Source organism: Sminthopsis crassicaudata, chromosome 4, assembly GCF_048593235.1.
Source record: "Sminthopsis crassicaudata isolate SCR6 chromosome 4, ASM4859323v1, whole genome shotgun sequence".
Lineage (NCBI taxonomy): Eukaryota > Metazoa > Chordata > Mammalia > Dasyuromorphia > Dasyuridae > Sminthopsis > Sminthopsis crassicaudata.
In genome coordinates, this window is record NC_133620.1 from 292,767,936 (window position 1) to 292,912,114 (window position 144,179).

General features: G+C 38.1%; 2 protein-coding genes across 6 annotated transcripts; one reads left to right on the forward strand and one right to left on the reverse strand.

Moving 5' to 3' along the window:
• Positions 1-19,393: 19,393 nt before the first annotated feature.
• Positions 19,394-36,718, reverse strand: TRIM15 (tripartite motif containing 15). 2 transcript variants are annotated; one of them, XM_074264879.1, is made up of 7 exons: positions 35,945-36,718; positions 35,102-35,197; positions 31,815-32,045; positions 30,771-30,793; positions 23,099-23,214; positions 22,627-22,659; positions 19,394-20,975 (listed from the first exon to the last, which is right to left on the reverse strand). In XM_074264879.1, the coding sequence occupies exons 1-7, from the start codon at positions 36,335-36,337 to the stop codon at positions 20,458-20,460; spliced, it is 1,410 nt and encodes a 469-aa protein (XP_074120980.1). In that variant the 5' UTR covers positions 36,338-36,718; the 3' UTR covers positions 19,394-20,457. The 2 variants fall into 2 exon arrangements, with proteins under 2 accessions (XP_074120980.1, XP_074120981.1); XM_074264880.1 differs by lacking the exon at positions 22,627-22,659.
• A 14,830-nt stretch (positions 36,719-51,548) lies between these two features.
• On the forward strand, positions 51,549-70,718 carry TRIM10 (tripartite motif containing 10). 4 transcript variants are annotated; one of them, XM_074264876.1, is made up of 8 exons: positions 51,549-51,841; positions 54,821-55,337; positions 58,541-58,636; positions 59,014-59,244; positions 61,084-61,106; positions 63,374-63,489; positions 64,633-64,665; positions 66,725-70,718. In XM_074264876.1, the coding sequence occupies exons 2-8, from the start codon at positions 54,912-54,914 to the stop codon at positions 67,240-67,242; spliced, it is 1,443 nt and encodes a 480-aa protein (XP_074120977.1). In that variant the 5' UTR covers positions 51,549-51,841; positions 54,821-54,911; the 3' UTR covers positions 67,243-70,718. The 4 variants fall into 4 exon arrangements, with proteins under 4 accessions (XP_074120977.1, XP_074120978.1, XP_074120979.1 ...); XM_074264877.1 differs by lacking the exon at positions 51,549-51,841 and adding an exon at positions 53,644-54,334; XM_074264878.1 differs by lacking the exon at positions 51,549-51,841 and adding an exon at positions 53,644-54,329.
• Positions 70,719-144,179: the final 73,461 nt, after the last annotated feature.

Sequence of the window (144,179 nt, forward strand, 5' to 3'; positions counted from 1 at the left end):
TTCCAATTCACACAAATCATTTCTCTTTTGTGAGCTAGAAAAGAGTTAAGTGTTGGTTTTTATTGACAGGACCCCCCAGAAATCTGTCTCTAGATAATGCTCGAAAAGCAGGCTGTTTGTTGCCAGTTTTTAAAGTAATAGTGAATTGCTTTTGTGTTTTCCTAAGTTCTCAAACTTTTAAATCTTTTGTTAACATTGTCAGTGAAAATAGATTGCAACTTACATATCCCATTAAGTAGGTTTTGATTAAAGTCTATTTAAAACTGCTTTTACTATCATTTCTCAAATAACAAATTTCATTGAACTGAATTTATTTTCTTTCCCTCTCAGGGAAGGAGGAAGAAAGATTTTTCTTTGTATTATACACTATCCTTGTAATGCTAGGGAGCCCAGGCATGGTAACTTAATTTAGTTGACTTTGCTTCCATATTTACACACACACACACACACATTTTCTTTATCCCAACATTGGTATTGTATGTTGGTCACATCTAAGCCCATATAAACTTATCAAATATTAATCAATTATGTCCACTAAAAGTTAACATTCATATAGCACTTGCTATATTAGCACTTTTGTAATTATGTGATTCACAACCATTATTAATTTTCTTTACAAATCAGGAAACTGTGCAGAGAAAATAATTTGCCAAAAATTACATAGTTAATAGATTTCTGCAATTAAAACAGAAAATGGTGGGCTTACCAAATGCTGAGGCTGGCTGCTTTCCCACTTCATACTTCATACTGCCTTAGTGCTGCCAGAGGTACCCAGATTCTTCCCAGGCAGTTAGTTGCTAGACAGAACTTGTTGAAGGCTAGAGTGGCTGGTGTCAGATCTCCCTTTTATGGTAGTTTCAAGTACAGAGAATGCTGACTTTGGGGCCTGACCCCCACTCCATCCTCACTTTCCAAGGCTGGGTTGGGGGGTGCTTGGGGAAAGTGTGTGGGTTCCCCACTGTGAGAGAAAAACTAGGATTAAGTTTCCACAGAATAGTTAAAATTCAATTCTTCAGAAACTGTAAGCAAACAATAAGAAATACTGAAAAGCTAAGTTTCGGGGCAACTAGGTGATACAGTGAGCACCAGCCCTGAAGTCAGGAGGACCTGAGTTCAAATCTGCCCTCAGACACTTAACACTTCCTAGCTATGTGACCCTGGGCAAGTCACTTAACCCCAATTCCCTCAGCAAAAAAAAAAAAAAAAAAGCTAAGTTTCCACAGAATATTTTAAGCCTCAAGGTAATGCAAGGTAATAACTATTTCTGACCAATGAGCTTTCAGGAGAAGAGACTCACTTGGCTTCAAACTTTTGATGAAGATGTCTAGGCTGGAAACTGGTTTAAACTGACTAGATTCAAGGACCGGGAAAAGGCTTTTCTTTATTGCACTTGCTTAATAATCTCCATGCATATAAGCTGACACATCCCATATAGAATTAGAACCTCATTAACAACATGGGATATATGACAAGGGAGGGGGAAAATATTTAGGAATAGCATGTAAGAAATCATGTCATCCTAAGGGGAACTGACCATTATATTCTTCTCCCTATTCCCTTTGAGGGAGGGAGCTGCAATGAACTAACAGCATAAAGCTTGTCTGCTTCTGTACCTGGAGCTCCCTCTTCCCATCAGAGGTAGAGCCTGCTTCTGGCCAGAAACGTCCAATTCCTCTGGACTTTCCCAATAAAATTTCTATGTTACCTGACTTTTGGAGTCCGCTTGTTTCTAGTAGTGGTGAGGATTGCTAACAAAGATCGATATAGGTCGTGTCCCGTCTGTTAGCCCGGCTCATCTCAGATCAGATTAAGAGAATTCTGAAGGTCAGCAGTGCATAGAGCACCAGCCTTGAATTCAGGAGGACCCGAGTTCAAATCTGTTCTCAGATACTTAACACTTCCTGGCTGTGTGACCGTGGGTAAGTCACTTAACCCCAGCCTGGGGTGGGGGGAAGAGAGAGAATTCTGAAGAATTATAGGGAAACTCCAGTTCTGCTCCACTTGTAGAAATGATGGAAGCAGCAACAGCAGTGGTGTTAGAGTGGAGTGGAGCATGCTAAGTATTAGTATCTTCTAGGGTACTTTCCCTTTATAGGTGTGTTAATGGGGTGCTTAGTCTTTATATTTTCCTTTCCCAATGGAACAGAAGGGGACTCCAAACAAAATAGGAGTCAAGGAACTGACAAGGGAGGCCCCGAAACTCTCTAAAACTCCTTGAATCCTGCCTCTGTGAGACCTACCTCAAGGAACCAAGATAAAGTGGTTTATCTTGGTGGGACTAGTTGAAGTATTCAATTCCAAGGCTGAATTGTTGTGGACTCAAAACCACTCCCAGTAAGTGGTCTCATCTAGCCCTGGGGGCAGTGACAGCATTGAAGGAAACTTCTTTCTCAGATTTCCTTGTAAAAATGGCTATTTAAAACTCACTCCTTGCATAGACCTAACATGCCACGCTATGCCTCTGCCTGCTGGGATGATATTCTCTTCCAGCGCTACCCTCTCTTTATCTCCTCACCTATTTCCCTAACGAGACTTTATACCTCTCTCTTTGGATTTCTCTACTAGAAACTTTACTTCTCTGTCAGGACTTTGCCACTAAGTAAGTCAGTCTTTCTATTCATGCATAGCAAAGGCTGACTTCCTAATGCCAATAATAAACCTCTTTTTATCAGTGTAGCTTTTCCGGTTCAAAAAGCCCTTTACAAAGGACCTTTGCACCGCCAGAAAGGGGGTTCCCACAACTCCCTATCTTGCTCAAATCCTAAAGGGGATTTAGGGAGTCAAACCTCTTCATTTGGTTCCCTGACCTGCCACTAACCTCATCTTCTAACTCCCTGACCACCAGGAACCCTAATCTCACTATTTTGGTTCCCTGAATCTAATCTCATCAGAAGGATTAGCAAAAAGTTGCAATTCACCTAACTTCCCCCCCCCTTCTTCAGTCTTCCAGAAGGGGGTAAATTCCCCAGCATCAAACAACTTTTTTCTTGTAATCTTAACCTATTTGCCAGATTCCTTAATCATTGCTCTCAAAAACTTAAGACTCTGCTAAGATATTATATTGGTAGCTTCATATTAATTAGCTAACTTTATTTTTGTAGCCCCCAGTTTGGCCAGAGTCAGGGTCCACAGGAAAAAAGTCAGGCTTTTCTCTTTTTAAAGTGGGAATCAAGGGTGTTAAGAAATCTTTCCCAATGTTCTAATGACAGCATAGAAGTTTTTTCTTACTGGCTGTACTTTTCAAGGTAACAAAATCTAGCTCACAGAAAAAACATGACATACATTTTGTGCAGAGATGCAGACATAAACAAAAATGACATGGAAGAGAACTGTCCAATCTTTTCCAAAAGCCATATTAATTTCCAATTTTCCTAGCAATTTTTGTGAAACATTGAGTTCTTATCCCAAAAGATGGGGTCCTTGGGTTTGTCAAACACTAGATTATTAGAGTTGTTAATTATTTTGTCCTTTAAACCAACTTATTCCACTGATTAACTAGTCTATTTCTTAGCCAATACCAAATGGTTTTGGTAACCGCTGCTTTATAATATCATTTTAGATCTGGTACAGCTAAGCCAAAAAGCCATATAATTTATATTTCTGTATTAATTTCCTCACCTTTTCTGGCATCCCAAGGTGGTTGAAAAGGTGGCAAAAGTATTCTAGTTAGAAGGGAACTTTGCTGAAAATTGCAGATGTCCAAGACCAGGCATTCTCAGCAAAAAAAGCATCTCATTATTGTCTTAGAAACTTTGTCAGACAGCCAGCAATATTTGAGGAACTACAGCACTCCTAAGGGCAGGGCAACTCAGGATTTTATTGCTACATCTTTCCTAAAATCTAGGAGAAGAAATATATAACTACATTACTCCCAAGGCCAAGGGATCTTAGGGTTATTGCTACATTTCCCCTAAAAGCTGCATCCCATCACATGGAAAGAGGTAGAACTTTATCTGTTCCTTAAAATGGAGAATAGAAAATAAATTCTAGAAAGTTGTAATGGAATAGTAACTGAAGAAATAGCAGATTGTGGGAGGGCAGTTCAACATGAGAAAAATTCACAACAGGCATTATTGTAGTCACATGGTGTAATGTTCCTCTCTAAAATGTAATGTTCTCTGTTGAGGTTTTCTTGGGGTCTCTGGGAGCTTCGTTTCAGTTCAGTGTAATCACCACAAGAACAGCCAGGTGTTAATGTCAAAATCCTTTATTGTCTCCTTCAAAGTCTTGTCACCTTTCCTGGAGCTCTGTTAAGCTTTCTTATAGTCCGGATCCTTTATTATCTCCTTCCTGGGGCTGGGCAGCTTTCTGGAGGCCTTTCAGTCTGGCCTTGGTCTTAGTGGGGAAAGTGCAGGAGGCCAGGCCAGACAGCAGGAAGATCGGAGATCGAATTGAATTTCTCCCATTGGTTCTGAGAGCTTCTCTCCTGGCGCCAGTCCTTTGCCTTCTCTCCTAATGTCTCTGACTCTCTCTGGCTGAGGCTTCTCGCTTATATGCCCTACACTGAGTACACACCAATCATTTTACCTCTAGGAAACCATTATTTTGTTGCAGGATTAAATCAATGCTAGACTAGATTTAACCACTGTCTCCTCAATTCCACTTAGTACCTTGTTGCAAGTTCTGGCACATAACATCTCCTTGTAGGATTAAATCAATCATACTGAACCATGCTAACCAAATAACCATTGTTTCTATCAATTCCACTGACTTAGCTCCTTGTAAGAATCCTTTGTTTCAAGTTCAGAATTCTGGCTCATAACAACAAGGGACCTTTATTGATGTGAAAAGTCTCATGGGCAAAATAAAAAATGATTTTACCAATGGGCTGTGAGTAAAGGGTCTTTTTCTTTTTGGCTGAGGCAATTGGGGATAAGTGACTTGTCAGGGTAATGCAGCGAGGAAGTGTTAAGTGCCTGAGTCAAGATTTGGACTCGGGTCCTCCTGAATTCAAGGCTGGGGCTCTATCCACTGTGCTACCTAATACCCAAAGACATTTTTTAAAAAGTCACAGTGGTGTGGTTCAAAAAGGAGACCCCAAAAGGTTGGGAGTTGCAGACTGGTACAATGTGGTATCTCAAAAAAATTTGCAGGTTTGAACCTGAAAGATTATACCTTCTAGGGGAGACAGCACTAGGGAAGTCTTCTCTCCCTCTCCCCTCACCACCTTAGGGTGGTTCTGTTCTAATAAATTAGTTATCCTAAGGCCCTCTGGTCTTAGCATACTATTGTTGTGACAGCTTTGTTGGTCAATGATTCTGAAGTCTTCTGGCCTTAGGATAGTCCTAGATCTGCTGGTCAGTGATAACCAAATTCCTTTTTTTTGTTTTTTTTTTTTAAATTAATTTTATGATTATAATTTTTTTGACAGTACATATGCATGAGTAATTTTTTTTTTATGTATAACATTATCCCTTGTATTCATTTTTCCAAGTTTGCCCCTCCCTCCCTCTACTCCCTCCCCTAATTGACAGGCAATCCCATACATATTAAATGTGTTACAGTATAACCTAGATAAAATATATGTGTGTAAATCCAATTTTCTTGTTGCACTTTAAGAATTGGATTCCGAAGGTGTAAGTAACCTGGGTAGATAGACAGTAGTGCTAACAGTTTACATTCAATTCCTAATGTTCCTTCTCTGGGTGTAGTTGTTTCTGTCCATCATTGATCAACTGGAAGTGAGTTGGATCTTCTTTATGTTGAAGATATCCACTTCCATCAGAATACATCCTCATACAACATTGAAGTGTACAGTGATCTTCTGGTTCTACTAATTTCACTCAGCATCAGTTCATGTAAGTCTCTCCAAACCTCTCTGTATTCGTCCTGCTGGTCATTTCTTACAGAGCAATAATATTCCATAACATTCATATACCATAATTTACCCAACCATTCTCCAATTGATGGACATCCATTCATTTTCCAGTTTCTAGCCACTACAAAAAAGAGCTGCCACAAACATTTTGGCATATACAGGTCCCTTTCCCTTCTTTAGTATTTCCTTGGGATATAAGCCCAGTAGTAGCACTGCTGGATCAAAGGGTATGCACAGTTTGATAACTTTTTGGGCATAGTTCCAAATTGCTCTTCAGAATGGCCGGGTTCTTTTACAACTCCACCAACAATGCATCAGTGTCCCAGTTTTCCCACATCCCCTCCAACATTCATCATTATTTGTTTCTATCATCTTATCCAATCTGATAGGTGTGTAATGGTATCTCAGAGTTGTCTTAATTTGCATTTCTCTGATCAGTAGTGATTTGGAACACTCTTTCATATGAGTGGATATAGTTTCAATTTCATCATCTGAGAATTGTCTGTTCATATCCTTTGACCATTTATCAATCGGAGAATGGTTTGATTTCTTATAAATTAGGGTCAGTTCTCTATATATTTTGGAAATGAGGCCTTTATCAGAACCTTTAACTGTAAAAATGTTTTCCCAATGTTACTTCCCTTCTAATCTTGTTTGCATTAGTTTTGTTTGTACAAAAGCTTTTTAGTTTGATGTAATCAAAATCTTCTATATTTTGTGATCAATAATGATCTCTAGTTCTCCTTTGGTTATAAATTCGTTCCTCCTCCACAGGTCTGAGAGGTAGACTATCCTTTGTTCCTCTAATCTATTTATGATCTCATTCTTTATGCCTAAATCATGGACCCATTTTGATCTCATCTTGGAATATGGTGTTAAGTGTGGGTCCATATCTAATTTCTGCCATATAATTTCCAGTTTTCCCAACAGTTTTTTTCAAATAATGAATTCTTATCCCAAATGATGGTATCTTTGGGTTTGTCAAACACTAGATTGCTATAGTTGTACCCTATTTTGTCCTGTGTACCTAATCTGTTCCACTGATGGACTATTCTATTTCTTAGCCAATACCAAATGGTTTTGATGACTGCTGCTATATAATATAGCTTTAGATCAGGTACAGCTAGACCACCTTCATTGGACTTTTTTTTCCATTAATTCCCTTGAAATTCTCGACCTTTTATTCTTCCATATGAATTTTGTTGTTATTTTTTCTAGGTCATTAAAATAGTTTCTTGGGAGTCTGATTGGTATAGCACTAAATAAATAGATTAGTTTGGGGAGTATTGTCATCTTTATTATATTCGCTCGGCCTATCCACGAGAACTGAATGTCTTTCCAATTATTTAAATCTGATTTTATTTTTGTGGCAAGTGTTTTGTAATTTTGCTCATATAATTCCTGACTTTTCTTTGGTAGATATGTTCCCAAATATTTTATACTATCGACATTTGTTTTGAATGGAATTTCTCTTTGTATCTCTCTTGTATCTCTTTGTTGCATTTTGTTGGTGATGTATAAAAATGCATCTGAGGATTTATGTGGATTTATTTTGTATCCAGCAACTTTGCTAAAGTTATGAATTATTTCTAATAACTTTTTATTAGAATCTCTGGGGTTCTCTAAGTATACCATCATCTCTTCTGCAAAGAGTGACAGTTTGATTTCCTCATTACCTACTCTTATTCCTTTAATCTCTTTCTCTACTCTTATTGCTGAGGCTAGCATTTCTAGTACTATATTGAATAGTAATGGTGATAGTGGGCAACCTTGTTTCACTCCTGATCTTACTGAAAAGGTTCCAGTTTATCTCCATTACATATTATGCTTACTGACGGTTGATAACCAAATTCCTAAGACCACTCCTCAGTTCTACTTCTAGGTCATAAAATTAGCATATTGATGATATGAAGAACTGAATAAATGTGTCTCCTTACTTCTGGTTTTTTGCTAAATTCTTTTGGAATTTAGTCCACTACAATTGGCATTACAATTACAATAAATTTTCCCTTGACTTGAATATGGGTTCAAGCTTGCAGATTCTTTTGAGATATCTCTCAACACTGGTCTGTGATCCCTAACTTTCTGGATTCCCTTCCCAACCTCAGTACTGGTTTAGTACTGGGAGAGTCTGGCCTCTCTTGACTTGATTCCCTCCTTGTCAAGATAAGCCTCCCTTTTTTTCCTCCTCAGTCCTATAGCTGGGACATCCAAGCAACTGGACAAAAGCTTGTCTGGGTTGTTGTGAGCTCCATGCTCAGCAAGTTTTCCTTGAATTCTTGCAATTTTCAGCAAAATTCTTTTGGGAACTTTTGCCATCTTTTCACTTTCTCTGGAATGCCAGAGGAGACGAAGTGCTATAGGATGGCTTTTGGCAAAATTTAATGGCACTTGGCAAATACAGCACAGTTCTTGTTCATGCCATTTTTGTCTGTGTTTGGGTCTGTATGCTAACATCTATATTGTGTTTGTTCTGTAAGCTAGATTTGGTTTCCTGGAAAGATGTAAAACATAACAAGCAAGAAAAATCTTCTATGCTGTAGTCAGAATGCTGGAAAAAAATTTCTTAGCATCTTTGAAGGAAAAAGCCCAACTTTTTCCTGTGGACTTCAGTTTTGGCAGAGCCTCAAGTTTTAGGGCTACAAAAATAAAGTTAGCTAATTAAAATACTTTTTGAATTAAACATATGGGAAACTTTTGGTATGCTCTAAAAAAGTTTTTCTGTCTTTCATTTTTTAATCTTGATCTATACTTCCACTATACTTTTTTTTTTAAAAAAACCTCTCCTGTGCCCATTCAATGTTGAGATCACTGAATGCCAATATACATGTTGATTTTACTTGGCAGATTTTATCAGGTCTTTCACAGAAATTCTGTTTTTTTATCCCTTGTGACAGATGTTGGCAAATAGATGACAATTATCTTCAGAAAGGACTTTTTTGCTTATAGTAGTAATTTAAAGAAATTATTTGTCTTTGTATATGTGTTCTTGTCTTTGTTATTCCAGTGTGAAGCCAATTCTGTCAACTTTTTATTTGGCTCTTTTGAAAGAACATGTAAGCCATCTTTCTCCTTAGGTACAACATTTTCATATCTTCTGGTTTTATTGACAGCAAATTTGTCAGTGTAAACATGTCTCAGTTTTTCAAGTACTTCATGACATCACCAAAAAAACTTAAAAAGAAAAACCATTCAGATAATTAGAGTTATTGGAAAGGAGTATTCAAGATGAATTCAACAACTATAGACTCACATGATTACTTTGCATTAAAAACTATCCTTATGAAAATAACCTAATCAAAAAAATGTATATTTTCTTTTAAAAAAATCTGAGAATAGGACCATATATATAAAGTTAGAAGTAATCAAAGCTCATCTATATATATAGCTAGATGGTAAAAGAGACAAAGCACTGGGTCTACATTTAGGAAGTTCATTCAGCCTTAGATATTTAGTACATGTGTGATTCTAAATGTTATTTAATTTTTGTCTGCCTCAGTTTTCTCACATGTAAAATGGAGGTAGAAGTACCACCTTACTGGGTTACTTAGAATAAGAATATCTGTGAAGTGCTTTTCAAACTTTCAAGTTCTACATAAATTCAACTAATAATATTATTATCATTAATAATAACAGTTATTATTTTGTGAAACCTCTTTATTTTACAAATTTAAAAAATGAGAAGCAGCAAGGCTAGGTAATTTTTACGGATCTCACAAGTAATTAATGGCAAAGTTAGAATTTAAATCCACCTCCTTTGACCCCCAAAATTCAGTCTACTTTCCTTTACTACCTTAAAGGAAAAAGAAGGCTGAATTGCATTGAATTAGACACATTGAACAGTGCTTTCAGTTGTCTCAAACTACTCTCTTACAAAATAACTTACTTAAAAACAAAAATTAATGGCTCTCTTTTGTTACCATGTAACTAGAAGTCATGGAAAATTGTGATACCCCCAGAATCATAATGAATATATCCCAAAAGACATAATGTACTACAGTACATTATGGAGAGAGAGGTAATGGTTATACTACCAATGATATATTACCACATATATTACCAAACATAACTTCGATATAAGAATTGAAATTAAGAAAATAATGCAGGAAATATGTGATCAGAAAAGGAGGTAACCCTATCACATAGCATAAAAGACAACCCAAATTCTAGATTGTACCCACTGTTGCTATTGTTGTTCAGTTGTTTCTGCCTTTTTGTGGCCCCATTTGGGTTTTTCATAGCAAAGATTCTGGAGTGTTTACCATTTCCTTCTCTAGCTCATTTTATAGATCAGGAAACTGAGGCAAAGGGTGTTAAATGACTTGTCTATGATAACACAGCTATTAATAAGTATATGACATAATATGACATAAAAAGTGACATAAGCAAATTAGGAGAACAAAGGATAGTTTACCTCTCAGATGGACAAAGAAAAACTAGAGTACATTATGAAATGAAAAATGGTTAATTTTGATTATATTAAATCTTAAAGGTTTTGTAAAAACAAAACATAATGCAAGTAAGATTAGAAGGGAAGCAGAAAACTGGAAAAAATTTCTATCTAAGATTCTGATAAAGGTCTCATTTCTAAAATATATAATTGACTCAAAATTTTTTTTTATTATAGCTTTTTATTTACAAGATATATGCATGGTTAATTTTACAGCATTGACCTTTGCCAAGCCTTTTGTTCCAATTTTTCCTCTCCTTCCCCCCAGATGGCAGGTTGGCCAATACATGTTACATATGTTAAAGTATAAATTAAATACAATATATGTATAGATGTCCAAACAGTTATTTTGCTGTATAAAAAGAATCGGACTTTGAAATAGTGTACAATTAGCCTGTAAAGGAAATAAAAAATGCAGGCAGACAAAAATAGGGGTATTGGGAATTCTATGTAGTGGTTCATAGTCATCTCCCAGAGTTCTTTTGCTGGGTGTAGCTGGTTTAATTCATTACTGCTCTATTGGAACTGATTTGGTTCATCTCATTGTTGAAGATTTCCACGTCCAACAGAATTGTTCATCATACAGTATTGTTGTTGAAGTATATAATGATCTTCTGGTTCTGCTCATTTCACTCAGCATCAGTTCATGTAAGTCTCTCCAGGCCTTTCTGAAATCATCCTGTTGGTCATTTCTTACAGAACAATAATATTCCATAATATTCATATACCACAATTTATTCAGCCATTCTCCAATTTGATGGGCATCCACTCAGTTTCCATAATTGACTCAAATTTATAAAAGAATACAAACTATTATCCATGGTAAAGGATATGAAAAATTTTCAGATGAAGAAATTAAAACCATTTCTAATCATATGTAAAAAATCACTACTGATCAGGAAAATGAATATTAAGACAACTCTGAAATACTACTACATACCTCTCAGATTGACTAAAATGACAGGACAAGATAATGATAAATGTTGGAGGAGATGTGGGAAAACTGGGAGACTACTACATTGTTGATAGAGTTATAAACTGATCCAAACATTCTGGAGAGCAATTTGGAACTATGCCCAAAGGGCTATCAAACTGTGCATACCCTTTGTCTCTATTGGGCCTGTATTCCAAAGAGATCAATAAAAAAAGGGAAAAGGACCCACATGAGCAAAATTAAAATAATAATTAAAATAACATCTTATCAGATCCTCAAAGTTTTGAGAGCAAACATCTTAGCAAATTCTCAAAGGTTTTTAGGAAGTTTGGCAATTAGTCATTTTAAGATGGCAAGAAAAATTCCTGTAACACTGGGGATAATTCCAGGAATTTACCCCAATCTGAAAGAAAAGAAAAAAAAATTAGGTAAATAGCAACTTTTTGCTAATCCTTCCTTGACTCCTATCTTGTTTGGAGTCCCCTTCTGCTCCTTTGGGAAAGCACCCCAAAAGGTATTAAAGGACCTTCTACACTTCATTCCCTGGAATCCTGAGTGTATCTTAGTTGTGGGAATTTCTAACAAGATCAATATATGCCAAATCCCTCTGTTTCCTAACTCCTCGCATTTCAGATCAGTTTAATAAGAAAAGAGAATGCTAAAGTACTATACGGAAACTCAAATTCTGCCTCACCTGTAAAAATAGGGGAAGCAGCCGAGGGGACCCCACATAACCTTACCCAAATACCTCCCCAACCCAGATTAGGGAAATGGGGATAGAGTGGGAGTCAGGTTCCATGGTCAGCATTCCCTGAGCCCTGGGCAACTGAAACTACTATCAAAATGATATCCTGGCACCAGTCACCCTAGCTTTCAACAGATTCTGTTCAAGAACTGCCTGAGAAGAATTTGGGTACCCCTGGTACCACCCAGCATGGCAATGTGAAGTGAGAAAGCCAAGTCAGCCTCTGCATTTGGTAAACCTACCATTCTTTGTTTCAATTGTGGATATATATTACTTATGTAATTTATGGTGAATTATTTTATCTTTGCTCAGTTTTCTGATTTGTAAAGAGAATAATTGTGAAGATAACATGAATTGCAAAAATGTTTAGCATAAAACATGCTATACAAATGATAACTGCTTTTCTGGATATTACTTCATATTTGATAACTTTATGGGGTTTTAAATGTGACCAACAGATAAATGATTTTTCTATATGTGTAAAGTAATTTGGAAATTTTTTATTTGAGATATCTTAGCAACTTTTAAAGGAGTTCTAATTAAAGCCCACTAAAATATGTAAATTGTAATCTATTTGCACTGATATTGTTAACAGAAGATTTAAGAGGATAGAAACTTTAGAAAAACAGAAAAGCAGTTTGCTAGTACTTTAAAAACTCTGGCAACAAACAGCCTGCTTTTGAGTTATCTGGAGTCAGACTTCTGAGGGTCCTGTCAGTAAAAACTGGTACCTTAACCCTTTTCCTGGATCATGAAAGAGAAATTATTTTTGAGAATTGGAAAATAACCAAATGGCAATTCAGTTTGTCTAGAACTGTGTAGGGAATCTCATTAATTGAAGTTTAGTCAATTTTAAAACCTGTTCTATCTCAATTTTAAGAATTGTCTTTTTGGGGCAGCTAGATGGTACAGTGGATAGAATACCAGCCCTGAAGTCAGGAGGACCTGAGTTTAAATCTGGTCTCAGATACTTAACATTTCCTAGCTGTGTGACCCTGGGCAAGTCACTTAACCCTAATTGCCTCAGGGGGGAAAAAGAATTGTCTTGTTTTCTACCTAAAACCAAAGGGAAACTTATTTAAGGTAATAGAAATTATTGCTAAGACTATTTGGCTATTACTTAGAAAAATTATAAAATTTCTAATTAAGTTATTTGGAGTTATCATCACGTTAAACTTAAAAGTGATAATTACTGTGTGTGGAACAAGAGGGATGAAGTGAAACCTTATCATTTCACCTCCAAATATGAGGTTTGCAACACTGGAGGTGGTATCAAACAGCACAGCCCATGAAAACACTAAGAATAGTTGTAGTGGGCAACAACAAACTCAGCCCCTTCCCAACTCCCCTTAATTAAAGGTCAACTCCCCTTAATTTGTAAGCTTGCCAGTTTTCTTGAAATCATCAGGGCAAGCAAGGTCATCAGCCCTGAAAAATGAGCCTGTTTAGGATTTGTAGTTCCTAAACAAGGAATGTGTTTACTAAGAATTTATAAGCTTAATCCAATTCCAATTGATCAATGATGGACAGAATCAGCTACATCCAGAAAAGGAACACTGGGAAATGAGTGTAAACTGTGAGCATTATTATTATTTTTTTGTTTTTGTTTTTCTTCCCAGATTATTTTTACCTTCCGAATACAATTCTTCCTTTGCAACAATAACAACAACAAAATTCGGTTCTGCACATATATATTGTACCTAAATATTTAATATGTATGGGAATGCCTGCCATCTAGAGGAGGGGGTGGAGGGAAGGAGGGGAAAAATTCAGAACAGAAGGGCGTACAAGGGATAAGGTTGTAAAAAAAAAAAATTGCCTATGCATATGTACTGTCAAAAAAAATGTTATAATTATAAAAATTAATAAAAAAAAGAATTTATAAGCTTGTTTAATGATTGATCCTTTACACCAGGATAAGTTTAAACATATAAAATGTGTTAAAATCTATGTGTGTAAGTTCTGGTAAACTTTTAAAATGATGTCTATAGCCTTAAGCTGCACTGAGTAGAATTTGCTATTGGAGGTAAAATCTTTTGTGACTGTAACATTCTTTTGAGTTTTGAATTTGATTGCCTGATCATTAAGTCAGAAAAATACCATAAGAGAATGCCTTTCTGAACTGTCATAGGTTGGATGTCTTATCTGGGCAAGAACTGGGAGGATAACCTTAGCCTCTGCTTAAGATGGAATCTTCTGACTCAAATTTCCCAGTTCTTTTTCTTTGTTTCCCACCTGATTATTCCTGAGTCTAGCTATGAGGTGGAATTATTACTGCATGATTGGTTGTCAAACAGAGCTAAGGATGCTTTCTCCTGTCATTAATATGCTGACAGGCTGAAGCTTGAAGGAATTGTTTTGAAGCTATTATAATTATGTTCTTGCTTTTTCCTCTTAAAACAAATTTTTGTAATCAGAGCAAATAGTCAGTAGAAGCCATGATCCTAATACAAATATCCCAGTGGACAAAATGTTTTTCTATCTTAGATCTTAAAGATATTTTCTTTTGCATGTCTTTACATAGAGACTCACAATTTCTTTTTACCTTTGAAGGGGCAAATCCAGGGGAATATAATTCCTACCAATTAACATGGAAGTAGCTCAGGACTTCCACCACAGCCCCCACATATTTGGATAGGCATTGGCTATCAGGTATGTAGATGATATCTTTCTCTGCAGCCCAACCCTAGGTCCAAGTCTCTGGCTGCAGCCATAAAACCCCTTAACTTTCACCCCCTTCTCCCCACCCAGGGCTTTGAAGTTTCTTTGTCTAAAGGCCCACATTGCCTATTAGTTTGTTAAACACTCTCTGAAACTTCCCCAAGGAAACAGCCGTATACTTTCCTGGGCATGGCTGGATTTTATTATTTTTATTATTTTAACTTTAACCAATTAAACAGATATGTCAGACCTATCCAGTTTGTGCCCAAGTAAATCCTAAAAGGGCTTTTAAACCTCCTCCTCTCCTGAAGGGTACACACCCAGAGGTAGGACTGGCAGATAGATTTTACATAAACCCCTCTCAAGAGGTTCAAACTGCTTTTTGTTTCTGTTGTCACCTTTACTAACTGGGTGAAAGCCTTCTTTGTAAGAATGAAAAGCCCCAGAGTTTTTGCTAAGGGAGATCAAACCCATTTAAGATTATTATCTTTACTCTACATGTCATCCTCTCTGCCCAATACATAATGCCTTTTAAACATTATGGTGCTTGCACCTTAGGCCACCTGAATACTCCTTTCACTGTGTACTCTGCTTTACTCATTGCTCCTGCTCCTTTGAGGAGATAAAAGTATAGATTTGGGGGAAATGTTCTTTGGTATTTACTTTAGGAAAAGCTTTCTGGATGTGAGAGGATAGCCTTATCTACCCTCCCCCTCCTCCCTCTTCTTCTGGGTGGGGTTCCTGGTTACTGACTCTAGTAACCTCCATATTAACCCCACTTTTAATTATCCTTTTTGCTCATATTTAGCCCCTGCATTTTTAACTTGTGAGATTTGTTTCCTCCAGACTCCAAGCTATGAACTTCCAACTATTTGTTCAACCTGAATACCATTGCCTGATTCTGACACTCAGCACCCCCTAGATGATGCTTCTGCTGTCTTCAAGTTGTGTGCCTCCCCACTTCAATCTAGATCCCACTGGGCAGGGACAGCTCTCTGCCCCTTCTCAGCATGAACAGCTCCAGAAGATGAGATCTCCATCCCTTTGTCCCAAATGAATTTGTGGTTCAAACTGCTTGGGAAGGGGAATAAAGGAGTATAGCTTCTAGGGGAGACAGCAGTAAGGAGGTCCTCCCCTTACCCCTGACCTTTGGGTGCTTCTGTTCTAACAGTCTGTCAGTGATTCTAAAGTCTTTGGAATCTGTGATCTTGAGGTCCCCTTCCCCAACCTTGGAGTGCTATTGTTCTGGTGATCTGGTTATTGTTAAGTGTCTGAGACCAGATTTGAACTTGGGTCCTCCTAACTTCAAGATTGGTGCCCTATCCACTGCACTGCCTAGTTGCCCCCAGACTTTTCTGAATTCAGCCTGCTCATCATTTCTTATAGAACAATCATATTCCATTACATTCAAATACCATAACTTATTCAGCCATTCCTCAACTGATGGGCATCCAGTTCTTTGACACTGCAAAAAGGTCTGCTACAAATATTTTTTGCCTCTCAAGTAATTTTCCCACAATACGATGAAATAAGTTGGACAGGAATTATTATCCTATGATCATGCAACCAATAAGCATTAATTAAGTTATGAGGTATAGACCTCATGCCAGACCTTATCCTAGGTTGTGGGGATAAAAAAACAAACAAAAAAATGTAACATTCCCTCTTCTTTAAGAAATCACTCTATCAGGATAATTAAGTACATATAGAAACATATGTGGAATAATTATAAAGAGAATAGATACAAAGAAATGCAAAGTTAAATACAAGATAATTAGTCAGTGAGGGCACTAGCATGAAGGGTGGCCAATGCAAAGGCTGAATGAAAGAGATGCAGTGCTGGGAGGAGAGAAAGCTGGATTGAATTTTGCAGAAGTGAGGAGTAACATGCTATAAGCCTGGAAAGATGAGTTGGGCCAGCTTGTGAAAGGCTTTTAAAATTACACAAAGAGAGTTATATTTTATCTTGATAAATATCCTGTTACAAGAATTCGCTTATAGCCTTGGGGTAATAGAATTGTTCCTAAGGTCTTCTGCAGCTCTAAGAAGTTTATTTTAGATAAAGTTATGAGTACAATCATAATTACTCTAAGATCTCAATAAGGAAAATTCTTAACATTTAGGATGTTTGGCTCTTTGCCTTAATTTACGTTTATATCTATCTCCATTTTACCCCTGGTCTTTTTATGTTTGAGGTGCCATTCAAGTCGCCAGAAATGTTTGGGTAACAAAGCAGCAGATTATATTAAAGTGTCTGGATTCCAGGCACCAGGAGGGGAAGCTTGAGAAATGAGTGGGCCTTTACCCGACCTTGTGAAGTATATGTGAGAGGATATTAATGAGAGTCATACCAGATGAGATGTGCAAGTGTAATTTGTACTATTGGAGGAAATACTTGAAGATCATTAATCAATCAAAAATAATTTATTAACTGCTAGCTACCTGCCAGGCGTTATGCACTCTGATAAGATTATCATTATGGTATTGAAGCATTAGCATTTTATTCAGGAGATTGAATACAGATCAAAGCATATTGTTTTTCACTTTTTTTTTTTTTTGGTGGAGTTCTAATATGGAAATATGCTTTGCATGCTTGCACATGTATAACCTATTTTTTTTTTCCCCTGAGGCTGGGGTTAAGTGACTTGCCCAGGGTCACACAGCGAGGAAGTGTTAAGTGTCTGAGATCAAATTTGAACTTGGGTCCTCCTGAATTCAAGGCTGATGCTCTATCTACTGCACCACCTCGCTGCTCCCATGTATAACCTATTTCAAATTACTTATGTTATTATCCAAAAAAACAAAGAAAAAGAAATATTAACATTTTTACCTAATAATGTAGGTTGCTGCTGCTACTATTACTTCCTATCCCTGCTCCATTCCCTTCAAGGCAGCATCCTGTAAACACTATCCTATGGTAGATAAGTGTTGAACCTGGGAGTCAGAAAGATTTGGGTTTAAATCTAAATATTTACTAATTGCATGATGGTGTACAAATCATGTAATAGCCCTTTGAGATTCCGTTTCCTCTACTGTAAAATTTTTAGTATTTTCATAGAATTGTTGTAAGGCTCAACTGGAATAATGTATGTGAAGCTCTTTGTAATCCTTAAAGTACTTTATAATGTCAGTTATCATTATTAAACTATAATTAGAGTGTTTTCCTGTATTCTGAGATTGCTAGGGCAGGGTCTAAGTTTTAGCCTCAGGGCTGAAGGGAGACAGTAGAGGAAGCTGGTTTTAGTTCCAGAGACATCCTGACTTGGGAAATTATTTTCAAATGCAAGATGTCACTATGTGAAAATAATAATGTAGGAATAAGGATGTGAGCATGGATAGTAGAATGAGAATTGGCTCTGAAGTCTGAGGACTTGGGTTCAAATCCTGCTTTTAATGAATGAACAACAATTATTCTTGCGTCAACAAGTAAAATTCTTAATGCCCCTGAATCTCAGTTTTTTCATTTGAATGAGGGGGTTGCCCTAGAAGGCGTCTCAGCTTTAGATTCACGATTCCATAAACATCTGATCTTTTGAATAGTTACACTTACCTGAATTATATTAGCAATCTACCAATAGTACAACTAGGTTAAACAATGGATAGAGGACTCAACCTGGAGTTCAAATTCAATACTAATCTGTATGACAATGAGCAAATCACTTAAATTTACTCAACCCCAGTTTTCTAATATATGTAATATAATATAATAAGAGTACCTACTTCCCAGGCAAGTTGTAAGGATAAAATGACATATTTGTAAAGTGCATTGAAAATCTTAAGAGTGTTGTTATAAATATTAGTTGTCATCATCGTCATCATCATGATAATCATTATATTTAATAGAATTAGAGTAGTTCTGTGTATCTCCAGTCTACAGAATGATGGAGTAAAAATTATAGGCAACTACATCTCTGCTCTGGAAATAAAATATACTGTTTTGGATGATAATGTGTTTCGTATTCCTGAAGGGTGTCAAGCAGAGTCAGAATGATCCTTTGTTGAAATGTTGTTCAACAAAATAGACATAGGGGCATTAAGCTTCTATATGTCAGACTCTATTCTAGGTAGTAGGGGAATAGAAAGACAAAATTGGCATATTTCTTCCCCCTCAAGGAAGTTATATTCTATTGTTTGAGCAAAGGTTGAATTAAATAATTTATAATGATCCTTCTAAGTCTAAAACCTACTTGTAGGACTCTATGGAAAGGATCATAGAGTCAAAAGATCTGGGATCTAATCATATTCTCTCTTTATCTGCTTGAATTTTGGACTCAGTTTCCTTCTCTAAAAAAAGAAGGGATCAGATTAGATGATCTCTAAACCTCTAATTCTAAATCTTATCATCCTAGTAATTAATTATGCTTATGTCATCAGGAATACAGTAGGCTAAATAATAAGCAGATTTTCTAGAATCCTATGAGCTTCATATATGTTAATGTATTAGTTCATAGAGATAGACTCTTTGGCATCTCATGGAACCTGGATTTTGTTGAGAGGGGATGAATTGGCTGTCCTGAACTTCTAGAGGGTGTGAGCTACTTCTTTGTGCTAGGTCTATTAAAAAAAAAAGTAACAATTGTAGTCATCCTTTTTAGCTTTTATTTTTTGGTCTATAGTAGCCTAAGAGAGCTGAGTTCATTGCACTTGAAATACTAATGGGAGGGTGAGTGAAAGGGGAGTTCCTGGGGAACATTGCCTTTTTAGAGAGAAAACAAGATTGTTCAATGTGTTTGCAGAGCTCAAAAACAATGAGATACTAAATACATGACATGGGGCAATAGAATGTCTAGACTTTGTTCTTTATTATAACTCTGAGTTGTTTGATCAGTGCAGGTCTGATGGGAGAGTCCCATTCCCGTCCAATAATCACAAGTTCTTTTTGTTTCAAAGTGAGATCATAAAACCAGATGCCTACATGTATCACTGTAATACAAGAATAATCAGAAGGTCAAGAGAGTTGTCCCTTTAGCAACTCCTATTTTGTTTTCCTTATGAAAGGAGCCCAAGACTTAAGGATTTTATAAAGATGGGTACCTCTCTGGATCTCCAGTGTTAGAACACGAATTCACTAGAGAAAACAGAAGAATTGTATTGATTATAGGCTATTGGGAAGGCTTTATGGTTTTCTGCCCTTTTTGTAAGGTGTAATAAAGGCCATTGAATTCAGATTCAATATAAGCATTGTTATTTGAGGGCTCAAAGAGGACTCTTGTTACCCATATGTGGATACCAAGATATGAGCCATATTTGAACCACATTAAGAAATTTTTCAGAGGATATCTTGAATGGGAGCAACATAAGCTGATTTTTGGAGGTGCTATCTAAAATATTATAAGTCCATGTAAGTCCATATCTTGGGGGACAGGGCCATGTTTTATCTAAGATAAAGTGTATAAGATGGATATAGAATGATATCTACTAGGGACAGAATGTTAGAACTCGCAAGTTCTAAGAGAGCAACTAGTCAAACACCCATATTTTATAGTTAATGAAACCAAAGCCTGGACTTGTCTATTTTCTTTCCCATTGGGTGACCCAGGAAGTATCCTTTTTTAACCCTCATCCTTTTTCTCACCCTCCATATCTCCCCTTCTCAGTACCATCAGGAATAACAATTTAGTTCAATAGACATTCGGTAAATTTTCATTCAATTCTACCACTACTGACATTATGTAAAAGTTAGGTTAATTTGCTTCAGCATTGGAAGTGAAACATTCTTGGAACAATTTCTATATATCTAGAGATTTGACTAGAAATGAGCTGAAAAGGAAGGAAATTGAAGCCTGCTATATACTAGAGCTCAGGTAATACAGGGGTCTAGGGAAATAGAAGTAGGGAGAGCATTGCCTTCAGGTTTTCAGAGTCAATTGGGAACCCTTTTTCCAAACAGCAAAGAATGGAAAGATTTTGCCTGTGAAGGAGGTGGGAAATGTAAAGATAGTGGTCTGGGTCTCAGCATTGGAGAGAGTCACATGTCCTCCACTGTAGTCTAGAGTCACCTGAACTCTGTGGGGAATTTCATTCAGTGGTAGATCAGTACCTGGGCAGGTGCTGGCCCAGCACTGGTGATAAGAGAAAATTACAGCCCAAACCCCCTCCTCAGTGCTCAGGCCCATATCCCCTTTCCTCTTCATGTCTTCTCGGGCCACACCCACGGTACAACCACCTCCATCACCTAGCACTACTTCGATTTCCCAGGAATGTTTGCCAGAAGAGAAACCTTGAGCACCCAATACAGCAGGTAGTCTATCAAAACGCTGGGGATTTTCTAGCAGATTTTGCTTCTGTCTTGTGTATCTCACTGATTTCCTGTCCGTGGAGAGAATGAGGCTCCAGCTAGCAGTCTGAGGATCCAGAGTGATACCTCCTATAGAAAGAATAAGTAGAATATTAAAGCCTGATTTTAATCTAGGCCAGCAATTTTCTTTCAGCTTCTGATAGATCCTTGGATAAGTGTTCTCTTTCCTCCTCTGATATGGCTACCAACCTGTTAAAGGGCCTTATCTTGCATCAAGTCTGGATTATTGCAATAAGCAATGGGTCTCTCTTCCCCTTGTCTCTTCCTATTCCAGTTCATCCTCTATTCAACTGTCAAATTGATTTTCCTAAAATGCAAGTCTGACCATTCAATCAATTCCAATAACTGGCTCTCTATTGTATTCAAGATCAAATATAAAATCCCATCTTTGGCTTTTAAAGTTCATCCTAACTGGGTTTGTTCCTGTCTTTTTAGTCTTCTTACACCCTAGCCTCCTAGCTTGCTCCTCACACAAACACTTGCATCTCCTGACGAGCCATTTTCATGGGCTGCCTTTCATACCTAGCATTTTTTTCCTTTTATCTCCATCTCTTTACTTCTCAGACTTCCTTTAGTTTTACCTAATGTCCCATTTTCTATAAGAAGATTTTCCCCAACTTCCTTTAGTCTTAGGGCCTCATCCTATATAACTCTTGTTTGCACATAATTGTTTGCATGCTGTGTCTCCAAGATCTGTGAGCTCCTTGAAAGCAGAGACCATTTTTGCCTTTTCTTGTATCTCCAATACTTAGCACAATGCCTGGCACACAGAAGGCTCTTAATAAATGCTTCATGATTTGACTTGACTTGACAACAGAGGTGGTGATGTTATCAACAAAAGGATTTAATAAACATTCAATTTTGGAGCTGAACACTCCTTAGAAAAGAGAATGGAAGTCAGAAATGAGGAGACTGGGTTCAAATCTCAGTTCTGACTCTGCATTGCCATGTTAAGTCCCTTAACATCGCTGAGTTTTAGTGTCTTCATCTGTAAGGTTGTTATCATCACAAGACTGTTGGGAGGAAAGCGCCTTGTAAACTTCAAGTTCCATGTAAATGTGAGTTGTTGATCTTTCTTATTTTACAGATGAGTTCACAGGGCCCAGAGAAGGCAAGTTCTTTGCCTAAGATTCCACAGCAAGTTAGTGGCCACAAAGAATTATAGGACTTATAGTTAAAGAGATGATTAAACTCACTTAATCTAGTGTCCCTTTCCCTCTCTTACTGTACAGTTTTCAAAGAAACTGGAGCCAAGAACTACATGGGAAATCAATCAGTCAATCAATCAATAAAAATGTATGTATTAAGTGTTTACCATGTGTTAAGAACTTGCTCTGAAGTCAGAGGACCTGTGTTCAAATCTTGCCTCTGACATCACTTATGTGACTTAGGGCAAAGGCCCTACTTAATATCCCAAGGTCTTATCAGTAAAATGAAGAGTTGGATCAGATGGCCTCTGAAGATTCCCTAATAGTTCTAGATCTATGATTCTCCATAATAAAGAGACTTGTCTAAGGTCACATAGCAGAACTAATCTTCAGATTCTGAGTCTAGTATTTTGTTTATTTTTTTATGCTGGTATCTTCAATCAGTAGATAAAGATGATTTTTTGGAATGGGAGAATTGGCTGTAATTCAAATAATTACAAATTGACAGTAAGTTTGAGGTAACCAGCTTCATCCAACTCTTCCCTTCCACCCCATCACCTCCATATGTCTACCTGCATTGTTGTCCAGATGAAGCAGCAAGTTTTCTGGAGGAGAGTAAAAATAGAGAGATGAGATTGGATCCAGTGTAGTGCATTAGTCAGATATCCCCTCTGTACTGAGGGCTTTTTTGGGACAGAGCTCTTCCTGTCCTGGCATTGTGGGGAAATCAAGAGGGATGAAAAGCTCTTGGTTTAATGGAAGAAAGATGGTCTTTCTCTTCAGAAAACTTGTAGTCTAATAAGAAGGCGGATGAATTGCACTTGTCTTCATGGGTAGGGTTGAGATATTAGAAAATGATTGAATAAATAGAATAATCAGCATATATAGGGTCAATTAGGGAAGACTTTCTGAAAGAAGGGAGGTTTAAACCAGGTTCTAAAGTCAGAGAGGGAAAGGGCTTGATAGAGAAGTGTCCTTAACTCTCCCTTCTCCCAAAGTTGGGAAGGTGGAATTTAGAAAAACTATAGTCCCCTTATTCTTTACCTGAGAATTTCCCCATCATCTCTGGGAGGACACGCATTTTTTGGTGAAGATCATGGATCCTTTTTGCCAGACCAGGAGAAATAGATTCTGGACTGATGTATGTCCCCTTCTCATACCTTCAGACACAAGTTAGTAATAAATTATTTTTAAGTCCACTGAAAGACAATCCCTGATTGTTTGTGCTGATTTTTTCCTTTCCTTTTTTTTTTTTTTCTTCTCTTGTGTTTAAAAAGAGCATTTGTAATATGGAATGGCTCTGTGGGAAGAGGAGAAGAAGGATTCTTGGGGAAATTATGATGATTTAAAAACAAAATACATCAATAAAAACTTAATAAAATAAAATAAAATAAAATAGAAAGTATAAATTAGGAGAGATCTGTTTTCAAAATAAAAAACTTGGCTTCAGGCTTCATTTTCAGCCAAAATAATTGTTGAACATCAAGAAAAGGAATTGCTCATCACAAAGAGTTGCATGACTTTGCCAAAATCAGATAAAACTAGATTTAAGATTATTTAATTTTTGACAGGAATATTAATCTACTAAGTAAGAGTGTTATAGATATGGTTTACTTAGATTGTAGCAAAGCATTTGATAATCACTGTTAGTCTTGTGGTAAAAATGAAGAAAATGTGGAGTAAATAATTAGATTGCTCTGGAATTGGTTCAATGACTGGATCTAAAAGTAATCTTTAGCAGTTTGATGTCAACATAGACCGCAAAGGGAAATAGAAATGTTGATAAAGAAAACAAAGCTGTGAAGAGAAGCTATTCTAAAGCAACTTTGTACAGAAGAAGTAGGTATTGGAGTCAACACAGTTTTAAGGATGTTGGGAAATCAGTTCTTAATATATCTGGGCAAGAAAAAGTTTTAAAAAATTTCAGACATTATTGGCAAAAAAAAAGATAAACTAAATTATATTAACAACTACTGACTTTCTTATTTTTACAAAATTTTTATGAGAATATCATACACAGTCATTTAGGGTCTCACTGATGAAGGTATGAGAAACAAACAAGCACATTTTTGCAAATGAAATATATAGGCTTATTGATTTAGAGCTAGAAGGAGTCTTAGAGGTCTCACTGAGATAAGAAACTGAATCCCAGAAAGGAATACTGGCAAAAGTGACCTAGTAGTAAGTGACAGAACTAGCTTTTAAATCCATTGACTCCAAATTGATTGCCTCTTCTAGTATATTACACTGTCACTCTACAGTAGATCACATCTTTGCAATTACATAATTGAAAGGCATAGCAAACACAAGATCCCATTTTGCTTATTGACAGCTATTAATTTTTTTTAACTTTTATTGAGAACAATGCTACCTTAAAAACTTTCTTCTCCAGTAAGCTTTTCCCATGCTTGTAATATTCACTCCTTGAAAAATGTAACAGATAACTTTATTCACAGTTCGCCTAATTATTGCTATCAAGTGATGCATGAAATGAATAGACATGCATACTAAAGGTTTTTTTTTTTTTTGTCACTTGTGATAGATGCACAATCTAAATCTGATAAGACTTCCATATGGATAGTGGGTTTTTCCAGATGCTTCTTTTTGCATATGATATATTGACTATATCTTCTAAGTGAAACATCTCCTACATAAATACTCAAAAGAGCTTTTTATAATTATTTACATTTTATAACTATCTACACTAAAAGAACTAAGTGGATGAACAATGCTTATTGTGTAGACTGTATAAAATTGGATGAACAACCCACCCACTAGTATGCCAGTCTTAGGGAGACACAAAACATGAACAATTTGGAGTTGGATAGGAAGAGGACAGCAACTTGAATTGCCTATGGAAAATTAAGCAATGATTTTTAGTGACCTCCAGCTTCTCTCTGTAATAAAGGCATGTCTTTTAAAAACATAATATTATTATTCCAGTGCTGCTTGGAATCATGGAATACTATAATCTTCGAAGAATTAAAGTTGAGAATTATCTCAATAGAAACACTTGGTGGGTGTGAATGGGTTGCATTGTATTATCAGTTCAGAATTGTTGGAGGAAAGTGGTATAAAGGCAGTCATCAAAGACATACATGACTAGAAAAGAAAGTGGATAATGATAAGAGCAAGTGTTAACCAGCATACCACTCAGGCTTCATTAATATCTATACAATGTCAAGAGAACTAGAGTGAGACTCTTAGATGAATCCTATGTGAAGATTTTATGGCAGAATCAACAAAACTTTTCATCATTAAGCCTATTTGATTCCCGGTACTGGAAGTGGGGATATATATCCAAAAATGAAGCAGTAGGTGATGATGAGCTGAAAGCTAGGTACAACAACTTTCCAGTGAGTTCTATAAGTTAATTTTGTATGGCTGGCAAATGATTCCTTAATATCCAAATAGCCTTGGACAGAAAAAATGTTCCCCACCCCTAGTTTAGGCAGTCTTTGAGATTGTGAATGTAGAAGCAAATTGTTAAACCATTTCCAAGAGTTGATCTGGATTAGAAGGTAGTCTACACCCTCAGCAAAAGTAGCCAAATAAATGAGATCACAGACCTATTACAATGTTAGTAAACCAATATAAATAGATCTTTAGCAGACTACCCAGGAGGATCTATGCTTGGCCTTTTCATCAGAACTTAGATAAAGGCACAGATAAGTATAATATCTGCAGTATAATAACATAATGCAGTATAATAATAAGTATAAAATAAAATAATAAAAATAAGTATAATATTTGCAGATAACTCAGAGCTAGAAGGGACTATAACAAGATGAAACTTAGTAAAGATAAAGGAAAGTCCTACACCTTGACTCAAAAAATCAACTTTGAATATTTTTGTAAAAGATAAGGGAGGCAAGGCTAGCCAGCAATTCATCTGAAAGATATCTGGGGGTTTTAGTGTATTTTAAGTTCAATAAGTTAATAGCATGAAATAGTAAGCAAGTAAGTTTGTTGAGGACCATGCATAGTATAAAAGCCAGAAAGCTTGTAAAGGGGTTAACAGGGAATTGCATAGGAAGGCGATCTCTCAGTCCCCGGCAGCTGTGTATCACAGCACACTTTGAGAAGTGAAGGGAGTGATTAGTTCTCACAGACTTGCAATTGTGGAGTTACAAATCAGTCTCGACTATTATCTTACTTTTAAGTTGATCTAGCAGACTCCTTGGAATCAACATGACCTTGGCAACCAGAGATAAATGTCTGGAGGTCATAAAACATAGTTACAGACACAAGTGTAGGAATGTATGTTTTTCTTTACCGGATAATAATATTGCTATCCTTAGAAAACATTTATATTCTGTATAGGGAATGGAATAAATTCGAGGTATTTATTGGCATACAGTTGCCTCTTGTCTCCTTGTGTCCTCTCACATGATACCCACTATTGGGCTGGTCAGAATTAGATCCCAGCTGCCACTAACAAGTGGCCCCTAACATAAGTTAATGCAATCTTAGGCTGAATTAAAAGATTCAAAAAATCAAGGAATCAGAAAAAGATCTTCTCTAGTGTAAGGTGAGGAGGGTAGGAGTTCAGGATTTAAACGACATTTTTTAAAAGAACAACAAAAAAAATTTTTTTTTTAAATGAATAAGGAAAGAATAGTCCATTTGTTCTCTGCCATAGTCAGAACATATTGGCAGTACAATGGCAATTCTGGATGTCACATTTTGGGAAGGATATTAATAAACTGAAGAGCCGTTGGGGAGGACAATTAGGATAGCAAAGAGTTTCAAGGTCATGTCATATGAGGACTTTTTGAAGGAACTGGAAATGCTTAGACTAAAGGAGAAAGGATTTATGAGAACATGATGATTCTAAGTATTGAAGGACTATCATAAAAGAAGAATTAGATTAATTTAGCTTTGTCCTCAAGGACAGAAGTAGATACAATGTGGGGAAGGTGCAAAAAAATCCCAACACACTTAGGTTTGATTTAAGGAAAAAATGTTCTAACAATTTCCCCAAAATGGAATGGGCTACCTTGGGAGGGAGTAGGTTCTTCCTCATTTAGGGTCCTTTAACCCCCCTTTGAATGACCACTTATTGAGTATGCTGTAGTGAGGATTTTTTTGCATGTATGGATTGGTCTAGATAAACAACTATTAAAATTGGATCAATTTAATTAGATAAAAGGAAGAACTTAGTATTGCTTACAAGTGATGGTAATAGCATGTTTAGCTTTGCCTTGTACTTTATACATTCTTGTGAACGTATAATTTCTTCCTTTTACAAATGTGGAGACTGAAAGGTCAGAGAGGAAAAGTGATTTGCCCATGGTCACACAGCATGCTCTTGAACTTAAGATTTGTGATTCTAAGAGCATGTTACTACCCAATATCAAGGGTGAAATAGGATGGTCTAAATGATGGTGTTAGGCCTGTCCTGCCTCTGTTGTCAGAATGAAGTTCTGCTCCATGACTTAAATAATACTGAAAAGCTATCCCATTCTGGTCTTTGGGTAAGAAAGAATGTGGATGGGGTAAGGATGGTGTGGGGAAGAAGAGAGAGGAAAGGAGATGTGAATATATAGAAATAAACATCCCAAATTACAAAAGGCCTCTTTTTAAGCCTCCTATATATATGAACAGTTGGCTTATTGTGCTGTTAGTCACCTTCCCCCAACCTCATCTCAATTAGTTCCATATATGGATAATGGTTTCTTTCTAAGCACAACAAGATCCAGAGGAAGGAAAGATTAGAATTTCTACTCTACTGTGGAAGTGGGGAACTGGGGAGAAATTAGAATGATTGATATGATTTCCAGTTAGATGGACTAAGTCAGGAAAGGATATCAGAAATATAGTCAGGTGTCCTTAAAGGAACTGAGGTGATTTCTCCATGCATATTCCCCTTTAGGATCCATATTGAAAGAGTTGAACTTGTATATAGCTTGTTTGTACGTGCTTATTTGTTATGGGCCAAAACTTGAAACAAGGTATTAAGTCACTGATAAAGATTATGCTTATGTACTTAGTTCCCACCTTTAAAGGAGTTCACCCCTTTAGAGAGCATATATAAGAAGGAGATTCACAAGTCAGGAAGAAATATAAGCAAGAAGCAATCAGAGCCAGAGTCACAAGCCCACAGAAACCCACAAGCCCACTCTCTGGGAGGAGGAGTCAAGATTCATTCCAACTCCTACCTTTGTGCTGGCTGGAGACATTGGGAGAGAGCTCTCAGAACCAAGGAGAGAGACAGGCCTCTAAGAGAGCTAACCAGGCCCAGGAAAAGAGACATGACTTTGAAGGAGAAAATAAAGGATCTGGATTTTAACTCCTGGCTGCATTTGGGATTATTGAAACTGAACTGAAACTAAGGCTGCTCCCAGATGCTCCCCAAAAAACCTGCTCCCAGAGAAGATTATAATTTAGAGAAGAACATTACAGTTATTTGTATATTTTCTTCCTCCATTAGTTTTTAAATACAACTAGCTAGTCAATTAAGAAGACTCTGTGTGTGTGTGTGTGTGTTTGCCACAGATGCATTTGGCATTATAAATGTGCTTATTTATTAAAGAATAGGTGACATATCAGGGAGCTTAAGACTTTATGGGATTGTGTCAGTGCAGGGTTGTATGTGTAGAAGATATATGTGTCTTTTACACACATATATATGTGTTCTTGAAGAAAAGGACTTTCTTTTGCTTTTTTTTTTTTTTTTTTGGCATCCCCAGTACCTAGCACAGTGCCTAACATGTAGTTGATGTTCAATAAATGTTTATTGAGTGAAAACAGCCATGCTGTATGAGAATGAGGAATGAATTTGTGGATACTGTCTGAAAGTAAAGCAGTAAAGTAAAACTTCTGGGTTATCTTGAGCAAGTCACATATACTTTCTGTGATTTGGTCTCCTCATTCCATATGTTGTTGTGTGCCTCCAATGGCAAAACTATATGTTAATCTGTGCTAGGAATGGTTCATGATGCCAAAGGGAAAGATGTATTTACTTAATTTACTTATGAAGTTAAGAAAAGGGGGTAGGAGAAGGGTTTTAGTGAAGCGGGTTGTGGTCCCTTTAAGAAACTGTATTTCCTATTGATTTGTGATTCCTTTCAGATTCCCAGCCCCTCCTGGCTGAGGCATTATCAATCTAGGATGCCAGGGTTTTTGATTCACAAATCTTGCTCAAAAGCACCTCCGAATTAAAATAGGAGATACTTGTCCAGCCCTTGTCTCAGGCTTGTCCCAGCCCCCACTGGATCTGAGCCAACTTGGGCTCTCCCAGTCCCCACCTGTTCTGATCTGTTCCTGTTGTCCCAGCCCCCATTCTGATGATCTGCTCAGGTTTCCCAATCCCCACTAAAACAAGCAATATAATGAGCTTCCATAGACTAAGGTCTTTGCAGATGGACCTTGGCAGTTCCCTTTACTGCCAGGACCTTCTGTCAACTGAGAATTGCATTCTCAGTGCAAAATTCCATTGTCCATAGATCTGTCCACTGGAATACTCTTTCCAATGCCATCCTCCCTTTACCCTCACCTATTTCCCTAAGTAGACTTTAACTTTACTTCCAATCCCCATAATAAACCTCTTTTATCAATCTAGGTTTTTGGGTCTGTAAATTCCTTTACAAGGACCCTCTGCCCCACCAGAAGGGAATCCCAGAACTCCCTACCCTTGTGCCGAATCCCAAGGGGTTGCAGGGGGGCTCTATTTGATTCCCTGAACCCCGAACCTGCCACTAGACCTCATTTAACTCCCTGATCACCAGAAACCCTAATTTCATTTGGGTTCCCCAAATCTAAACCTCATCACTGGTGCTCCAAAGTGCATTTCTCTCTGTTCATCACAGAAAGTTTTCCCTCATAGAAACAACATGGACTTCCCTGGGGAAGTCCACAAAAATCTGATTGTAGTAAAAAAAAATTTTTTTTGGAGCAGATTTATAATTTCAATGGCATGGAGAATTCCTAGTAGGGAAATATCCTCTACTAGTGCAGATCACAATCTGCTTGCAAATTAGAGAGTCAGTACCCTGGTATGCTGAAAGATTAAGTTAATTGGTTAGCCAATATGTTCCAGAAGCAAGTCTTTCTGAGTTATGACTAGTTCTCTATCCTCACTGCCATTCTTTCTTATAGCTTAGTTATTGTACTAGTAATAATATGGTATAGTACAGAGATATCAAACTTAGCCCACCCTGATTGAAATGCAATTGTTTAACAAAATAAATAAAAATACAATGCAATGTTACAATACAATGTACAATATAATACAAATATAAAAACACAATATAATGATGTTAATTTATGGTTTTCTTAATATGTGGCCTGCAGGGATTCATTTTCATTTGAGTTTGACACCACTGATATAATGGATATGGTACTGGACTCGGATATTTACCATGTGACTCCGGACAAGTCTTGCTAGATTTAAATTCAGAAGACCTTAGCTTGAATACTACATACTGGAATTTGAAGAATATTTGACAGAGTTCTCTGCAATTGCAAGGCAGTCACATGCCTGCTTTGAATTTAATTATAAATATTCTCCTCATTTATAAAACGGGAATGACAATACTTATATTACCTACTTCACAGGGTTGTCTGTGATAAAACCCCTTTTTAAACTTTAAAATACTATATAAATATGCGATATGACCATGAGAGTGTCAATTTGTCGGTATGTCTGTGTGAATGCTTAGGTTTGTATTTATGTTATATATGAAGAAAGTAGGACTGAGGAAGGAGGACTTACCTATTCTGAGTCATTTTGACATCCTAGAAAAAAATAAAATAACATGTACTCAGTGTCCTTCCTCCTTGGTAGTTCCCATCCACCTTAAACAGTCTGTTCTCTCTTTCTAAATCTACCTGCAAATCCTCTTCTTCAAGGAAACAAAATTCACAGAATCTGAGTATTTAAAGGGGCCTTAGATACAATGTAATCCAAGCTTCTCATTTTATAAAAGAGGATACGAAAGTCCAGATTACAGAAAATTCAGTTTGAGATCATTGAAAGTGATGCATAATTTGATTTGTTGTTTTGTTGATTGACTTCTGCATCCCTTTTATTAGACCGAATGCCAACTTTAGTCCTAGGTCTGCCATTCACTTTGGGGGCCCATTGTTGATTGTCCAGTCTTAAGAAAGTGATGGAGCAAATCTTAATACTACAGATTAAATTTTAAAGCAGGATTTTTTTTTCCCCTAGAGAGCAGGCTCTTTCCACTATGACATATTGCCTCTCCCTAATTTAATACCAGACTTCTTTAATTTATGTCAACTTATCCTTTTGCACTTGTTTTTGTGTTTTCTATGCTTTATATAATGTTTTTGGGGGTGTCAAGTTTTCATCATTTTGGGAGTCCTCTGAAGGGAGAAACAAGTTAACAGAACAACACATCATAATATTGAGAGCTGAAGGGATCAGAAAGGCTGTTGAGTCCAATTATTTTTTATAGACAAAGAAATTGAGGCACAGAGAGGTTAAATGACTTCCCCAGACTCGCACAACTAATAAATGTTCGAGGCAAATTTCAAATTCAGATTTACAAGTTCAGGATCTGCCACTAATTCACTGTGTGACCTTATTAATCTAAGCCTCAGTTTTCTTCTCTTGTAAAACAAGTTTCTAGACTAAATGATCTTGGTTCCTTCCATTTCTGATATTCTATGACCATTTTCTTCTTACCATTAATTCCTTCTTCACCTGGGACAAGGAACACGATTCCAAAGTGCTGATGGAGTGACTAATGCACATTCTTGTTCTTGTGGATAAGAGAGAGGAAGTGTCCCTTACCTTTAGGAGTTCATTCGCTGACAGTTGGCACTTCCCCTCTAACTCCTTTATATGCACACCCAACTGGACAATCTCTTCAGAGACTTTGTCAATGTAACGATCTCTCTCCTTCCAGATCTCTTTTTTTAGCTCCCCCAGTTTATCCAGGAGAAGGCTCTGTTGCCCCTCAAGTATTTGCTGCAACTTTTCAAACGCCTCTTTCACCTGCTGCTTCTTGGATTCAATCTGGGTCTGCAGTGAAAGGACAAGGATAGGAGAAGATGATATGTGGTTGGGGGCGGGGAAGAGGGGGGTGGGAACTGAGGGAAGTCATAAGTCCTTACACACTATGTCCCAGAAAGTTTTCTCCTTAGGGGCAAATGAGAATGATACAAGGAAACCATTTCCCAATCTGATTCCCCAAATCACTGATTCACCTGTGCTTCCAAGAAACACATCCTGCTAAACCCATCTCAGCAGACAAGCTAAATGAGTAATCAAAAGGTCTCAGACTTGTCATTGAGTTGGGGGGTATCTACTCCAAGTCTGTGAAGACTTCCCCTGGTGAAATAAGAAGATGAGAACAGTCTGCTACAATGGTCATGGAGATGGCTGGAGCAAGCGATGTGGAGCACTTAGTGTTTCATCAGACCTCGAGGATGGCGAAGTCACCTGCAGCATCCTAGGCCATCCCTAGTCACTTTTTGTCCTGCCACTGAACGTCAGGGACTCTGAAAAAGAGAGTGAGACTTTGTGCAGCTTTGCCTCACCTGAATCCAATTTACTAATAAATCAAGACATCAACTGTGATGTCATTGGCCCTCTTTGTGAAAGAGGGATGAATAGAGCCAAGTGTGTGTATTGCTAAAACAGGAGATACTTTAGCTAGATTCTAGAAAGGATTTACTAATCAATCTATGACATCATCTGTTCATCTACACTAGAAATTTTTAAAGGTTTTTAATAACACTCTTTTGTCATGTTAATGGTACTTTTGAATTTTTAATGATTTTATATGTACAATCTATTAATGTCATAACATCTTTGTGTGATATACTGTTATATCTTTCCATTTCGTTAGGAAACTGAAGTCAAGTAAATTACCCAAGATCACAGTATGTTAAACTCTAACAATGGGAAAGGAGCAAACATTTAAGTGCCTACTATGGGCCAGCCTCTGTACTGAAAGCTTTATAGATATTATTTCATTTGGTCCTCTCACCAACTCTGTGAGGTACAGGTGAGGGGAGGGGGCAGGCAGAAATTAAGCCACTTTCACAGGTCACACAACTAGTAAGTGTCTGAGGTCATAGCTGAACTCAAATCTTCATGACTACAGGCCCAATGCTTTATCTGCTGTTATGACTTAACTCATTCTACTATTACGTAACAAAGTAGGCCAATGAAGTATTTGGCTTCTTACATTCTGAAATATGAAAGTGTTTGGCAGGATCTCTTGTACCAAATAATTTTCTCAACCCCAAAAACTTTTATAACTGGTATTCTACTGTAAGTGGATAATTTGTTTTAGTTTCAAAGATGCTTTAAATCTTAAAAAAAAAAAAAAAAAAATCATTCAATCTTATACAGCCTATAGTATTTAGACAGGATTTAAGGAACGGAAGAAATTTTCTATGGAAAGTGAAAGTATGGCACATATTTCACTATGGCAGTGAAAATCAGCAGCTCATCTGCAACTTGCATGTCATCTTAATAATCATAACTCATATTTATTTAGCACTTTCTATATGCCAGGTACTATGCTAAGTATTTAACAATTATTTAATTTGATCTTCTCTATAACTTTGGAAGGTAGAGGCTATTAACCCCATTTTACAGTTGAGGAAACTAAGGCAGGTATTGGTTAAGTGACCTGCCCAGGTCACACAGCTTGTCTGAGTCTGGTTTGAATTCAGGTCTTTCTGACTCCAAGTCTAGTTGTCCTGATTGTGCCACTTAGCTTTATGGAGTATAGAAACATGCAGAGATGCCTGGAGTACTGAGAAATTACTTGTACATGGTCACATAGCCAGTATGTATCAGAAGGACTTGAATTCAGACCTTGCTGATGGCTTTCTATACCACATCACCAATCAAAAGTCTCTTGGAATACAAATACTTTAATATATAACTAAGCAGAGAACGGAAGTCCAAGTGATTAAAGACTTAAAGAATGAAGGGTAGATATCATTTGCATTTTACAATGAGGAAAAGAAAGCTCAGAGATTGAGTAACCTTTTATGATCTACAAGAAATAAGTATCAAAGCTGGGATTTGAACCAAGGTGGCTTTATTCCAAAGCCACAAGATTTAGACTTCCTAAATATCATCCCAGAGATTTTTCCCCTAGACTATCTTTTCCAGAATGAAATTTCCCCTGACCTCTTGCTCCTCATCTAAATCAATTGATTTAATTAGATTACTGAATTTAAAATCAGGAGACTTGGATTTGAATCTTAATCCTACTATTTATTTGATTTGTGGCTTTGGAAAAGTCACTCTCCCTCTTTAGGGAGATTTACTCATATAAATTTTCTCATCTATAAAATGAGGAGGCTGGACCAGGAGATCATTAGTTCCTTTCTTACCCTAAATCCTATGATCCTGTCACTTTAATTCTTTGTAAATATTATTTTATTTTCCCCCCCAATTACATATAGTTTTCAACATTTATTTTATTTTATTTTATTTTTTTAAACAAGGCAATGACTTGCTCAGGATCACACAGCTAGAAAATATGAATGTTAAGTGTCTGATGTTGGATTTGAATTCAGGTACTCTTAACTTCAGGGCCAGTGCTTTATCCACTGCACCATCTAACTGCTCCCTAGCACCTTGTTTCTGAGGACATCCTTCTCTGTAAAATGAGAATTAGACCAGGTGATCATAAATCCCCCTTCCAGTTCAAATCCTCAATTTTAAGGATAAAGGGAATTTGTGAGAAAGACAGGTGATGTTTTTTAGCTTGAAGACCAGGGTAATGGCAATTCAGACTCCCCATTAGTATTGTAATAATAATAACAATAGCTGGTATTTATATAATACTTTAAAATTTGTGAAGCACATAATATGCCTCATATCATTTGAGCTTTACAAACTTTATATGTATACTATATTTTACAAATGAGGAAAATGAAGTTTTGAAGAAGTTAAATGTTTTGCCCATAGTTATACAAACAAGAAGAGGGAGAGGTAGGATGTGAAGGTCATCCTGACTTCAGGACCAGCAGGACACCAAAAAACAGGTTTCGATTGAGTTTGTGAGGGCAGCTTCCAAGAAGAACAGCTGGTTGGCAATGCTTCCTTACCAATAACACCTGGAGTTTCTGTTCTTCTCGAGATTTCATGCGCTCCATTTCTTCTTTCTCTTCATGCAAGACCTCTAACCTACTTTTCAGTCGTTCCTGGTGGAAGCAAGTAAGAAGGGTTTTTGAATTAGTGATAATTCTTATGTGTTTGAAAGATAGGTGGTGCTGAGATAATCTCAAAACCAATGGAAAGTTGTTGTTGTTGTTGTTGTAACAAAACCTGGGATGTAGTATGACTTCTGTTGCCTATTACTCTGTGACTTTGAGTGAGGTACTTTCTCTGTACCTCATTTTTCTTATCTACAAAATGAGGGGACTGAACTAATCTCCAATCACAAATAGAAGTAGCCATTTCAAGCTACCTTCAGAATCATCCAAGGGTAGTATAAAATCATTAAGTCAAAGAACTTTGACCTTGAGATAACTTCTCAAACAAATTGGATGATTTATTAATTTATATACCTAGGCTTTCCCTCCAGTATTTCCTTCCTTCTCTCCATCTCCCACTTCCATCTCCACTTCTTTTCTAGGAACTTTTCATTCTGAAGAAGGATTTCAAAATTCTCCCAAGATACCAGAAGTTAGTAATTGTGGTTCTTCTATTTGGAAGCTTCCTATGAGAGGAGAGTATTTTCCCCTATTTCTTCCCTACATCTTGCTGCTCTCATCTGACCGGGAGCTTTTTCAGTCTGGGGAAAGTGTCCCTTTCCTCTGGATTCCTTCCATCACTTGTACTTAGGACAAGACTCTGTTCTTCCTCACTGACTGAGAAAATGGGGGCCTCCAAAGTAAACCTAAGATTATCAGACCACCCTTACCAAATCAGGAAAAATAGTTTCCTACCCTGTAGGGTTGAGTGGCTTCATCCAAGAGTACCACAGCATGAGCCTGGTGATTGGAACTCTCCCGGCAGAGCACACAAAGGAATTCCCCATCATTCTCACAGAAGAAGTAAATTTTCTCACCATGCTCATCACAGTGAGTCTCTCCTCCTTGGCCCAGGAGCTTAAGGTTCTTTGTGGCCCAGTTCTGGGGCTGAAGAGCCTCTGTCTGCTTCTTCTCCTTGCAGATTGGACACAGCCTAGAAGGATGGGCACCCTTTGGCAAGGGTGGTATGAGACATAATCTGCAGAAGATATGTCCACAGGGGTAAGTCACTGGATCCTCAGGGAAGGCAGTACAGATAGGACAGCATACCTCCTCATGGACTATCTGTAAGGAGCTTGAGGGCATCATACTTTATCCCAGCTTGAGTTCCTTCAGGCCTCTACCACCTTTTCCACTAATTCCTTCTCCCCTCAATTGATCTTTAAATAGTCAATGAAGAAAAGAAATAGGAAGGGGTCTGAGTCTCTGTTTCCTTACTTGTAAAATGAGGGGGTTGATCTAGAGATGATATTTAAGGTGCCTTCCAGCTTTAAGGCCTACAATCCTACAGAAATCTGAAAAGAAAACTGACTCTGTCCTTTATCCTTCCCTACACCCCAGCCTCCAACAGTCAGCTGAGAAAGTTCAAACTCCAGGGAATGAATCTTTCTTTACCCGGCATTCCCCAAGTTCCAGAAATGAAAGCTGTCTCCAAGTGAGTCAAACTCTTATTAAGATTTTATTGTAAGGTCTTTCTGAGAGATGGGGAGGGGAGGGTGATGCAAGGGAGACTTAGTTTTCTGGAATGCCTCACCCTGGTGTGTGTGTGTTGGAGGATGGGATGTGAGGTAGGGGAGGAGATCTAAAGGAGAACAGGAAAGGGGAGGGGAGGAGAGACTCTTTGTTTAATTTAATAAACAAGTGAGAGACCATAAACCTAAAACAGGAGGGAGTGCCCAGGACCGCAAAGTCCAAAAGATGGTGATTTGCTTCCAGCATTAGGGGAGGGCCTCACTGCAGCTTATTACAGATTTGGAAAGTATAGGGAGAGATTAGCAGCTCCTTTCTTTCTCCTCTCAATTTCTACTTACCTTCCTTTACCTCCTATTTTCCCCTTCCTCATTTTCTTCTCTACATTCCATGTCTCTTTCTCCTACCCCTAGTTTGTAACACTTTATAAAAGGTGGCAAAGTACAGTGAAAAGAGGAGGAGTAGTTATGGCATCTCTGCTTCTGTATTTAGTCTGTTGTGATATATTTTGAGAGAAATGATTTTCAATAACTAATGATTTGAGGGAATCTAGAATCCCTCTTGCACCCTTTTCTAAGGTCCTGATTTCAAAAGCAGTCTCTTGAAGGACATTACTGATAATGAGATTGGACTAATTTAATGATCTTGATCAGAAACCACCTTGGTGGGGAAGCAGTTTTGCTCTACTTCCCTAACTCTCATCACTTTGATCATTTGTCAATTGGAGAATGGCTTGATTTCTTATAAATTAGAGTCAATTCTCTATATATTTTGGAAATGAGGCCTTTATCAGAACCTTTGACTATAAAAATATTATTGCAACTATTTCTAGTCATATGAAAAGATGCTCCAAGTCATTATTAATCAGAGAAATGCAAATTAAGACAACTCTGAGATATCACTACACACCTGTCAGATTGGCTAGAGTAACAGGGAAAGATAATGCAGAATGTTGGAGGGGATGTGGGAAAATTGGGACACTGATACATTGTGTGTGGAGTTGTGAATACATCCAGCCATTCTGGAGAGCAATCTGGAACTAAGAGTTATCAAACTGTGCATACTGTTTAATTCAGCAGTGCTACTACTGGGCTTATATCCCAAAAAGATCTTAAAGAAGGGAAAGGGACATGTATGTGCAAGAATGTTTGTGGCAGCCCTCTTTGTAGTGACCAGAAACTGGAAAAAGAATCAATGCCAATCAATTGGAGAATGGCTGAATAAATTGTGGTATGGAATATTATGGAATATTATTATTCTGTAAGAAATGACAAACAGGATGATTTCAGAAAGACCTGGAGAGACTTACATGAACTGATGCTAAGTGAAATGAGCAGCATCAGGAGATCATTATATACTTAACAATAATATATGATGATCAATACTGATGGACGTGGCCCTCTTCAACAATGAGATGAACCAAATCAGTTCCAATAGAGCAGTAATGAACTGAACCAGCTACACCCAGCAAAAGAACTCTGGGAGTTGACTATGAACCACTACATAGGATTCCCAATCCCTCTATTTTTGTCCACCTGAATTTTTAATTTCCTTCACAGGCTAGTTGTGCACTATTTCAAAGTCCAATTCTTTTTGTACAGCAAAATAACTGTTTGGACATGTATACATATATTTAACTTATACTTTAACATATTTAACATGTATTGGTCAACCTGCCATCTGGGGGAAGGGGTGGGAGGAAGGAGGGAAAAAGTTGGAACAAAAGGTTTTGCAATTATCAATGCTGAAAAATTACCTATGCATAAAATTTTTGTAAAAATTAATTAAATAAATAAATTTTTAAAAATACTGGCATTGTTAATAAAACTATTAAAGTACTGAGAAATTATGTCTCTTGAACTTTTTAAACATCACAATTGTTTTGATTAAAGGAAGTATATACAGAAAATTCTGCTTTATACAGGTATATTGGGAAAGGTGTATGGTATGCAACTCACCAATAAATCTCAGAGGTCTCTCAAGGTATAAGAAGAAAGTTTATTCAATTCTCATGAGAAGCAGGCAGTCACTGTCACCATATGGAGAGGTGAAAGTGAGCACTCTGAGCACAAACAGAGGTGCACTATATAATTTCCCTGACACAATACTGACCCTCCCCACTGGCTTATTCTCATTGACTGAGACTGTAACCTTACATTCAAATGGAGAAGCAACCCCTAGATTCAAATTTAAACAAAGACAATCCTTTTACTGACCCTAAGACATGTGCTTTCAACTTATGAGAGAGAAGGGTTGAGTCAGTCCACTCCACACCTTCCCAGACTTGCTTCCCCTCCCCATATCCTGGAAACTGTTTGCTAATGAGGAAAGACAGGGGAAAATAGGAACCTGATCCCATAGATTTATATTGTTTTAATAGGAAAATAATGTCTTAATAGTATAATGAAAATAATTTTGACCTTAAAGATTCCCCTGTTCTGGGGTACCACCAGTGAGAACCATTGTAAAGTCTTGAGAGTGTCAGACTTGGTGTTAGGATGGTCTCCATTCAAATTCTCTCTGACATTTATTAACTGAGTTATCTCAAGCAATCACATAAGCTTTCTAGATCTTGATTTCTTCTCCTATAAAATAAGGGGTTTAGACAATATGGCCTCTGTAATTGCATTCAGCTGAACACTGGGTCTGCAAACCAGAAGATTTGAGTTCAAATCGTGCCTCAGACATTTGCTATGTGACCCTGGAAAAAGTTATTTAACCCCATCCAGCCCCAGTTTCCTCAACTAAGAAATGAGGACTAATTTCTCTAATGAATATTGATGCAAAAATCTTAAATAAAATGTTAGCAATGAGATTACAGAAAGTCATCCCCAGAATAATACTCTATGACTAAGTAGGACTTACACCAGGAATGCAGGGTTAGTTCAATATCAGGAAAATTATCAACATAATCAACTATATTAAAAATCAAACTAACAAAAATCACATGATTATCTCAATAGATGCAGAAAAAGCATATGATAAAATCCAACACCCATTCTTAGTAAAAACACTAGAGTATAGGAATAAATGGACTTTTCCTTAAAATGATTAGTAGCATCTATTTAAAATCATCAGCAAGCATCACATGTAATGGAGACAAACTAGAACCATTCCCAGTAAGATCAGGAGTGAAACAAGGCTGCTCACTATCACCATTACTATTCAATATTGTATTAAAAATGTTAGCTTTGGCAATAAAAGAAAAAGATTGAAAGGAATTAGAGTAGGTCATGAGGAAACCAAATTATCACTCTTTGCAGATGATATGAGGGTATACTTAGAGAACCCTAAATAATGAGAAGAACCCCTGAAACTTTCTTTCTCTCTGATTTTGGGGGGAATGCTAAGCTCTCTCCTGAGAGACCTGCCCCAGGGAATCAAAATAAAGTAGTTTCATTTTGTTATCTGGGAGGGACTAGTTGAGTCCAGGACTACTCCTACTTAATCCCACTGGAGATCTAGATTTCAATTCTATTGAGTTGAAAATTAACTCAGGGCCACTCCCAGTAAACTGGAATCTACCAGAAATCTAGGCCTGAGGCAGTAATCTCATTCAATTGAAAGTTCTATTGAAAGATTTCATTGATTCCAGCTCAAACTGCTCCCAGCCCCCATCAAGAGCTGCCCCCAGCTTTTAGCCAAGGTTTCAATTTTAAAAGGGGGCAGTTGGGCTCAATCCTTGGCAGCAGAAGACCTCAAAGAGGGAATCATGCCAGGCCAAGGGACCTCCCTTGGCATAACTATCTGTGAATAGGTTAGGATCACAGGACAAAATAGACAATAAACTATAGCAATCTAGTGTTTGACAAACCCAAAGACTCCAGCTTTGGGGATAAGAACTCAATATTTGACAAAAACTGCTGGGAAAATTGGAAACTAGTATGGAAGAAATTAGGGCTCAACCCACATCTAACACCATATACCAATATAAGATCTAAATGGATTCATGATTTAGACATAGTGATATTATAAGCAAATTAGAGGAACATAGGATAGTTTGCCTCTCAGATCTGTGGAGAAGGAGGGAATTTATAACCAAAGAAGAAGTAGAATTCATAAACAAACACCAGATAGATAATTTTGATTATATTAAGTTAAAAAGTTTTTGTACTGTAATGCTGAAGAAACTGAGGCAAGATTAGAGAGTTTTTAATATTTTATTTATTGGATCAGACTCGCTTCTCAAAGTATCCAGTATTGAATGTGAGATTCCAGAGGACTTTAATGATAAGGGAGAACAAAGGGAGAATAAAGGCAGAAGCGGGGGTGAGGTGGGGTGGGTGGGTAAGGGAGGTAGGGGGCAAAGTGAGCACTGGACATTCTGATAAGTTGGGAAGGTGAGGAGCCAGGATGTCTGAAATAAAAGATCTTTCCCCTTTATCTGAGATTAAATATTTACAGTTTATGACCTTAGAGTAGTCAGCCTTATGTTATATCAGTCCTAATGGTCGGGGGAGGGGAGAGGGGGGTAGAAGTTGTTTGCAACCAGGGGGGACTGAGGCAGACCAATTCAAGGAAACGGATATAGAACAATCAAAGGCAAAAACTGGCATAACAATACAAACAAAACTAATCCAAACAAGATCAAAAAGGAAGCAACAAATTGGGAAATCATTTTTACATTTAAGAGTTCTGATAAAGGCCTCATTTCTAAAATATATAAAGAATTGATTCAAATTTATAAGAATCTAAGCCATTCTCCAGTTGATAAATGGTCAAAGGATATAAATAGAAAATTTCCAGATGAAGAAATTAAAAATATTTTTAATCATTTGAGAAGGTGCTCTAAATCACTATTGATCAGAGAAATGCAAATTAAGACAACTCTGAGATACTACTACAAAGATTGGCTAAGATGACAGGAAAAGACAAGGACAAATATTGGAGGGGATGTGGGAAAACTGGGACATTAATACATTATTGGTGGAGTTATGAATGAATCTAGCCATTCTGGAGAGCAGTTTGGAACTATGTTCAAAAAGTTATCAAACTGTGCATATACATTGACTCAGCAGTGCTTCTATTGGTTCTATATCCCAAAGAGATTTTTTTTTAAAATATAGTCTTATTATTATTATTATTTTTTTATTAACCAAAGAGATCTTAAAGGAAGGAAAGGGACCCTCATGTACAAAAATGTTTGTGGCAGCTCTTTTCATAGTGGCAAGAAACTAGAAACTGAGTGGATGCCTATTAATTGAAGAATGGTTAAATAAGTTATGGTATATGAATGTTATGAAATATTGTTTTATAAGAAATTATCAGGAGTTTGATTTTAAAAAGAGCTGGAGAGACATGAACTGATGCTTAGTGAAATGAGCAGAACTAGAACATGACAACATCAATATTATCAATTCTGACTAATGTGACTCCAACAATATGATTGATGCCAGTTCCAATGATTTTATGATGAAGAGAGCCATCAACACCCAGAAAGAGGACTGTAGGAACTGAATGTGGATCACAATGTAGCATTCTCATTCTTTTTGTTGTTTGCTTGCATTTTATTTTTTTACTCATTTACTTTCTTTTTTTTTTTTTTTGATATGATTTCTCTTGAGCAGCAAGAGAATTGAATAAATATGTTTATATATATTGGATTTAACATATATTTTAATATGTTTAGCATATATTGAATTGCTTGCCATTAAAGGGAGGGGGTGAAGAGGAGGAGAAAATCTGAAACACAAGGCCATGCAAAGGTCAATGTTGTCAATGCATATGCTTTGAAAATTAAAAAAAAACAACAACAAATGAGGAAAATAATAACACATACTTCACAGGTTATTATGAAGAATAGATGAGGTATCACTATATCTGTCACACCATATGCACTTTTCTTCCAAACTCAGAATGTATAATTCTATAATAAAAAGAGCTTCTGTTTAAATGGAACTGTGCTAAGTGCCTTATGATTATTGTCATTTGATCCGCACAAAAACTATGGAAATATAGGTGCTATTATTAATCCCATTTTATAGATGAGAAAACTGAGACCAATTGAGGTTGTGACTTGCCTAAGGACAGATTTGAATTCAATTTTTCCTAACTTCATGCACATTGTTCCCCTATCTACTGCACATGTGAGTTACTATGATTCTATGTTAGGGATCCAGAGGGATTAATTGGGGAATGTTTTTGACCTAATTAAATTCCACTTTATTTCCTTTGTATTCTCTTTTAATTAAATGTCTCCTGCTCTGATTTAATGCAGTGTCTCACATATTTTGGCAGAGAGTTAGTGCTAAGGGTTTGAATAGATTTGAATAGATGCCTATCAAACAGAAAATTTGAGGGAACTATGAGAGGCCTTTCGTGCATTTAGGGGCTTATTGAGAACCTATTTTTAGAAAATTTGAATAAAGCTCATTTCACCAAACTAAGGCTACTATTTAATATTATAGAGATTTAGTTGAGATTTTTTTTTGTCTAGACTATAAGATATGACAATTTTCAACATAATCCTGAAAGGCTAGATAAATTATTATTATACTGTTTTGTGTACCAGTCTTTGAAATTTTATTACTCATTGCTGAAAAAAATTGTGAAATTGTCATAATACATAGTATATGTTAGGAATGGACTGAATAGTCACTATGACTGTTCAGTTATCAGAGAAATGGGACTATTGGTTTTATATATAACATAGGCTACTCTGGACCTAATGTCTGAATACAACATACTTTTAAGCCATCTTTAAAGCTCTGACTGTTCAGTGATTAAGATTAAGGGGTCTGACTGGATCCCCTAAAATTGGTATTTAGGGGGCTGAAGGGTTTCTCAGCTCTATGGTTTGTCTGGGCCTTCATAAGTTACTTTCTTCCAAATTTATCCATTTAATCATTTAATAATCAGATTTGCTTTTATAATTTTTATACTTTTTGGTTTATATGTTTATTATTTATTATACATTCATATTATATATCTCCTCTATATTATTTATATTATATATAGATTTTTATATATTTAAAAAATTTTAAATTTTTATATATTTTGAAAATATATCAATAACATACAAACATTCTCCCCTGGCAACACTTCCGAGTACTGGGACTATTTTTTGCCTTTTTTTTTTTTTTTCCCCTTTCTTTGTATCCCTTGTATTTATCATGGTGGCTGGCAAATGTTTAATAAATATTTATTGCATGATTGATTCACTCCAGGGACATAATCCCTTCTACATCACAGTGAGACTGAAGCCATTAAGGAGGGAATCTGGATTAGGTTTATAATTTAGCTTTGTTGCCAAATAGTATTAGTCCCACCAAGTTCCAAGTGCATAATCCTGAGATTGCTTCCCTGTACTCTGGCTTCTCAGGTCTTTCTTCCCTGCTAGTTTGATTGGAATATCTGTCCTGAAATCCTGGATTTATCTATAATCCCTATGGCTTAAACTCCTAGGTCTGTTATTCCATTTCCTCTGTCTCAAACTAAAAAGCTCCCTCTAGAGGCCAATGCAAGATGTCTCCTCCTAGAGGAAGATCTTGATATTTCTATCGTAGGTTGTCTGGATGTGTGTGAAATTTTACATTGTGGAATATTGCTTGTCTGTTCCCTTCTAATTCCATCATTAAGGATAACCTCAAGGCATATGTAAGTTATTCTTTTAAATTTAAAAAAAATTATAGCTTTTTATTTTCAAAATATATACATGAATAATTTTTGACATTCATCCATACAAAATGTGTTCTCATTATCCCCTCCCTTCTGCCCCATCCCCAGTCAGCAAGTGATCCAATATATGTTAAACATGTACAATTCCTCTATACATGTTTCCATAATTATCTTGCTGCACAAGAAAAATCAGGTCCAAAAGGGAAAAAAAATGAGAAAGAAAACAAAATGCAAAGCAAACAACATACAGAGTGAGAATGCTATGTTGTGGTCCACATTCATTTCCCACTGTCCTTTCTCTGGGTGCAGATGGCTTTCTTCATCACAAGACCATTGAAGGTCTGAATCATCTCATTGTTGATGAGAGCCATATCCATCAGAATTGATCATCATATAATCTTGCTGTTGCTGTGCATAATGATCTTCTGGTTCTGCTCATTTCACTTAGCATCAGTTCATATAAGTCTTTCCAGGCCTCTCTGAAATCACCCTTTCTTAGAGAACAATATTATTCCATAACATTCATGTACCATAACTTATTCAGCCATTCTCCAACTAATGGGCATCCACTCAGTTTCCAGGTTCTTGCTACTACAAAGAGGGCTGCCACAAACATTTTTGCACAAGTGGATCTCTTTCCCTTCTTTATGATCTCTTTAGAGTACAAGCCCAGTAGAAACACTGCTGGATCAGAGGGTATGTACAGTTTGGTAGTCCTTTAGGCATAAGTTCCAAACTGCTCTCCAGAATGTTTGAATCAGTTCACACCTCCACCAACAATGTATCAGTGTCCCAACTTTCCCACATCCCCTCCAATATTCATCATTATCTTTTCCTGTCATTTTAGTCAATCTCAGAGGGGTGTAGTGGTACCTCAAAGTTGTTTTAATTTGTATTTCTCTGATCAATAATGATTCAGAGCACCTTTTTATATGACTAGAAATGTTTTTAATTTCTTCATCTGAAAATTGCCTGTTCATATCCTTTGATGTAAATTATTCTTCTAAAAATTTTATATGAGCAAGAAAGTTGGCATATAAACTTTGGTTTTAATTCTAATGGGGGGGGTTTGACATGGGTGGAGAATGGTAGACAAGGGAAAGATTTTTTTGTCTCAGAAGTTACAGGAATGATAGATAAATTGAGCTAGAAAACAATCTGTTGTCATGTCCTTTCCAGGAATAATGCTAGTATTGATTTGATTCTGTTTCCAGAAGTCAAAGAGAAAACAGGATAAATATGGCAAGATAACTCAAGATATCTAGGATGGATGGATACGAAGCATATTTCATGGCCAGTTTTAATCTTTTCAAATGAAAACAACAACAATAAATTTTTTAAAAAACTATAGTGAGCTTTCTAGAGTCCCCAAATTAGGGTGCCAAAATATACTATGCTTTCTAGAGCCTCCACGCAGGGATGCCAAAATATACCATCCGGATTAGCTCTCTGGAGAATCTTGGGACCAGCGCAAGTTCTTGGTCTTAGTGGAGGAGTGAAAAAGACAGGAGAGCCATGAGGATGGTCTAAGATGAAGTGTCCTATTTCCAGTCCTCTCAGCCCCTAAATACCTCAGTATGATTACATCATTACAGCACACTAAGCATGTGCCAACTAGAGAACCATCATATCACCCACAGCACACTGTGCAAGTGCTAACTATAAGCACCCTGCTATTGATATGTAAATGTCTCTTACTGTAAGTATCCCTGGCTTCAAGTAGAACACAGGTGGTCACGCCCTCCTTGACTTCTCAGGAAGGGTGAGAGCCCTTAAGGGAGATAGGGAGCTGAACCAGACACTGTCAGCAGGTTCCCTCTGGCCTAAAGGGTCTTATATTTTGCTATGATTTAGATAATTTTTTTTTGTTGTTGCTATTTGATATGTGTGTTCAATATAAAACTGAGAAGCCAAGCCTTGGATATAGAGCTTGGGGTTCCCTTTCCCTCCAAAAGAACAAAATGATTGAAAGTTAGATGAAACCTGATCACATCTTCTAGATGAATAATATGTAAGGGAATAGATGAATATGCTTCTAGTCCAGAATCCCCTTTCTCTGAAGAGAGCAGAGTGGTGGCCTCCAACTCCAACATCCTGCTTCCCCGCTTGGCAGGAATGAAAGTCTCTCCCTTGGAGAAAAGTGGGGGGAAAGAGGTAGAGCTAAATGTTCTGCCTCCCTTGGAGCCACACAAGGCTATGTCTCTCTGTGGCAAGGCCCTCTCTCTATGTGGGGTTTATTCTTATTAAATAAATGGCAGAAACACCTGAACTCAGTGTATTTTGACTCAAAACAGCCCTCTTGTCTCTGTACCACACACTTCATCCTTACACTTGCCTTACTTGCCTTAGAGGGGATTGTTGTGAAGAAAATGTTAAGGACCATACCTAGGTGAAGGGGAAGGCCAATACCCCCAGAGCCTCCACAGTTGTGAATCATAACACTTAAAGGAGTTGCAAAGCAGCCTTCACAAATGCTACTTGTGGATTGGGAATGAAATAAATTGGAGGCAAGAGGGAAGAGGAAAGAGGTTAGAGAATGCAACTGCCTCTCAGTCTCCTTGTATCATCCTCTCACATGAAGAGATCCATTCTACAGGTCTGAGTTAGACCTCCAGCAACCACTGGCACGTGGCTCCCGTATCACACAGGAAAACACTTTAAAAAGTCAAGTACGAGTGTTGAAGTGTGAAAGGGGACTCCAAAAGTTTGGGGCCACAGACCGGTGTTGCAAGGTCTCAAAAGAATTTGCAGGCTTGAACCCATATCCAAATCAAGGGGCAAAATTTGTTGTAATTGTAACACCAATTGCAGCGGGCTAAGTTCCAAAAGAAATTAGCAAGAGACCTAAGAGCATGGGATAGATTTATAGGGCAAAATTGGCCAGAGCTTCATGTTACTTATTTTCTAATTTTATGGCTTTCAGGTAGGTTTGAGGAGTGGTCTTATTCACTATTGTCTCAGGTTTGGTTATTGCTGACCAACAGATTAGCTATCTGACGGTCAGTAATGTTTGTAGGACTATTCTAAAACCAGAAAACTTTGAAATCATTGACAGACAGACAGACAGATCGAAAAGCACTCTTAGGTCAAAGGGTTTCAGGATTACTAATACATCTTTCCTAAAATCCAAGGGAATACATATTATTACATTCCTAGTCCAGAGGACTTAACTCTTTGATGAGAGGGCTTTAAGATTACTAATACTCTACAATCATTGACAGACAGGATTGTTAGAACAGGAGCACTCCTAAGTCAAATTACATCATATTTCCCCTCTCAAGCAGTTGAATACAAATTCATTGGGACAAAGGAATGGAGGTCTCATCTTTTGGAGCTGCTTCATGCTGATAAATAGTGTAGAGCTGTCCCTGCTTAGTGGGGGAGGGGGTCCAGACTGAGGCAGGGAGACATGTGACTTGAAGATGGAGGCAGCAATATTCAGAGGGGTCCTGGGTGTCAGAATCAGTTAGCCGATGATATTCAGGGTGAACAAATAGAAGTTCATAGTTTGGAGCCTGGAGGAAACAAATCTCACAAGTGGGTTAAAAATGCAGAGGCCAAATATGAGCAAAAAAAAAAAAAAAAAAAAAAGAATAATTAAAAATGGAGTTAGTATAGGGGTTTATAAAAACAATAGCCAGGAACCCCACCCAGAGGAAGGCTGGGGGTGACTGGGGCAGGGGAGATGAGGCTATCATGAATGCCTCTCATCCAAACAGCTTTTCTTAGGATAAATGCCAAAGAGTATATATTTTTCCTAACTCCCCCTTTTGTCTCCTTGAAAGAGTGGGGGCAGTGTCTGAAACAATGGCATTATACACAGTGAAAGGAGACTCAGATGACCTGAGGTGCAAACATCATAACAGGTCCCTCAGAAACATCAAAGTAGAATGGAAAACCCATTTTACAAAGAACAGTACATCCTGTAAGTGCACAAGATGGTACCTGAAGTCAAGTTTTGTAGTAGCTTTCTAGTTAATTGTCCCCAAGGATGATTATAATTGCATGACATTATCCACTAGGGGGATAAGGTGGTACAAATAAGGTGGCATCCAGAGTGGGGATGGTGACATTCGAGAATGGGGCTTTGCAAATAATAATGCATCAGGTCACCTATGTGGCTCCCTTGAGGATGTTGAGAGCACACCCAACAATCCTGAATGCCCTCACTACCCGTGGAGTTCCCTAGCCTGATTAAAGACTAATGTGTTAATCTCCCCACTGAAGGGACACCAAGAGAGCTGGAGAGAAAATACTGAGAAAAACTCTCATGCTTGGAGTGTTATTAAAAAGTGGAAAATAAGAAAGAAAGCTAATCTTAAGTGCCTTAGCCTTCTTTTGAGTTATTTGAAAAGTGAAAGTTGGGCGATTGTGGCTCTACAAAGACCTGAGCAGGCCAAAAAGAAGTTCCCATTGACTTGCCTCTGGGATTAGAGGCTGACCTAAGGGTGTTAGAAACCACCCAGAAGGTGGTTCTTTCTTCAGCAACTAGCTATATATGAAGGAGTTAAAGAGTCACAGCTGAGGAAGTAGAGGTGCCATAGTTTGGGCAAATGGGCAGCGTCACAAGCAGCTGAATCTGCAAACCTGTTTCCCTTGACCTATTGTGAATCTTCCTTCTGGTCCATGCACAGCTTGCAATAATTGTAGAAGTTCCCTTGCATATTTAAAAGGAGAATTATTTATTTATTTCATTTATTTATTTATTTATTTGTTTGTTTATTTATTTGTTTGTTTGTTTGTTTGTTTGTTTTTTGTTTTTTTGCTGTCAAAAGTCCCCTTTCTATATAGCTCCATGGGTGTGCAAAATATGAAAAGCATATTTGGAGTTTGTATAGTTCTCTCTCATTCCTTTCCCTGGTTCCAAGAAAACTAAACTCATCTGTAAACCATTCACCATCTGGGTTGTAATGTCACCCCACTCAGGGCTGTCAGGAAGCAGAGTGGCAGGGTTGAGGGTGTGGCACATAGGACAGTCAAGTCAAAAGCATATAGCAGAAGAGTATGATATCTGGTAAGCCTCCCCCTAGCAAGCCACTGATGACCTTAGGCTTCAAAAATGCTCTGAACCGGATGGTGAACTTAGAGGTTTCCTCAATTAGAAGGGCTGTGGCAGCTAGTTCTAAGGCAGGAGGGTCACCCCAAAGACACCAAGTTTCTTTGAGAAGTAAGCAAAGAGTCTGGAGTAGGGTTCTAATGACTCCTAGGACCTGGCCCTGCCTTCCATCAATATACAGTGTAAAAGGCTTCTAAGGCCTGGGCAAGAGATTAGTTTAGCCTTCAAGGTCTTTATCAGACTGATAAGACTATTGGCCTTTAGACAAAGAAACTTCATAGCTCTGGGTTGGGGAAGGGAGCTGGAAGTTAAGGGTTTCTATGGCTGCAGCCAGAGAAGCCTTTCTGGTGAGGTTGCAGATCAAGATTATTATGTAATCCATACTGGCTATGTTCATTGGTGGAGGGGGTTACGTTCCCCTGGATTTGCCCTTTCAAGGGCAGAAAGAAATTGTGAATCTTTGCGCAATGACATGCAAAAGAAAGCATCTTTAAGATCTAGACTAGAAAACCATTGTGTCCCCTAGGATACTTATATTGAGCTCATGGCTTCTACTGACCATTTGCTCTGATTATAGAAATTTGGTATAAGAGAAAAAAGACATGATTATAATAGTATCAAAACAGGGGCCTTCAGAGCACACTTATGACAGGATAAAGCATCCTTAGTTAGATCTGTTTAACAACTGATCATACAGTAATAATTCTACCTCATATTCAGACTCAGGAATAATTAGGTGGGAAATAAAGAAACAGAACTGGGAAACTGAGTCAGAAGGATCCCATCTTAAGCAGAGGTTAAGAGTGTCCTCCCAACTCTTCTCCAGATAAGATATTCATCTAGACATTTCAGGAAGGCATTCTCTGAGTAATTTATGACATTTCTCTTGAATGTGGGCTACTTGACTCAATGATCAGGCAATGAAATTTAGAACTCAAAATATCAATTACAGTCCCAAGAGATTTTATCTCTAATATCAAATTCTACCAATTGTAGCTTAGAGCGATATACATTATTTTAAAAGTTTACCAGTATTTACAAACTTGGGAGATTTTGTTTAACATGTTTTATATGTTTAAACTTATCTTGACGCAAAGGATCAATCATTAAACAAGCTTGTAAATTTTCAGTAAATGCATTCCTGGTTTAGGAACTATAAATCCTAAACAGGCTTATTTCTCAGGACTGATGACTTTGCTTACCTTGATGGTTTCAAGAAAACTGACAAGGTTACAAATTAAGGGGAGTTGACACAGAACCCAGGGAAAGGACTGAGCTTGTTGTTGCCCATCCCAGCTATTCTTAGTGTTTTTGTGGGCTGTGCTGTTTGATACCTCCCCAGCTCTGTAAAGGGGGAAAAGTGTTGCATACCTCATATTTGGAGGTGAAGTGATAAGGCTTAAAACATGATAACAATAACACCAAGTAATTTAGTTAACAATTTTAGAATTTTCTTAATAGCCAAATGGTCTTAGCCGTAATTTCTTTTCTCTTAAATAAGTTTCCCCCTTTTGTTTTAGGGAGACTTTAAAATTGACTTAATTTTAGTTAATGAGATTCCATAGATTCTGATGAAAAGTCTTTAGACAAACTGAATTGCAATTTTGTGCAATTTTGTCATCTTCCAATTTATGAAAATCATTTCTCTTTTCTGAGGGGGAAAAAAAAAAAGGTTAAGGTGCCAGTTTTTACTGACAGGGCCCTCAGAAGTCTGACTCTAGATAATTCAAAAGCAGGTTGTTTGTAGCCAGAGTTAGCAAATTGCTTTTTTGTTTTTCTAAAATTCCAAAATTGTTTTGTTAATATTATCAGTGCAAATTGATTATAATTTACATATCTTTTAGTGGGCTTTAATTAGAGCTCCTTTAAAATTGTTTTTACTACCATATCTCAGACAAATTTTCGAATTACTTTACTCACACATAGAAATCATTTATCTCTTGGTCACATCAAAAAAACCCATAACGGTATCAAATATGAAGCAATTATATCCAATAAAGCAGTTAACATTCACATAGCACGTTTTAAGTTAAGCACTTTTGCACTCATGTGGTCTTTACAACTATTATTTCTTTTTACAAATCAGAAAATTGGGTAGAGAGAAAATAATTTACCACAAATTACATAGCTAATACATATCCACAATTGAAACAGAGAATGCTGATCTTACCAAATGCAGAGGCTGACTGGTTTTCTTATCTCACACTGCCATGCTGGGTGGTGCCAGGGGTACCCAAATTCCTCTCAGGCATATCCTGGACAGAACCTGCTGAAAGCTGGAATGACTGGTGCCAGGATATCCCTGTGATGGTAATTTCAGGTGCCAGGGCTCAGGGAATACTGACCATGGAGCCCGACTTCCACATCTTCTCCATTCTCCCAAGCTGGGTTGGGGAGGTTTTTAAGCAAGTTTGTGTGGGGTCCCCAGGCTGCTTCCCCTACTTCTACAGGTGAGGCAGAATTTGAATTTACCTACAGTTCTGAGATGAGAGGAGTTAGTAAATAGAGGAACTTGGGCTATATTGATCTTGTTTGCAATTCCCACAAGCAGGACCACTCCAGGGAATGGAGTGGAGAGGGTCCCTTAATACCTTCTAGGTTGCTTTCCCAAAGGAGCAGAAGGGGACTCTGGACAAGATAGGAGGCAAGGAGAGGTTAGCAAAAAGTTGCTACTTACCCAGTTTGTTTTTCCTTTCCTTTCCTTTTCTTTTCTTTCAGAATGGGTTAAGTTTCTGGAATTATACCCAATGTTTCAGGTATTTTTCTTGCCATCTTAAAATGACTAACTGTCAAACTATTTAATCATTGCTTTCAAAACTTTGAGAATCTGATAAGATGTTATTTTAATTTTAATTAGCTAACTTTATTTCTGTAATTGGCCAGAGCTGTAGTCCACAGAAAAACTGTTAGGCTTTTAAAGAACTTTTTCCAGCATTCTAACTACAGAGATTTTTTTTTTTAAATCTTTCCTGGGAACAAAATCTAGCTCACAGAACAAACGTGACACAGACTTTCTACACAAAGATACAGACACAAACAAAATGACATGAAAGAGAACTGTTCCATCTTTATCAATAAGCCATAAAATTTTGCCAAAACCTATCCTATAGCACTTCATCTTATCTGGTGTCCCAGAGAAGGTGAGAGGGTGGCAAAGTTAACTTTCCTGAAGATTGCAAGATTTCCCAGTCTGGGAAATTCCCAGTCGAGGAAAATTTGCTGAGAGTAGAGCTCATGACAACCCAGATAAACCTTCCAATGGCCTGGAGTGTACCAACTATAGGATTAAGAGAGAAAAAAAATTGGGAGGCTTAACTTGACAAGGAAAGAATCAAGCCAAGGGAAGTCGCATTTTCCCCATATCAGGCCACCAAATGTTTAGGTAGGGAAAGGGGACTCTAAAAGTTTGGGGTAACAAACCAGTGTCACAAGGTGTTTGAAAAGAATTTGCAGGCTTGAACCCATATCCAAGTCAAGGGGCAAAGTTTATTATAATCGTGATGGCAATTGTAGCAAGGTAAGTTCCAAAAGAAATTAGCAAGGGACCTAAGAGCATGGGATAGATTTATAAAGCAAAGTTGGCCAGAGCTTCATGTTACTTATTTGCTAATTTTAGGTAGGTTTGAGGGGTGGTCTATTCACTATTGTCTCAGGAATTTGGTTATTGCTGACCAATAGAGTATCTATCTGACAATCAGTAATGTTTGTAGCACTATTCTAAGGCCAGAAGACTTTGAAATCATTGATAGGCAGATTGTTAGAACAAAAGCACTTAGGTCAAAGTGTTTCAGGATTACTAATATATCTTTCCTACAATCCAAAGGAAGAAATATTATTACATTCCTAGGCCAGAGGACTTCCTCTTAGGTCAGAGGGCTTTAGAATTAGTAATCCTCTACAATTATTGACAGTCAGGATTGTTAGAATAGGAGCACTCCTAGGTCAGATTACATTACTAGAAAGACTGTCTGAAGAAAGGATAATAATGCCATATTGGTCTGAATACAGGTTGTAGTTTTCCTCATATCTGGTAAGTAGAAGATCTAAATGCAGCCTAAAATTGTATTTTTTTTCCTAGCTAATATTTCTCTTTTTTCTTATTTTTCTCTCTCCCTAATATTTTTTCCTAAATAAATCTGGTTTTAGGGATATAGCTTATATTCAGGTACATTGAATAGTAATAACAATATCCTGATAGTAACAATAATTATTTATATTAATATGGCACTTTATAACAGGGGTTCTTACCATAAGGACCAAGAATTTTTTTTCAATTTTGATACCTCTATTAGATTATTACCAGTTTCTTTTGTGATCTATGTATTAAATTTTATCCATTGAGAGCATTATTTCAAGAAAGAATTTTTTTGGCTTCAAAAAAAATTGACGTTTTCCCCCTCCGACACTAAAAAGGCCCATGAAACAAAAATATAGTAAGAGCACCTGACTTATAGGTATAAATCCAAAATCCATTATCTTCTTTTATCCTAACATTAGTGTTGCAATATAGGTAATTACAGTGATTTTCATTCCCATTTTATATATGAGAAATTTGAAGCTCAGCAAGGTTAAATAAATTGTCCATGCTCACTCAGTTCATAAGTGCCTAAATCTTTCAACTCCAAGACCAAGACCAAGGTTCCCATAAACATCTATCTCCTCAAGAACAAGTTCTCAAATCATCTCACTTTCCTTTTCCCTGTTCAAGCACTGTTTAAACTACTTGGTCCCATACCCCACCTCCTTTCCCAACCTAATTTGCTTCACTTCTGAACCTACTGGGAAGCCAAAACAAGTATAATCCCTTGAAAACACCAGGGATTAGTTTCCTTATCAGAACTCCTTCACACCCCTTCCATATAGTAGACAGATGTCAACAGCCTGACGCTGTTGATACTACCAATCTTCCTGCAGACATCTGGGCTGGGGTTGGGAGAGGTCAGGTTTGTCATTGCCCCTGTGTGAACCAGTTTTCTCCCCTTTCCTATTGCCCCATGCATTGAAAAGGAGATACTATTTTTGGAGTAGATAATCTTTGCTGGGTTAAATTTGGGTTTAACTTTTCTGGTCATGGTTGTCCAGACCGACAAAGGGGATGGGGAGCACTAGATCATGGAACCCAAAGCAGAGAGCAGTTAAGGTCACCTCTAAAGTCTCTGCAAGTCTCTGCACTACTACTTCCCAGTTGTTGACTAGTATGGTGTGTTGGCTTGGGTTGAAGAACAGGACAAAGAAAGGCGGAATCCTGAAGTTCCAGACAGAAAGTGGTCACTTCTGTGTATGTACTGTCTATATGCTGTGGGATAAATTAAGGTTATATGTGACTTGTTGAAATTTATATGTGATTATGTGTATAAATGTGTGCATTTGTGTTTGTGTATAAATGTATACTAGAGTTGTGTTTGAAGTCTTTTTGACTGTGTTCCTAGGAGACCCTAGTTCCTATCCCCAGCCAATCAGAGAGAAAAAGGTAAGACTAAGGACCAATCCTGAGGGCAGTAAGGGATTATTGAGATCATTATGGCCACAGCTACTTCCCTAACCACCCTAGAAGATGAAGTTAATTGCCCCATCTGCCAAGACATTCTGAGAGAACCTGTTACCATTGACTGTGGCCACAACTTCTGTCGGGGATGCCTTACCCGCTACTGTGAGATCCCTGGTCCGGGGCCTGGTGAGCAACCCATCTGCCCACTCTGCAAGGATCCCTTCTGTCGTGGAGGACTCCGGCCTAATTGGCAGCTGGCTAGTGTTGTGGAAAACATCGAGAAGCTAAAGTTGGCACCTCCTTCAGGCCTGGAAGAGGACCTCTGTGAGGAACATGAGGAAAAAATTTACTTCTTCTGTGAAGATGATGAAAAGCAGTTGTGTGTGAAGTGCCGGGAAGCCCTGGAGCACAGGACCCACACGGTGCGTTTCCTGAAAGATGCAGCTGATCCTTACAGGGTAAGAAAGATGGGAAAGGGGTGTTACCATGTCCAAGACTCCCAGGACCAGATTTCAGGGCTTCAAGTAAATAATCCTGGAACTAGAAATAGATGATGTCTAGTGCCCGAGGATCATCTCTGTTATCTGCTTTGTGGATTATTTATAATGATTTAGGACCACTTTTCCTACCTTCTCCTCCTTCTCTCACCTCCCTGGCCATTTGGATGCTATGCTCTTCTTCTGGGAGCACAGTGATAATATGTCAGTGCATTTACATAAGTATTTGACACTTTTGGAATCAGCTATATCAGATATATATATATATATATATCCCTGTACATTGGAAAGAGCATGGGCTCTAGATTCAGAAGACCTGGATTCATATCCTGGTTGTTAATTTATTGTGTGGCTTGGCAAGTATCTTAACCTCTTGATCTAGATTCTTTATCTGTAAAATGAGAGAGTTGGACTTGACAATCTATCTCTAAGGTCCCCTTTCCAATTGTCAGCCTTTGATTCTACAATTTTATTTGTTTTTTTTTTTTTTCTGATTGCTAAAGATTATTATCCTTATTTTAGGGATGAAGAAATTGAAGATCAGACAGATTTGTTGAATTCCACAAGTTCACACAGCTAGTATGGCTGAGCTAGGATTCAAAGCTAGATGTTTTGAGTCTGATTTTAGGGCTTTTCTCATTACATTATGCCCATAGAATCATGGATTCCTTCATTTTACAGATGAGGAAATTGAGGCCCAAGTGACTGTAAGTTAAAAGATCTGGTAGTTGAACCCAATTACTCCATCTCTAAGTCCATTGTTCTTTCCCCTCTACCACTCCAAATGATTTTTGTTTTTATGTGTATAGGTGTGTAGTTGTAACTTCTCTATTAATGAGGGTGACAGGGATGTCTTTTGTTGGGGTCTAAAGAATATCTGTTGGGAATGTTAAGGATTGGACTAAACAAGACCTATGATTTCATTGGTGTAAGGAACTCTCACTACTTTTTAAAAATTATTCTGCAATATTACTTATTTAAGTAGTCCAAGTAATTCACATTCTGGCTTCAATAAATTTTCTGAGCTTATTTCACATTATCCCCTAATAAAATGTGTGTGCTTTGAAGATAGGGACTGGTTTTTTTTTTTTTTCTTTTGTCTTTATTTTTGTGTCCTCAGTGTACCCAACTTGCACGTGGTAGTAATTGTGTTGACCATTCTCTACTGAGGATCAAACTAGAGGAAATAGGCCTAAACTTCATTGCGATGAATTGAGGTCATCCTTTAGGACAGGCTCCCCAGTAAGGCAGGATGCAAGGCAGATGCAAGGTGGAGTTGGAGGATGGAGTCATCTGAGGAGGAAGAACCAAGGGAAGATTGTGACAAGGGTCTGAGGAAAACTGGGCAAGTGATTTAGGGTCTGAAGGAGTCAGATTTGAGCAAAGGAACCCAAGCTTTGAAAGTTCTCTACAAAACTTTGGAAATTTCACACAGTATTTTGAATCTCATAGAATGTGGATCTTGGTTAATTTTTGTCTTTATTTCTACAAATGCTTAATGCTTTTTGAGTTGAATGGGAATATCTGATTAAGAATGTTGATGGAATTTTCTTGTTTGGGACTATTTAAATATGTGATTAATCAGTCAATAAGCTTTTGTTAAATACCTGCTATGTGCTGGGGTAGCTAGAATGCTTGACTTGAAGTCAGGAAGACCTGAGTTCAAATCCAATCTCAGACACTTATTAGTTGTATTAACAATTCAGTGAACTTTACTTTAATCCACTGAAGAAGGAAATTGCAAATCATTCAAATATCTTTGTCAAGAAAACCCCATGGACAGTATTGGTGTACTATGATGAGAGAGAAACAGAATGGGGGGGGGGGAGAGAGGGGAAGAGAAGGAGAGAGGGAAAGAGGCAGGAAGGAAAGAAAGAAAATGGAAAATCATTTTGAGGTAGGCACTGGGAACATCAGGAAAGACCTCATGTAAAAATGGTATTTAAGTGGAATTTTGAAGGAAACTAAGGATTCCATGAAATTGAGACAAAAAGAACATTCTAGACATGGAGAAGAGACAGTGCTAAAGATGGATGGGGGCTATGTAAGAGGAACAGCAAAAAGGCCAGTTTGACTAAATTGCACTTAGATGCTGAGACGAGTAATGTGCCATAAAACTGGAAAGGTAATTTAAGGCTATGCTGTCAAGGGTTTTAGATATCAGACAGAGGAATTTATATTTGATGTCCAGGATGCCACTAGAATCTATTAATATGGGAGTAACTTGGTGAGAGTTAGCGCTCAGGAATGTCACTTGGGCGCATAGAAGCTAAACTGGAGAGAGCAGAGGCTGAAGGGAGGACTGTTTAGGAATCTATTACAGTAGTCTAGGTGGGAAGTGATGAGAACATGAAGTAGGATGGTAACTGTTTATATGTGGAGAAAAGGTACAAACATGAAAGATGTGGTGGAGATAGAAATGACAAGATTTGGCAACTGATTGTATTCGTGGGGGGAGTGTTAATGAGAATCAGGCATGCCATTAAAATTGTGAACTTGGGTGCCTGGAAAGATGGTGATGCCCTTGACAAAAATAGGGAAGTTTAGAAGACAAGTGAGCTTGGGGGAAAGATTATATGAGTTATGTTTTAGATGTATTGAGTTTGAGGCACTTATGGGACATCCTGTTTGTAATGTCTTATAGGAAGTTAGTGAAGTGGGACCCCTTCTAGTGAAGAGAGGATCCAGAACACTTTCTTGGGGGACACCCACATTTTTGAGTCATGTTATATTTATCAAAGGAACTTGAGAGGAAATGGTAAAATAGAGCATTGCATTAACTAGCATTTACATAACATTTTAAGGTTTGCAAAGTACTTGACATATGTTATTTCATTTAATCCTCAAACAACCTTGGGAAGTTGGTGCTTTTATTATCTATATTTTACAGATGAGGGAACTGAGGCAGAAAGAGATTAAGTGACTTGTGCTCAGAATCACATAGCTAGTAAGTGTCTGAAGCAGGATTTGAATTGAGGTTCTCCTGACTCCAAGATTCGTAATATAGCCACCGAACCACCTAGCTGCCCTTCAGAAGAGAATCAAAAGAGAATAATTTAACTGGCAGGACCTGCCTAAAGGGAAGTGGCTGAAAAAGATAACTTCTCTCACTCTCAAAGAATTCTTCTGATTTTTCATTCTAAGGATTCCTTCCCTCTTCTCAGGAACAAATCCATAGTTGTCTAGAATCTTTGAAGAATGAGAGAGAAGACATTCAAAGAATCCAGTCCAGGGAGAATCAAAGAATCCAGATCTTATTGGTAAGTCATTAATGCACCATCCTCTCTTTCCCGCTAGTGAAATCCTATTAGCGATTCCTCCACACTTTGCATAGGACCTAGGAGGTCATTTTATGTCTTCTTGCTACCTCTATACTATAATGCATTAAGCAAGGGAGAAAGGAGATGGGTTCTCTGGGATTTTTAATTGTGTCTCCTGCAGGAAAGTATCAGTTTGAATATCAGTGTTAAGGAACATGAGAGGGTAGAGATGGAGGAGATGGGAATGAAGGAGGAAAAGGAAGAGCAAGAAAAGGAAGAGGAGGAGGAGGAAGAGGAAGAGAGAGGAGGAAGAAAAGGAGGATTAGGAAACGGGCCATTTCTTGAGGATCTTTCTGTTCCCTCTCCCTGCTCTCCAGACTCAGGTGGCCACCAAGAGAAAAAAGGTCATCTCAGAATTTGAGCATATGTGCCAGTTCCTGGAGAGGCAGCAGTACTTAATTTTGACCCAGCTGGAAGAATTGGATGGAGACATTTTGAAGCAGAAGAATGAGTTTGAATCCCTTGTCCAGAGTGAGATCTCCCGTTTTAATGCTTTGATATCAGAATTGGAGGAAAAACTGAAGCACCCAGCAAGAAAACTGCTGAAAGTGAGCAATGTGAAAACACTTTTTCCCATTTATGCTATTGGGGGCACACTGCAAAGAACATTGTGTTTAGTGTTTTAAAACAATAACACCTATCATATGACTAAGAGCAAGTCACTTAATTTTGAGCCTTCGTTTCTTCTTCTGTAAGATGTATACAATATTATTTGTTGAGATAAATGGAAACAAAGAACCAAGGGAGCCCTTTTCTGGGAATCTTTAAAGAATCAATGAAAAAGCATTTATTAAATACCTACTTCACAGTCAATAAACATTTATTAAGTGCCTATTTAATAAGGCTAAGTATTAAAACATTGTGCTTTGTGCTTTGTAAAAAACTATAAAAATGTGAGTTATCATTACCTCTTATTTCCTGTCCCTCCTCTACTTTATTTCTCCCTTCTCATTTTTAAGGCAGAGATAGGACCATTGAGTTCAGGAAAGCAAATTATCTTGGTAAAGATACTTGAGTGGTTGCCATTTCCTTTTCCAGACCATTTTACAGATGAAGAAACTGAGGCAAACAGAATAAAGTGACTTGCCCAGGATCACACAGGTAGGAAGTATCTGAAGCTAGATTTGAGCTCAAAAAGAGTCTTCCCGATATGAGGTTCAGCACTCTCTCCACTGTACCACCTAGCTACCTGGCAACAGAGGAAAATAATGACAAAATGTTCTACCTTATGTAATAGTCAGTCACTTTATAGATATTCAGGATTTCAGAGCTCAAAAAGACCTCACTACTTCTTTCTGCAGTGAAGATATTTTGGACTTGCAAATAGGCAGCAGGAGCATGGGTAATACCATACTTCTCCAAAGGCTAGGAAGACCTAGCAAAAATAATAGGTAGAAATTATGGAAAAAGGAAATGAAATAGTTTGAAAGCCAACTACTAAATTTTCAGTGTGAGTATTTTACTCTTCAAAAATTGACAAATGTTACAAATGAGGTCTTAAGTTTGGACAATCAGGTGGTGCAGTGAATATGATGCTGGCCCTGGAATAAGGAGGATGTGAATTCAAATTCAGTCTTAGACAATTGCGGGCTGTGTGACCCTGGTCAGGTCACTTAATCCTGTTTGCTTCAGTTCCTTGTCTGTAAAATGAACTGGAGAAGGAAATGATAAACCACTCCAGTATCTTTGTCAAGAAAATCCCCACCCTAAGTTCAAATCTGGTCTCAGATATTTAACACTTCCTGGCTGTGTGACCTTGGGCAAGTCACTTAACCCAATTGCCTCAGCAAAAAAAAAAAAAAAAAAAAAAAAATCCCAAATGGGGTCAAGAAGAATCAGATACAAAACAACAATAATAAAAGGGTCTAATTTATTATTTTGTTCATTATTATCACTTAATAAAGTGGTAGAGAAATATTTATAATGCAAATTAAACTTGAGTATGTTGTTTTGTTGTTGTTGTTGTTTTTCTTCTGGAAAATTAATTGTTAAAAATGTACCCAGAGAGAGATTAGGGATAGGATTGCTCTTCCCTTGACTTCCTATCCTGGTCCTTTTCCTGATCCCTGACATGATGAAAAAAGAACAAAAAAAAGATCAGAGAGAATCACAAATAAGTCAACTTTGAAAGTTACATATTTAATTTAATAAAAAGAAAAGCAAAAAAAAGCAACTACTAAACTCTAGTCAGAAATATTATAGGTGAGATTCATGCTTCAGATAATAAACCCTAAATTAGATGTGACTTTTGGAATCTCTTCTAATGATGGGATCCTATGATAGTGTCCAGCCAGTTGGCCCATGACTGTGGGGCTCAAGTTTTCTAGTAACCTTCAGGAAAATGGCAAACATGAGAACTGAATGCTTGGTATTTCTCTTTCTTTTAGGACATCAGGAGTACTCTGATCAGGCAAGTGATTCTTCCCTTCTTCCTCTCATGTACAAATACTACATACAAACACATGAATTGTGTACATATGTGTCATACATATGCATTATACTTATACACACACACACTTTTAATTTAAAAATTTATCATCATCATCTGGTTCAGACTTGGGAATTCCCAATGCGGAAAATATCTACCAATCTAACTATTTTTTGAGAGTTGCATGGAGGCACTGTGGGCTTGCCTAGCAGTCAGTACAACTAACAAAAAACAAACAAAAAATCAAACTGAGTAAAAGCCTACTATGTGCTAAGTACCAGAAAGGTTCCTGCCCTTAAGTTGTTCACAGTCTAACAGACTGGATAAAGTACCTACACAATAACTGAAATACCAAATAAAATGACAAGATCATGAAAGAGCTGGGGCAGCTAGATGGCACAGTGTATAGAATGTTGGATCTGGAGGCAGGAAGATTCAAATCTAGTCTCAGACACTTCTTAGCTATGTGACCCTGGGTAAGTTGCTTAACCCTGTCTCCGTTTCTTCATCCATTAAATGAGCTGGAGAAGAACATGGTGAACCACACCAGTATCTTTGCCAAGAAAATCTCAATAGGGACATAAAGAGTCATACACAACTGAAAATGGTTGGACAATAGCAACAATGAAAGGGTACAAGGAAAGGGCTATATAATGTCTAAGAAGGAATATACATGCACTAGACACAAGTAAGCTCATATCTATATACATTTAAATAGCTACATAGAAGTATTCACATATTCCACATAGAGAGAGAGTTGAGTGTAGTAAAAAGAATCCTAGAGGTTTGAGTTCCAGCCCTGATGTTCATTAGCTATGTCATCTTAGGTAAGTGACTTACACAGTGTTGTTATAAAGTAAAGTATGCTTTAATTCTTTTTTTTGAAGCTTTTTATTTTCAAAACATATGCAAGGATAATTTTTCATTATTGACCCTTGCAAAATCTTGTGATCCAATTTCCTCCCTTTCCCCCCATCCCCTCTCCTAGGTGGCAAGTAATCCAATATATGTTAAAAAATGGAAAATATATGTGAATCCAGTATAGGCATATGTATTTATACAATTATCTTGCTGTACAATAAGAATCAGATCAAAAAGGAAAAATGAGAAAGAAAATAAAATTCAAGCAAACAATAACAGAAAGCATGAAAATGCTATGGCGTGGTCCACACTCAGTTCCCACAGTCCTCTCTCTGGGTGTAGATGGTTCTCATCATCACAAGATCATTGGAATTGGCCTGAATTGTCTCACTGTTGAGATGAATATGCTCTAATTCTTAAAGTGCTATATAAATGTGAGTCATTAGTGTTATCATGAATCTATATAATAAGAAAATTAGTGAAGTGTCCAGGAGAGAGAAAATACAGGACAGCCAAAATAATGAAAATTTAAGAGTGTTTATTGTCACTAGACAGGACTGAGCCCTGTCAGGACCAGGGTCAGTATCAAATTATAGGAAAATTCTACAAAGGAGTTCTTTGAAGCATTCATTATAATAATAGGGTTCCTTTCCCAGACAGGAAGCTCAGGTTATCACATTAAGAATTACATTTCCAGAGAGGTATTAAGACATTATTTCTTTAAGTTTTATATTTGTCAAGTTGTCAAGATCTTAAGGTGGCATATCTGGGGGCTGTGTGTACCTGCAATTGGAAACAGAAAATACCACCTGCATTAGGGACTGAGGAACAAAGTTCTGACTGCAGACAGAGCTGAGATCGAAATAATGTTCTCATGGTCTCAGGAGTGCATAAGCAGGTTAGGGACAGCATCCATTTCAGTAGATAGAAACCTGAGTTTGAGCCAGGAAGACCTGGGTTCAAGTTCTGCCTAGATGTACCTCCTTGGCAAGTCACTTAACCTCTCTCTGTCTAGAAATCTTTCTAAGACAATAAGTTACAAAGATAGTATTGACCTGCCTTGATGGAGGGACTTTATTCACTTGGAGGTGAAATCATATACCTATGAAATCATAAATCCAATCCTTGTATTTATTGCATATATTTTGGATACTCACACACACACACATGCACACACATGCACACATATACATTCCCAACTTTTAAAAAACCTCAAAGAGAAAATGAGGTTAGTCCCAATTATGGAAGGCATTTTGGAGAGAGTGTCCCTGGACTTGAAATTCCAGAGTTAAAAGAAACTAGTGACCAGCTCAGAGTGTCCAAAGAATCTCCAAGCAGGATAATCTCTAGGATTTCATAGTTTTTCTTTTTTATGTGTGTATTTCTAGATGTGAAACTAGGAAGTGCAGGAAACCAGAAGCTGTGTCACCTGACTTGGGGGAGAGGATCCGGGACTTCCCCCAACAGGCCTTTCAACTGCAGAGGGAAATGAAGATGTTTTTGGGTGAGAGGATCTATTTATGCCCCCAAATCAGGGGAGTTTGAAAGATTGTCGCAAATCTCAGATAATTCAATCCTAAATAATGTAAAATTGTTTTTTGATAGATAACAGTTGGATTTGCTTCCTAGCTCCACTGCTGATATGCTGGGTGATTTTTGGCAAATTGCTTTACCAGTTTGTGTCTAAATTTGCTCATCTATAGATTTATTTGATAGGACAAGGAGGATAATCTCTGTTTCCTTTTACAAAGATGATGTGAAGAGAATATAAAATGAGAGTTAACGTTTCTGAGGGGGGAAAATGGATTAAGGTGGTTATCAATAGCAAAATAACAATGAAAAATTTTAACCTTCAACAGTAGGAAAAATCAAGAGCATTTATGATAAATATTGAGAATCAAAAATCGCTATATCTGGAAAAGATCTTAGATATCATCTAGTTCAAATGCCTCATTTTACAGATTGGGTAACTCAAGGCCAGATAAAGGCAATGGTTTTTCCAAAGTTGTGCAGCCAATAAGTAACAGAGCCAAAATTTGGATTTAAGTTTCTTAACTTCTAATGCAGGGCTCTCTTTATTATATTACACTGCCTCCAGTAATGTTGTCTTTTCTCTTCTAAATTTCCTCCTATCTTCCCTCAGTTCCTAACAATGACTCTATTTTGAGCTTCAAATGAGATTATGAATGTAAAACACTCTGCAAACCAAGTACTATATGCATGCCAGTGATTATTATTATCACCTGTAGTCTGTATGTGCAAGCAAATATTTAACAGCTAGGCAAAAGATTGAGAGTGGGAAGGAGAGGTAACGAAAATATATGCATTTGTAATTTTAAGTTTAATCTTAAAATTAGCATTTTCTCTATCACTTTCTTAAATCTATAAAATCAACAAAATAATAAATCAAGTCCTGATTTGTAGAAATTATTGATTTCTGAGCTATACATGTTCACACTGAAAATTTAACAATTGACTCTCACAAATGAATTAGAGACTGCTCCAGCACATCTCTGAATGATTCTCTATGAGCCTCTTTCACTAATTCTCTGCTTCTCAACATCTGTCAAGAGAAGGGTTGAACTTTTTCTAAATTTTTACTTAAATCAGACATAAATCCCAACTTCTTTTTTCCCCCTTCCTACAGAAAAACTGCTCTTTGAACTGGACTATGAACCAGGTGAGTGTCTTGGGGCCCAAAAAAATATGGACATGTATGTTAAGATAATCCTGGTTTCCCCAAATAAGGAGAGAGACTTGTGCAGTAGTGCTTATATATTAAGGAGACAACTAAAGAAGAAAAGACAGTTTTTGCCCTTGAGGACCTTCATGATGAGACTACATATGTGAAATAGTAGATATAGTCCTTCTAGAGTTCATATTTGGCCTCAGACACTTATTAGCTATGTGATACTGGGAAAGTTATTTAACTTCTGTTTGTTTCCTCTTCTATAAAATGTGGATAATAATAGCATCTCCCAGGGTTATTGTGATAGTAAAATGAGAAAAAAATTGTAAATTGGTTAGCACAGACCCTGATACAGAATAAACACTATTATTAGGTTTGCTTTTTTTTTTTTTTTTTTTTTTTTTTTATTTACTAAATCTACCAAGAAAAAAGTATCATTTGTTGAAAAGCAGCTAGATAATGTAGTGAATAGAGTAATACCCCTGAAGCCAGGACCTAGTTTAAATGTGACCTCAAACATTTCCTGCCCATGTAATCTAGGGCAAATCTGTTTGTGAAACAAATAGATTTTACTTATCTGTAAAAATCTGTAAAATGAGCTGGAGAAGGAAATGGCAAACCACTCCATTTCTTTTTGCTTTAAAAAAAAAAAAAAAAAAGAACAAAACTCCAAATAGAAACACTGAAATGACTGAGCAACAGCACTTTGTTGAATTGAATGGTGAATCCAAGTGGAATGAGTCTTTCTCAGGGAAGGCTTCCTGGAGGAGAGCTTTAAGCTGAATTTGGAAGACAGGACTGGTCTTAAATAGAAAGGCAGGGGGACAGTTATGAGAAAAGAAATATACTGGGGCTTAGAGCATATCTTCATCATTCTACTAGGAATAGTCCATTTAAGTGACTCTGGACTTGCAGATCAGGGCTTGAAACAGGGATATGCTAGAGTTTAGCAACTAGCTATTCAGAGGGGAAAAAATATTCATGACACATTTTATCACTTTCTTAAATGTACACAATCAAAAGGACAAGAAATTGAAAGTAAATTTAGTGTTTGTCAATTTTCAAAATGAAAATTTTTCTTGAATCATTTAAGTGGTGTCTGATTCATCACCTCATTTGAGGTTTTCTTCGCAAATATTGGAGTGGTTTGCCATTTCTTTCTCCAACTCATTTTACAGATGAGGAATGGAGGCAAATAAGGTCACATAGTTATTAAGTGTCTAAGACTAGATTTGAAGGTATTAATGTTCATGTTGAAAATTTTAACAATTGACACTCCAGTGGTGAATAAGCTGATTCTATCTCACCTCTGGTGACTTTGCTGATTGCTTAGTCTAATACCCTTTATTTACAGAAAGATCTAAAGACCCATTGTTAATAACTGATAAACATTTATTGAGTCCCTACTCTGTACCAAGCATTGTGTTAAGTGCTGGAAATACGACTATGAAAAAGGCAGACCTTGCCCTTAAAGAGTTTACAATCTAATGAGGGAAGACACATAAAAGAAAATTGAAAAGGGGAAAAGTACACAGTGGAGAATCCAAATAAGTCTAATATGAGTGCAGTCACTTTGGAAATGAGGAGATGGCACTCCTGTTTCCAGATGGAAGAGTGCTGAATTTAGAGACCTGGGTTTGAATCCCAGGTCTGCTACTTATCATTTGTGTATCTTGGGTAAATCACTTTGCTATTCTGGGATTAATTTTCTTTTGGAAAATAAGAGAGTTAGATTAAGTCATGATACCAATTCTCCTGGGTAAAGTAACTTATTCAACGTCACAGGGCAAGTCAGTGGGAAAGTTAAGATTATACTTCAAGTCCATTGGTTTCCAGATCAAGTTTTCTTTCCAAGAAAGGCAGACTGCTTGAATAAAGGGAAGGTCTCACAGGGTGTGTTGGAAAGTAATAGTATATTTAAAATGATAGAAGAGGAAAGAGTTTCTGCCTAGGTTATAGCAAGAAATTGTTGCCAAATGCAATTTTTGCACCTTCCCCCATACAGTTATGACATCAATGCAAATTGTATGCATTCTTTGTTTTCTCCCAGCTCATATCTTTTTAGACCCTCAGACATCACATCCCAAGCTCCTCCTATCAGAAGATCACCAGCGGGCTCAGTTTTCCTACAAATGGCAGACCTCACCAGACAGTCCACAACGTTTTGACAGGGCCATTTGTGTCCTAGCCCAAGTTGGATTTGTGGGAGGGAGGCACACATGGGTGGTAGCTGTGGACCTGGCCCATGGGGGTAGCTGTACCATGGGTGTGGTGAGCCAGGATGTCCGACGGAAAGGGGAACTCAAGCTTAGGCCAGAGGAAGGGATATGGGCACTGAGACTAGCTTGGGGTTTTGTTTCAGCCTTGGGCTCCTTCCCTACCCGGCTGTCCTTGGAAGAGAATCCCAAGCAAATCCGTGTCTCCCTTGATTATGAGGTGGGCTGGGTGACATTTAGCAATGCTATCACTCAAGAGCCCATCTATACCTTCACTGCCTCTTTCACTGGGAAGGTCTTTCCTTTCTTTGGGCTCTGGGGTAGGGGATCCAGTTTCTCCTTGAGCTCTTGAGAGGGAAAAGACCCTCTTGTGAATGAGGTTGGGGTGAAAGGGGTCAAGAGTGTGTCACATCCATTCTGAATGGAGACAGCCTGAGAAGAAGATAGGGCAAAGAACCTTGTCCAAGACTGATGAGCTGAGTATATGAAATGCTTTTGTCTGTCTTACCTATCCTTTTACCTCTGTGCCAGAATCATACATCCCTTGGGGACATTTATTCTCTCTCTTATTCTCTCTCACCCTTGAGCTACTTACCATCTAATGCTAATGAAGGGAAATAGTGAGAAGAGGAGAATGAATCAAAGATGATCAAGTGTTAGGATAAGGGAAACCATTTGTGGGATCCTGAGTATAGCAAGGGTTTGTGTTTCAAGATTTATGAACTCCAAACAATGAATGGCAAATGAATCCAACTTTTTTTTTCCCTAACCTGGACAGTAAGGGTTATCCAAGGGGAAGAGAGGAAGGGAGATGGAAACATTCAGAGTAGAAGAAGATCCAGTGGGAATAGGATTGAGTTGAAGTAGTGAGAGAGAACTTTGAGATATGGGCTTCCCTATGGGATTCTGGAAAGGGGGTTGTAACCACACGTGTAATGTGTGCAGAGTAATAATGACTCCCAAAAATCTGCTTCACTGTTATATATGGGCTAACATTTTACTGCATGAATTTATAAGAAATAGAATAATCGTTAGCTTTGTCATCTTGATTACAAGAGGGATTTGAATTCTGTAGCACAAGGAACTTCCCAGTTAGAAGAACTGAGGAAGTTAAGTGATATCTTTGCTTTCAGTGTATCCATCTATAGTGATTTTACTAGGCTCTTATCTAGAGATGAATATACATGAGATGACCCAGCAATAACAGAATCTACCTCTGTTGATAGTGAAGATAGATTCTGATTAATTTTGACTCTCTGTAGTCTACAAATAGCTAATCCTCTCAGTTCCTTCTTTCTATTTAAAGTCAGTTCACAATTATCCAGTTTTGATTGATTTGTAGCAAATCTTATTTATATTATTATTTATTTGTTTAACTGCCTTTATTAAAGCATTCACTCATATCGTAAACTCTATAAAGCACTGTTTTACAGTGGAAACTAAGCTGTCTTGCCCAGTAAGTGTCCCATGTCACATTCAAACTCAGGTCTTCCTGACTCCAGATCTGGTGCTCAATCCACTGAATCACTTTGGACTAGAGTGAGAGGGGTCTGATGGAGGTTAGAGATGGAGCAATCAATTACGAGACTACATGTTGTAATCTAGGAGGGAGGAAACAAGATTAAACAAGGTTGATGTTAGTGTAATAGAAAAGAGGGCAAGTGTTGAAAAGATAGGAGAAGCAGGAATTGACTTGAGTTGGAAACTGAGCATCAGAGGAGAGATGAGAGCAGGATGCGGTCACAGATGCCAAGCAGCTGTTTCCTCCAGACCAGACCTAAACAATAACAACAATAGCAACAAGGTAACTCAATCTCTCCTCTTCTAATAGGCAAGGAAGAAGTGAGCTGCCAATGTGCAAGTCATGTTCAGGCTGGGACTTTGACTCCATTTAAGGGAATGCTGTCCATTCCATGCATGATTAAAGAGAGGTGAAGTCAGAATGAGATAAGAAATTGGCAGCTTTCCAGCTCTTTGTGAGTCAATTCTCCCTTGGGGGTTTTCTTTGTGTAACAATAATATTAATAATAATAATGACTGTGATGATGCAAGATTATCCAAATGTGCCAGTGTATGTAGAACATTAATATAAAAGAAAACTAGAAGGCAATTTATCATTCTATATGAATGTCCACTGAAGAAGAGAATGAGAAAATAATTTAAAAATAGCTCACATTTATGTAGCAGCTTGAGGTTTGTAAAACACTTTCCTGACAGCACCCTTGTGATAATAGATGTATATAACAAGTATTCTTGTAACTATTTTACAGATAAGGAAACAGAAACCCAGAGAGAGTAAAGTAACTTGCTCAGGGTTATGTAGCTAGTAAGGGCTGAAGTCAGGTTTTCTGTCACCAAAAACAGTATTTATTCCATCTTGAAATGTTATTTTTGTTGGGATATACCCAGGGCATCAAATATACCCAAGTTCTTAAATAAAGTCAAAACCACATCTAGTAGTCAAAAAAAAATTAATTTGAATTTACATCATTTTGTATTATTTTCTGCCCGGTGGTTTTTATTGCTTTCAGTTACAGGGATTAAACACAGAATAAGTATTATTTATAGTTCTGTCATTAGCTGTACAGTTTCTTGTTTTAAGCAGCTCAATTTGGTATGGTCAAGTCCAGGTAAATTAATTCATTCTCATCACAAAGATGGTCTCTGTTAAGGAGAAAAAATATGTGGATCCAAAGTATAGGCCCAGAGAGTTTTAAATGACTTGCCTATGCTTATACAGTATTAGAAGTAGAACTAGAACTTAGGACTTTCTGACTCTGAATCCATCCCATCATTTTTGTCATGCTGCCTTAACAGAGAGTTTTGATTCAATGCATCCAGAGTCAGAGTCAATAAATATCCATTGTAGGTCTATTATGTGTCAGGAACTGTACCAAGCACTAGGGATACAAAGAAAGGCATAAGTCTTTAAGAAGCTTATAATCTAATGTTGGAAAACAACAACAAAAAAGAAGCTGAAAAGGGGCAAGGAAGGTAGTATGGGGGCACAATTAAGTCCTGCAGCTAGGTTAATGATCTGTGAAGAGTTAAGAGTTAATTTCCTCTTGAAGGATAATGGATTTCTACAGATCATTAAGTCCAGGAGAGTAGCCTAGTTTTTTTTTTTTTTTTTTCTGAACCCTTTAAAATTTTCTTCTTCCAAATTTAGGGTACACACCAGGTTGTTCCAGCTTTCCATCTTATCTTTTTTTTTTTTATTAAAACTTTTTATTTTCCAAAAATATGCACAGATAATTTTTCAACATTGATTCTTGCATAGCCTTGTGATTCAAATTTTCTCCTCTTTCTCCCCACCCCCTGCCCTAGATGGCAAGTAATCTGATATATTATACATGTTAAAATATATGTTAAATCCAATATATACATATAAACATATTTGTACAATTATCTTGCTGCATAAGAAAGGTCAGATCAAAAAGGAAAGAAAATGAATAAGAAAACAAAATGCAAATGAACAATAACAAAAAGAGTGAGAATGTTATGTTATGATCTGTAAGGAGTTGCCAACCTTCAGATATCTTTGGACAATCCAAACGGAACGCAATTCAGGCAAACTGAGGGCTTTGCTGTAAGGGTTGAGTAAGATGACACTGGGAGGAAAGAGCCTCAGCCCTGTGGATAACAAGATGGTATTGAGCATAAGGAGCTTTGCTCCTGTTGACTATGTGGCATGTCTGAGATGGGAGTGAGACAGGTGTGAAAGTCCCTGGTAGTTTAGTGTGATTGGCTTAGAGAGCTCTTGCTATGCTGATGGAACTAAGGCTTTAAGGCTGCTGGTAGAAGCTGGAATAAACAGAGTTTGCACCACCTCGGCTCCCTGTCTCATCATTATTCATGATCTCTGCATTATTAGGCCTTAAGTTTCTGCTGGTCAGAATAGGCCTCACCTATCTGTAAGCAAGGGACCCTAGGGGGCTCTAACAATTGGCACCAGAAGATGGCTGAAATGGACAAAAGACTGGCCCCCTCATCCCTGAGTCAAGGGGCCTCAGGCTTATAGGAAAATGTTGCTTAAACTAAATTAAGGGAAGTGTTATGTTCAGACTGGGCCGCGTCCCCCAGTTCATGAGACCCCATACTTTCCGAGAAGTATGTGTCTAACAAAGTCAGGACAACATTGAAAAACATGTCGACAGGTTCTGTTGTGTGCTCGCTCTCGTCCAGACACTTCCCCATTGTAAAGGAAAAACTGTCAGTAATTCCCAAAATTTGTAACTGCAAGGCTGTACCAGGATGTGGCAAATGGGCTTAAAAGTGTACCTTACTAAAGGTTCAGGGCTGATCTCTACTAGCCTATCTAGTGGGGTCAGTCGCTGGCTGGTTAATAAATGATGCTTTAAATTGAATAATCTGATCAGAGCTATCTATCTCATGTCAGTCCATTTCAATGGCCAAGGACAAATTGAAATACAATGGAGTGAAGGGCAGTGTAGGATCAAAGGCATAGAGATTATTAGTAAGAATAAAGGTGTACCTGTATACCTCAGAGGTAGGTCAGGAAGGGTCCTGTGTGGTAAGAATTGTTCATCAGCCTCCAAGAGACAGATAAGGAATACTTCAAAGTTGGGATAAAGAATACTTCAAAATCATGAGTGGTGTTAGCAGTAAGGCAAAAGTTTTGCCATGGAATACACACTCTTTAAGGGGGAGGTGGAAAAGGGGAATATGCCCAAATTATTCACAAGAAGGCTAAGGATTAATCCCTCTATTTTTGTCTGCCTGCATTTTGGATTTCCTTCACAGGCTAAATGTACACTATTTCAAAGTCCAAGTCTTTTTGTTCAGCAAAACAACGGTTTGGTCATGCATACATATATTGTATTTAATTTATACTCTAACATATTTAACATGTATTGGTCGACCTGCTATCTGGTGGTGGTGGGGAAGCAGGGGAAAAATTGGAACAAAAGGTTTGGCAATTGTCAACGTTGCAAAATTACCCATGCAAATATCTGGTAAATAAAAACTATTAAAAAAAAAAGAAGAAGAAGAAGAAGGCTAAGTGTTAGGTTCTTACTAAGTGCTAAATCGGTACTTAATAATTCTCTAGTTCACACCTTTGGTTTGGGCCTTTAAGGGGATTTTACATCTTTGAACTTCTGAGGAGGAGTTTACATATTTAAAGGAGATTTCACCTTTAAAAGGAGTTCTGAAAAAGAGTTTACACAACCTTTAAAAGGAGCAAGTTCATTGGTTGAAGTAATTTTCCCACAAGCCCCTGAGTTCTCACATGCCCATTCTCTGGGAGGATAAAAGAGGCAGCATTGAGCCTGGAGTTAGTCTAGGCTGGGACTGAGTTTAGACGGCACAGAGGAAAAGATTTTACAGAAAAGAGATCTCCTCCCAGAGAAGGATTACAACTGAGAGACCACAGAACTTTATAATTTGGTGCCCACAACGTGGCTTATCCTGGCAAGGACTTATTCTGAGCCCTTCAGAGGAGCTAGCCCGGACCTTCATAGCTAAGGATTTAGGAGCTACTATACATTTAAAAATCATTCCAGAATCATTCTGGAATTCCAGAATTCCAGAAAGGCATCACCTCATTTATCAAGTGATTAGAAGCACTTTAAGAGGTGCAAACTGCAATCCATTAAGAGTAGATAATGAAGTGCAAACTTCATAATGAAGAGTCATTAAACAAATGAGGGTCGTAAACCCAAACTCACTGGGACCAGCAGTGCCCTAAAATGGAGCCTGTGAAAGTTAGCTGTAGGAAAGAATCAGGAAGTAAACAAGAAGAGAAAAAAGGTGGATGTGACAAAAAGGGAAGAGGTAGTAAGAAGCAGGAAGTAACGAGGAAGAAGTAGGAAGTGGATATGATAGAACAGGAGGAGGCAGGGAAAGATGAGGAATGAGGAACATATGACCTTGAGAAAAAAGATAAGACAAAGGAGGAGAAAGTAAACAGAGGGAAGGTTGCCTCCATCTCCGAGGCATGGTCTTCACCCATCTCATCCCCCACCCTCCCTGAGGAGATATGTCTCCCACCCACTCCCTCTACATCTCCTTGTGAAGGCTTTGGGGATTCCCAGACAAGTTTAGGACAAATAATACAGAAAGCTGAAAAGTATGAAAGAAATGAGGATCAAATACAACATGATGCAGCAGTATGCGCAACTGTGTCCCAATATTTATGCCCAAAGAGCATTTAGCAAACTTCAGGCTTCTGGGAAGCAGAAGATAGAGGGGTTCAAAAACAAATTTAAGCCAGGAGGAAGTTATGGGATAGTGAGGGAAAGTGGAGTGGTTTACATACAATAGGGCAGAAAGACAGGGAGACATCTGGTGGTCTGCATAGAAAGGAGAAGAATAAATTTGTAGGAGGCAGAACAGTGCCACCTAGTAGAAAAACTCCTGTACATAAGATGATTCAGAAGCTAAGGAGAGCATGATCAGTGGAATTAGGCCTGATTATTTGAAATCGGAGATTACTCTGGTGATGCTCAACAATTAAATTTTGCTGTAGAAACTTATGAAAGGCTTGCCTGTTGTGTTGAGAGAGCTTATGATAAACTTCCAGCAAAAGGGCAAGCTCACCATCACTGCAAATTTTACTGGTGAGGCCGTTATAAAAACTCCACAAATCAGTGGATCTCTTCAGATACCATGTGGATTGATCAGTGGGCCCTTACAAAAGAAAAGTTGATGGCCTTGCATGACATAATTCATGAACAACTACATTGGGACATACTGAAGAATCATTTAGTGCTTGGAATTCTCTAGTGTGAGTTATAAAGAAAAAATCAGAAAATAGAGAACACTTACAGATTTGAGAGCAGTAAATGCATCTATGACCACGGGTGCTCTACAGCCAGGCCTTCTATCACTTAATGTGATACCAAAAGATTATAAATTGTGGGTTATTGACATCAAAGACTTTTTTTTTTTACAGTATTCCCATCAATGTAAAAGATAGACATAGATTTGCATTTTCTGTGTCTTCCATCAATTTGACCGAACCTTCACACAGATATCAGTGGAAAGTGTTATCTCAGGGGATGAAAAATAGTCCCACTTTGTGTCTGTGGTTTGTAGATAAAGTTATTCAATTGGTTAGGCAAAGATTTCCAGAAGCAATCATCATACATGGATGACATATTAGCTGTACATTTGAACCCTGATACATTGGAAAATACAATGGAAGAGACAGGGAGCTTAGGAAAAGTGGATTAGTTATTGCAGAGGAAAAAATACAAAGAAATACTCCCATAAATTATTCGGGTTATCAGATATATGACATATGTATAAATGTAAAAGCACTAAAATTTGATTTGACTTTAAATGATTTTCAAAAATTAATAGAGGAAATTCAGTGAATCAGATCTAGATTGGGTATTACCAGCAATCAGATGGCACATCTTTATTATAGTCTGAGAGATTCATCTGAGTTACATTCCCCTAAGGAATGGATTCCAGATGCAATGAAATGTATTCAATTAATTGAAAATTTATTACAAAGTGAAATGACAGAAAGGATTCAGGAACAGAGCAATGTTGAGGTCTCTATACTTTTTACTATAGGATTACCAATAGGTTTTATACATCAAAAAGAAATTGTTTAGAGTGGGTGCATTTACCATAAGTTAAGAATAGAGTTTGTCAAATTTATGCAGTATTGGTGGCCAAAACTATTCATAAAGCTATTGGGAGAGTTTGTGCTTTAACAGAAAGAGGTCCTGATACCATTCATACACAATATACCTCACAACAAATAGAATAATGTATACATAAGTTGGTTGAATTTATCATAAATCAAAATTTCAAACACGCCACTACGCTTTCATTTGCAAAGTTGTATAATACGTGTCCATGAACCTGAAAAAAAAAAAAGCCTCTGCTATTCCTTTATCAGGAATTAACATCTTTACTGATGCCACCAAAGATAGGAAAGCTGCTTTATACATTTCTGCATTGAAAGGATTGGATAAATTCCAAACAACATTTACATCTACTCAACAGAATGAGATTTTTGCGGTGATCAAAGCTTTATATTTTGATCAGCCTTGTAATATTATTACTGATAGTTCATACACAGCAGGATTGATTCCACACTTAGAAACATCATATGTCCCCAACAGAGGGGATGTCATAACTCAATTGACCCTTGAAGCACAATTAGTCATTAGAAATAGAAGGTCTCAATTTCACATGATGCATGTCAGATCTCATAGCAATGGTTCCCTTGATTAAGGCAATGATATTGTTGATAAATCTCTTACAACTTTGTTTTTGATACATTGCTCAAGATGCCCATAATAAATTCTATTTGTCCGCTAGGTTTTTAAGACACATTTATGTATTGGTAGACAAGAAGCTAGGAATATAGTGAAAAGGTGTTGTCAATGTGTACCTTTTATGCCTCCTCGGTCATACAAAGCAAAGAACCCAAAAGGAAACAGTCCCAATGATATCAAGCAAATAGATGTCACTCATTTTTCCTACTTTTGGGAGGCAGAAGTATATTTATGTATGTGTTGATTAGGATTTTGAAAACTGATAATGGCCCTTCATATACTTTGAAAGGGTTTCAGGAATTTTGTTTTGAATTTGGTGTCAATCATATTACAGGAATTCCACACAACGCTATGGGTCAAGCTATTGTGGAAAGAACTCATCGATCTTTGAAAACTTACTTGCTTTCTGCACACATATATTGTATCTAGGTTATACTATAAACATATTTAACATGTATAAGACTGCCTGCCATCTAGGGGAAGGGGTGGAGGGAGGGAAGGGAAAAGTCGGAATAGATGTGAGTGCAAGGGATAATGTTGTAAAAAATTATCCATGCATATGTACTGTCAATAAAAAGTTATAATAATAATAAAAAAGAAAAGTTACTTGCTAAAACAAAAAGGAGGAGTTTCATATATGGCTTCTCTTGATAATAAATTACAAAGAACGATTTATACTTTGAATTATTTGAAATTTGATGATAAAAAGAAATATAATGAAACTCATTTGGAATAGGAACTGATAAGAGCTCAGTTGCATGGGCTTATACCAGATAATGGTACTTTGGAATTATCTAGATCGGTGCAATTGGAGGCTGATATTGATTTGGAAGCTGATGCTCAAATGCGGCCTGATGTCATAGCCGACAAGATCTTGAATTTTTTTTCACAAAGCAGACCCCTGGGATACTGTGAAAAGTTTACTCACTCCAATGGGAACTAGTCTTGTTGGATGTTTAGTTGTTATAACTGCTTTTATATTAATTTTGAAATGTACTCTGATTGCTCTTTTCTTTTTTCTTTTTGCTGAGGCAATTGGGGTTAAATGACTTGCCTAGGGTCACACAGCCAGGAAGTGGCAAATGACTGATGTCAGATTTGAACTCAGGTCTTCCTGACTTCAGTGACTATCCACTGCACCACCTAGCTGTCCTTATTTTGACTATTCTTAGGGATTCTGTCACATTTGCCACATTGGAGCTCAAAGACATAGCCTTCAAAAACAAAAAGGGGATTTGTAAAGGGTTGCCAACCCTCAGGTATCTTTAGACAACTGCATGGAATGGGAGTCAGGTAAACTGAGGGCATTGGACAAGATGGCACTAGAAGGAAGGAGCCCAGCTCTGTGGACAACAAGACAGCATTGAGCAGAAGGCGCCTTGCCCCTGTTGACTATATGACATGTCTGAGATGGGAGTGAGACAGGAGTGAGGTTTCAATGGGGGGTGATTTCCATTTGAATGATACTGGTCTGGAAAATATGCCTCTTCTGGACTCTAGAGCCTGGGAGACCCCAGTCTCTCTTATTTTGCAGAGAAAAGGGGACATAATTTCAGTGATTATTTTATACAATTTTTACAAAGTTCACCTTCGGCACAATGATTTCCTGGTTCTACTCATTTCAATTAGAATCAGTTCATGTAAGTCTCTAACCATCCTCCTGATTGTTTCTTATAGAATAATAATATTCCATAACATTCATATACCATAACTTATTTAGCCATTCTCCAACTAATGGGGATCCATTTAGTTTCCAATTTACTGCCATTATGAAAAGGGCTGCCCCAAACATTTTTGCACGTTTTCCTTAACTTTATGACAAATTCTCACATGCCATAATCATGTCCATCTTAGGCTCTCAGCATTTCTACATTCCCAACACTGTATATACTTTTCAATGTAATTGAAGATTCCTGTGGGTTTTTTTGGCAGCCACACCACACAGTTGACTCATACTGAGCTTGCGAGTCAGAACTTTTTTGGAATAATAGCAGTCTAATAATGTTTCCTCCACCTTGTAGTTGTGAAAGTAATTTTTGCACTCAAGTTTAGGACTTTACATTTATCTATCCTGAATTTTATCTTAAGATTCAGGCCAAATGCTCTATGCTATCAATATCTTTTTGGATCTTTATCTTCTTGTTGAGAACATCAGTTATCCTCATTACTTCTTCTAAAGAAGGATTGAAATAGTCACTAAGATATGGCAGTGACCTTATTCAGTTCTAGAAAAATCTGGACTCTGATAAATAAGAGTTATATTCCTTTTCTCAAACTCCTTATATTCCTATTCTGGTGCCTTTTTTTTTTTTTTTTTTTTTTTTACTAGAGGATTAGATTTGGGATCACATTTAGGGTTTCCTCAAAGTAGCTGATAGAAAAATATTCAATAGATCATACAGATCTCAGAATTTAAGAGTTCAAAGATCCTTAGTTGCCAACAAGTATGATCCATACATGCAAGGAACTCCCATTATTACATATATGCAACTTTTCTTTTGAACACCTCCCAGAAGAGAGATTCTATCACATTCCATCACTTTTCTTTTAACTTACATCCACTGATACAGATTCTTCCCTCTGGAACTACACAGAATAAGCCTAATTTCTCTTCCATACAACTTTAGATACTTGAAGACAGCAACTATATTCCCCCTGGGTTTTCTCTTTTCCAACTTAAACATCCTTAGTTCCTTCAACAGATGTTCATATAACACGGTCTAAAGGCCATTCTGATTGCCCTGCTCTGAAGATTTTCCAGTTTATATCCTTTCTAAATGATGGCATCCATTATGGAAAAAAATATTCCAAATAAAGTCTGAAGACAGTATACTACAGTGAATATCATCTCCCAAGTGCTGGAAGATATACCTCTTCACAAGGACTCAAGATTCCATTAGGTTTCTTGGCAACCACATCACATACTGATACAGACTGAATTTCAGTATCTTTTTCAAAATAACTGTTTTCTAATTATACTTCATTTTGTACTTGTAAAATTTATTTTTGTACCAAAGGATAGGACATTACATTTGTCCTTACTGAGTTTCAGCTTTAGATTTAGTACAGTATTCTAGACTACAGTTTTCCATTCTGTTATCTATGCTTCCTAGCTTTGTGTCATGTAAATTTAATGAGCATACCATCTAATGCCTTTGTCCAAGTCACTGAAAAAAATATGACACAAAGCCAAGCACAAATTCCTGAGGCACTCACTCCAGGAGACTTGGAACTTGCCATTTAGATTGAACCATTAACAATTACTCTGATTCTATTCATGTTCTGAATATATTTAATTGCATTGTTTTCAATTTACAATTCTCTGTCTGTCTGTCTCTGCCCCTCTTTCTTTCTTTCCCTCCCTCCATTGTCTCCACAAGAATAACATTTGGTAATTTGTAAAACAAACAAAAACCCTCCTAAAGTCTAGGTAAAACATACCCACAGCATTTTTCTCATTTATTAAGTTAGTAGTCTTATCAAAAAAGGAAAGGAAGCTGGTCAACCATGATCTGTTCTTAATGAAAACATGGTAGCTCTTCCCCTCTCCCCCCCCTTCGCTTTTTCTAGTTGTTTAACAATTTCTTAAATAATCCTCTAGAATTTTCCAAGTAATTTAAGTCAGGCTCCTTGAAATACAATATCAGATTCTGTTCTCTTTACTTTTTTGAAAATTGAGTCATTTATTTTTCTCTAATCTTGTGGCATCTTTCCTATTTTCCATGATCATTTGAACATCAATGACAATGGCTCAGAGATCACATCTACCTATCTTTCAGTATCTGATGATGTAGTTTATCAGGGTAAGGAAATAGGGGTAGCTATCTTTTTACTTAGCTTGGATATTCATGCTCTATTATTCATTTCTTTTATCTTCTGTTTTAAAAAAAAAGGTAGTTTTCCTTAGCAAAAACAAAAAAACAAAAACAAAAAAAACAAGAAAAATGTTCTATTTTCTATTTGCAGTTATGATGCCATCTATCTCTCCCTTCTCTGATCCTCCCTTTTCTCCCAATATGGCTTTAAAATTCTTTAAAATATATCTCAAGCCTGCAGCTTGTAAAGAAAAAGCCAAAATTATTTTTGGAAAAAAAAATGCTGTCCCATTTTTACACTTATCTGGCATGGATGTGATGAACAATCGAGATAGATTATGAAGGACAAACCAAGAAGCTGTAAGAATTCATGAAAAACTCATTCTAAGCTCATTGTAAGCTTTAACATATCTAAAACCAGGGCAGCTAGGCAATGCAGTGGATAGAGGACCAGCTCTGAAGTCAGGATGACCTGAGTTCAAATCTGATCTCAGACACTTAACATTTCCTAGTGTGTGATCCTGGGCAAGTCACTTACCCCCCAATTGTCTCAGCAAAAAGCAAAACAAAACAAAACAAAAAAATATACCTAAAGCTATTTCTATTTTTATAGGATTAGGTTATGCTCATATTCATCCTCTATTACCTGAGCTTGCTTCAGTCTTCTGTTTTCATCTTTTAAAAACCTAGATTAGTTTGCAACCTCCTGTGCATCCACAAATACCCCTCCTTTGACTCCTTTGAAATCTGTTCTCCCAAATTCTAGAGTGCATGGCAGACTATTTATGGATTTTTTTTCCTTTTTTATCACAAACTTCTCCCCAGGATTCTGGGATATGAGATAACATACACAGTGCTTTGCAAACCTTAAAGTGCTGTATAAATAGTAGTAATAACAACAACAATAACATCTATAACTAGTTCTTCCCTATTAATGAGAATCAGATCCAGGATAGAGGTCCCCCAAATTTCTCCAACTTTAGAAGATTGATATTACTACTGATGGGAGTGAACCCTGAAACTGTAAAAGAGGGGTGATTTGGGTCTCAGGCTCTCCCCTGGGAAAGGCCTATCTTTCCCAGACAATGCCCTTCCCAAGTTAAGTGATTTTATTCAGTTGGAGATCTTGGTCTGATAATTCAAGATAAGTACTCTCTTTTCAACTGGAAATCTAAGCCCTGGGTATTGACAAAATTGAAGGAATCTCATTTAATTTTGAATGCAAGCCCTAGTCTCAGACTGCTAATAAAAGACAACTCTGAATCTTTGCAGAAATCTGAAACAGGATTATGCTTTGCCAAGGAAGCTCTCTTCTTGGCAAAGCTGCCCTCCAGGACTCTTGCCCACTGTGAAGATATTCTCTTCTCATTGTTAACCTTTGTTATTTCCCTAACAGAACCTTTTACCCACTAAGAAGTCTGTCTTCTGAATTTGTGACCAAAGAAGAACTAGAGATCATTACTGATCACAAAATAGGTAATTTTGATTATATTAAGTTAAAAAGGTTTTGTACAAACAAAACTAATGTTGGTGAAATTGTGAATGGATCCAATCATTCTGGGAAGCAATTTAGAGCTTTGCTCAAAAAGTTATCAAACTGTGCATACTTTTTGATCCAGCAGGGTTTTTACTAGGATTACATACCAAAGAGATCTTAAAGTAGGGAAAAGGACCTGTATGTGCCAAAATGTTTGTGGCAGGCCCTTTTGTAGTGGCCAGAAACTGGAAAATGAATGGATGCCCATCAATTGGAGAATGGTTGGGTAAATTATGGTATATGAAGGTTATGGAATATTATTGTTCTGTAAGAAATGATCAGCAGGATGAATACAGAGAGGCTTGGAGAGACTTACATGAACTGATGCTGAGTGAAATGAGCAGAACCAGGAGATCATTATACACGGCAACAACAAGAGTATATGATGATCAAATCTGATGGATGGGGCTCTCTTCAACAATGAGATGATTCAAAACAGTTCTGTTTGTTTAATTACAAAGAAAGCCATCTACACCCAGAGAGAGGACTATGGGAATTGAGTGTGGAACACAACATAGCATTTTCATTCTTTCTATTGTTGTTTCCTTACATTTTGTTTTCTTTCTCAGTTTTTCTTTTTCTTCCTCTCTTTGTCTCCTCGCAACAGAAGTAATTTCTTAATCTCACTAACCTAATTTGGGGATTCTCTTGACAAAAGATACTGGACTACTTTGTCATTTCCTTCTTCAGCTCATTTTACAAATGAGGAAACTGAGGCAGTGTTAAATTTCTTTCTTTGGGTCATACAACTAATAAGTGTTTGGGGCAAGATTTGAATTCAGGAAGTCTCATCTTCCTGACCCCAGTGCCAGAAGTCTATCCACTGTGCCACCTATCTGCTACAATTCACATCCAGAAGACAGAAAAAAGACTTTGTAGAAATACAAACATTTCACACAGTGCAAATTTCTTTTGCTCTTCATAATTGTTAAGTCCTTCACCTTTTTTAAAGACTACTTCTCAGGTGTCTTACAGCCTAACCCTAATCACCTTTTCAGCCAATTATTTTACACACAGAAGAAATAACCCCAAACTCAAGCAAGCATTGGCAGAATACTTAAATTAAACAAGCAATAGCAGTAACTACTGTTAATACTGCTGAGAAGGTTAAGACTTAAAACTATCAAAAAATAAATCATTCTGAAGCAGAATATATTCTTCTTCTAAAGTAAGAAAGGCAGGGGTAGTAATCCTGATCTCATACAAAATAAAAGCAAAAATAGACCTAATTAAAAGAAATAAGGAAAGAAACTACATCTTGCTAAAAGGTACCATGGGAAATGAAGCAATGTCAATACTAAACATATATGCACCGAGTGATATTGCAATCAATTTTTTTTCTATATATATATTTTTTAATTTTATGTATTTATTTTTAATTAAAGCTTTTTATTTACAAAGCATAAGCATGGGTAATTTTTCCAATATTGACCCTTGAATAACCTTTTGTTCCAAATTTTCCTCTTTTTCCCCCCACCCCTTCCCCTACCTGGCAGATAGTCCAATATATGTTATATATGTTGAAATACATATAAGATCCAATATGTGTATACATATTTATACAGTTATCTTGTTGTGCAAGAAATATCAGATCAAGAAGGAAGAAAAAAAAAAAACTGAGGAAAAGAAAATGCCAAGCAACTAACAATAGAGAGAGTGAGAATGCTATGTTGTGTTCCACACTCTGTTCCCATGGTTGTCTCTCTGGGTATAGATGGTTCTCTTCATCATTGCACAAGTAGAACTGGTTTGAATCATCTTAATGTTGAAGACAGCCACGTCTGTCAAAATTGATCATCATATACTCTTGTTATTGCTGTGCCATTCTCCAACTGATGAGCATCCACTCAGTTTCCAGTTTCTTGCCACTACAAAAAGGACTGCCACAAACATTTTTGTACATGTGAGTCCCTTTCCCTCCTTTTAGCAGTAGTAACCCTGCTGGATCAAAGGGTATGCACAGTTTGATAACTTTTTGAGCATAGTTCCAAACTGCTCTCCAGAATGGTTGGAGCTGTTCACTGTTCCACCAACAATGCATCAGTGTCCCAGTTTTCTCACATCCCCTCCAACATTTGTCATTATCTTTTCCTGTCATCTTAGCCAATCTGACAGGTATGTAGTAATATCTCAGAAGCAACCAAATTCTTAAAAGAGAAATTAAGTAAATTATAGGCAAGAGATAGAGATAGAAAACATTATAAAATGCAAAATGGATAAATTTGATTATATCAGTATATCAAATTAAAAAGCTTTTGTACAAATCAAAGCAACCAAGATTAGAAACAGAAGGCAGAAAACCTGGAAAACAATTTTTATAGCAAGTTTCTCTGTTTAAGGCATTATTTCTCAAATATATAGAATGCTGAGTTAAACTTATAAGAATACAAGTCATTCCCTAGTTGATAATTGGTCAACTCTTTCTATAGACATGAAGTGTTCCAAATCACTTTTGATTAGAGAAATGTATTAAAACAAGTCACACCTATGTGATAGACCAATATGACAAAACAAGAAAGTGATAAATGTTAGAGAGGATATGGGAAGATCAGGACACTAATACATGGTTGATAGAGTTGTGAAGTGATTCAATTATTATGGAGAGCAATTTGGAAGTGTGCCCAAAGAGCAAGCAAACTGTGCATACTTTTTGACCCAGTAATGCCAGTACTAGATCTGTATCTCAAAGAAATCATTAAAAAAGGGAAAAGGATCTACATGTGCAAAAATATTTAAGGTAGCCTTTACCATGCAGCAAAATATTGGAAATTGAGGGGATGTCCATCAATTGGGGAATGGCTGGAAAAGCTTGGCATAAGAACAGAAAATGAATAAGCAGATTTCAGAAAAACATGGAAAGATTTATATGAATTAATGGAAGAGAAATGAGCAGAACTAGGAAAACAATGTACATAGTATCAGCAATTGTGTGATCAGCCATGATTGACTCAGCTCTTCTCAGCAACACAATGACCCAATATAAGTACAAAGAACTCATTAAGAAAAATGTTATCTATCAACAGATAAAGAATTGATGGACTCTGAATGCAGATTAAAGCATATTTTTTCACTTATTTTATTCTTTCATATATTTTCCCACTTGATTTATTTCTTCTTTCACAACTAAGACTAATATAGAAATGTGTTTTGCATGATAACACATGTATAAACTATATCAAATCATCTACCATCTTCAGAAGAGGTAAGAGGAAGAAGGAAGAAAAATTTGGAACTCAAAATCTTGTAAAAAAAAAAAGAATGCTAAATTTTTTCTTTACATGTAACTGGGGGAAAATAATATTTTAAAAAAGCATTTGACAGGACTGCTGATTCAGCATTGTATATTTCATCTTGATTTTATGTGGGGCCCGTTGTCAGATCAAGGGATTAGATTAATCTATTGGTTGACCATATTTTATCTTCTAGACCACTTAGCATAGCTGCTGGACAATCATTCTGAAGTACAGTCAGAAAAACCAAATCTGAATACATATTGATTGCAACTATGTAGAAAGAGAAAAACCAAATCTGAATACATATTGATTGCAACTATGTAGAAAGAGAATAAAATATAGGGTCAAAGTTGGCCGACTTTGACAGGTTGGTAGGTTGGCAAGTCTATGATTTTAATAACATAGACTCATTTGTCTTGAATCTTGGTTAGCCAATCGCTATTTTATAGAATATTAAAACTTAAAAAGACTTAAGGAATTATATCTACTTTAATTCTCTTATTTTATAGATAAGGAAACTAAAGCACAGAAAGGGAAAATGCCCAGAATTACATAGGAAGGGGACACCAAACAAAAATATGGAGAGTATTTATATAATGGGAGTAGTGTGATCTTAATCAACTCTTGATAAACTGATTCCCCTTAACCCAATTAATGAAATTATGGCATGTAAAGGTACTTAATAGAGAAAATGAAATGTAAGATTATACCCCTTTCAGACTTTGATGGGACAGTGTAAAAGAAATACAAAGAAATATTTTTATATTTCCTTACTCCTTTCTGAGGCATGAAGTTCTTCAATCAATCTTCTGAATCTTGAGTGGCTAGAAGGGATCACTCATACTTCTGCTGGCTTTACAAAGTTAGAATGGACTTGGAAGTTGAGAAGAGAGCCAATTCTGGAGGAAGGACCTAGGCTGTGAGAGGAAATTACTTTTTCCTTGTCCCTCTTCCAGAGCACATTGATGTGGGAGCTTTCCTCTCACTCATGGGCAATGACATCTTGAAGTGAAGTGACTCAGCCACTAGGAGATGGCATAAACAACATGTCAAATCAAGAGAAAATCAATCCTGGATGTTTAGGAACTGCAAAAGATAAAGAAAAAAAATGTCCCACATGTGCAAAAATGTTTATAGCAGCTCTTTTTTTGGTAGCAAAGAGTGGGGGAATGGCTTAATAAGTTATGGTATATGTTCTATAAAAATGATGAACAAGCTGATTTTAGAAAGGTCTGAAGAGATTTACATGAATTGATGCTGAGTGAAACAAGCAGAATCAGCAAAACATTGTACAAAATGACAGCAAGAATGTGTGATGATAAACTTTGAAAGACTTGGTTCTCATCAGTGGCTCAGTAATCCAAAGCAATCTCAATAGACATTAGACAGAAAATATCATCTGCATCCAGAAAAAGAACTTCGGAGGCGACAGAATATAAATCAACAAATGCTATGTTCACTTCTTTATTCTGTTTTTTTTTTTAATCTCATGGTTTTCCACTTTTATTCTGATTTTTCTTCCCAACAGTATTCATAGTGTATATTAAAAACAAATTTTTTAAAAGTGCCTGAAGCAACTTGAAGCTTGTAGAGTTGAAGACTGAAGAAGGCGCTCTGTTTTTCACTTAATTTCACCCTACCTCAAAGACAAATCATTCATTTCTACCAAGAAGTAGAAGGTCCCACACCAAAGGATGTTGGGATGAGGGTTACAATAATAATACTAAATAATTATTTGGCTATTAAAGTATTTCTTTTCCTAACTACCTACTTATATTGATGAGGGGTGAGAGTACTGATGAAGAAGTTAGGCAGGAATTTAGGTGTTCCTTCTCTCCAAAGCTCAAGTTCTGAGCAAAGGAATTCACTTAACCCAGAGGCTATGGTAAAAAAAAAGAAAAAAGAAAAAAAGCTTTGTTGTTTAAGAGACACCAAGAGGGATTCTCTTGGTGAGCATATAATTCTCAAGGAAGAAGTGATCTGCAAAAAGTCATTTTCTGAAGACTCATTTTATGTATGAGTCTAAAGGAAGTCTCAAGTAAATGTGAAATCTTGCTGGGGTTTGTGACTTACCTCAAGAAAGCTTATCTTGCTCTGAGAGGATGTGAGACCATTTGGGTTTGTAGATCAAAGGAGAATTTTTTTGTGTGTGTGTGTGATTTTACATAATTTACAGGGTTCACTTAGATCATACAGAGTTCACTCTCATCATCTCCCCCTCAAGCAATAAACACAAATTCTTTTGGGAAAAGGGTAGAGGGTCTCAGGTCTTCTATGGCTACTTTCTGCTGAGAGTGGTTATAGAGCTGGCCCTAATGGGGGGGGGGTCATGCTTGAAGGAGAGAAACAAGATCTGAAAAGAGCAGCTGCAGCATCCAGTGGATGTTGAGTTTGCCCATCAGTTGTCTCATGATCCCCAGGTTGAAGGAGAAGTTGGAAGTTTGCAGCTTGAAGCCTCAAGGAAACAAATCTCAAGAGCAACCTGAAAATGCAGGGACCAAATATGAGCAAAAGGATAATAATCAGAAGAGGAGTTAGTATAGGGGCCAGTAGGGACCACATCCAGGAATTCCACCCAGAGGAGGACTGGGGAGGTGCGAGTACCTGCTCATGGATGTCTTGCATCCAGGCAGCTTTCTGTAAGATTCTCTCAGTGTGCAGCTCAACTTTCCTTGAGTTGTTAATGTACATGCAGCAAGAGGTGCTGGAGTAGACAGAATATATAACTTCCTCGCAATTATGGACAATCTCTCTTGGTTGAGAGATGTCAGGGAGAAGAGTGGCAGGATTTAAAGTGTGACAGACATGGAGAGACAGGTCAGGGGTATCTAGTAGGAGAGCCTGGTACCTAGTAAACCTCTCACCTGAGAGCCACTGATGCCCTTTGGCTTCTAGAATGCTTTGGACTGTGTGTGTGTGGGGGGGAGTTGGCACCTCTAATGGCTGACCCAGGGTCAGTTTGGAGGCTTCCTCAATTAAAAGGGCTGTGGCAGTTCTGAGACAGGAAGGCCATACTAGGGAAACCGAGTCTAGCTTCTTTGGAAAATAAACCACAGGCCTGGGACCAGGGTAAGGACCTTCAAAGCCTGCCCACACCTCTCATCTACATACAGAGTGAAAGGTTTTTCTAAGTCAGAGAGGGCAAGAGCAGGGGCAGAAGTCAGTTTGGCTTTCAGAGTTTTAAAAGCCTTGGCCTGATCAGGTCCCCAGTCTAGAGGAAGGTTATTGGGATCTTGGAGTTATAGAAGGATTTGGCAATAATCCCCAAACTGGTAATCCAGATCCTGCAGAAGCCGGCCATGCCTAAAAAGATACGCAGCTGCTTCTTTGAGGCAGGGTCTGGGAGGCTTAGGATAGATAGTCTGTTTCCTCTCTTCAGTTAGAGAGAGAGAAGTGGGGTTGAGATTGTGGCCCAAATATTTGACAGACTGGCAGGCTATGTGGCTCTTGAGGCTAGAAAATTTAGGGTCTTTGCGGATGCTTTTAGGGACTCCTCTCTGGTGGGACTGCAGAGCAAATTGTCATCCACATATTGGTTAAGGCTGCTGGGCAGCTCCAGTTCTCTCAAATCTTTAGCTAATGCTTGCCCAAACAGGTGTGGACTGTCCCGGAAGCCTTGAGGCAGAACAGTCCAAGTTAATTAGTGTGGGAGTTCCCCTGCCTTAGACCATTCAAAAGCAAAGAGAAATTGGGAGTCTTGATGCAAAGGAATGCACAAAAAGGCATCTTTAAGATCCAGGGTGGAACCATTGTGTATTTCCAGGAATCTGGGTGAGGATCGTATATGGATTGGGCACTGTAGGATGGATCGGAATGACCGCTTCATTAATTGTCCTGAGATTCTGTACCATGCGGTAGTCTCCGTTTGCTTTTCTAACAGAAAGAATCGGAGTATTTCTCCCTGCAATAATTTAGTTTAAACTTAAGGAACTTTTTAACCAGAGGCTGTAATCCTATTCTGTCTTCCTGTTTAAATAGGATTTTGGCGTCTTTCAGGAAATACACTAGGATCCCGTAGCTTACTGAGGGCTGGGGTTGCATGTGTGGCTCCTCCTGGGATGCCTTGATCCCAAACAGAGGATTCTATGTCCTCCCAGATTTCCTGTGGAATACGAGAGGGTCTAGAAAGGAGTACAAAGAGATTGTTTGGAGGTTTGAGCAGGGAGAATTGGGCCCCCAGCTTCACCATCAAGTCTCGCCCCAGTAATGGAGTGGGACAGAAAGGGATAATTAAAAAGGAATGTGGAAACAATAGGTCCCTGAACAGCAAGCAGGGGGAGGGCTTCCAAGCAGTTCCAACCCAATCTGATTCCCATCACCTTATGGGGGGAGGGGCGAGGGGGACCCAAGTGCGAGAGCTGAACAGAAAGAGAGGCCCCACTATCAAAGAGAAACGAGCTGGGCATACCTGCTATGTCTAAAGTGACCCTGGGTTCGGCAGTGGTGATGGAGCAGGGGGGGCCTGGCCGAACCCCGGGCTCTGTCACTCCTAGTTCTGAGGAGAATGGAGGGCAAGGCTGGAGGTGGTGGCTCTACCCCTCCAGACAGTTGCTCCTCCAGTGTCCTTCCTGTTTGCATCCAGGGCAAGGTCCTGGAGGCCGACTTTTCAGAGGGTAATTTCTTGCCCAGTGGCTGAGCCTTTTGCATCTGAAGCATAAGCCCTGGGGCTCTTTGGAAATAGCAGCAGCCAAAATTTGGGCCTGCTCATTGTTCTTTGCTCTGGTCCTGCAATCCTCCTCTTGGTCCCTATTATTGAACACCCCAAAGGCAACTTCCAATAACTGAGTCATGGAAGTCTGGGGCCCTAGAGCCAATTTCTGTAGCTTCCATCTTATATCTGGGGAAGAGTGTGTGCTGACCGCTCTGGAGAAGGGGGGTCCAGATGAGTATATTCCCTCATGGCCTCTATCAGGAGACCTTGAAAGAGGGCAGGGTTTATCTGGGTGCCTGGGTGATCTCTCTAAGCTTGTCATAATTCACCTGCTTTTTAATCCCCTTTTTCATGCTTTCAGTGAGGCAGGTTAGGAGATGATCCCTCTTCTCTCTGTCCCTGCTCCCCTTCTGCTAGTTCCACAGGTCTGAGATGGGCACGGTTATGGCCCCTGCTTGATATCTAGCAGGGGAGGAGGCAGCCATGTTATCCCCAAACTTCTGGGCCAGGTCCCAGATCCTCCTTTTCTCCTCTATGGTACAACAAGAGGAGATAATGATATTAATATCTCTCCAGGAAAGATAGTATTGGGGAACAATGGCTTTAAACCCCTCAATATACTTAGGATTCTCAGAGTATCGGCCCAGTTTCTTCTTAATTTGGGAAAGATCTGACATGGAGAACAGCATCTACACTCTAAGAATCCATCCTCCCCCAGGGTCAGCCATTTCCCTCAAAGGACAGAGTTTAGAGGAAGTAGCCAAATCAAGGTCCTGAGCAACAGCTGTAGTTGAATCAGGATCCTGGGGAGGAGTAAGAGGAGGATAGAGGCTTGAGGGCAGGGCTGCCTCAGAAGGAGGCAGGAGGAAGCGGGATGAGGAGAAGGGAGTGATGCTTCTCGTATGAGAAGGACTAAGCTAAGGAGTGGGATGGTCCCAGAGTCTGGCTCTGGGGGAGAGGAGAGTTGGATAGCATGGGATCCGAGGTCCCCCGTCTGATAAGGGGGCAGCGCTGGAGGTGATTTGGGAGTGTCCTGCTGAGGGTTACAGGGGCTCCTTGCATCCCAAAGGAGTGGAAAAGAGGGATCATTGAGGACATCAGTGTCTATGTCTAATTCCCCTGCAGTAAACTTAACTAGCAACATTCCTCATTTTAATCTTAATTTAGGATCCTGAGACAAACCTATTGAATGAGATGAGGTGAGATCTTTCAAGACAGTTGTGAAAATTGAGTAAGGCTTCATCTACTTCAGAGTTCGAGTAGGCCTGAAGGACTCTGAAGGGCATTGCCTTCCCCTCCTATGACATCTCCCTATTTCATCCAAATATGGGCAACTATGTACTTATTGGTCAAGTTCAATTTCATGGGTAGATCTCGCGTTTAGAATGTAAGACTCTCAGCCAATGAGGATGAGGGTCAGTGGTGGGAGGGGGCGTTTTGCGTTAGGGATTAAAGGTGCTGTCCTGCCCACAGGAGGCGCTTCCTCTCTTCGATAGTCTACTCGAAGAGTGGGACGCCCTTCTCGCGAGAATGTACAATAAACTTTGCTTTTCTCTAGAGCTCTCTCCAGCTTTTTTTATTAAATGGTGACCCTTCACCATTTCCGTACCACACAGTTTGGGGGCTCGTCCGGGATCCTTTACTCGGTGAGTAAGTGAACTCCTGGGTGCTAGTGGGATGGCACCCTGCCTTGATTTAGGCAGCCCGCCAGCATCCAGGGGCTTCTCCTTGCTCCCTGACGTAGAGTGGACCCAAAGTGGAGAAACTCAGAGAAAAGCAACGGAAACTCCGCGGTGAAAATCCCAACCGGTTGGTGGAGGACAGATCAGTCAAGAAATTTGCTGCGCAGCAACCCAGTGGAGGTAAGCGTCCTGTGAAGCCCCTTGAGTCTAGTTATAGATTCTGGAGGGGGCTGTAGACGGTAGACAGGAAGAGAGCTAGGCCTTCCTGGGTGACTGGGTTAACTGGTGACAGTTAGCGTGTTTGGGCGTTTAGGAGTCTGTTAAACTCCTTCCAAATTCAATGGGTGTGGCCTAGTCCCAGCCAGCCCTCGCGGAGAGAAATGAGAAAAATATCAGAAAATACCGGTAGATATTCCCTTGGGAGATAAATTAAGTAATTGGAACAAACTGCCAAAATATGAGGAAAAATAAAAAGCAAGAAAAAGATGATAAGGTATTGTTGTTTTGTTGCAGACTGGTGGTGCCAAAAAGGATTAAATGGTACCTGAAAGGAAGGACCTGAGAGGATTTAATTCCATTAGCCCTTCCAGGGGCCTTCGGGCCGGGAGGAGAACTAGGTCTTTTGAAGCAGGGGTCGTTTCAGCTGACCAGAAATAGCTGTTAGTAAATCCCAATTGGGATCAGAAACCCTGTACATGGGGAAGTATGTGGGATTGAGCCAGTGAAGATGGTGGCTTCCTTCCTCTTCCTCCCACGTGTCCTGACTGCAGCAGGGCCACGTGGGCCGGGGGGAAAGAAACCGCTATTTAGTGAAGGTCATTGTTTTAAATCTGATAGCAAAGTAGTTTTATATTATTGGGAATTTAAAGCTGTGATTGGGATTTTAAGTTAAAACATAGGTTTTTAAAACAATGCTGGTAGCTTACTTAGGGGAGGTTGTGGTTGTATCTCCCTACTTAGATGTTATGTTTGCTAGAGGTATTGGGTAATTTGTAACTGAGCTATGCCTTAAGTGTTTGTCAGCTCTGTTGGGCATGTATTAACTTTTATGAAATTTGGGTCAGTTATGTGCAAACATTGAAGTGTAAAGTTTAAAAATATATACATATATATTTACTTAAAGACGCGACAGGAAAGATTGATTTGTAAAAGTAATAGTTTAAATGGAGCTATGATATATTGGGTCGGGAAGCATGGTGGTGTGGGGGAAGGGTGACCACGTGGAGAGGTCCCTCCCATTAAGTATAGTGGGGTTTTTTGTTTTTAATAACTGCACCTCCTTGCTGATTTAGATATTAATTATTTCTACTGTTTAAAGGAAAAGCCTACATTTATATGGTGTTGATAACTGAATGTTTTATTTTTATTTTTCAAGTCTATAACTGTTCTAAGGAGTTGGAACTGAAGTTTTCTGAAAACAAGTTATTCAATATTTATTTACATGCGTGATAGTCTCCTTGTTTAAAGATTATTTTAATCTGATCTGATAATTTGATAGGGTTATTTGCAAAAATTTTAATCCTGCTTCCTTTTTGTCCCCTGGAGAACAGAACTATTGCTATGTTTTGGGAAATTTACTAGTCTGTTGTGTATAATATGATAATTTCTGTAAACAGGGGGGGGAAGGGAAACTGAGATTTCAACTGGTCAGAAAATTGGGAAAAACTGATGTCTTATTTCAGTTCAGGCCTAATTGGAAACTACTTACTCTTTGCTTACCTCATCATTTTGGTTCCCTGATGAAGGACCTCGAAAATAGACATAATTTGGGTACTGAATGGAACTCTGGAAAAGGTAAAAGATTTTTTTCTTTTTTTTTGCACCGGACATCCAGGCTGCTTCTGGCCTGGATCGTTGTTAGAGCTCTATGCTCGGCACAATTCTTTTAAGAATTGCTGCGATTGACAAAAGGTCTCCTTTTGTCTCGCTCTCTTGTCTCTACAGATAAGGGAGAGGCTGCAAAAAGTTGAAAAAGCTCTTTACCTGTCCACTAGCTAGACACACCTGATTTTAGCAGATGCTGGGTTTGGAGAAGGCTGCAGAGACAAAAGGCCTTTACAGGGGACTTTAGCTGAAAATTTGCTAGACTATGATTGGGTAGCTTATGTTTTAACTTTGAATTATTGTCCTGACTCAGTCCTGCCTCAGTTTCCTTGCCTCTTAGTTCTGAAAACCCCCCCCCCCTGCCTCTATCAGAATACTTGATAAGACCTTATGTTTCAGAATAGCAGAATGTCTCTCCCATTACAAGTTAATGGGAATCTCTTATCAAAACTTCTTGAATTCTCTTGTGTGTCATTAGACATTCTGTATATGATTGTATTTGCATTGGATGTTTTTAAAAAAAAACAAACTGATTTGTATGAATAATGTTCACTTATGAAAGATCTACTTGGATATAAACTCATTGGGACAAATTCCTTATTGTTATCAACACAAGGTTATGATAAATATTTGTTTAGAATTTATGTATGGTTCTTCTAGGATGGTAAATGGGAAAAGAAATGGGTTTGTTAGAACTTCCACTGTTACCAAGGGCAGTCTACCTGCCCATTGGTCTGCTCAAACTTGTGAATTGCTGTGAATTGTATGCTTTAAATCAAGCGTTAAAATTATTGTGTGACCAAGATGGGAATGTATATACTGATTCTAAATATGCCTGGGGTGTGGTGCATGTATTTGGGAGGATTTGGGAGGAAAGAGGATATGTAAACAGTAAAGGTAAAGAACTGGTTCATCATACACTAGTCAGAGAGATACTAGAAAATATTCTGACTCCTAGGAATATAGCAGTAATACATGTAAAGAGACATCAGATGGGAAATTCTTTTGAGGTAAGGGGAAATAGATTAGCAGACCGGGAGGCCAAGGGAGCCGGAGATCAGGAAATCTCTCATATAATGGCTTTGATACCTGTACTTCCCCCTAGTCTACCCTCTCCTAGTTTTACTCAGGAGGAAAAAGAGAAAGCCTCAACTCTCGGAGCAGTTGAGAACTCGGAAGTACGATGGCTCTTACCTGATGGCAGAGAGGTACTGACCAAAGCAAGTATGAGGCAAGTCCTTCAGCAACTGCACCAGGGCAGTCATTGGGATGTCCAAAACCTGTGTGATGCTATACTGACAAGGTATGTTTCCCCCGGCCTATATACTATGGCTCGACAACTTGTTTGTTGTCTTGTTTGTCGAAGGACTAACAGGGCTGCCCAACGCCAGCTTCCAAAAGGGGGACGACCTCCTGGAATCAGACTTCCAAAGCATCCAGGTGGACTTTACTGAGCTGCCACCAGTGGGTCGAGTTCTTGCTGGTCATAGTGGACCATCTGACCTCATGGGTGGAGGCATTCCCGTCAGGCCGAGCAACTGCCTCGACAGTAAGTAAGGTCTTATTAGAACAAATTATTCCTAGGTACGGAATGGTGGAGAGGATAGACTCGGGTCAGGGAACACATTTTTCTGCCCAGGTATTGCAGAATCTGATTAGGGCCTTAGAAATCACTTGGGATCTCCATACCCCTTGGCATCCTCCCTCTTCTGGGAAAGTAGAAAGGATGAACCAAGAAATAAAACGGCAGTTGACTAAGTTTTCTTTAGAGACCCAACTACCTTGGACGAAATGACTTCCTCTCGCTCTGGTTAGAATCAGGACCAAGCCACGTAGAGATATTGGGCTTTCACCTTATGAATTATTGTATGGTCATGCTTTCCAGGCTTATCCTAAGGGAGACTGGGACCCTATTTTAGAAACTAAGGATTTGTTTGTTAAGAGATATGTTAAATCATTGCTGGAACATTTGCAAGGACTTCAACAAAAAGGGCTAATAGCTCAGACTCCTCCTCTAGGTTTCCCTGTTCATAGAATTCAGGTTGGTGATTGGGTGCTGATCCGTTCCTGGAAGGACGAGAAGCTGACTCCGTGCTGGGACGGACCCTACCAAGTGATACTGACTTCAGATACTGCGATTCGCACCCAGGAACGAGGCTGGACACAACACACCAGGACAAAAGGACCTGTGGCGCCACCTTTATCAGAGTGGACAGTTGAAGACAGGGGAGACCTCCAATTACATAAGAGGAGGGGACCTCCACTGAATGGGAATTGTAACTGTATGACTTTTCTTACTTTGGGTCTCTTTGCCTGTTTGTGATTTGATATATTTTCCTTTGGGAAGTTCACCTTAACTTCACGGTGTTATAATAGTTGAACATTATGAGGCTCTCCCTAAGCTTTGGGTTTATCTATTTCCTTATGACCTTCTAGAGATGAGAACCAATTTCTCCTGCTCATGCAGAATATAGGGAGGACATTTAACTTATCAAATTGTTGGATCTGTGGTGGATCCCAACAATTGAACCAATGGCCATGGGTACCTGTCCCCCTAAGCCCAGCCTGGATCCTTAGCAACAGATCCCAAATTCATAATGGGACCGGTTTCTGGAATTTAGAAGAGAAACATCAGTGGTCATTGACCAAAGATAGGAAAGGGAAATACTGCTTAAATCAGACAGGACGAGGTTTGAAGCTGGGAAATAGTGTTTGTGAGTGGACCTATTCGAGAACAGACCTGAGGCCAAAGACAATTGACTGTACAAAAATGTCTAAATATTGGCGGGATACGGGAGGAATCCTCAATTGAAGTGTGGGAAGGACTAGAAAGACTGTACCTTGGATGTTCTCCCAGAAATAGGAGAGCAGGGATATTGCTATCAACAAGTCACTACTGCTGAGTGTAGTGAAGTAGAATGGGATGTATTGAGATGTATAAAAGAGAATAAGAGGAAAGGGAACATATACATTGGGTACAGTTACCAATGGGGTTGGTATAATGTCACCCCAGGGACACCCGGGCAACATGGGACTCTGTTTTCCACATTTTGGAGTACCTCTAATCTAACAGGCCAGTGGCCAGTTGCCAATTGTAGTTGGAGAAAAGAGCAAGGTTTATGAAAATGCCAGTATGACCCCTTTGTGGGGGAAGCCCCCTAGGGACGAGAGACCAACAATATTACCCTTTTACAAGGAATAGCTCAGACATATTTCCAAGGGAACAACCTGCTCTAAAGGGTCATTATTGGATCTGTGGTTTAACTGCCTATAATCACCTGCCTCTCAATTGGACAGGGAATTGTTATATTGGACTAATAAGGCCAAAAGTTTTCTTTCTTCCCGAACAGGCAAACCAATATTTAGGGATTCAGTTGTATGATAATTTGGGAAGGGAGAAACGGAGTTTAGATACCTTCATCACTTGGACTGGAGATGCAAATGGTTGGGGTGAGGCCTGGCCTCCAGAAAGAATAGTCAAAGAGTATGGGCCAGCGACCTGAGCTCAAGATGGAAGTTGGGGATATAGAACTCCAATATACATGTTGAACAGGATAATTAGGCTTCAGGCAGTTGTAGAGATTATCACCAATCAGACAGCTGAGGCACTACATCTTTTGGCTGATGAAGCTACTCAAACCAGAGAGGCTGTTTTACAACATAGACTTGTGCTGGATTATTTGTTGGCTGAGGAAGGGAGAGTTTGTGCTAGACTAAATTTATCCACATGTTGTATAAAGATTGATAACAATGGTAATCTAGTGAAGGAAATCACTAAGAACATTAGGAAACTTGCTCATGTTCCTGTACTGTTCAATACTTCTAGATGGTCCTGGTTTGGGAAGCTGGTGGAAGCAGCTCCTTTGGTTGGGCCTTATAGCTTTTAGTGGTGTTATATTATTCCCTATCTACATCCCTTGTTTGATCAGATTAATAACCAGAATTGTCCAAAACTCATCATCTGGAATGATCAGGTTGGAAGAGAAAGCTGAAGGGTCTGTTAAATAGATGCTGTTAAAAGGGTAAGGGTGGAGCCGGTGGCCCAAGGCCAACAGAAACCAGAAGGAAGTGAGGAATTCATAGGGAATGTGAAATTATGTTACAAAAATTTGAAGAGATCTCAGTGTACAAAATAAGAGGAGGGACTGAATGAGATGAGGTGAGATCTTTCAAGACAGTTGTGAAAATTGAGTAAGGCTTCATCTACTTCAGAGTTCAAGTAGGCCTGAAGGACTCTGAAGGGCATTGCCTTCCCCTCCTATGACATCTCCCTATTTCATCCAAATATGGGCAACTATGTACTTATTGGTCAAGTTCAATTTCATGGGTAGATCTCGCGTTTAGAATGTAAGACTCTCAGCCAATGAGGATGAGGGTCAGTGGTGGGAGGGGGCGTTTTGCGTTAGGGATTAAAGGTGCTGTCCTGCCCACAGGAGGCGCTTCCTCTCTTCCATAGTCTACTCGAAGAGTGGGACGCCCTTCTCGCGAGAATGTACAATAAACTTTGCTTTTCTCTAGAGCTCTCTCCAGCTTTTTTTATTAAATGGTGACCCTTCACCATTTCCGTACCACACACTATGAAGCCCTGAACTTAGGGAACCTCGGTTCATTTACCCTGTCTCCTGCAAAATAAGTCTAGTTCCCTAATAGTAGTGAATTTTATTGAGTCATTAATTGGTCATACCTCCTGATTGTCTAACTTATATTGAGGCTAGACAGTATTGCAAAAATGGATGAGCTTTTTCGATTTTAAATCTTTCAGGCCAAATTTATCTCTGTTTTTTAAGAGACAGCCTAAAGGAGAATCTTTAGTAATGGAGGAAAGAAGCTGACCCATCCTGCCACAAGCCTCAGGCTTTCCCAATTCTATAGTTCTTGTCTGCTCAGAAAGGCAGAAAGATGTGACAAAAGCTCTCCTCAGTAAGAGGGCTATTTGTCAGCTCACAGAAGTTTGTCTGTCCAAGCATCCTCAGACACACAAATCTGCACAAGCACAAGACCACAGACGTCAACTGTGCATGTCCCGGGGAGTTCCAGCTGTCTCCAGCTATAGAAAGGGTGGTGTGGAGGCTTACTTCAGCCAGAAAACCTTGTGGACAAACACCTGGTGGATGGGCCACCAAATGATGAGGTTTGAGGGTACCAAAGAAGAGGTTAGGCAGGAATGGGTGGGGTTCCTTCTCTCCAAGTGCAAGTTCTGAGCAAATGAATTTGCTAAACCCAGATGCTATGGTAATAAAGCTTTGGGCATATTATTCTCAAGGGAGAAGTGATCTGCAAAAAGTCATTTTCTGAAGACCCATTTTATGTATGAGTCTAAGGGAAGTCTCAAGTAAATGTGAAATCTTGCTGGTGTTGTGACTTCCCCTAAGAAAGCTTATCTTGCTCTGAGAGGATGTGAGACCATTTGGGTTTGTAGATCAAAGGAGACATTTTTTTTGCATGTGATTTTACATATTTCTACAAGGCTCATTCAGGTCATACAGAGTTCACTGTCTTCAGTATGAGTCCCAGTTTTCTTCATATACTTCAAACAAAACAATATATTGCCAAGAGATTGAATGCAGAAGCAGATATGAGAATTCAGCTATATTGTATTAAGCTATACATTAAAGAGATATGCAAAAATAAACAAGATTATGCCACTTTTTTCACTATTTTTTTGAAAATATAAATTATGTGTCAATATGTAATAATTGTTTTAAAATTGACACATTTAAAATGTTTTGATTTCTAATATGGTAAACACTGACAGATACAACCTGTCTAATCAAAATTTTGTTTATTTAGGTCATCTTTAAGTTCCTCAATAATTTTTAAGGGTGTAAGATTCCTGAAGTAAAAAGTTTAAGAACTGCTGCTACAGAGAGTTCAGTAGTTGATTCAACAAATCAATTGATAAGCATATATTAATGTTCCAGCCACTTTAATGTAGCAGCATTGGGTCAGATGCTAGGGATACATAGGAAAAAATAATGAAATAGTTCTTGCCAATCTATCTGAGAGGAAACCTTGCACACTGATAAGTAATTATATCAATTCTGCTTGGCAGTTTTAGATTAGGTATTCATTTCTTTTTATCTAGATTATTTTAAGAACCTTCTCCTTGATACTTCATTCTTCAGTTGCTGCCCTTGCTTACAGAATGCCCAAGAATTCTGATATTTATTTCACTCCTTTATTAAAATTACTTCTACAATCTGGTCATTATTTCTAATTTTATTTCACACTATTCTGCATATTCTATGTTCTAGCCATATAGTATTATTATTTTTATTTTTTTATCATATCTCTTTTAATGACGAGGGAACTGAGGCTGGAGACCCTAAAGAATCACTTTCCGAGTTATCGTGACCTAGAAGCCAGCCCAATCCCTCCTCTGTTAAGTACCACTAATTTAACCTTTCTATAGAGTTCAGCTCACACTACCCAAGTTTTCTATAGGGCTGAACTAAAGCTAAGTACCCCTACTTAACTTTCAATAGAACTGAATTCATGTTAAGTACTTCCACTTAAGCTCTATATAATTTGAACTATCACTAATCAAACTTTCTATAGTCTTACTGAAGCCTATTGAAACCCAATAGCTCTGTATTGTCTCAAATCATATATACCAGGGTGGGAAGAATGGGCAGGTGGGCAGAACGGACAGAACTCTAATTCCATCCAAGAGTTCTGCTCCATTGAGATCTCTGGATGATTCATAATAAATTTTTACTTCTACTTTTACTTATAATTTAGTAAATTCTTTTACTTCACCCGCGCCTTGTCTCATCAAAAGCCTGCACATCCCCACCATTAACCCTATCTTGTTCTTTATACCTTTGCTTATATAGATCTCTATCTTTAGAGTGGACCCCACACCTCAAATTTCTATCCATTTAATTCCTTTATTTCTAATAAGACCTAACTCAGTCTCCATTTCCCCCATCACTTACCTTTTTATTTAAGGGATTTCTAAAATTTAAAACTGATTTCTTTCTCCTCAGTTTTTCATTGTACTTCATTGTCTGTAAAGGAGTATAGCTTCTAGAGGAAACAACACAAAGGAGCTCCCCATCATCCCAATCCTACCTCCCCCACCTTAGAGTGCTTCCGTTTTAACAATCTGACAATGATTCTAAAGTCTGCTAGCCTAGGAATATAATAATTTTTTGCTTCCACTTTAGGGAAGATATATTAGTGATCCTGAGACTGTCTAACCTTAGAGTGCTATTGTTTTGACAATCTGTCTAATTATAAAGTATTCTGGCCTTAGGATAGTCCTAAATCTGCCAGTCAGTGATAAATAAAATCTTGAGACCACTCCTCACTTCTACCTCTAGGCCATAAAATTATCATATCATTGATATGAAGAACTGGATAAATGTGTTTCTTTGCTACATTCTTTTGGAATTTAGCTTAGTTCTATTGGTGTTACAATGAACTTTGCTCCTTGACTTGGATATGGGTTCAAACCTGCAAATTCTTGAGATATCTTGTAAAACCAGTCTGCAATCCCCAACCTTTTGGGGTCTCTTTCCAACCTTAACATTTGATGGCCTGGTACTGGAAGAATCTGGTCCTCCTTGTTAAGATAAGCCCCCCTCCTCCCCCCACCCCCGGCCATTTTTTCTTCCTCAATCCTATATCTGGGGCACCCCAAGCAACTAAGAGAAAACTTATCTGGGATGTTTGTGAGCTCCATGCTCAGCAAGTTTTCCTTGACTTACCCAGACTTGGAAATTCTTTCAATTTTTGGCAAAATTCCTAGGGAACTTTTATCACTTTTTTGCTGGGAAAGCCAGTAGGAAGCCAGAGGAGATGAGGTTCCATAGAATGGCTTTTTAATTTTTTTTATTAATTTTTATAATTATAACATTTTTTTTGACAGTACATATGCATAGGTAATTTTTTTTTTTTTAACAACATTATCCCTTGTACTCCCTTCTGTTCTGAATTTTTCCCCTCCTTCCCTCCACCCCCTCCCCAGATGGCAGGCATTCCCATACATATTAAATATCTTATAGTATATCCTAGGTACAATATATATGTGCAGAACCGAATTTTGTTGTTGTTGCAAAGGAAGAATTGTATTCGGAAGGTAAAAATAATCTGGGAAGAAAAACAAAAACAAAAACAAAAACAGCTCACAATTTACACTCATTTCCCAGTGTTTCTTTTCTGGATGTAGCTGATTCTGTCCATCATTGATCAATTGGAATTGGATTAGCTCTTCTCTATGTTGAAGATATCCATTTCCATCAGAATACATCCTCATACAGTATCATTGTTGAAGTGTATAATGATCTCCTAGTTCTTCTCATTTCACTCAGCATCAGTTGATGTAAGTCTCTCCAAGCCTCTCTGCATTCCTCCTGCTGGTCATTTCTTACAGAACAATAATATTCCATAACATTCATATACCATAATTTATCCAACCATTCTCCAATTGATGGACATCCATTCATTTTCCAGTTTCTAGCCACTACAAAAAGGGCTGCCACAAACATTTTGGCACATACAGGTCCCTTTCCCTGCTTTAGTATTTCCTTGGGATGTAAACCCAGTAGTAGCACTGCTGGGTCAAAGGGTATAGCACATTTTGATAACTTTTTGGGCATAATTCCACATTGCTCTCCAGAATGGTTGGATTCTTTCACAACTCCACCAACAATGCATCAGTTTTTCCACATCCCCTCCAACATTCATCATTATTTGTTCCTGTCATCTTAGCCAATCTGCCAGGTGTGAGGTGGTATCTCAGAGTTGTCTTAATTTGCCTTTTTCTGATCAACAGCGATTTGGAACACTCTTTCATATGAGTGGAAATAGTTTCAATTTCATCATCTGAAAATTGTCTATTTATATCCTTTGACCATTTATCAATTGGAGAATAGCTTGATTTCTTATAAATTAGAGTCAGTTCTCTATATATTTTGGAAATGAGGCCTTTATCAGAACCTTTACTTGTAAAAATATTTATTTTTACTTCCCTTGTAATCTTGTTTGCATTAGTTTTGTTAGTATAAAAGCTTTTTTAATTTAATGTAATAATAATTTTTTATCCTGTGATCAATAATGATCTCTAGTTCTTCTTTGGTCACAAATTCCTTCCTCCTCCACAAGTCTGAGAGGCAAACTATCCTATATTACTCTAATTTATTTATGATCTCGTTCTTTATGCCTAAATCATGGACCCATTTTAATCTTATCTTAGTATGTGGTATTAAGTGTGGGTCCATGCCTAATTTCTGCCATACTAATTTCCAGTTTTCCCAGCAGTTTTTGTCAAATTCATTAGAATTCTTATCCCAAAAACTGGGATTTTGGGGTTTGTCAAAATGATTGCTATAGTTGTTCACTATTTTGTCCTGTGAACATAACCTATTCCACTGATCAACTAGTTTATTTCTTAGCCAATACCAAATGGTTTTGGTGACTGCTGCTTTATAATATAGTTTTAGATCAGGTACAGCTAAGCCACTTTCATTTGATTTTTTTTTTTTCATTAATTCCCTTGAAATTCTCAACCTTTTGTTCTTCCATATGAATTTTGTTATTTTTTCTAGGTCATTAAAATAGTTTCTTGGGAATCTGATTGGTATAGCGCTAAATAAATAGATTAGTTTAGGGAGTACTTTCATCTTTATTATTTTCACTCGGCCTATCCAAGAGCACTTAATGTCTTTGCAATTATTTAAATCTGATTTTATTTTTGTGGCAAGTATTTTGTTATTTTGCTCACATAATTCCTGACTTTTCTTTGGTAGATTGATTCCCAAATATTTTGTACTCTCGACAGTTGTTTTGAATGGAATTTCTCTTTGTATCTCTTGCTGTTGGATTTTCTTGGTGATGTATAACAATGCTGAGCATTTATGTGGATTTATTTTGTATCCTGCAACTTTGCTAAAGTTATGGATTATTTCTAATAACTTTTTATTAGAATCTCTGGGGTTCTCTAAGTATACCATCATATCATCTGCAAAGAGTGATAGTTTGGTTTCCTCATTACCTACTCTAATTCCTTTAATCTCTTTCTTGACTCTTATTGTTGAAGCTAGCGTTTCTAATACAATATTGAATAGTAATGGTGATAGTAGGCAACCTTGTTTCACTCCTGATCTTACTGGGAAAGGTTCCAGTTTGTCCCTATTACATAGGGGCTTACTGATGGTTTTAAATATATGCTCCTCACTATTTTAAGAAATAGTCCATTTATTCCTATACTCTCAAGTGTTTTAATAGGTATCGATGTTGGATTTTATCAAATGCTTTTTATCCATCTATTGGGATGATCATATGGTTTTTGTTAATTTGCTTATTAATATGGTCAATTATACTAATAGTTTTCCTAATATTAAACCAGCCCTGCATTCCTGGTATAAATCCTACTTGATCATGGTGTATTATCCTGGGGATGATTTTCTGTAGTCTTTTTGCTAATATCTTATTTAAGATTTTAGCATCAATATTCATTAAGGAGATTGGTCTATAGTTTTCTTTCTCAGTTTTCAACCTACCTGGTTTAGGTATCAGTATCATGTCTGTGTCATAAAAGGAATTTGGTAGGACTCGCAGGAGGCACTACTTAAAGCCACAGAAAAAGGTCAGGATTTAGCTGCTCTGAAAATCAATATGTATCCAGTGATTCAACAGTTTAACTCTTCAGGTCAAGAAAGTAGGAGATATGCTTCTTTTGATATAGAAATCCTCAAAGACCTGAAAAGGGCTTGCTCTCTTTATCGAGCAATATCAGCTTATGTTAAGATGTTATTACAGAATTTGGCTTATGAAGTCTTAACCCCTAGGGACTGGAAATCTATAGCAAGGACATGCTTAGAACCTGGAAAAAACTTGTGGCTTTCTACATATAGTGAGCTCTGTAGGATACAAGCCCAACAAAATAGTCCTAGTGGAGTTAATCCTCCAATCACCTATGACCAACTAACAGGTGTAGGTTCCTATGCAGACATTTCAGTACAGATTAATTACCCTTTAGCAGCAAATGAGCAAACTGCTGCTGCTGCTATCAAAGCATAGGCTTTTCTCCCCAGTAAAAATGACAAGGGTGAGGCCTTAACAAAAATTGCACAAGGGCCAAATGAACCTTTTGCTGATTTTATGGGACGTTTGCAGACAGCTGTCATACGAACTATTGATGAAAATGCAGTAACAGACATTATGATAATGCAACTTGCTAAAGAAAATTCTAATGAGGTTTGTAGAAGGATTATACTAGGACTACACAAAGATGCTCCTTTAGAGATCATAAGACGCTGTGCCACAGTAGGGACAAATATCTTTTATAGCCAGGCTATGATGCAGACTTCCCAAGATCCCAACATGGGAAGACAAGAGTCCCTTTTGGCAAGGGACTTCCAGAAAAAATCATCAATGATTTCAATGTGGTAAGGTGGGGCATCTGAAAGTTCAATGTTGGCATAGAAACAGAGTGAGAAAACAGGGTAGGAGAACAAGACCCAATACCCCATGTCCAAAATGCAACAGAGGCTTCCATTGGACATCAGAATGTAGACTGATTCAGGGAAACAGGATGAGGGGCCCAGCCCCAGGGCCCAAGGCAAAAAATACTTGGGGTATGATGGCAGCCGATGCTACACCCAGAGAGTGCCTAGAAGTCCAGTACCCAGACATGACCAATCAGCCAGGAAGCAACCTGATAGGAGAAAGGGATTATACTTGGGGAGAATAGAGTTGTATGCAGCTGGGACAACTGAGATACCCCCTGGAGAGGTGAAATCTGTTCCTCTCCAGCCTATGGATCCCTTGCCTCCAGGCACAGTAGGCTTGACCATTTCACCTCCTAAATATGCTTACAAAACAGTGTCCATCCATACACTGATGTGGGAAACTGGAGAATGTGTAGATAATATCCCAGTCACTAATACAGGTAGACAATATGTGACTTATCAACCAGGAGAAGTAATAGCATCAGGTTTATTGATACAGACTCCTAATAAGCAATCTGATGATAGTTGCCCAGATTCTGACTCCAAGAAAGAAAATCCAGTAACATACCGGACAGCAGCCGTGATAGCTGACCAACCTATGCTCATTATCTATGCATACTATTAGAAGGATTGGCCATTAGTGGTGCCAACGAGCCCAGTCACTGGCCAAAGATTGAGGCAGACACCTACATGTCTGGCATAAGAGGATCAATAGCAGCTGAAGTTATCCCTTTGAGATGGATATTTGAAGGTGAAACAGGAGTTTTTACTCCTTTTATTCCCTATCAATCAAAAGATCCCCTAATTTTACAACAATTAGAATTTAAAATGAGTACTTCGGTTTTTTAGGCAGGGCTGCTGTTGAAGGCCTGCCATCACTTTCACCTGTTCCTATCCAATAGAAAACTGATACACCAGTGTGGATAGAACAGTGGCACGTAGGTAGCGATAAAATTCAGGCCTTATTAGATATAGTACAGGAGCAACTTGACCAAGGACACTTACAATCTTCTCTAAGTCCTTGGAATTCCCCAGTATTTGTTGTAAGAAAGAAATCTGGAAAATTGAGAATGTTGACTGATTTAAGAAAGGTAAATGAACAGATGGAAACTATGGGAACTCTTCAACCTGGACTTCCCTCTCCTATTCAGTTGCCTAGAGAATGCCTCTGAGTTATAGACATTAAGGATTGTTTCTATTCTATTCCTCTAGATAAGGAGGATATGAAAAGATTTGCCTTTCAGTGCCCAGTGTTAACTTGGCTGAGCCTTATAAAAGATATGAATGGACAGTTTTGCCACAGGAAATGAAAAATAGCCCTACTATGTGTCAAATGTATGTTGCTGCTGCTCTTACTCCAGTAAGAAAAGCATTTCCAAAAGTAATGTTATTACATTATGTGGATGATATATTGGGATGTGCACCTGAAAAAGAAATGTTAGGAGCATGTCTACAAAAGGCCATGGAAAATTACTAAGGAACTACAAATTGCACATAGCTCCAGAAAAAATTTAAAGACATGCTCCTTTTCAATATTTAGGATATGAAGTATACCCTAAGATGCTTACAGTACAAAAATTTTCCTTAAGAACAGAGAAGCTAAACATCTTAAATAACTTTCAGAAATTGATAGGAGATATCCAATGGATGAGTACACTGTTAGGCTTGACTACCTATCAATTGCAACCATTATATGACATTTTAAGGGGAGACAGTGCTTTAAATTCACCATGCCAGCTTACAAAAGAAGCTCAAGAGGCTTTGAGACAAGTTGAACTGGCTTTATCCAATGTGGTTGAAAGAGTCACTCAAAAAGCCTTGGAAATATCAGTTTTTGCTACACAAGAGACACTCATAACAGTCCTTCTTCAAGGAGACAGGGTGATAGAGTGGGTGAACCTCCCAGCACAATCAGAACAAAGCCTTACTCCTTACCCAGTACTTGTGGCTAGAATTTTATTAAAGGCCATTAAACGAGCAGTACAATTATCTGGGATAAGACCTGACAAGATATACACCTTTTATACTAATGCACAAGTTAATGTGTGCTGTAAAACCATCCCAGAGTGGCAAATTTTATTATCCATGGCTTTAAATTTTACACACGGGTCTCCATTAAAGATAACCAGACTATTACATAATTGACGATGGATTCTTGAAGAAAAGGTTTCTAAAGTTCCCCTTAAAGGACCAACTATCTTTACAGATGCATCCAAACATAGTATTTGTGCTGTTCTCTTGTAATAACTCTAAAGAGAGTAGTCAGAACTCCTTTTTAGTCCACTCAGCAGAATGAATTGTATGCAATCATTCTAGCTCTTGCTTATTATCCAGGAGACATAAATATGATATCTGAATCGCCCTATTCAGTAGGTGTGGTACAAAGAATTGCCACAGCCCAAATAAAATTTGTGACCTCTATTATATATCAGCTCTTTAAGGAACTTCAAGAGCAAGTGAGAAAGCATCCAGGTAAGATTTATATCTTGCAATGTTCACTCTCATAGTAGACTTCCAGGTCCTATTTTTGATGGTAATTCAAAGGCAGATAGCCTTCTAACCATCTTGGCCAATACTCCTTTGTTTCAAGAAGCCCAAGAATCTCATTTTAAATATCATCAGGCTGCTTGAGCTTTATGTTTACAATTTGGAATAACAAGGGAGGAAGCTAGAAGCAAAGTAAAAGCCTGTACAGCTTGCATTCCTTTCCACGCTCCTATACCCCTTCCAGGGAAGAACCCTTGTGGTTTGAGACCTAATGAAATTTGGCAAATGGATGCACCCCATTATAAATCTTTTGGTTGTCTGTCTTTTATCCATGTTGTAGCATACACTTTTTCAGGATTCACTTTTGCAATACCAGAAGCAAAAGAAGCAACCCAAGTGGTCACTGAATTCCTTATATAAGCATTTGCAATTATGGGTGTGCCACAAGCAATAAAAACAGACAATGGACCTGTATATACCTCTAAACATTTTGCACACTTTTGTGCATAGTATAAGATTTTACACACTACTGGTATACCTTTTAATCCTTAAGGACAGGCAATAGTAGAGAGGAGAAACAGAGATATTAAGACACTCCTCCAAAAACAAAAGAAAGGGGGAGCCACGGGTAACCCTAGAGAACTTCTAAATTTAGTTCTCTATACCATTAATTTTTAAATTTTTGACAAAGATGCACTGGCTCCGGCAGACAGGTTTTAAAACCCACCAGAAGGGCAGTGTTCAGTGCGAGCAGCTCCACTGTCTTAAGATAATCGCCAGGTGATGTGGAGAGACCCAGAAATTGGTGAATGGAAGGGACCAGATAGGTTAATTGCTTGGGGGAGAGGATTTGCTTGTATTTCCACAGATGGAGAAGGAATCAGATGGGTGCTAATAAGTCGTATTCTTCTTTTCCATCGGAGAGAGACGGAGCAGAGAAGACCCAAGAAACATCAGGTGGTTCCATTGCTGACTGTGCCCACCACTGAAAGAGCATGGCAGTTATGGCATTTGATTTATGGACATGAAAAATTGTTGGACTTCAAAATCCTCAGGAATCAGTGGAATCCCTGAGACATGATAAGACTGTTGTAGGACTTTTAAACCCTCAGGAATCATTGGATTCTCTGAGATATGATAAGACTGTTGTAGGACTTCTAAACCCTCAGGAATCATTGGATTCTCTGAGAAATGATAAGACTGTTGCACTACTTCAAAATCCTCAGGCATCATGATAAAATTGTTGTTGGACTTCAAACTCTCAGGAATCATTGGATTCTCTGAGACATGATAAGACTATTGTAGGACTTCTAAACTCTCAGGAATCATTGGATTCTCTGAGAAATGATAAGACTGTTGCAGGACTTAAAATTCTGCAGGACTTCAAAAACTTCCAGGGATCATTGGATTCCCTGACACGTGAAGCAATGGACAATAGATTGGTTTAGCACTATCTCTTGGCTGCTAAAGAAGGCGTATGTGTGATTGTTATTTATATACTTTCCTTCTAGGACTTCTGGAAACCTTTTACAACATCATGTTAATTCATATTGTTTGTTATATCACTACTTGCATGTACAATTCATGTTTGTTACACCACATTGAGCCTGCACTGGCTGTGGGAGAGTCATCACTAAAAGCCTGTGTGTTATTGCTATGTGCTCGTGTAATACTTCCCATGCTGATGGGTTTGTTTCTACCTGTTTCTAATAAGATCCTTCAGCCCAGAAACCCACTGGCAATCCCCACTTCCCTTTGGTGCTTTTCATCTCCCTTCCTGAGAAGTCAGGGAGGGTGTGATCACCTCCTTTTTGGGGTTCTCACCTCTCTGAGAAGTCAGGGATGGTATGATTATTTGTGTTCTAAAACAAAAGAAAGTGGGAGATGTGAAGGGCTGAAACTCTTGAGTCAATGCACTGGGGTTAGACAATTGAGCACTTGAGGCTAGTTACATACTGGACAATACTCTATAACAATATGCTTGGAAAATGGCCCTTCCCACTATCCTGTGCTGGCTCAATCATTTGGTGTATACAGAGAATTGTGGGAGGGACTAGAAGGTGCAGTGAGACTAGCCAGGGTCACTTCTGTGAAAGAGATGAGCTGATTCTAAGGACTCAGGGTCCTAATGAGGTAGCCACAAACCTCAGACACTTAACTGGCTTTATGATTCTGGGTAAATCACTAAACCCTTAGTTTCTTCATTTGTAAAATGAGCTGGAAAAGGAAATGGCAAACTATTCCGCATCTTTTGCCAAGAAAACCTCCAATGATACTGCAAAGAGTCTGACATAACTGAAGTAACTGAACAAGACCACCCATCTTTTATTAGTAATGTATGTAAAGAATAAATTGCATGTCTCCCCACTCTAGGCTGGTGGCTCTTGATAGCAATGCCACTCTCTCCAGCTCCTTCCTCTTACCAAGTATGGACTTCATCTTAGAGAACTGAAAGGATTTCAGGGGCTCCAGATGGAGAGGGAGAACCAGATGAAGATTCTACGAGTTCTTAGTCCTAGTTTTTGTTCTTCTATGAGTACTTAGTCCTAGTTGTTGTATTTAAAGCAAACTTTGTAGTCTTCATTCCTTTTTTATGGCCAACTTTGATTCAAAACAAAACAAAACAAAACAAAAAAACCAAAACTTTTTTTTTTTATCAAGTTTGAATTCAGAAATTGTGGGTTATTATTAATAAATAATATTATGTATAATATTATAATTATATATTTATTATATTATATTACATTTTACACGCATATTTTTACTTTATTCTATTTTAATATTCATATTTATTTTTTTAAATGTCCATATGTTATTTATTTACCCCAACATTCATAGCTATTATTTATTTATTTATATTATTTAAAATTAAATATTTATCATTTTAATATTATTGCATTATTTATTTATATTATTGTTATATGCTATTACATTACACATAAATGATATTTTATTACATATAAATTATAAAAATATAATAATAATAATAAAGTACCATTGGCCATGAAATTGTACTCATAGCATTTGTTGTAATTTTGCTTATATGCTTATATGTAACTGTATGTGTAGAACTATTCTGGTAGGTTTTGACCATAATTAAAAGGATTGTGGAGAATGTCTGCTGGCAGGATCTCAGACTTCAAAACTTAAGAGCACCTCATAAACAAAAAAGGGGGAGATGTAGAGAACTCCCAAGAAGCTAGAAATGTTCCCCTCCTCCTAAGATTAATTAAAAGTACATTTAAGTTTGAAATCATGAGAAAACATAAGGTCCTAGCACAATTATTGAAGCATTGTGAACTTTAAATAAGATTGAGTCCCTAGAAACTAGCATGCTTCAGAGAGTTAGGGCTTGGTTATAGAACTGTTTTTCATAGTAACATATTGTTTTAAGATATATATGCAACATGATTTCTCTCATTAAACTGCTCTGTTGAGCAACCCTGTCTCCTTATTTTCAGCTACCACTAGCCCATTTGTGTTGTCCTGGCCACTATAGTTGTTCACTGGCAAAAACAATGGTTTTGGAATCAGTGAAGTGTTCTTATGTAGTCACTTTGTTGAGGTGTGGGAATAAGGGGGAAGAGATTCCCCCTGCTTGGAGACACAGGTCCAAATGCAAAAGAATTTCCCTGGCTTCCTTTAAGTACTAGCTAAATTCTCATCTTCTACAAGAAAAGTTTCCCCATCGCTTTTAATGTTAATTCTCTTTTTTGTCTCTAGTTTATCCTTTTGTACATATTTTTCATATTGTGTCTTCTTTCAAACCATAAGCCCCTTGAGGGCAACAACTTTTATCTCTTATTGTATCTTTAGTGCTTATCACAATGCCTGGCACACAGTAGTCACTTAAAAAGTTCTTGTTGATTTGAGTGAAGGTGTCAACCTGCATTTTTGGAGGTTTTTCCCCCATTTGAAAGTTTCATAGATTTAGTCCCTTTCCCAAATATAATGTCAATTCTAATTACCTTACATCTGTTTGAGAGACATGTAACTTATGGACAACCATACTACTCTCTTTGATTTCCTTTCTATAAAGATAAGCAAATAGCTTAATTCTCTGAGACTCAAGTTCTTTATTTGTAAAACAGGGTAATGTTACCTCTGTGAATGTACTATGTATCCTATTCTCTCTTATAATCATTTCCCATCTGGTTTCACTTACATCTTCACAGGATACCTCACTCCCGTTTTTCAGCTACTTTTTATATGGGGTCTTTTTTTTTTTTTTTTTTTTTTAAGATTGGGAGCTTCTGAGAGCGGAAATTATCTTTTGTCTTTCTTTGTTTACCTAGTACCTAACACAGTGCCTGGAACATAGAAAGTGCTTAATAAATGCTTATTGAGTAATGGTAGACACATAGATATCACAAAACATCAATGCAGGCACAGATTTCCTTTACTCCTATACAATAATACACATCCAATATTTGCATTCAAAATCATGGTCTAAGAAGCAAATTATGTACACAGGAAATAGTCCTTATCTTAGGAATCTACCAGCATAATCTGGAGTTTTTCCTTTTCCTCAGGAATTCCCACAATTCCTCTAAGAACTTCTGGAGCTTTCTGATTTTTTGATGAATCCATTTCTGAGGAGATAAGCACATTTTTGTAATTGTTAGATGAAATACTACTCAAAAGTTGGAGTTCAGTGTCAACCTTCCGAACACTAACCTCTTCATTTCTTAGTCAAACAAAGGTCACCTTTTGTATGTCCATTCAAGGACAGGAAAATATTTCTTAGCTTTTCATTCATGGAATCATTTTATTGTATTATGGAATGTTAGAGCTGGAAAAGGCCCTGAGTCTAATCTAATTCAGTCCTTTCATTTTAAGAGGAGGAAATTGTGTCCTGAATAGAAGAAAGAGAATTTGACCAAGGTTACACAGATAATAATGACAGTCTAAGTTAAAACACCAGTCTAAACTTTTGGATTCCAAATATACTGCTTTGGCTCCAAATCCAGATCCCTTTGTGATCTGGGCCTAATAGACTTTTTCCAGATTATCTCCCACTACAATAATAGACAAGACAACATTCTTCCTTCAATAAGCATGTCCCCAGCTGTTCTCTCCAACTTCAATGCCCTCTTTTCCAATCTAATCTCTACTGTTGAAATCTTCCTTGGCCTAGCTCTAATACCACATCTTCCAGGAAGGTTTCCCTGATTGCCTCACTCAGAAGTGCTCTCTCTCTCTCTCTTCTGAATCCTTAAAAGCACTGTATGTATCTTTCCCATATGTTTAACACATTCTGTCTTATACTCTAGTTATTTATGTGTATTATGGCCCATATGTCTATATTATGGCCATAAACTTCTTGAGAATAGTGTGGTTTGGGCAAAAGAATATGGATTGGGTATCAGAGACCCTTTGCTATAACCCCATTTCTCTTCCTTATTTCCTATGTAAACTTGGGCAAGACATTTACTATTTCTGGCTCTCAGTTACTACATCTGAAAATGAAAGGTTTGGGTTAGTGATCATTTCTAGCTCCAAACTTATTGTCCTAGGAACCTAGGTTGCAGTTTTGTTTCTGTTTGGTTATGTGAAGACAGAAATATCACATACCCTTCTTGGGGGCTAAGTTTCTTCATCTGTAAAATGGGCACAATAAATTTTTTTGGCTACTTCCCTCACAGGAGATTTTTTTTTTTTTTTGGTTGTTTTTTTTTAAATGAAGAAAGCATCTTTCAGATTTTAAGGTGCTTTGGAAGTATGAGTCTTCCCATGGTAGATAGTGGCAAAATGTCAATTGAATAAACATATGAATGATGATCATATATTGGGAACTGTCAGGAACTGTAAGGAAACAGCTCTGTGAATATTGAAAAACTATAGAAATTTCAACTATTATTATCTTTATATGTGAGTGAAAATAGACCAGAGCTCAAGGAAAGGAGGGCAAACATCTTCTCTCTTCTTTTGAACAGTGCAGCATGAAGAAACTAAATTAGACAAAAGGAAGAATATCCCTTTTAGGAGAAGATGGAAGAAATAAGTAGAAGTGACTTAGGAGACTAAGGATATCTCATGCTCTAAACATAGGGGAGCCTCCCCTAAACAGGGGAGGGTAATGGCTCAGAAAATCAAATAATTGGCTCTTGTGGCCTTGCCTTAGAGTGGATGATAGATATCAATGGATAGCTCATGGTGGATTTGGTGTTCAGGAAATACATAACAATGAAAATATAGGAAGAGCTGTTTTTCTTCATAGAACTAGCCCACCAATTTTTGCTGGTCCTTGCAGGAGTAGCCTACCCTTAGAATGCTTGGAGACCAGGGCTTCCAGCAAACAGAACAGTTCAGGATGTCCTCATTGGAGGCCTTTTTAGCTTGTTGGACAAGGCAAACTTGACAGAAGAAGTGCCCAGTCAGTGCTCACTGGCTCCCTCAGATTCTTGTGGCAGATGGGGCAGAATCCTTTCTCAGGACTGCTTGACAGTTGGGGATCCATGGTTGCAATTCCATTGTGATCTACTTTGTCTCCTCAAGGGTGGATTAAATCCGGCTCCCCAATCTCAACCAATAAGGATAATATTAGTATGCATGTAGATAGAGATCTAAAATTTAACATTTGTAGAGAGCTTTTAAGTTCAAAATTAATTATGTAGAATAACCCTATGTGATATGAAGTACTCAACTGTTTGATAAGGACATTGAGGTTCTGAGATCAAGGTCAAGTGATAGAGCCCAGATCCAAACTCAGCTCTTTTTATTCCAATTCTACTGCTCTTTCCCTGATATCATATCATACCATTCTTTCCTCCATGTCAACCAATAAGAATTCTGTTGACAAGAAGAATTGGTGGAAAAGAAAAACTAAAAATAGCAGATAATTTAAAAAAACATCTGTTTGGCTTTGGAATTTATCATGTGATTAAGAGCTCCCGTATTCATCTTCCACATGGTGTCAGTACTGAAGGTGGGGAGGAGGAAGGCCAGTTTATGACTCCCACAAAGCTTGAAGGCCAGGAATATGAACATATTCCTTCCCTTAAGTATAGGTCTGAACCCTGTGGATGACTGTTGGGCAAGGGACCAGGACTTGGCTATACTAGATTAAAGTGATCAGACTAAGGAGGCCTAGCCATCTGGCTTCTTCCTGCTTTCCCCTCCATCTTCAACTCCAACTCCAGTGTGGGACCCAATCCTACTGCCATATCTTATCTTCTAACTTGGATAACAGATTTCCTGGCCATACCCCCTCCTATTGCTATCAGGAGCCTTGTCTTATTGGATAGAACAACATTTGCTTTGAGGTCAGGCCTCAAGGTATGGCACAATCTTAAGTCATCAATTCGCCTGCCTCTCTTAATGGATTTCTCTATCCTCAAATCATGGTCCCCACCATAACTTTATCTTACTTTCTGTGCTATCTATCATCTTATAACTCCTCGTCCTTTCTCAGCGAATTTCCTTTAAAAAGACACCTATGGGGCAGCTAGGTGGCGCAGGAATTCAGGAGGACCCAAGTTCAAATCTCAGATACTTACCACTTCCTAGCTGTGTGACCCTGGGCAAATCACTTAACCCCAGCCTCAAAAAAAAAAAAAAAAAAAAAAAAAAAAGACACCTATCCTCAATGTGCCTACTTTCTCTACTTTTGCTTTCTCTTAATCCTCTTGACTTGAAAATTGTCAAGAATGACAAAAGATGTCTTAATTTCTAAATATACTGATCTTTTTTTTCAACCCTGATCTTCCTTTATATTTCTAAAACATCTAACACCACTGGTCACTTTTTTTCCCCTGAATGTTCTCTCCTTAGTTTTTATGACCTAACTCTCTTTTAGTTTTTCTGCCTATCCATTTCTCAAGCTCCTTTGCTGGGCTTTTATCCATATCACAATCATGTGTCCCAAGAATCTGTTCTGGACCCTCAAATATATATTCTTATTTGATGATTATTTCTTATTTTTAGCTGGCTCCTACATCAACATATGAGAGCATATATTTAGCACTGGAAGGGATTTTAGAGGCCATAAAATTGCCCCCTCCCCCATTTTACAGATGAGGAAAGTGGCTGAGAGAGATTAAGTGATATTTTCAGGATTATGTAGACAAGTATCTGAGACAGGATTTGAATGCAGGGTTTCTTAATTTCAGTGTTCTCTCCACTGAGTTACTTTGTTGTTTAATTTCTCTTTTAAGCTCCAGTCTCCCATTGTCAACTGCTTACTGTACTTTTTAAACAAGATGTCATGCAATTAAAATGTCCAAAATAGAAATAATTATCTTTTCCTTGACCCTAAACTTACTCCTCTTTTGAACTTCCCTACTACTGTGGTATTTCAAATACCTGCTATGGCCAAAAAACCAAAAAAAAACCAAAAAACAAAAAACCCTGGCACTGTAATCTGACCTTCTGATGTAACCTAACGTATCCTGGACTTTGCCACAGTTTGGATTTCCAGAACTTGCCAACTGCTTTGCAGTTGAACTTTTAAAAAGTTCATCTCTTGTAAGATTCTTATTTGGTTTTCTGGAGGTCTCGGAGCAGCCTTCATTTCAATAGAGTAATCAGCATGAGAATAGCCAGGTGTTGAAGTCCAAATTCTTTATTTTCTCCTTCACAATTTTGTCTCCTTGCCTGAGGCCTGGCTAGTTTTCTTGGAGGCCTTCCAGAGTCTTCGTTTCAGTGGAGAAGCAAAGGAGAAGAGTCTTGCCACCAGGTAATGTGAGATGGGATAAATGAATCTCCTTGGCTCTGAGAACTTGAGCTCCTGCCTCCAGTCCTCACATCTTCTCTGGCTCTGAATCTGGCTGAGGTTCACAGCTTATATACTCTTATAATTACATTATCATAGGTGTGAATCTTGTGGCACTATATTAAGTACTAAGTACATGTACTGAACTAGAGAACTATTAATCACCATGTTAAACTAGATAACCATTGTCTTATCAATTCCACTGAGTTAGCACCGTGTAAGAATCCTTGTTTCAAGTTCAGAGTTCTGGCCCATAATAATCTCTCTTTGACTTCGCTCACTCCACTAGAATGTGATTTTGTTTTAGATATTTTTATCTTTAGCACTTAGTATATTGCTTGGTACATAGTAAGCACTTAAGTATTTTCTTTTCGTTATTTAAAATGCTCCCTCAAACAATAACTTGAGACTGAATTTTATTTATATTTATTTATTTTTTATTCTTTTGAAAATGTCATTAAAGCTTTTTATTTTCAAAACATATGTGTGGATAATTCTTCAACATTAACCATTGCAAAACCTTGTGTTCCTATTTTCCCTCCTCTTTTCTCATCCCCTCCCCTAGATAGCAAGTAGCCCAATATGTGTTAAACATATATGCATACATATTTACACAATTATCTTTCTGAACAAGAAAAATCAAATTAAACCAGAAAAAATGAGAAAATAAAATGCAAACAAACAACAACAAAAAGAGTGAAAATGCTGTGTTGTGAACCACACTCAATTCCCCTATCCTCTCTCTGGATGTAGATGGTTCTCTTTATCACAAGATTATTTGAACTGGTCTGAATCATAAGACTGAATTTTAAAGCCAATTTGAAATGACTTTATTATCTCTTGGTTTAGATTCCCTGTATCCAGGGATGACCAACTCTCTGGAGATAACCAAACAGTGGGTCTCTCCCATTACTAGGTGATGTGAGAATTGACTGTTGTGCCCTTTCTATTTCCAGAGTTAGAATTTTGGAAGGAAAAGAAAGAAGTTAATTTTCTGATAAACTACTTGTCTTGTTTTGTGAAAGAAAGGAAAGAGCCCAAAGCAGAGAAAACAAGAGGCAACTCTCCATAGCTTAGAATCACCTTGGTAAAGTCAACTTGTACAATTTCTTGATTACAAAAGAGTTATGAGACATAGGGGAAAACTGCAATGAAAAAAATCATTTATTAAGTACTTACTACATGCCAAGTATTGTGCTAATGCATTTTTTATTATAGCTTTTTATTTACAAGATATATGCATGGGTAATTTTTCAGCATTGACATTTGCAAAACCTTTTGTTCCAACTTTTCCCCTCCTTCCTCTCATCCCTTCTCCCAGATGGCAGGTTGACCAATATATGTCAAATATGTTAAAGTATAAGTTAAATACAATATATGTATGTCCATATAGTTATTTTGTTGTACAAAAAGAATCGAACTTTGAAATAGTGTACAATTAGCCTGTAAAGGAAATAAAAAATGCAGGCGGACAAAAATAGAGGGATTGGGAATTCTATTTAGTGGTTCATAGTCATCTCCCAGAGTTCTTTCTCTGGGTGTAGCTGGTTCAATTCATTACTGCTCTCTTGGAACTGATTTGGTTCATCTCATTGTTGAAGAGACCCACATCTAACAGAATTGATCATAATATAGTATTGTTGTTGAAATATACAATGATCTCCTTGTCCTGCTCATTTCACTCAGGTGCTGAGCATTTTGTAAATATAATTTCATTTGATAAGGAAGAGGATTCCTTTCTTCAAAATTCCAAGCTTGCCCATTCATCAATTGTAGCATCACTCAGTTTTTTCTCTTCTGGAAATACCTACTATTATTCTATTTTGGACTCTCCTGCTACAAATTCAGTGATTTTCTTTTGCTCCAAGTCTCAGCAAGTTGGTGTCTAGGTGATAAGGTCCCCTGAAGGAGCAATAGTTGGCTCAAAAGTCTGTGGAACAAGAAGGAAGGGAATACCATAAACCAGAGATGATGTCTACCTTTTTTGGGAAACTGAGTCACCAAGAAAGTAAAACTGCTCTTGAGGCCTGTTATGGTCATTGTGGCTTTTTTTCTTTCTTTTTTCTTAAAGGCAGGGAGAAATGGACTTTAGCTGATGAGAGGTATGGCAGTGTTTGTTTATAAAGGGATCATTCATAAACAGATAGGACAGAAATCTTTGGGTAGAATTATAGACCAACAGAAGCAAATAAAGTCATAGATTGCTGTCAGATATAGTCTGAATCCTGATTAGGATCTCAGCTCTTTCTATCTGAATAATCTGGACAAGTTGTTTTCCCTCTCTGAGTGTAATGAGAATTTGATATCTAAGACAAAGGCACCTTTGTGGGAAAATTTAGGAATTGGATTCAGGAGAATGGAAAACTGGAGCTTGTGTGGAATTCTGAGAGCAGCCATTGGCTACATGACTGGAATTGTAGCTATCTAAAATGACTGAACTCAGAAACAGTCATGGTGATGTTCACATCTGAGTATAAAAATGACACAACATATGGTAAGGAGTAAGGTTCCTTCTCTCCTCGCCTTCCCTCTCTATTCTGCCTCCACCTCCTTTACATGATTATATGTGCCGGAGAAAGGGTTTAGGTCTTTGATCTTTTCTGGTCTAGGGTCAAAGAACACAGTACTGAAGGGTGAACCATAGGAATCTAAGTGTTCACGAATCCATGCTATTTTAGCAAAAATGCTTTGAGGAGTACTGGTCTGGAACAACTAGGTCAGCAAAAGCCTACAATTTTGAACTTGAACTCAATGGAACTAATGGTATGCAGGAACTAAGTTAAATTGTAAACCCAATTCCCAGTTTCCTCTTCTACTCCCACAGAGATTGAGGAAGTATAAAGGAATTATGTATTATGTAAATATCATTAAAGTAAACATCCCTCTTTAAAAATGCAATTCAATGTTAAGTGATTAAATGGAAGTGGGGGCTAGTCATTGGACCCCTCCAAAACAGCAGGGACACAGATAGTGAGAACTTGAATCAATGGAAGAAAAAAAAAAAAGAAGCATCACCTAACCTTTTAATAGTACCAGAGAACACGGTGGGAAAAAATCCACAGATTACCTACAAAAAAAGCCTATGGTACAAACTTCAAGATCCACTGTAGTTAAATTTAACAATCCCAATGACAAATAACAAATTTTGCAAGTAACCAGGAGAAAGATCTTCAGATATAAAGGAAAGGAAACTGCACCCACCAGTAACCAAAGAAGGGAGCAGAACAATGCATTCTGAAAAGCAAAAATGCTCAAGGTGTAATTCAAAGTGATTAGCCCTATAAATCTGAACCTACTCATCAATGAAAAGAGATGAAAGTTCAATAAAAGAGACATTTGAAATTTTCCTTCAAAGAAAACTAGAACTGAACAGATTATTTGTTTTGCAAACACTTCAAATAACAGAAATATAGGTAAATCAAAGTTTTGTTTTCTTACAGAATGCTTGAGTACCTAAAAAGAGAAGAAAGGAGAAAGAAGATTTTAATGTTCTTAAATTGTGAGGGTCTGGTAGTCTGCTCAATTATAATCCTTCTCTGGGAGGAGATCTGTAAAATCTTTTCCTCTGTGCTCAGGTTTCTTGGGAGCTCTGAATCTCCTCCAACTCTTGTCCTTTCTCAAATCAGACTGGTCTCCTTTCAGCCTGCCTGGCATCAAGACTTTATCCCAGAGTCCATTCTCCTAGACCCAATGCTGCCCTTCTTTTATCTATTTTTTTATAAGACCAACTCTTAGTTTTTTTTAAATTAACTCAATAGTTTTCTTATTTTCAATTTTATTAATCTCCTCTTTTATTTTCAGAAATTCAAATTTGGTATTTAATTGAGGGTTTTTAACTTGTTCTTTTTCTAGCTTTTTTATTTGTAGCTCAATTCATTGATCTTCTCTTTCTCTTTCTCTATTTTATGCAAATAAGCATCTAGAGATCTAAAATTTCCCCTAACTGGTTTGGCTGCATCCCACAAATTTTGTATATTATTTCATTATTGTCATTCTCTTGGATGAAGTTGTAGCGGGCATAGCTCCTTTAAGATTCTTTGTCTGATCTACCTTTGGGACAAGATATTCCTAAGGGAAAAGATCTGTATCTGATCCAGTTTGGTTTGTACCCAGCCCCCAATTGGTTTGGTTTTTCAGCCCCCTTTGATACAAGATCTGGTCAGTACTAGTTTGGGCTGTACCCAGCCCCCCCACTGGATCTGAGCTGGCTTGGATAAAGCCCGCCAAAAATCTGGCCTTCAAGGAATTAACCTGAGCTCCGCCCATGACTTCTTCAAGCAGATAAAATGAGCAAAGCTAGAATCATCTTTGGTTCAGAGATTTGAAAGATGCCAGCCAAGATGCTTGCATCAGAGATTCTCTGTCCCCGCCACTTTCGGCGTATATCTTCCTCTATCTAATGCCTTTTACTAACCAGATCTTAACCTTGCTTCCAAACCTGGCAATAAATATCTTTTACCCATCTAGGTTTTCGGCCTGTAAATTCATTTACAGGGGACTCTGGCTGCCACTAGACCTGACTTAACTTTGTATCCTTGCGCTGAATCCTAAGAGAGTTGCAGGGGAGCTCCATGTGACTCCCTGTACCCTGAATCCTGCCACTAGACCTCACTTAATCCTATTGAGGTATATACCTCATTATTAGGTATTTACCTCATGATTTGGTTCAAGTTACCTCATCATTTTGAGGTTCCCTATTACCTCATCATAGTTATTTTATGATTTATTGTTTTATCCATTCATTTTTTAGGATTAGATTATTTAGTTTCCAATAAATTTTGGTCTGTTTTCCCCTGGCCTTTTATTGCATGTGTTTTTTATTGCATCATGATCTAAAAAAAAAATTACGATTTCTGCCTTTGATTTTCAGGTTTTTATGCCATAATACATGGTCAATTTTTGTATAGGTTCCATGAACCTCTAAGAAAAAAGTAAACTCCTTTCGGTCTCCATTTCTAACATTCTGTTTACCTTCTTAACTTTTTTCTTATTTATTTTGTAGTTTGGTTTATCTAGTTGTGAGAGAACATGGTTGAGATCCCTGACTAGTATAGTTTTGCTGTCTATTTCTTCTTGCAGCTCTCTTAACTTCTCTATGAGAAATTTGGATGTTATACCACTTAGTGCATATATGTTTAGTATTGATATTGCTTCATTATCTATGGTACCCTTTAGCAAGCTATAGTTTCCTTCCTTATCTCTTTTAATTAGGTCTATCTTTGGTTTTATTTGATCTGAAATTAGGATTGCTACCTTTGCTTTTTTTACTTCACCTGATGCATAATAAATTCTGCTCCAGCCCTTTACTTTTACTCTGTATGTATCACTCTGCTTTTAAATGTGTTTCTTGTAAACACATTGTATTGAAGGATTCTGGCTTTTAATCCAGTCTTCTATCTGCTTCTATTTTATGGGAGAATTCATCCCATTCACATTTACAATTAAAATAACTAATTCTGCATTTCCTGCCATCTTATTTACCCCAAGTTGTGCTTCTCTTTTTCCTTTTTCCCTTTCCCTCCTTCCCAGTATTTTGCTTCTGACTACTACCTCTCTCAAACAGTCCTCCTCCTTTTTTACACTTTTTTCTCTAACTACTTCTGTGTTCCCTTTTATTAGCCTTCCCTTTTCTTTCCCCCTTTCCTCTCCCATTTTCCTATAAGGTGAGAGAAGTTTTTGGAAACCAAATATGTCTGATATTCTCTCTTTGAGCCAAATCTGATGAGAGTAAGATTTATATAATGCCCATCCCCCTCCTTCTTTCCCTCAATTTTAATAGGTCTTCTTTTCCTCTTTATGAGATGTAATTTTCCTTATTTTACCTACATTTCCCTCTTTTTCTAGTACAATCCCCTTTCTACTTCTAGTTTCTTTTTCATATTATCATATTAAAATCAAATTATACCTGCACTCTCTAAGTGTACCCATAACAGAAATATAGTTCTCAAGAGTTCTTTTCTTTTTACTTTTTTATGCTTTTCTTGAGTTCTGTGTTTGGAGATCAAATTTTTTGTTCAGGTCTGGTCTTTTCATCCGAAATAGATGAAATTCAGATGTATCATTCAATGTCCATCTTCTTCCCTGAAAAGTTGGATAATAAGCTGGATAGCTTATTCTTGGCTGTAATCCAACTTCCTTTGCTTTTAGGATTTTTAGATACTACATACTTCAGTCCTTTAAGGTGGAAACTGCAAGGTCCTGGGCAATCCTAATTGTGGCTCCTCGATATTTAAATTGTTTTCTTCTGAATGCAATATTTTTTCCTTGGTCTGATAGTTCTAAAATTTAGCCACAATATTTCTTGGCATTTTCATTTTGCGGTCTCTTTCAGGAGGTGATGAGTGAATTCTTTCCACAGCTATTTTACCTTCTGATTCTAGGACATTATGAGTTTTCCTTTATGATTTCCTGTTAGATAATGTTTAGGTTCTTTTTTTTTTTTTTTTATCATGACTTTCAGGAAGTCCAATAATCCTTAAGTTGTCTCTTCTAGTTCTATTTTCCAGGTCATTTATTTTTCTAGGAGGTATTTCATATATATATTTTTTTATTTTTTCATTCTTTTGGTTTTGTTTAACTGATTCTTGAAGTCTTATTGAGTCATTCACTTCCATTTGTTCAATTCTAATTTTAGTGTATTATTTTTTTCAGTTACCTTTTTTAGCTGCTTTTGTATTTGGTCAATTCAATTTTTAAATGAGTTGTTTTGCTCATTAAAATTTTTTTCCGTTTCACAAATTCTGTTTTTCAACAAGTTGGTATCTTTTTCATATCTATTTTGTAAGGAGTTATATATGCTTTTTCCATTTCATCAAATCTCTTTCATAGGGAGTTATGCTTTTCCCGTTTCATCAAATCTATTTTTAACGAGTTTTCTTCAGAAAATTGTTTTTTCCATAACCTCTTGCAAAGATCTCATTTCCTTTCCCAATTTTTCTTCCAACTCTTTTTAAATTCTTTTTGAAATCTTCCCCAAAAGCCTTGTGAAATGGGGACCAACTCATATCTTCCTTTGTAGCTTCATCTGGAGTTAATTTGCCTTTAGGAACCTCAGGATTTGAGCTCTGTTCTCTCCATAAAAGCTGTTTATGGTGATAGTTGGGTTTTTTTTTTTTTTTTTTTTTTTTTTTGTTTGTTTTTTTAAGGGTTGAGGTCTGGTTTTAATGCAAAGGAATGACAGCTACTTTAGTTTGCCCTGGGGCAGTTCTGGTGATTGACTTCCAGTGCTGGCTAATTGTGACTAGATTCCCCCATTCTTCTGGGCTCAACTGCTTACAATTTGCCCTTTATAGCAAATCTGTCAAACTACCTGCTTGTAACGAGGACAAAGTAGCCTAAGAGCCTCCAAGAAGATTCCCCAGTGCTCTGGCTTCCTGCCCCAGCTCCTTACCCTGGGCAACCTATGCTGTGGTCTAGGGCTTGCAGACTGCCTCCCTGCCCATTTGAAGTTCTGTTCTGAAGTTCTTCCAAGGAAGAATTCTTCTTCAGGAAATGAGTTGAACTCTAAATATCATTTCTAAAACCTGTTTAGAGGCTCAATCTATTGTTGGTTTGAGAGAAGGTCAGAGGAGGTCACAGAAAGTTGTATCTTCTCTTAGCCATCTTGGCTCCACCCATGGAACAGTTCTAATTCTTTAGCAAAGTAATGGGCAAATATTTGGTCCAAAATTTAGTCTCTAACATTAATTTAGTAATCTGTTTCTTAAGAATATGATGTCTTAAAACTATAGTCTAGAAATGTAATGGGTGATTGGTAAGATGCAAATGAATCCAAAAATGATGGGATTTGTTTTTAGAGAAACATGAAATGAAGCATAGAGTGAAGAAATCTGAACCAGGAGGGCAATGATTGCCACAGTGTAAATAAAATCTCCCATAAAAAAAAAAAAAAAAAAAAAAAAAAGAATATGATTTCTTCTTCCCACTTTCCCTGATTAGGGCAAATGCCCAGGTGTATAAAATTGCCACTCAATTTGTAGTAACTCCCCATTATTTCTATATTCCTTTATCAGAATTAATAGTCTTTACCAATTCGTACATAGGTACAATTTGTTCCAATGTTATTCTATTACCTTCTCTTAAAGCAGCAAAGCACAGGGAAAAGTTTCCACCCATCCCATCAAATGGTCTTAGTTTTAGAAAAACATCAACTGGTGCTGATGAGATTTAGAATTGGGATACCCAAATGAAATTAAGGTTTAATTAAGGTCTAGTGGCAAGTTTGGGGTACAGGGATTCAAATAGAGCTCCTCTGCAACCCCTTTGAATTCAGCGCAAGAATATGGAGTTAAATGAGGTATAGTAGCAGTGCAAGCGTCTCCTGTAAAGGAATTTACAGACCCAAAAACCTAGATTGATAAAAGAGGTTTATTATGGCGTATAGAAGTAAGGTTAAAGTCTAGTAGTAAAAAGTGAAAGTACAGATAAGAGGGCACCGGAAAAAGTGTTCCAGTGGGAAGAGATCCTTGGCATGCCAGGCATAAGGCTGCCATTTTTGGAACCTCTGCAAAGAGGACTCCAGCTTAGCTCTTTTATAATGAGAGATTTAGCTAAAGGGGCCTGTGGGTAGAGTCCCAAGTTGGCTCCTCGCTGGGTTTCAGTGAGGGCTCGAATTTGCTTGGTGGGGGTTGGGAAACCTGAGCAGATCATTAGAATGGGGGCTGGGACAGCCCAAGTTGGCTCAGATATGATGGGGGTTATGAGAGCCTGGATATCTCCTATTGGAATTCAAAGGGATGCTTTTGACTAGGATTTGTGAATCAAAGGTCCTAGCTTCTTGAATTGATCAGCTAGGAGGGGCTGGGAATCAGAAAGGAATAAGTCAATCTGAAAGGACTAGTTTCTTAAAGGGACCACAACCCACATCAGTGTCATTTTAGTAAAATCTAACTTGAATATTTTGGAGCCAGGCTCCCTCTCTCTGGAAGGACACATTTTCAGCATCTAACTTATTTTTAGATATTGCTGGAACTCTATCTTCCCAGAAATCAGCCGGAGTCAGGATCACTAAACATCTTTATTCTTGATCTTTTATGGTCACCCTCCAACCCCAGGTCACAAGTTCGAGAGAGCGTAAGTTCCATGACCCAAGTTTCTCCTCCTCCTCCCACACACGTCACTTCCCCCTCTTTGTCCCACCAATCAAGTCAGCACAGAACAGCTGGGGAGGGTCAACCTTCAAACAAGTTAATAGGGAGCTGTACAATTGGCAATTAGTCTCAGGTGCTTCATTATCCAAGTGCATTGCTCAGTTCTAGCCCTTTACATCTCCTGCTTTCTTTTGTTTTAGACCACAGGTGGTCTTGCCATCCCTGACTTTTCAGGGAGGTGAGAACTCCAAAAAGGAGGTGATCACTCCCCCCCCCTGACTTCTCAGGAGGGGAGATGAAAGCACTAAAAAGGAGATAATCACACCCTCCTTGACATCTCAGGAAGGGAGATGAAAAGCACCAAAGAGAAGTGGGGATTTGCTAGCAGGTTTCTGGATTGAAGGGCCTTATTAGAGACAAGTATGCACAAACCCATCAGCATGGGAGTTATTACACAAGCACATAGCAATAACGCAGAGGCTATTAGTGATTACTCTCCCCACAGTCAGTGCAGACTCGATGTGGTGTAACAAACAGGAATTGTACATGCAAGTAGTGATATAACAAACAATATGAATCAACATGGTATTGTAAGAGATTTCCAGAAGTCCTAGAAGGAGGGTATGTAAACATCAGTCACACATACCCCTTCTTCAGCAACCAAGAAATAGTCCAAAACCAATCTATTGTCCATTGCTTCACATGTTAGGGAATCCAATGATGCCCACAAGTTTTTGAAGTCCCACATCAGTCTTTTTATATGTTAGGGAATCCAATGATCCCTACAGGTTTTGAAGTCCAGCAACAGTTTTATGATGTCTTAGAGAATCCAATGATTCCTGAGGACTTTCAAGTCCAACAGTTTTTGATGTCCATGGGTCAAATGCCATAACTGCCAGGTTCTTTCAGTGGTGGGCACAGTCAGCAATGGAACCACCCGATGTTTCTTGGGTCTTCTCCTTTGTTTTAAGGGTCTGCTCTGTCTTTCTCCAATGGACAAGGTGAATACGGCTCGTTGGCACCCATCTGATTCCTTCTCCATCTGTGGAGATATAAGCAAACCCTCTCCCCCAAGCAATTAACCTATCTGGTCCCTTCCATTCACCACTTTCTGGGTCTCTCCACATCACCTGGCAATTATCTAAGGACAGTGGAGCTGCTTGCACTGGACACTGCCCTTCCGGTGGGTAATAAAACCTGTCTGCTGGAGCCAGTGCATCTTTGTCAAAAATTAAAAAATTAATGGCATAGAGAACTAAATTTAGAAGTTCTCTAGGGTTACCCGTGGCTCCCCCTTTCTTTTGTTTTTGGAGGAGTGTCTTAATATCTGTTTCTTCTCTCTACTATTGCCTGCCCTTGAGGATTAAAGGGTATGCCCGTGGTATGTAAAATCTTATACTATGCACAAAAGTGTGCAAAATGTTTAGAGGTATATACAGGTCCATTGTCTGTTTTTATTGCTTGTGGCACACCCATAATTGCAAATGCTTGTATAAGGAATTCAGTGACCACTTGGGCTGTCTCTTTTGCTGCTGGCATTGCAAATGTGAATCCTGAAAAGGTGCCTACCACGACAGGGATAAAAGATATTTATAATGGGTCACATCCATTTGCCAAATTTCATTAGGTCTCAAACCACAAGGGTTCTTCCCTGGAGGGAGTGTAGGAGCATGGAAAGGAAGACAAGCTGTACAGGCTTTTACTATGCTCCTAGCTTCTTCTCTTGTTATTCCAAATTGCAAACATAAAGCTCGGGCAGCCTGATGATATTTAGAATGAGATTCTTGTGTTTCTTGAAATAAAGGAGTACTGGCCAACATGGTTAGAAGGCTATCTGCCTTTGAATTACCATCAAAAATAGGACCTGGAAGTCCACTATGGGAGTGGACATGCAAAATATAAATCTTACCTTGATGCTTTCTCACTCACTCTTGAAGTTCTTTAAAGAGCTGATATATATTGGAGGCTACAAATTTTATTTGGGCTGTGGCAATTCTTTATACCATGCCTACTGATTAGGGCGAATCAGATATTATATGTCTCCCGGATAATAAGCAAGAGCTAGAATGATTGCATACAATTCATTCTGCTGAGTGGACTAAAAAGGAGTTCTGACTACTCTCTTTAGAGTTATTACAAGAGAACAGCACAAATACTATGTTTGGATGCATCTGTAAAGATAGTTGGTCCTTTAAGGGGAACTTTAGAAACCTTTTCTTCAAGAATCCATTGTCAATTATGTAACAGTCTGGAGACCCGTGTGTAAAATTTAAAGCCATGGCTAATAAAATTTGCCACTCTGGGATGGTTTTACAGCACACATTAACTTGTGCATTAGTATAAAAGGTGTATATCTTGTCAGGTCTTATCCTAGATAATTGTATTGCTCGTATAATGGCCTTTAATAAAATTCTAGCCACAAGCACTAGGTAAGGAATAAGGGAGGTGCTGGGAGGTTCACCCACTCTATCACACTGTCTCCTTGATGAAGGACTGCTGTGGGTGTCTCTTGTGTAGCAAAAACTGATATTTCCAAGGGTTTTTGAGTGACTCTTTCAACCACATTGGATAAAACCAGTTCAACTTGTCTCAAAGCCTCTTGAGCTTCTTTTGTAAGCTGGCATGGTGAATTTAAAGCATTGTCTCCCCTTAAAATGTCATATAATGGTTGCAATTGACAGGTAGTCAAGCCTAGCATGGGACGCATCCATTGGATATCTCCTATCAATTTCTGGAAGTCATTTAAGGTGGTTAGCTTCATATACTTCATATCCTAAATATTGAAAAGGAGTCTGAATCTTTTCTGAAGCTATGTGCAATTTATAATTCCTTAGTGTTTCTTTGGTTTTTTGTAGACATGCTTCTAACATTTGTTCCTCAGGTACACACCCCAATATATCATCCATGTAATGTAATAACATTACTTTTGGAAATGCTTTTCTTATTAGAGTAAGAGCAGCAGCAACATACATTTGAAACATAGTAGGGCTGTTTTTCATTCCCTGTGGCAAAACTGTCCATTCATATCTTTTATAAGGCTCAGCCAAGTTAACACTGGGCACTGAAAAGGCAAATCTTTTCATATCCTCCTTATCTAGAGGGATAGAATAGAAACAATCCTTAATGTCTATAACCCGCAGAGGCCATTCTCTAGGCAACTGAGTAGGAGATGGAAGTCCAGGTTGAAGAGTTCCCATAGTTTCCATCTGTTCATTTACCTTTCTTAAATCAGTCAACATCCTCCATTTTCCAGATTTTTTTTTTTTTTTAACAACAAATACTGGGGAATTCCAAGGACTTAGAGAAGGTTGTAAGTGTCCTTGGTCAAGTTGTTCCTGTCAGTTTTCCATTGGATAGGAACAGGTGAAAGTGTTGGCAGGCCTTCAACAGCAGCCCTGCCTAAAAAACCAAAGTACTCATTTTTAACCCTAATTGTTGTAAAATGTCTCTTCCTCACAGATTGATGGGGATTTTTTCAACTATAAAAGAAGTAACAACTCCTGTTTCACCTTCAAATATCCATCTTAAAGGGGTAGCACTAACTTCAGCTGCTATTGATCCTCCTACCCCAAACATGTAGGTGTCTGCCTTAGTCTTTGGCCAGTGACTGGGCCAGTTGGCACCTCTAATGACTGTGCGATCTGCACCTGTGTCCACCAGTCCTTCTAATGGTATGCCATTTATATAGGTGGTGAGCATAGGTCAGTCAGCTGTCACAGCTGCTGTCCAGTGTATTCCTGGATTTTTCTGCTTGGAGTCAGAATGTGGGTGACTGTCACCAGGTTGCTTATTAGGAGTCTGTATCAATAAACCTGATGCTACTACTTCCCCTGGTTGATAAATACATTGTCTGCCTGTGTTAGTGACTGGGATATTATCTACACATTCCCCAGTTTCCCACATCATGTATGAATGAACACTGTCTTATAAGTACTCTCAGGAGGTGAAATGGGTCAAGCCTCTATACCTGGAGGCAAGGGATCCATAGGTTGGAGAGGAACAGGTTTCACCTCTCCAGGGGGTATCTCAGTTGTCCCAGCTGCATACAACTCTATCCTCCCTAATTGTAGTCCCTTTCTCCCATCATGTTGCTTCCTGACTGACTGATTGTGTAATCCCTTTCTCCCATCAGATGGCTTCCTGCCTCATTGGTCATGTCTGGGTATTGGACTTCTAGGCACTCTCTGGGTGTGGCATCGGCTGCCATCATGTCCCAAGTGTTTTTTGCCTGGGGCCCTGGAGTTGGGCCCCTCATCCTGTTTCCCTGAATCAGTCTACATTCTGAGGCCCAATGGAGTCCTCTGTTGCATTTTGGACATGGGGTTTTGGGTCTTGTTCTCCCAGCCTGTCTTCTCACTCTGTCTCTATGCCAACATTGAGCTTTCAAATGGCCTACTTTACCTCATTGAAAGCATTGACGAGTCTCTCTGGAAACCCCTTGCCAAAAGGGATCCTGTCTCCCCATGTTGTGATCTTGGGAAGTGCATCATAGCCTGGCTATAAAAGGTATTTGTGCCACTGTGGCACAGCATCTTATGATCTCCTCTAAAGGAGCATCCCTATGTAGTCCTAGTATAATCCTTCTACAAACCTCATTGGCATTGTCTCTAGAAAGTTGCCTCACCAAAGTGTCTGTTATTTCATTTTCACCATTAGTCTGTGTGACAGCTGTCTGCAAACGTGCCACAAAATCAGCAAAGGGTTCATTTGGGCCCTGTACAATTTTTGTGTAGGTCTCACCCTTGTAGTTTTTACTGGGGAGAGAAGCCCATGCTTTGATAGCAAAAGCAGCAATTTGCTCAAATGCTGTTGTGGAGTAATTAATCTGTACTGAAGCATCTGCATAAAAACCTACACCTGTTAGTAGGTCATAGGTGATTGAAGTATTAACTCCACTTTGACTATTTTGTTGGGTTTGAATCCTACAGAGCTCACTATATTCAGAAAACCACAACAAATTTTGTCCAGATTCTAAGCACACCTTTGCAATGATTTTCCAGTCACTGGGGGTTAAGGTTTCATAAGCCAAATTGTGTATTAACATCTTAACATAATTTGATGTAGCCCCAAAGACAGTGCAAGATTTTTTCAGGTTTTTAAGGACATCCATATTTAAAGGAGCATATCTTCTACTCTTTTGATCTGCAGAATTATACTGTTGAATCATGGGAAAAATTTGAAGTTTGAAATCATTATCTACTTTTCCATTTTGGATAGCCCCAAAGACAGTGCAAGATTTTTTCAGGTTTTTAAGGACATCCATATTTAAAGGAGCATATCTTCTACTCTTTTGATCTGCAGAATTATACTGTTGAATCATGGGAAAAATTTGAAGTTTGAAATCATTATCTACTTTTCCATTTTGGATAGCTTCAATAAGCCCTTTTTCTAATCTAGTTATAGGGGTTGGTAATTGCTGGGGGGAAGGTGCTGATGATGTCACCGTCCCTCCCACTACTCCTCCTCCCTCTGTCCCTGAAGGTGGAGTTGATGTGGGCTGATCAATAATCTGCTCTCTAGGTGGGGTTGAAATTTCTTCAGGATAATTAGAGTCAACACACCCTGATTCCTCATTCAAATTCCCTTGCCCTCTGGCAATGTCTTGAGTTTGCTTATCTTCTATCTTTTGTTCCTCACACTTCCTTCTCTGTTCAGTTTTAGAACTTTTCCTTCTCCTAAAACCTGCTTGATAGCTTAAGTCTAATTGAATCACTGTTGTATAGATAAAATACCTCTGGGGAAATTGAACAAGGCCCATTTTTTTGTCCCACTAGCTTCCAGTTATCTATACTTAGTTTTTCTTCCTTTAAGAACCAAGGGGACGTGCAATTCAATGAATCTAAGAAATTATCCATTTGTGGGCTGGTAACAAGTAAACTTTTCTCATCAATTATCTTAATTATAAACTCTATAGCATTTCTAGATGAGGCTGAAGCAGGGGCTGGGGTTGGAGCAGGGTCGGCTGAGGCCGAGGAAATGTTTGTACCTAACACCTGCCCCATCTCAGCTATTAGAGATTGCTGGTTTAGTCTTTAACAAGGTAAGTTCCTTATTTCTATTAGAATACTCACCTAATCTCCTGGTCACCGGAGGACTTCGGTGGAAGTAGGGTGCCAGCCCCACGTTTGGACGCCAAATGCTGGAACTCTATCTTCCCAGAAATCAGCCAGAGTCAGGATCACTAAACATCTTTATTCTTGATCTTTTACAGTCACCCTCCAACGCCAGGTCACAAGTTCGAGAGAGCGTGAGTTCCACGACCCAAGTTTCTCCTCCTCTTCCTCCTCCTCTTCCTCCTCTTCTTCCTCCTCCTCCTCCTCCCACACAAGTCACTTCCCCCTCTTTGTCCCACCAATCAAGTCAGCACAGAACAGCTGGGGAGGGTCAACCTTCAAACAAGTTAATAGGGAACTGTCCAATTGGCAATTAGTCTCACGTGCTTCATTATCCAAGTGCATTGCTCAGTTCTAGCCCTTTACAAGATATAATACACACTTTTAAGATACAACTTGTTTTGCAATTGCACATATCCATGTGCACCAGTTTTTTGTTTTGTTTTGTTTTTACTTCTTTCTTAAAGGGAGAAAGCAAGACAAATCTTAAGATTTAGAATATAGGTAATATCTAAATAACTTTGGACCAGATTTCATAAACTTTATACCATATTATACCACATACAAAATTTATATCCAGCAAGGCTACCAAAATGTTAAAGCACAACTCATAGAACTTTTTTTTTTTTTACTTCAAATGAAATACAGATTTAAACTTCTAGTAACAATACTTCACTATTAATGCACAGATATTTCTAAAATATCATATCAGGATAAAGAAATTTACAATTTTAGCACACACTAGTTAATAATAATTATCTCATACAATTCAGAATCAGAATTTCAATTTAAACATACACATACCCCTCAAATTTAGGATAGCAAAAAGCTGCTCTTTCAAGCCCATCTACAGGGCTTTAAGAAATTGGCAGACTTTAGGTTCCTGAGGGAGAGGATCAGAGAAATTTGTATCTATGTGTCCAGCTGCAGGTCTGTAGCCCTGAGACTGGCCCATCCTCCATGCCAGAAATGCCAGGTGCCATGTTAAATATGTTGGAAAATCAGCACAAACCCTAGAAGTATCCAGGCTAGCCAAGGACACCAGCCTAGCCAGAACAGATTCCACAAGCCTCTTCAAGAGAGAAAAGTATGAAAAATCCCAGAGAGGGCCTTGCATTTTTTGTTGTTGTTTTTTCTTTTACAGTTTTTCTAAAAACCCTCAGAAAGCTTTTAGTCATGTAAATTAGGCCTATTTAAAAATATAATAGACTAACTCGAATTAGCTGACTGATAGTGCTAAACAATTTAAAATTTAGTCTCAAAACCCCCAGAACCTGCAAAAATGTTTTAGCAGTTTTATAACTCTTAATTATTTCTGCAAACTCTAATTGCCCAGTTCTAGGTCCACAGAAATGTCAGTTTTTATTTTTCTTTTTTGATGTGACAGTTAAAAACTTTTCCTTCCTCAGAATTAGTCCTTTTCTCTAGTTAAAAGCTATTTGCATAAGTGCAATTAAGTACATAACACATGTTTAAAATCCCAAATAGCCAGAAATTTTCCTGTGTAGTTTAGCTGACTGAGAGAAATACAGAAGACAAAATGCAGGCTCTCACACACAAATACAAACTGCTTTTCTAAATCAATCAAGCTCCTATTCTCAGTCACACCCTGGTGTGGAAGTGTTCTGGAGGGGAGTTCTGGAGTCAAAGCCATTGGAGCTGGCCTTCTGGGTATGAAGGCTCCTTTGAATTTACACCCAGTACTTGGGATAGATAGATCCTTTGAATGGGACACAAAACAACAGTATTTAATCTTTATAAATTTTGGTACTTCATCTCAATTCTTCCTGTAATGCCAGAGAAACTGAGGCAAGATAGAAATTAGAGAGTTTTTAATATTTTATATTAAAGGAGAGATTGTGCTGGGAGCATGTTGCTCCCAGGGCTGATGACCCAAAGCATCCAGCAGGAAATGTGAGGTTCCCGTGAAATATATATAAACATGCTCCAAGATCCCGGGGTAGACCAAGGCAGGGGCAGAGTCAGAGCACTGAGAGCGGGAATGGACTATCAATCCGGTTCTGACAAAGTTGGGGGGAGGCACTGGACATTCTGATAAGTTGGGATCAAGAAGAACAATGACAGAATGGGGGGGAGACACCGGATTTTCTTATAAGTAGGGAAGGTCTGGAGTCAGGATGTCTAAGATAGAAGGTCTTTCTCCTTATCTGGATTAAACATTTACAGCTTACAATCTTAGCATAGCCACTCCTAAATTATATCAGTTCTAATGATTAGGAGGGAAGAGTGGTATTGCAATTAGGGGGATTGAGGCAGAACAATTAGAAGGGAACTGTGGCACAACATTCTTAAAAGGCTATCTTCCCGGGACACTAGATAAGTTTTTAGGACCACCTACTTTAGATTATTCCTTTCCCAAGGTTCACAGCATCTTGTCCTCTTTGATGGAGGATTCATCCGATTTTACCAAAGGAAAATGGGAGAATCCTTATGGACTCTAACCACCTAGAGTTTCCCAATATCAAAGGGAAATAGGAGCCAGACTCTAACCACTTAAATTCTCTCAATCTCAATCCCAGTCACCTGGGCAGTTTGCCAGTTCACCAGTTCTTGCCAAAGGGAAAATCCTCTCCAGGACTCTAATCACTTCAGAATTTCAATACCCCCCCACCAGTTTCTTGCCCTATTTGGGTTGTGTACAACTTACCTGATAGATTTCAAACTTTTTCCCAGAACAAGTCTCCAAAACTATATGGAACAGTGACCCTTACCTAAATTAAAATCAGAGACTCTCAAAATAAAAAGCAAAAAAGGATTTATTACAATCTCATGAGAAAGGGCAACTTCCAACAGACAAAGTATCAGTAGAAGAGTGCAAACTGCAAAGTGCAAAACACAAGATTATATAGACCCTAATGCAGAAGACCCACTCCCCTACCGGACCTTTTCTCCCATTGTCTGAGGGAGTTCAGGTTTACACCCTAAATTCAGAAATCCATCCCAGAATCTGAAGAATATTAGTAAATAACAAACTCTTTACCCATTAGTAATTAAATGCTAATTAAAGAGGGGGGAGAAATGTTTGTTTATCTAAGATAATTGGAAAACCTGCTGCTTTTAGCTATATCTTAACTTGATATTGCAAAGCCTCAAGTTAATAAGGGCAGAAGTCTTTCTCAGTTTTTTTTTCTTGATCCGATTTTTCTTGTGCAGCAAGATAACTGTGTAAGTATGTAAACATATATTAGATTTAACATATATTTTGATATATTTAACATGTATTGGATTACTTGCCTTCTGAGGGAAGGGGTGGGAGGAAAGAGGGGATAATTTGGAACAAAAGACTTTGCAGGGGTCATTGTTGAAAAATTACCCATGCATATGTTTTGTAAATAAAAGGTTTTAATAAAATACATAAATAAAGAAGCTTATTTGGAAGCATATACCATATGCCCATAAATATCTTTAAAATTTGATGAAAATAAATGATTACATATATATGCATAGATATATGTATATATATCCCTTGCTTCAAAAATGTTTTTGAAAAAAATTCAAAGCATCTACCACAGTGCATTACAATAGGTATTTCAAATAAATGTTTGTTGAATTCATTCTCTTAATTACCTCAGAGGTCTTCTCAGCACTTAGGTTTTGTGAATCTATTATTCTAAGAAAGGGCTAAAAGGAATTTAAGCATCACTGGAATTTGAACCCATGTGTTCTCATCACTGAATCCAGCACATTTCTCATAGTACCAGGATGACTCCCCTAGATAAGATTCTAGATCATCTTCATTTAATGTCAGGACTGGAGTGAGGGAAAAGGAGATCTTTCTTTTGGAGCACTTTCAGAAGAGGAAAATGAGTTGTTATCATCGTTGCTTTCTAATCTTCTTTTCCTTTCCCTAACCCACACATACCTACTTGTTGAGGTAGGGAAGGCAGTGGATGCCAGTGATCTTCAGAAAACCTATAGAACTCAAGGGAAAAAATCTCATAGGTCACTTCTTGCAGAAAAATCAAATTGTTATGTAATATTGAGCTTTTGACTTTAATTCTTGGGAGTCTCCTCTATTCTCTCTCTATAAGGAATCTGGAATTAGAGATCCAGAGAGACATGGCTAGATTCTTCAGAGGCTTGCCCACCTGTAAGGAAGATTTAAAGATTTCTCTTACCCTTTGGGAAAGGGGGAAAATGTTTATTCTGAATGGGATAGATTAAGTAATGGTTTGATCTATATACTGATTTATAGTTATTAATAACAGGCCATGCTTTCGTGTAGAGGTATAGTAAAGAGGGTAAACACATACAATGCATAATCCAGAGACAACAACTTTGTAAGGTAGGTGATGAAAGTATTAAGTTTAATTTTACATTTAAGTTAATTGAGGCTAAAAGAAATAAAGACTAAGATCACCACTACTACACTTACAAACACAGCCAGGATTTGAACCCAGGTTCTGGTGATTCCTAGTTCAGATCATTTTGTCCCACATTGTGGATCATCTATAAAGAAGAGATTATTAAAGCTGTGAACGATATCCCCATGGATGAGAGTGAAAAAGAGGTCAGTCATCAAAGTCAGTGCCTTAGGGATGCAAGAGTGAAACTAATAAAGACCATTGTTGCAGAAGTTAAGAAAATGGTATTTGGGGGATGAAAGGACATCTAAAGGAGTATACTACCTAGAGGCCAATTAGGAGAAAAAGTTTTAATTTGGCAATCAAGAAGTCATTGTTGCTTTGGATACAGTTGTTTTGTTAGTGTGATAGTGACGGGAGCCATACTATAAGACAGGCTGAGGAAGAGGTACTGAGGATATGGGGGCAACAAGTGTACAAACCAAATGAAATTAATAATAATAAAGCATTTGGCAAATAAATGTCATGTTAAATTATTGTTATAATCATTATCATTATTTCAACCTCTGTCTTCATCACTGGGGAATTCAATAGATTATATTGTGTCCCCTCAAAGGACTCTCCTTGAAAAAAACTCCCTGAAAGTGTTTCCTTTACACTCATTGGTGTTAGCTGTGAAATTATACCCCAAGAGCTCTCTCTTTGTGTCAGTCATCACCTTTCACTTCTCCTTGGGTTGCTGGGGATTTTCACTCTATACTTGGTCAAGATAAATCCTTCTACCTCCACCAGGAAGCCTTGTCCTTATTCCTCAGTTCTCTCCTCATGGAGAATTAGGCTCCTCTTGTCATCCTCCATCAATCCCATTGTCTTGCCCTTCAAGGCTGAGATGGAGCAGTAGCTACAGAATAGAAGGTGGATTAACTTTTCTTTCATCTCCCTCTGCTAGCAACCCTATTCTGTGACTCTTTTTCCTGGACTACTTACCTCCACAAATTATTTGGGGGTCTGGATTGACAGAAGACCAAGAGGGATGGAGGGATGGCCAGCAAGAAACTTCGCCATTCCCAGACGTTAGTATTCAGGAAAATCCTCAGATCCCTTGCTCTACTTACAATTCTGGCTAGATTACCTTTGTTTTTGTGTTTTTGTTTTTGTTTGGTTTGTTTTTTTGGGGGGGTAGGGTGCTACAGGTACGCAGGAGTCCTGGTTTCCCCTATTTCTTATTCTCTGCTGCCCTCTTATGGTTCTTTTAAGCCATAACTGAGTCAATTAAATGAATTGATTATTAATGAGTTTACAAAATAAAATACACCAGGCTATAGGATCATAGTTTTGAAACCAGAAGTAACCTCCGAATTTACCTAGTCCCATCCTTCATTTTACATTTAAAGAAACTAATATTCAGAAACATTTAGAAAGTTGCCCAAAATTACACAGGAAATGTTATGGGCCAGCACTCTGAACTTGAAACAAGGATTCTTATAAGGTGTTAACTCAGTGGAATTGATAAGACAATGGCTATCTAGTTTAGCATGGTGCTTAATGGTTCTCTAGTTCAGTTCATGTGCTTAGTACTTGATATAATTCCACAAGATTCACACCTATGATAATGGAGTGTATAACAGCCAGCAAGGACTGGACAAGATTCATTCTGCCTTCAGTCAGGTTCCTGGTGGCTCTCCTGGGGAACTGAGAGACAGATTCATTCATCACATCTTACACCACCGTTGGTAGCAGGCTCTCCTCAGCTTCTCCACTAAAAGCAAGACTCTGGAAGGCCTCCAAGAAAGCTAGCTGTCCTCCTACACTTCTCCCACTGAGACTAAGGCTGGTCTGAAAGGTTCTAAGAAAGCTAGCCTGGGCCCCAGGCAAGGAAACTAGACAGTGAAGGAGAAAATAAAGGATTTGGACTTTATTATATATAACACCTGGCTACTCTAGTGGTGATTATTCAACTGAAAAGAAGGTTGACTCAGAGACCTCCAGAAACCCAAACAAGAGCATTATAAGGAAACAGTTGGAATTCAAATGCCGGTGGCAGCAGAGCAGGCCCAACCCCACCAAAATGGGGAGGAGAGCTGGGACAGCCACTTCTTGAGCCAATGAGCCAGCCAGTGGCCCTGTATTGGAGAAGGACTTCCACCTTTCTTGCCAGGGAGTAGTGAGATTCTAGGAAAGATAGAGACTAAAATGCAACTCAAAGGGTCTTAGTGTTACGAAAAGCCTGAGCCAGCACACATTTAGTGAGGCCATTGAGCCAGGACAACCAAGAAGATACCTGTAACCTGCTGCCAGGGTTTCACTTCTGTGACGTCTCCCTCCTCACTGTTTCCTCCTTCCTTTCCCTTCCCCCTACTGCTATCCCTTCAATCTAATCCCTAGGTGAGTAGTCTAGTGAAGAAGGTGTTTTACACACTCTTTCAAGTGCTTTTGGGATGAAGATCCTCCCATTAAGAAAAAAAGCCAGCAACTTTCCTGGTCCCTTATCCCCCCTTTTGTTTTGATAAAGGAATCATTCAAAGGGGAGTGGACAGAGCTCCAAGTGTTGAGTAGCCATCTCACATTTAAGTCCTAAAAGTGAATTAAAGTTCCTATACATAACAGTAGGGGTTTTCTGTTCTGGTATTTATGTAAAGATCCCTCAAATCCAAAGATCCAGGTCTTTGAAACTGGTCAATAACCATATTACTTGACCAAAATTTAGAGTAAAAACAAATCTAACAAAGAGAGGCTAGAATAGTCTAAAATGGAAAGATTGGTCCACAAGGATTGATTGGTATAAGATGTAGAGAGGAAACAAGAAGACCATTATGCACCTAAATAAATATTAGATAATTTGCACAGAGAGATCTTGGCAGAAATAATCATTTTCAGAGACAAGCCTCTTTTAAAAGTTCCTTGAATTGTTAAGCAGTGAAATCTTTTTTTTTTTTTTTTTTTTAATGAAAGCTTTTTATTTTCAAAACATATGCATGGATAATTCTTCAACATTAACTCTTGCAAAACCTTCCAATTCCCACCCCTTTCCCCTACTCCCTCCTTTAGATGGCAAGTACTCTAATATATGTTAAACATTATAGAAATATGTATTAAATCCAATATATACATACATATTTATACAATTATCTTGCTGCACAAGAAAAATGAAATCAAATCGGGAAAAAATTGAGAAAGTAAAATGCAAGCAAATAATAACAAAAAGAGTGAAAATGCTATGTTGTGAACCACACTGAGTTCCCACAGTCCTCTCTCTGAGTGTAGATGGCTCTCTTCTGAATCATCTCATTGTTGAAGAGAGCCCAGTAGACTCTTTGACACAGCATCAAAAATGACTTTGCCTTAAAGCAGCCATAGACCTCAATAAAAACAAACATTCAATTATTAACACCATGTATAGCTACTGCACGCTTAATTTCTATAATCATTAAATCCCTTAGGTCTTGCATGTGACATTGTTATGATCCTACTGGAGTCCTGATTAGGGTATTTCTGATCAGCTGGCTACCCTGGATGCCTCCTCTCCCAGGCTACCATAGTGGTCCTTCTCACTAGAGTTCTCTCCTCTGGAGAGAACAGTATATTTTATATAGATATTAACTCAACCCGTCTATACATTAGGGTCCAGAAACTAATCTAATTGTTGTGATAGACACATTGAATCTTCCATAGGTGGTTTCGTTTCTGTCTTAAAATTCCTCACCTCGGTAGTGCTAAGGGGTGCTTAACAAACCCTAACTCCTCATGGGCTAAGAGCACCTCTCTTAGTGGGTAATATGTGGCCCAGGTAAAGATGGGTCAGGGACTGGAAAATCCACTAAATCCTTTCACTAAACTTTTCAAGTTGCTCTATATCCCTCCTTAGATGTCTAAGGGGAGAGGTGGAGGGAGTTAATAAGTCCTCCAGAAGATTGCTAGGGCCAGAAGATTGAGGAAGAAAAGGAAGAGGAGGAGGAGGAGGAGGAGGAGGAGGAGGAGGAGGAGGAGGAGGAGGAGGAGGAGGAGGAGGAGAAGGAGAAGAAGGAGGAGGAGGAGGAGGAGGAGGAGAAGGAGGAGGAGAAGGAGGAGGAGGAGGAGGAGGAGGAGGAGAAGGAGGAGAAGGAGGAGGAGGAAGAGGATATGTGTTAAGGTGTGAGAAATGAAGATTAAGAGATCCCCTGACAGCAATGGAGGAGGAGGAGAAGGAGGAGAAGGAGGAGAAGGAGGAGGAGAAGGAGGAGAAGGAGGAGAAGGAGGAGAAGGAGGAGAAGGAGGAGGAGGAGGAGGATATGTGTTAAGGTGTGAGAAATGAAGATTAAGAGATCCCCTGACAGCAATGGAGTCCCCCTGGCTGGTTGCAGGCAAACCCCAATTAATATATAGGCTGGAGGCTTGTGGCAAGAATGGGTTTATTACACTGAGAAGAAAATAGTGGGACAAATCATGTTAGGACTTTTGCAAAAGTCTGGGACATATCATTAGATTTTATTGAGTTTCTTTGCTGCCCCAAGCTAGGGACTTTTTAATACAGGATGGTGATTATGTCCCTGGCCAAGATCTCCAATTGAATGAGGTTACTTATCTGGGAGTTTCCCCTATGATCAGGAGAGTGGGGCCCCTCCGGAGTCTGGGAGGGTTTGAGACCCAGGACTACCCTTCTTCCAAAGATTAAAGAGGACACAGTATACATCAGGGCCTTTCCAACCCTTCTCCCCAAAGATCAGGTTGACAGTTTACATCATATGGGGGAGGGAGAGAGAAGAGGGTTGGTGGAACAGACTCCTGTTTTGCCTTCCCCTTCCCCCACTCCATGTGGTGTCTCTCCCAACTCAATCATGCTCTAACTTTGGGCCAAATTTCATAAAACATACGTATATTCAGCAGAGCTGATATTTTAAAGTGTAACTCATAATTTTTATAAATTACTTAATATATTTTTTCAACAACTTATTGTTAAACTGAATCAAATCAAATACAGCTTTAAATTTTTCAGTAATAATGTTTCAATATTTAAACAAATTCAGAATGAACAAATTTAGCTTGTAGCAGTAATTATTTCCCACAATTTCAGAATCACAATTCCAATTTAAACATACACAGCTCCCAAAATCCAACAGTCGAGCCAATAAGCCATACTGGTATCTTTTTTCTACTTAAGTAAGTTTCCCTAAATGTTAATTAAATGTTCCAGACAAACTGAATTACCATTTGGTTAATTTCTGATACATATAAAATGACCCTCAGAAGTCTGATCCTCCATAATTCAAAAGCAGGCTTAGAACTCTGATTAGATAACTGGAAAGCAGGCTATTCATTCCAGTTTTTAAAATTTTTTTAATTTTTTTTTTATTTTTAAAAAAATTTTTAAAGGAGCAAAAATCTTCAGATCTTTAAAATGCAAACCTAATCCAATTAAAGTTTTTGCCCCTTTTTTTTCCCTTTACTGTTTATTGTCAAAATTAAAAGCAGCCAAACACTTTTGTTTTTCCCAAGCTCCAAATTCTTAAATCTTCTGTTAACAGTCAATGCAAGGAGATTTCAATTTGCATATCCCTTAGTTTCTTTAAATTTATGACATAACAAAGATAGACAAGGCACAAATGCACCACAATTTTTAGACTAACAACTTCACCATACATCAACAAATACAGACCAAGGGCAAGCTCTTGACATCTCAGGAGTGATGTGAGGGGAGATTTCAGTTCCACAATCTCTTCCTCCCTGAAACAGACCAGACTCCATATTGAATTGGAGGGTACCCAGCTGGTTGGCATCCCACCAACACCACTCAAAGCATAAATGGCTGCATCCAGCCTAACACCTTTGGGAAACTGAAGGCTAGCAACCAGACAGAATAGATTAATGTAATTTACCCTGCAGGGGTTTCAGACCACATTCTCTTCTTAAGCTGAATAGGGCTCTGTCTATAGTGAGTCTATAATATGCTAAACCAAATTACCCCCTGTGCCCTGAAACTTTTTAAGGACTGGTTTTCCTCAGAGTAAACAGGAGAAGCAGACCCCACGCTAGCCTCTACACCTGGAGGTCTCCAGGCAACAACACAGAATGTTGCTGATCTCACTGGGGCCTCCAGATGATTTATAATTTTTTTTATTTTTATTTTTTTTTGTGGAGTTTATTTTCACCTGGCAGGGAGCTATCGCTTCCAAAAACATATGACTCCATCGGATTATGAAGCGAGCTTTTATAGAATTGTAACTAGGAAAGCAAAGAGGTGATAACAAAAGTGAGAAGAATGAGGTTGGGCAATTTCCTTATCTATCACAATGACAGGATGCATACAATAGTGGGAATGGGTTCTAAGGGACCTTCCACGATCAGTATTTTTGGGGAACAATAATTGATATTATTTGTAGAAGCACTCACAGGTGTGATGCCCAAGTGAGCAAAAGAAGAGAAATAGGCAAGGTCATTCTATGGTCATGCTTGCCACTTTGATCTAGTGTGAGAAGCTAGGTTCAGATTCTCATGAAAAATTTATGGGGTCCTTTTGGTTCAACATAATGAGCATCACATGTCTCTTTTCTCTGTCCCTACTTCTCACTCTATAGCTTCTGTGACCTTTAACTCTTCTATGGTCAATTAGTAATTCATATTTCCAAGACATGAAGACTGTGTTGCTAGGTTTTGTGTTTCCCAGAGTTTACAGAGCTCTGGTTGTTTCAGAGGCTGAAACAGCCCAATGAACTCAATCACTTACACCTGTTCTGTTCACTTATACCTATTTCTGACCCACCAGTGGTTCCTGAACTTCTTTCCTGAGGCAGATTTCTGGTTACTCTAAACCTTCCTAACCATCTTTCTCAGTCAAGTTTTCCTTTTTTTTTTTCTGTCCCCTTTGTTCTAAAATGAATTTATGCTCAAATCATGAGAGAACACACCTGTCAGATTGGCTAAAATGATGGGAAAAAATAATGATGAATGTTGGCAGGGACTGTGGGAAAACTGGGACACTGATGCATTGTTGGTGGAGTTGTGAATGAATCCAACCATTCTGGAGAGCAATTTGGAACTTATGCCCAAAAAGTTATCAAACTGTGCATACCCTTTGACCCAGCAGTGCTACTACTGGGCTTATATCCCAAGGAAATACTAAAGAAGGGAAAGGGACCTGTATGTGCCAAAATGTTTGTGGCAGCTCTTTTTGTAGTGGCTAGAAACTGAAAACTGAATGGATGCCCATCAATTGGAGAATGGTTGGGTAAATTATGGTATATGAAGGTTATGGAATATTATTGCTCTGTAAGAAATGACCAGCAGGACGAATACAGAGAGGTTTGGAAAGACTTACATCAACTGATGCTGAGTGAAATGAACAGAACCAGAATATCTCTGTACACTTCAATGCTGTATGAAGATGTATTCTGATGGAAGTGGATATCTTCAACAAAGAGAAGATTAATTCAGATTCAATTGATCAGTGATGGACAGAATCAGCTACACCCAGAGAAAGAACACAGGGAAATAAGTGTAAACTGTTTGCATTTTTGTTTTTCTTCCCAGGTTATTTTTACCTTCTGAATCCAATTCTTCCTGAGCAACAAAAAATTCGATTCTGCACACATATATTGTATCTAGGACATACTATAACATATTTAACATGTATGGTACTGCCTGCCATCTAGAGGAGGGGGTGGAGGGAAGGAGGGGAAAATTCGGAACAGAAGTGAGTGTAAGGGATAATGTAAAAAATTACCCATGCATATGTACTGTCAAAAAAAGTTATTATTATAAAATTAATAAAAAAATAAAAAAACAAACAAACATGAGAGAAATCTTGCTGTTCAATCAAATCAAAGAGTTTCATATCCTGATTTATTTCTGAAAATTGCAGTATTTTGGATTGAGATTAGGTTACAGCATTAATTTTGTTCTACCTTCTAGGCCTCCTTGTCTTAGACTAGACATAATCTAACTCTCCTCCCTCCCTCACCTCTGTGCTTTTTTTTCATCACTTCTATTTTGTCACAGAGGCTAATGAGCCTCTGAGGTTCACCAAACCTCATGTTATTTGTGGTATTACTAGGGGCTGTAGTAAGTATTGAGATTAGCTTTCTATGAAAACATACATGGATACTTTCCATATTCCCTGATAAATTTTTTTTGTTGGGTTTTCTATTTCCTAACTCCTGATACCTGGGGCCTCAAGCTTCAAGACAAGCCTGGCTGATTTCCATCCCTACACTACTGCTATCCTGGGATTGTTTGAAGAGCTTGATGGTGAGAAGAATTCCTGTTAGAACAAGGATTTCTTTCCAGGAATTCTATCTTTCTACCTATGCAGTTCAAGAACAAAGTTCATCCTAAGCCCCAGAAATGTGTCCCTTTCCATATCACCCTCAAAATCTGTCTTGTCTTGTGTTTGAGCATGATAGATCTAAGTCAGACCCTAAGAAAGACTGCCTTTATTGCCTAGATAATTGTTAGGATTTAGGACAAGGTCTTGGGGGTGGGGGATGAGTAAGAGGAAAACCACTGGGACAAAAGAATAGATGAGGGCATGGAGGCTAGGAGACAGACAAGATGATTTATAGAGGAGCTAGGCCTGGCAGCATGTGCCTTATTTACAAAATGATTCTGGGTTTCTTAACATTTTACTCACTGACCTGAGGCAAATGTGTGAGTCTGGCTGAAGTGTGCGAAGAGGATACAGAGGAAACTTCAAAGATTTTACAGCAATTTGTTATTGTGGAGAGATTTTCAGATAAAAGGTAAAGCTCAGAGGCCAACTCATGGGCAGCCCAGCACGTGTCACCCCCATAAAAGGGCAGGACTAGCAGAAGGCTGAGGTGTTGAAAGGCAGGAATGTGCCAACACCCCAGAGTAGAGATTCCATAAGTCAAGAGTCACACCCTGGCCAAGCTCCCCCTTCCGGTTCCTCCAGTAGCTAGTTTGACACCAACTTGCATAAGTTTTCAGGCTGAACAGATAAGCTCATCAGCTCTACTGCTTAGCACAGTGCCTGGCACTTAGTAGGTGCTTAATAAATATTTGTTGATTGGCTAGGGAAAGGGATGGAGAAGACCTGAGATCTCTGAACTCTCTGTTTCACCGTACATTCTGTTTTGAACCTTCACCCCTCTACCAGCCTTATCCACAAAGAAGAAGGGAAGAAACAAACCTCACAAAGCTCCTCATAACTAAATCCTCCATTAGAGTCAGGAAAATCTAGGTTCAAGCTCTGGCTCTGAAACTCTGACTGTGTGGCCTTGGGCAAATCTTTGTTGGGAAACCCTTTCCTCTTCCTAATCTCCTTATTACTGTAGAGGTACCACCATTCTCCCAGTCATTCAGTCAGTCAAATCCTGACATTTCTTCCATATTAACAAGTCTCTCACACACTCCTTTCTAGCCTCTGACACTGCTGCCACCTTGGTGCAGGTTTTCATTTCCTCGTGCCTGGACTATTGCAATAGCTTGCTGGCTGGTCTCCCTACCTCAGGTCTTTCTCTCTTCTAATTCATTCTTTACTCAGCTATAAAACTGAGCTTCCTAAAGCATAAGCTTGTCCATGTCACTTCTTATTCATTCAAGTTCAAAGATTCCCTATTATCTCTAGGATCAAATATAAAACCTTTTGTTTGGGTTTTAGAGCCTTTCCCAGTGTTTTAATATCATGCACCAACTTCAGGGCATTTTTATTAGCTGTTCTTTATGGACACATTCCTTCTCATCTTTGTCTCCTGGCTTCCCTGATTTCCTGTGAGTCTCAATTAAAGTCCTACCTTCTGCAGAAAGGTAGCCCTTCTTCATCTCACCAATTTCTGTTTGAGACTACCTCCAATTTAGTCTGAATATATTTGCTTGCATAGTTGCTTTCCCCATAGACTATGAGCTCCTTCAGAGCATGGATTATCCTTTGCTTTTCTCTATATTCCCCTTTTCCCCACTTAGCACAATGCCTGGTACATAGTAGAAACTTAACAAATGCTTGTTGACTTAAATAAGATTTCTTTTAGGTCTAGATATGTAATTCTTTAAAAACTTGAAATCATTCCTGATTGCTTTCCCCTCCAAAGGGTTATATTGTAGATCAAAAGATTAAGCTAAGATTGTTAGGAGGTTTCCCAGCAATGGAGAGGGTTCAAATGGGCAGGATGTTCTTA

Coding starts and splice junctions, on each gene's coding strand:
- TRIM15 (XM_074264879.1), bottom strand. CDS start 36,337: ATGATGCCCTCAAGCTCCTTACAGATAGTCCATGAGGAGGTATGCTGT. Junction 32,046..35,101: donor AGAAACTCCAGGTGTTATTG/GTAAGGAAGCAT, acceptor CTTTCACTGCAG/ACCCAGATTGAATCCAAGAA. Junction 23,215..30,770: donor GTCAAAATGACTCAGAATAG/GTAAGTCCTCCT, acceptor TTGTGTCTGAAG/GTATGAGAAGGGGACATACA.
- TRIM10 (XM_074264876.1), top strand. CDS start 54,912: ATGGCCACAGCTACTTCCCTAACCACCCTAGAAGATGAAGTTAATTGC. Junction 58,637..59,013: donor AAAGAATCCAGATCTTATTG/GTAAGTCATTAA, acceptor CCTGCTCTCCAG/ACTCAGGTGGCCACCAAGAG. Junction 61,107..63,373: donor ATCAGGAGTACTCTGATCAG/GCAAGTGATTCT, acceptor GTGTATTTCTAG/ATGTGAAACTAGGAAGTGCA.